This window comes from Scleropages formosus, chromosome 12 (genome assembly GCF_900964775.1).
Source record: "Scleropages formosus chromosome 12, fSclFor1.1, whole genome shotgun sequence".
In the NCBI taxonomy this organism is placed as follows: Eukaryota; Metazoa; Chordata; class Actinopteri; order Osteoglossiformes; family Osteoglossidae; genus Scleropages; species Scleropages formosus.
In genome coordinates this window covers 14,631,134-14,771,722 of record NC_041817.1, presented here as the reverse complement: position 1 = coordinate 14,771,722, position 140,589 = coordinate 14,631,134, and the positions used below count along the sequence as shown (strand labels likewise).

The following is a 140,589-nucleotide window of genomic DNA, read 5'->3' as shown; positions in this document are numbered from 1 at the left end:
CTATAAAGCTTTCAATATTATTAAAGCTACTCAGAAAACCCACATATATCAAGACATCAAGAACTAATATGAGTGGCTGGAACATCAGTGTTTACAGAGACAGACAGACACATTTTGGAAAGCAAGCCCATTTGCACAATTCCTTATAGCAATGGCATTTTTTGTCAGTTGTAAAGTATTAAAGCCTTCTAACCATGTTTAAAAACTTTATAAGGACTAATGAAACTCAAAAAGTTAATTCTCAAAAGTTCACACACACACACCTACACACACTCCCTGCAATCAACTTCTCACATCCACACTCTCACACACATTTGTAAACACAGCAATGAATTCAAATTAAAACCACTTGTCTGTTAGACCTCTGATATAAACAGTGTGACTGGCCAGCAAGACAGACCTTAGATAAAATAATCACCAATACCCTACAAAAAGATAAGCAAATAAAACCTTATTCTAGTAGGGAATATTAAACTCATTAGTAAGGTAATGCAGTTAAATGCAAGTATCACATTTTTGGTTAGAACTGTCAAATTTGTCAGAAAAGAAGAAAGATGTTTTAACGAATAACTTAGGGAACGTGAGAAAATCATTGTCATTTCCCCGAATTTGTGCCAGGACTGCACAGAGTGCTGTTTTTCTAGAGTCTGTTCAGACAGTCTCAGTATGCCACGACAACAGAATACTGCTGCTGCTGTTTCTTGTGACATCAAGTGATTTGTGCATGTGGCCAATCCCCACCAGAAAATGATTAAAAATGATTAAAATGGCAAGGAAGAAATAAAAAGGAAAAAGGAAAAATTAAAAAAAAAAAAAAAAAAATCATCCTGGCACAGCATAGGAATAAAGATGTGGATAATAAAGCCATATAAAAAAATAAATTCAGTAGGATCTCTCTTTTTGGTGGCAGCAAAAATATTAAATAATGATAATAAAGGGGAGGAGGAAAGAAGATTAGAGTGAGGGGGGCATGGCCATGAGTTCACTGGGCCTTGGAGGCGGTGGTAATAGTGGTGGCCGGCGTTGTCGTCACAGTAACCCCACTGTGGTGTGCGTCACTGTGTGTGGTGGCAACCTGCAGGTTCAGCGCCCCACCACTTGTTCCCCCGGCCCCAGCTGCAGATACCAGGCTGACAGGGTTGCTGGTTAGCAGGGACAGGTTCTGGGGGTTGAGGAACAGTGGTGCTGTCACCAAGTTGGGGGTGCTGCCCGCACTAGTGTTGGCAAACAGCAGGTTTCCACTCGCGTCCAAAGAAGTAATTGGAAGAGTCCCACTGGATGCCAGAGCTGCAAGCAGAGAATTTCAGAATGAACGATCACCTTGACTGTCTAACAAGGGGGTAGCTGGTAGCGCAGTGGTTAAAGGTCCTGCCTTTGGACCCAAAGGTTGTAGGTTTGAGTCTCAACCTCCAGCTGTAGTCCCCTTGAGCAAGTTACTGGTCCTAAAATTGCTCCAGTAAAAAAGAATTAACCAAATGTACAAGTAGGTAATAATTATAAGTAGTTCAACACTAAGTTGCCTTGGAGAAAAGTGTTAGCTAAACAAAGTCATGTAAATGTAATATCTTTACAGTAAAAAAAAAAAAAAAAAAAAAAAAAAGATGCCATTTTAAGCTTTTGCAAATGGCTGATTAATCAATCTCCTTGCATTTGCAGGTATAATAAAGCACTTACATATAAGAATAATAAAGAAGGTATAATAAAGGTTAGGAATACAGACTAATTTATTGATTTGATACTGCATAAAATCTTAGGTATTGCTTTATTAAAAAACACTATTGCAACACATTTTAAACTTCTTGGTGTATTAGAACTGAAACAATTTTGAAATGCTTGAAAATGAAACCATTACTTCCACAAACTCCTTTTCACCTCAAGATTTTAACCCATTCATCCCAAAACAGGAAACATTTGTTATCCTGTTACTAATCACTGACATTCAGGAATACCACATATAAACTGTAATCATTGTGAAAGCCACTTCAATTAACAAGGTCCTAGACTTGTACTCTGAGTGCATTTTACTGACATCTACCTGTTTTTGCTAACATAAAACTGAACTGAGTCATTCTTCAAACAAAATTTTTGGAAAACCGATAAAGTGAAGAAAATGCAGTAAAAACCATAAAATATGCATATCTTTGAAAATGTATGACATTATAAAATCGAGGAATCAACGTACTGACTCCATGCCATACTGCAGCAGCTAAGGCAGCACAAGAAAAGTTTCTTTCCTCAGGCCATCTACCTCATGAACAGCTAAATTCCCCCTAGAGAATAAACCAATGCAATACACAACGATATTTATAACTATTTATCACATCATATCTCTTACTCGCACTCCCTTGCATTTGTATCTAGTGACTATTTTTGTATATTGGGTACTTAATATTTTTTATCCCTTATTCACATACTCTATCTTCTCATCTGTCTTGTCACTGTCATTCTGTCTGTGCTGTGGAAGTTCCTGTCACCAAGACAAATCCTTGTATGTGTGAACATACTTGGCAATAAAGCTCGTTCTGATTCTAATGCTCCTCAGGATTTCTAAATGGTTTTCAGAGCCTAGAAAACAATTTCCCTCTGCCTTCAACAGTTCTTAGTTGCGGGTCAAATCAAACAGAACTATGGTGACACACACACACACACACACACACACACACACACACACACACACACACACACACCGTCTGAACCGCTTGTCCCATACAGGGTCGCGGGGAGCCGGAGCCTAAGCCGGCAACACAGGGCGTAAGGCTGGAGGGGGAGGGGACACACCCAGGATGGGATGCCAGGCCATCGCAAGGCACCCCAAGTGGGACTTGAACCCCAGACCTACCAGAGAGCAGGACCCAGGCCAACCCACTGCGCTACCGCACCCCCCCCCATGGTGATACAGTGCATTTAAATAAGTGACTAAAGACAACAGGGTACACACCTTGAATGGTGGCCAGGGTGCTGTTGCTCATGAGAGCAGGACTAAGAGCACTGCCCAGAGCTCCAGGAGCCAGACTTAGCAAGGCCCCGCTGCAGGGAGACACAGGCACATACCACAATGAGTGTTACTGTGCTTTCAAGAACATCAGCACTTCTACAAGTAATACTGCAGGAGTGCAGATTAACACCCGGTCCTGCAGACTTACCCAGGTGCAAACTGCGATGAAGCCATAAGCCCAGGGCTGAGCCCAGCCGCGGCAGCCATGGCTGCCAGGCTGGCACTGGTAGGGAGCTGAGCAGCACTCTGCAGGGCAGCTGAGAGGCCCGACGCTGTCACCATCACCTGTCCCGCACCCATTGAGGAGGCCAAGGAAGAAGGCGCCTGTGTCACCACAGCTGACTCCTGGGTCCCACTTGCCTCACTTCCCGTAGTCGGAGGTGCTGTTGGGGAAGGGCTCAGGGAAGGGGAGGTCACTGCAGAAGTCACCATGGGAGCCGTAGAAATGACAGACGCTGTGTTTGTGGTTGCTGCACCAATGGTTGTGCCTGGAACGAACATTTACATTGAGAATCCCAGCTTGGTGAGAGAAGCACACCTGTACGTTCCAAAACTGTTTTTTTTTTTTTTTTGCAGGAACACCAAGGTAAAGACTTCAGAGGAAATGACCAGCAGTAGCATTGGGGTGTTCTTTCTCAACGGTGCTACAACAATCAGGGATGTAGGGAAGATACACAAATAGAAGCACACATACCTGTGAAACCAAGACTGGTGACAGCCGTGCTGGTGAGAGGCAGAACTGGGTTTACAGTCAATGTGGTTGGTGTGTTACTGGTGACAAGGCTGGCTGTGCTGGGCACCTGTGGTGAGGCAGAGTAAGCAGCGAAAAATGTGAAATGGACAATGAGAAAACAAAGGACAGGGGCAGGTACTCCAAATGTCAAATACTACTTGATACAGGCCAAGGTTATTTTGAGCTTTAAATCTGTTACCCTACAGCAGTTCAAAATTTTATATCTAGAGAAGCAACAACAGTTGCACATAACTAATACGTAAATTTGTAGTTTATAAATTCTGCAAGTAGTCAACCATCAGGATAATTATACACAAAGGCACAGAGACTGCCATGAAACAAAAATGCTGGTTATATGAATACAGCAACCACGGAATTTGACTTCCCCATCAATTCCTATTCTAGTGTTCAGCTGGGGAGCTTGCAGAACTTTTGAAGCACTCACTTTAACAATTCAGTGAAACATGCATGCTTTAAGTCATCAGTGCTCTATGGTGTGGTTGGCATCTGCATTAATGGGTGTGAAAGGACTGTTTTCATGAGCATGAGCTAGCCATACTGAACACACCAAGTTAAAACTTTGCAGTATTGCTGACTTCAGAATCTACTAGTGTGGATAATTTTTGGAATTTGTAAAACATACAAGAGGATACCAGACTAGAGGAAAATGGTACAAATAAAATGAAATTTTACAGAAATACTGCAGTTTTCTGGCTTATGAGGATTTTAATTTAACTTAAATTGCCATGTGAAATTTTTACATGTCAGAAATTATTTAGGATTAGTTTATGCCTATAAACCTGTGGTCCTAGAGATGCCGTTTTATGACCCTTAGCAGAAACCAGTGCAAAAAATGTTTCAATAGTAGTACACTGAATGGCTTAAAAGTTGTATGAGGAAACAGAACATGTGCCACAAACAGGCTGAGATCAGACTGGTTTGACAGAGGTGTGTTGTACTGCAAGAAATATGTACCATAGGGGCAGGTGGGGAGAAGATTGCTTTGATGGGGGTGCTGCTTGCACTGCCACTGCTAGGGGGATTGATCCTCTTCTCTTTTTGCCGACGGTTGCAGAACCACACACGAATCACTTCTTTCTCCATGTTCAGCTGGTCAGCAATCATGGTGATCTCCTCGGAGGTAGGTTTTTGGTTCTGCTTGAGAAGGGTAAAGAGACCACAGGTTCCCTTTCACTATGGTGTGTAGGGTCACATTGTTGAACTCAAAAGAATAGCTTCCTGAAGACCATATTATTGATAGGGTTATTCTTAGTATTAATTTGTTATTCTCAGTATTAATTTGTTATTCTCAGTGAATAACCCTTAGTATACATTCGCATTATTCTATTACTAATTTGCTTGAGATACACTATTAATTCAGAACTAGGCATTACACATTTCTCATGGTTATTATCCCTTTAAGTGACTGGCTTATCTATATTTCTCAAAGGCACAAAATTAGAAACAGTCACTGCAGTCACCAACATTCCAAACAGTTTTCCACTTTTACTGTCACTCGGGTGTCTCTGATGTGAAATATCACTCACCTCGAGAAAGCTCTTTTCTAAGGCCACTCTAATGTTGGTCTCGATGCTGGTCCTCTTCTTGCGGCGGCGGTTCAGGCCCTCTATACCCATGCCAGGTGAGCCAAGGGCACTGGGGCTGGACAAGGCCTGGTCCGAAGTCAGGTTCTCTGCACACACAGTGGGCGATCAAAGAAAGGGAGAAAGGTAAAAACCTGAGAATACAAGGGCCTGTTCCAACCTCAGATCATGGACGACAGTTCCACCTGCAATATTTACACATTATCTCTAAGCCACTTTGTCAATGATAAGCGACAGCTGTAAAAGAAGCAGTGGTCCCCAGTGTAGGAAGAAGAAGATACAAAATATTTTTTCCTCAAGAATAGCCTAACTGGGAACGAAGATGAACAATCCTGTAGTTTTACATTTGAAGGCAGTTTCAGATAAATACAGATGACTTTGTAATTGTAAAACTGCACATAACTTTGTGTTTCTTCAAACTGAACTAAAATTAGGAAGAGACTTTGACCCAAATATGGAAAGATGTGGCTTTTGTGCCTTTAACATGTGAAAAGAGGAGCACACTAAGGAGGGACAAACCTGCATCATTAAGCCACTTCTCCAACAGTGGTTTCAGCTTGCACATGTTTTTAAAGCTTAGGTTCAAGGCTTCAAAGCGAGAGATGGTGGTTTGGCTGAAATCATTTCCATACAGTTTGCCCATGGCAAGGCCTACATCGCCCTGGGAGACACAGGGAGGAATGGCATTAAAGGAGAAAATGAAGTTAACACTTCTGTAGTTTTTTAGCTAATCTAACAGATTTAAGGCCAGTTACCTACTTTTCAAAATCATATAGGATCAATAACTTTTGCTTTCTTTCAAAGCCTTTGAATTTAACACAGAGAATGTGCCTAGTTTTGCAACCTACAGTGACAAAAATAAAGTGCCCTAAATGTTTGCCAAGTAAATGAAAAAATGTATTGCCTTATCATACAACAAATGCCAGAAATCATATAGCCAACAACTGTACTGGCACAGGAAGGCGGCAGGGCTGCAGCCTGTTCCGTGAAACTAGTAGCTAACACCATATTCTGTGTTGATACAAGTGCACAGATAAATTTAAACTATGCATTCCATGTTCCCGCATCTTGTTAAGTGTCCTGTTTAATTCTGTACCATTGCCTATTAAGAGGCGTGTGGTAACATTATATGCCGCATTATTTAAAGTACTTTAAAAACAAATTTGATGTTATTTTGATACTTTTACTTCAATATCAATACATTGGATTAAATGCTTTACACTGAAAGACATTTCCATTCTTGGATGACAGCTGAAAATACCTGCACATATTTGAGGAGCAAAGTTTCTCACAAATAGTTAGCATGGAGATTCAGAGGACTCTGGCTCAAAGGATCCAACTATTATTCTGCACAAATAATAAAACTGCTGAAACAACTGACATAGGCCCATTTAAATTTAAAAACAAGGTCATGCATAACAGGTTAGTGTTGTGGCAAACCAGTTAACTGCTGACATCCCTACTTCCTTCTGAAGGAGTATACACTTGTCCAGTAGAAAACAACACTACAGCTCTCTCCAACCTGAGTGAAGCCCAGTTTGATTCTCCTCTGCTTGAATGTCTTGGCAAACTGCTCGAGTTCCTCCAAGTCACTCGGCTCCTCCAGACTGGGCGTGTCCATTCGCTTTGGTGTCGTCTGGCTGTGTGGCTGAATGGGTGTTGCTGCTATCGTACGCGTTGGTGTTGCTGGCTGAAATGTAACACAAAAACAGCAGCCGGAAGGTTATATCAATTTATTTGATGTTCAGTATCTATAAAAGAGTATGAGCAAAAAAAGTTTTTAAAGGGGAAACTGCTTTAATCAAAACCTCTCAGCAAATACATCTGAATTTTTACCCAGATGCATTACTGAATGTTAGTTTTCTAATACAGTGCAAAGATGTGGGAAATTGGATTTTAACACAAGAATCTACTACGATTCACAAATAAACCTATACCAGATGTAAAAAGTACTGACAAACCACAACATTACCAGATAAAAATTAATTCTAAAGAAATGCCATGTGTCTTACAACATGATGTTCAGGCAGGATATGAAGGTATTGTGAGATTTGCCATGTCTGACCTGTGTAGTGAGGGTGATGCTTGGCTGAGTCTGCAGGAGGTTTGCTTGGCTTTGAGGTAGTTGAGTTAGAAGATTCTGGGCTTGCAGGAGACCTGCACAGAGTAAAAGTTAAGTCCATTGTTTATATTGGATATACTTGCAACAGACAGTTATGCTAAACTGAACCAGTATCCAACAGAAGTCCTGCATGTACAATTATGTATACTCAATTTACCAAGGAAAACAAAAATGCAGAGTTAAGGATTGAAACATGTTCAGAAGACCACAATAAAATTTAAGTGAACCTGAAACCAGGTCCAACTGACACAATGAAACTCCAAACTGTGCCATTCCCAAAAATAAAGAACATTCTAGCTACAGTACAGCTATCAACTAGAAAAAAGTAAAACCTGAATTATAGAAAAACAGCTAAATATTTGGAAGACTGGAAACTTGAAACCAACATAGTAGCAGTACTGACAAATTTAAAAAAAGCCTTCTTGCCTTACAAAGACAGCCCATATTCTGGCAGTGATGAATTCAATGCAGATCTTGAACAAGTATACATTCTGTGACTACACCTTAGCAGCTAAAAGAGTCATAGGATATGGCTGCCTAATAATGACTGTCAATTTTATTATTGCAAGACAGCAGAGCTACAAATGTAAGAACTATTTTCCACAAAACTAAGTATTGTCTTTAAATGCTTTTCTCCATATACAAAGAAACAATTTTAACTATCACTATAATAAATTGAATATTTTCTGCCAATTTATTTGAGTGCACAGTGAGGCATAAAGGAGCTGTTGCAAAAAAAAAAAATAAAAAATAAAAAAAGTTTATGAGCAGCTATAGACGTACTCTGCTGCCCCTGTGTTGTCTGCGAGATGATGAACTGCGCCGGCTGCAGCTGCGTGGCAATAGGGTGACCTGGCTGCACCAATACAAACTGCTGAAGATTTAAGTTCTGATGCTGCAGCTGCTGGAATTGCTGCAGGTCCTCCACACCACAGGGAAGAAAGGGGAAATGCAACAATAAGGGCATTAATACAGGGTAAATGCTGGCATGCCATGTATACAGCAAGATGAACATACTACAAAATGATACATTAATGTATGCCGTAATTGAACATGTGTCAAAATACCTTCACGCTACCATAAAACTACACCAAGATGTACAGACACAGAGCAGTGAGGTTTGGGTCCTTACAGGTGTGATCTGAATGGGCTGAGAGAGGGGGATCTGTGTGATGGGTGTGGCTGCGGAGGCGGAGATTGTTGCTCCTGTGGTGGTGTTCTGCTGGTTGGCTGAGTGCTGCACAGCTGCAGCCAGGAGCTGAGCTTGGGCCTGCTGGATCAACAGCTGCTGCTGTGCAGGAGTCAGAGTCAGCTGGGGAGAGAAAATGAAACAAGTCAGAACCTAAAACACACAGAGAGACAAGGCTTTGCTTGCTATGGTACTGACCAAGACTAAGTGACTTATCTAAGTGCAAAAAGATTAGAGAACTTTAAATAAGGGTTCAGAAAAGAGCCAGATGAAGTTACAGAATAAAAAAGCAAAACGGGAAGAGGCAAGACAGTGAAACACAGAGTTCAAGTAGAGGACCCCCAACAGACTTCATAGTTCTAAAAATTTTATTAGAAAACATTGGTGGGGGAGGCTGTTAAGACAGAAAGGCAAGCAAAAATCTCCTCCCAGTGAGCCTGTCAAGCACTGCAGAGCATACAACACGCACATTACCGGGGAATGACACTTTTGATGTGGTTAAGTTAAATGGCGTGCAGTGAATGAATGAAGCTGAGAGGAGTTCAGTATGACAAGGTGCCATGGTTCCTCCTCCCTCAGCCCCCTTTATTCCTGTGTGGGTTCAGAGGGTCAGCTCTCCGCCCCCTTTTGTTCCACCTGGCTACACACCACTCCTGCTGTGCAGGCTACAAGAACAGCTGCATGGCACGCGGCTCCACTCTGCTCATTAGAGTAATGAAATCAAACGAGCATGCTGGGAGATAATTAATCTTTCTGGAAAATCACTACCAGGGAGCTCTAAAAGACACATTAGTCACTGTGGGTTCAGAAACAAAAGGAGGTTCTGAATGTGCCATGATACACACAAGTGCTCATGTTTACAACCGTTATGTCTGATAGCTGATAAAGAGAAAAAAAGAAAAAAATGCAGTACTGACTGACTGAGCAGAAAAAGAGTGAGAGCAAGATGTCACAGAAAAGCCGCATGAGGATTTTTTTGTGGTAGAGAAACGGTCATCTTCTGTTGCAGGATCATAGCAAGGGAAGCAAAAAGTGAATGAGTCTCAGGCGTATTCATTCAGCAGTTAAAAACCACTTCAAAAGGTTTAAGATCACAGGGGTAGTCAGACGCTTGACCTTACTTCTTCACTAGGAAGCAAAAAAAAAAGATCAGTTAACATACAAAGCTGTGTTAGGTAAGGCACATCATCCAGATATGACTGCACTCTATCAATTTCAAACTAGGATAAAATTAGATCTTTTTTTATATACACAAAGGTTAGTCCTTAAAGAAGAGGAGTTAACTGCAGTTAGTGTTAAAAATTTCACCACTAAGTGTTCAATTCACTTTTAAACATTAAAAAGTGTCAGCACATCTTTGATGTCATTTTTATTTCTGCCGCACAGGACGTAAGGATGTCTTTTCTTACTAGTCTTCAATATATGAAGTTTTTCCCATTAACCACACACACACACACACACACACACACACACACACAAAAAGGATAATTTAAAAGTTGCCAACCGGAATGATTGTCTTTGTGGGAATAAACCAGAGCAACACTACCATATGAAAATATAGGCAACGTGGAAATTCCACAGACTGAACTGGGATCGAATGCCTGGTCACACAGCCCAGACACTGGGAGGCACCTATACATCCAATACTGGCAATAATAGAAGCATCCAGTGTGATACCACCAAATCTGCTTTTGCCCTGAATAAACAAGAAAGAGTGGGCAAAGATGCATGTTAAGTTTTACCACGGTGTGGTGAAAAGGTGCTTTTCTACTTTTATGCATTACTGAATATATTCAAAATGACTACCATCAGACCTACATACAAGTTATAAGATAAAATGGTCCGAGTGAAAAAAATTAAGGTTATGGAACACCCAAGCCCTGTACGGAAAGGGTCATTGGACTCAACTGGTTACACCACATTTAGTAGCAGCAACTGCAACCAGACATTTCCTGCAGTTATTGATCAGTTCCTCACAGCCCTGTGGGAAAAACTCCAGCCTACTCCATGTAGAACTGCATCAACATGACATTTTGTTTCAAGCATACTCATTTCAAGTCCTGTCATAACATCACAGTGGGGTTTAAATATGGCCTTCGACTAGCCCATTAAATTACTCTAAACTTTGCATTGTATAAAAATTTAATACACTTGTTTGTGTGCATCAGATATTTAAAATGGCTTTATAAACCGTTTCACACCAACATAGATAAAAATGTGTCTGAATGTGCAGGGGAATTTTTGATTGTGGCATGAAGTACCCTCAGAACCTGTGTTGACAACTCCAATGTGATACGAGGACTTAATATTAGTCAGGATTGGCCTAAATTAGGCTGCAATGTTGAGCACTATATTCTTACAGCTGACCGTAATTATCTGAGTAACCAAATTGAGCTTCTGGGGGTGAAAAAACTTCCATGTCTGTAGATTGCAAATTTAATTATATAACACATCAAACAAATAAAAAGCACAAAAACAGTGGATTAATTTTCTCTCTCAGGCTCTCTTCTATATATGATTACAACACATGAAAAACTTGTGAAAAATATGCAAAAAAGAATCCTTTTAACTTTATGGTACACTATGACAGTACAGCAATTCCTGTACCAGTAATTTCGATAAAACAATGGTAAAGATGCTCTTTAAAAAAAAAATGTCATCTATGCTCTTAAAATGTTAGTTGAAATGGTGAAGAGAAAATTAATTTTAAAGTATAGCTGTCATTTTCTCTGTGGTAACCATAAATGTCCAAATATAGGAGGAGACTCATTTGCCATGTTGATGCTTCACTCTCTTGCTTGGTCCAGATACTCCTAAACTGTCAGCTTAGTCTTAGTAGAAATTTGGAGTAAAGGGCACAAGTGTATGGTTATATCTGAAATGAGTTTGTGTGGGTGGGGGATACAATTCTGAAAGACATGCGAGAACATACAGTAATAATGTAACTGACAGATGCTGGAATAATCACAATGACCATATGTTGATTTAAGGCACAGGCAGGGATGTGTCCACCATACAACAAAGAACGAGCAAAATGACAAAACACCACCCTCTGCCCCATCCTCTTTCCCCATCACTGCTAAAACATTTGACTGAATCATGCAACACCTGCAAAGTGGTTACCTGGTTATCTGGCCAAAGTCAGTGGTAGTTTTACCTGCTCATCATATGTCTCGACTTAATCCAGTGTGCCTCAGTCAAGCACGTGAGAATTGTTCCAGTGGTTGGGGGAATAGGAGGGGGCTGACAGTCAAAATTAATGCAATGAGAACTGCACTAGTGGCAAAGGTATCCAATACTGCAGTGAGCTCTAGGTCCTGGGACACACGTCAGCAGCATGCCACTTACTCCAGTGATCTGTCCCCCGGCCAACATCAGCTGTGTCTGGGGGAGTACCCCCTGCTGGCTGGAGGCTGGAGGGTCCCCTGTATCCCCTGACTTAGACTAGAACCAGAACACAGGGCATGGTCAGTGGCCAGGAGTTTCGGGGAATCTACTCCATTTAGTACAGGTTAAACCTTCCGGTACTTGGACAGTTCTCAAAACAGTCTATATTAAAAGATCTAACTTGACAGCTATTTTAACTCAAAAGAGATTGTGTTTTCTTGTATAGTATTTGTGTGTAATGTACAGTGAAACAAGACTGAAAATTGTAAGCAGATTCAGTACCAATCTTAAGTAAAGTTTTAGAGAACAATGACAGATCAAATTAAAAATATTAAAACTTAGACTCTAGGCTTTAATGACTTGACTGGGAAATTTAGGTTGAGTTGCAGTTCACTACCAGGGCCTAACCAATACAGTAGGGGAGGGGGGAGTCAGACAGGCTATATTTGTATGTTCCATTATTCCACAAAATAGTAATACAAAATATTTGTTAGAAATGTTCAAAGCGTACACTCACACAACAGTATTTAGACATCTTCAGTAAGGATAAATGACCATCATTCTGAGATCACAAACAAATACTGCTCTTTTAAACACTTTAAATAGATATTTTTAAAAACAAACCCGTCATTTTTAAGTCATGACACTATCAGCAGAAGTCTGGCATTCACATTTGTTTTGAATGGCCCACGTAAAACACTGGCACAATCACCTTATTCTAAAAACAATAAATCCAACATTTTCTGCAGTGGGTTCTGGGAAAGCTTTGGCTGTTGTCAGCTAAAGGATGTACATATTTTATTCCTTCCCTTCTAAAAGGAGACTTTGGAGACCAAAGGGCATAATGCAGCACCTGAGTTTTTCTCACATGTTCAGATGTGTTTCAAGCAAACAAGGATACAGCTCCTATGTGACAAACTTTGTAAATGGCCCCCTTTTCATGTCTAATGAATTAAAGAGGGAAAGAAAGTTGTACATCACTGCCTGCCAAAATCTCATTTCATTATGACTAAAAAAAACCTAAGAGCAGCCCCATTAACCTTGATGCTGCTCCATTACTGATACAGAGAAATGACCACCAAGTACAGTAGCTCAGGTTAGTGTCAACCATTGATTCAGAACAATACACTTGAAGTGCATCAATGTGAAATGTAAACGCATCAGAAGATATTTTAATTTTCAGAAGCAAAACCTTACTTGGACCTTGGCAAACAAATCTGGATTAAAAATAACCAAAGACTGACCTAGCAAAGAAGACTGATCCTACCCTCTCAAAGAAAAAATTCTAGCAAGAAACACACAGACTGTCTCAAAAATGCAACTTAATATTCAAAAATGTACAAAATGTGCAATTTTCCTATTTGAAAGAAATGCTAAAAAAAGAATTAAAAAAAAATAATGACCGTTACTCTTCTCAAAGGATCTTGCCTGGCTCTAAATTCACAATGAAGAACAAGGTATTAATACAGCCCACTGAAAGATCCTGTAGAGTCTAAAAAATTGTTAATATGGCATATGAAATGTACTTAAGCTTGCATTACTGATGTTACCATTAGCCAAATTTAAACACCCATAATTACAGTAATTCAGTTTTAGTAAGTATAACCCAAGAAAACCAGACTGAATTTCAGAATGCTACCATATTCATTACAACCATTTTACTGCCTGTCACATATGCATTAACTGCTAGTTATACATTCATGCCATATACACAAATCCACATAGTTGAATGTGTGACATTATTAGATTTGGACTAACCTTCGGGTATTCATATAAAGCATTTGATTTCAATTCATCTCCATTTAGTACTCTTTCCAGCTGCCCTATCCTGCCGAAAGCTGCCAGTGGGTGTGCTAGATATAAAGCATAAAAGGAAAGCTGAATTCTAAGTAGCTGAAATCCCCAGGTTTTTTTACAGCAATTTCACTAGTTTCAAACAGTAAAACTAAAAGCTTTAAGTCACAGCCCACAGGAATTTTGTGGAGGGGGGTATGTTAATTAAAAACTAGTTATGCAGTGAATGTAAATTCTGCATAGATTTGCATATTCGCCACCACCTGTTTCCAAGCGACTGCAGAACAACCAATTAGCATATCGTACTGATTACTCCTGCTCATCCTGGAGATAATAAGCGCCCGGCTCCAATGAAAAAAATGTGCCACTTTGCTGCCAAAATTTGGCCTGCGCCAAAGCAACAAAATGTTCACCATGGAAACACCAGTGGCTTTGCTTCTCTTGGCTGGTCACTCTTAAGGCCTTTCCACAGCTGCATTCCACAGGGCTCCCTTATTCCCCGCCCCCCATAACCCAAAAAACACAGCAAGGACAGGACATCAACCTGCAACAAGAGGGGACTGAATACAGCTGTTAAGTGCATTTTCACAAAGCACCACTGATATGCATCAAAGGCAAGACACAACATGTATATTGAAAGCCAGAACCCTATGGGCACTGTAAATGAGAAAGAGAGCGAGTGTGTGTGTGTGTGTGTACATACACACATTACCTGTTGCAACAGGGCCTGTGCTTGCGCATTGGTGATTGCACTTGTTTGCACGGTCTGCCTCTGAAAGTCCAGTCCATTTGTTTGGGCACCTGAGGAAAAAGCAGGGGAGGGGATCCACACAGTAATAAGAATAACCCTGCACCAATAAACCTTTAGTTTCACTACTATTCTGCATGCAGAGAGGGATCAATAGAGCTACAGCTGAACAGGAATCAAACTTAAATTTACCAATGGTGCTCAAATACATGCTGTATTAGAACTTTTGTGCAGAGCAGAATTCTATGACCACTAACTAAAACACAAACTGCCACAAATTCACAAAGCAGCCTAGCCATAAAACACCATTTCTAGCGCACGCTGATCTACATTTCCCTGCGTTTCATTTAATCTCTTACGGGAGTCACGAGTAAAAAATTAAGGCATGGAAGGCTCTGTGACGTACCTGCATTTCCATCCCCACTCTCCATTGTGTCTTTATTCTTCTCTGCTGAATCACTCATTCTTGATTCTTAAAAAAACAAAGAAAAAAATGACAATGACCGAAATGCTGCATACTCTTTCGTAAAATAACTAAATACCCAGGTTTTAAACCCAAAAAAAATACCATCTCAGAGATAGTTACAGCTTAATTTTAACAAGTGCCTTGAACAGCTGCAGAACACTATACAACAGCAAAATACATAGGTTATTTGAAAATGATTGGTTTTGCGAAGTTCCTAGGAGATGTAACGAAAAGACCATTTAAAAAACCTCAAATCCTAAAAAAGCCGAAGGCAAGAGTGGCAACTGAAAAACATCAAACATAGGAAACAGAAGCTTTGGGAAATAGCATGTCCCTCTATAACAGACTCATAGCATAGCAAAGCCAGAAAGAACTCTGGAGAATAAGACTGGAACCATGATATGTGATGGGTTTTAAGAACAGCTAAGATTTTGCTAATGAATGCAGGTTGTGCCCTGCAACTTAAGGAGTAGCTGTAAGCCATCATTCAGGTTCACTCACTGACAGTTTGTAATGCTTCGGGTGAGTGTGGCATATTGTGACCTGCAGCAACTACAATGGTGCTCAATGTGGGTGATTTGGGATAGTGCAGAACCTGCCCCTACAAATTAAGTTTGATATTACAGACAACCAACAACATGATATACTTCAGACTATTTTAAGTGGTGAAAGCATGTACATGCCTAAACATGCCACAGCGCACTGGCTGTTTGGGATGTAAAAATTTTCAAAATACTGTATATGCATTCTGATGAGGTGGGCTGTCACCTTTCTGGCCATACTTTGTACAGCACTCTTACAGTGGTCAGACAGGGGAAAAAAAACAGCTGCAGAAGAACATTAAATTAAAATGCATAAAAAGAAAAAGTTTCTCATGCACATTTTCAACTATCAAATCAGCGTAAAAAAATCCCTTAACAGAAAAAAATTAAAATACGCAGTTGATTTAAGCAGTATATAGCAGTAGTTCTGAAACTGATGAAGCCCCTGTGCTGACTGAGCAAAGGATTTGCATGTTGATGCATCCCAGTGAACAGGCAAGGGTCAAAAGCTTCATGGCAATGTATAAGCCATGAGAACCAACTAGAGTACTGCAAAAAAAACATGCACTACAGAAGGAGACACACCCACACTTACATATACTCAGCACATAGCCCTACCAGAACACAAACAAAGCTGACTGAAGACAAGAGCCTTGCTCACCCCCAACAGCAGTGTCACCAATCTGCAGCATGGCCTCCCAATGGCCAGCTTCAGGCTAGTCCTGCCAGACCCCCCCCGGGCAGAGCCAGGAAAACTTCCCCTCGGAGTGCACCTGACAGGGGAGCGATGTACAGCAGGAGGACGAGAAAGTGGTGGTCGGAAAAGCACGTAACACACAGAGGGAGGGATGAAGTTGTGCTTCTCTCCGTGTGCAGATTCCAGACCCACTCTCGCTGTCTTTTAGAGCACTACCTCGCACAGTAAAGCACAATCGTCACGACAACCAGAGTGTGAAAAAGTTCTTTTTTGGGGGAGGGGGAAAAAAGGGGAGAAAAAAACAGAAACAAAGATTGCAGCTGGCAGCTCCCATAATGAACCTTAATCAGTATTCAGCTGATTAAAGCCCTATGCAAATCTACCTCTCCTCGTTAGTGCAGCAAAAAGTGCTTTGAAGTCCTGTGAGCGATTCACTTCGCACAGAGCACTGAAAGCTTTCTGCATAATTTAAATCTCCTATAAATATTTATCAGACCATTAGCATATTAATTGGATAGTTTGCAGGAAAAAAAGAAGGGGGGGGGGGTCCAAAATTCCAAGCTAGCATCACAGTGACGGATGAGACGCCAGACCTAATTACCGGTGGCAATGGAGCGGTGTAATTAGAGGGACACTGTAATGAAGTTCCCTGCACGCACTGCCAACCCCATGGATGGCGATGGTGGTGAGCAGCGAAAGAAACGTCAGTGCTGGGACACATACAAATTGGAAACGGCGTCAGTCTAAACCTTCTAATCCTATTCCTCCGAAGGTGACGGATGCATGCTGCATTTTCAGCGGATACAAATCAGCTGAACAGGACTTTATAACAAAAAAAAACAAAAGTCGTAACTGGCATAAACTGTCAGAGCTGAAATATTAAAGTGTTAAATGTAAATACATCTGTTACTATTTCAGGACTGTAGTCTGCTACAGGACTATACATTACCGCTCAGGATGTTAAATCGACATTGTAGGTCACACTTTGATACTATACATTAAACATCAACACTAAAAATAGTGACAGCCAAACAATTTGTGAGTCAGTTTCTTTTAACAATGTATACATACAAAGATTGTTGGAGGCAATGCTGGCTATTCTTGCCAGTAAGCTGGAAAGGACCCAACTTTTAGCAGACTGCGTTCAACAAGCAGACATCAATTCCAGCTCAGCTCCAATCCAAATCTCAGACAAAGCTCACTTTGCTTTTCCAGGCAATGAGTAGAAAGGTTGTGGCATATGAGTATCAGGGCCACACTGCATGGCAGAGGACAGGAGCAGACCAATCAGCCACCCAGCAGGGGAAACTCACCCCATCAGACAAGGAACTCAAAGCACCCAGCTTTATAAGGAGAAAAAAAAAAAAAAACAGCACCAGCTGAGGCATTTTCTGAAAGTGTACAATTCAAACACAGCAAAGAACAAAGGCAGAGTGTGTAGCAGAGCGTGACTAAAGAAATTACATTGTAAAGGTTACAGATCCATCTCATTATTTCTGGACATATACTACGTTTGTCATTCAGCTTTTTTTTGATCCTTTGACTTGTACCCTACATGCAAACAGTACATCTGACATGGGAGCTAAACAATGCAGAGAGTAGCAACAGGGATGTCTACAGGTAGGTCATACAGTAAAGCCCACAGTTAAATTCTTATAGCACAGAAGAGGGAACCATTCATAGATGTTATGATGGAGATTATGCTTTTAGAGCTACATGTTACGTGAACACACTCTCTAAAGGACTGAGAACAAGGCCATAGTTAGGTGTTACTTCACATTTTAGCGATGCTTCAAATATTTATTGCTCTTCTGCAGAACTTTAGTTGGATGACAGAGTCAATCACATTCAAACAAGAGTGAAAAGGGAAGGTGGTGGTGGTGGCACGGTGTCTCTGATTCAAACTCTTACTGGCTGGAATGGACTCTGACCCTGGGGTGGCACTTTCCCCAGCCTGTTATCGAAGCACTGCCCCATGCTACAGATCTGAGAAAGGAGGGGGGCAGATCCAGCCTCTGTCCCATTACAGAGCTATCAGAGAGCCAGCCCAGAGGAACAGAAAGGTCACATTTGTAATGCAAAGTGACCTCTGAAGGAACACACATTACAATATGAATACAGCCGTTGCTGACAGAGGAGAGCATCTGTTGAGAAAAAAAATTGAGGTGGACAGACCAAGAGGGAGCACAGAGCAGGTAATACACACCAGCACAGCTGTACATAAGAGCTGCACCAAAATGGAACACCCCTGAAGCAAGAACCTCTGACCTCTTACTGCTCTTAATAAAACAAGAGCAAAGTAACAGTTGCATTCATCTAAAGGTAACTGATGTACTGCATTGTGCATATGATTCAGCTACCCACACCACTGGACCAATCTGTCAAATAAAGCCATTTGTCACCCCCCTCCCCAACTAACTACACCCAAAGTAGGCCCTAAAACAGAACACACAGCTTTACCCTTTTAATGTTTTGATTAGAGTACCTGCAACACTACATTTACCACTGAGCAACAAAATGACAGAAAAAATGAAAAGCAACCAGCTTGAACTCCTAAAGCAACAAACTCCAAACTGTCAGCTTCCATTATTACAGTTGCCAGGGCTACAGTTTCAGTTCTAAACACAGGAGCTTTGTAGTGAGAAAAAGATGAAAATGCATAAGACAGAAAAAAATACATTCTGGCGAGGTTCAAAAACTCAAAGAAACACTCTATAATTCATTATGCAAATGTTTTAATTAATAGAATTTTAAATTAGTGATTAATTAGGCCACCTTTATTGTAGCTCTATCTGAATAATGTAATGTTGGCAAAAGGAGCTGTTTTTTATTCTCAGCTAAGAACAGATGCTCAGAGAAATTAATCATATTCAAATACCAGAAAATGCAAATTGAAACATGCAAAATACTCTTAATACTGCATCATATATAGAAGAGAAAAAGTGTGTTGATTTCCATTCCTGTTTCTTTAGCCCTGTTTTTCATAAAGTGTTAATTAGCCTCTACAAAGACTGAAGTCGATGAATAATTAACTATATCCATGAATCAGTGGAATTCTGCTCCCTTACTCTGAGCTGGGTATGTGACCTCCGATCAAAATATGAAGGGAAAAAAGTAATACTATTTTCAAATAAAGCACTGGTCAACATCAGGTTTTACAAAACTGACTTAAGTGTGACTGAACTTTGGAATTTAATAGTAAGATTAAAAGGCACAGTCACTGCTGAAAAAGGGATAACAGTTCAGCACGTTAGTATGCATTGACATCTCTTTGAATTTCAAAATATGCAAAGGTCCCAAGACAGTGAAAAACAAACACCTGACCTATCATCAATGGATGAGGATACACAAGCAATAATCCAACAAATTATTACAAGTGGAGGATTATTTATAGTAGATTGAAAAGTACAGACAATACAGACAGACACTTAAAACATAATACCCTTAACTAAGCATTTATTACACCATATTTATAATTTCACAGTCATTTGTAATAGCATTAATTCTCAAACTCCTTTTCAGGCAAAATTATATTAAAGGAAAAATGCAAATTGTGTTGACACTGATTAGATTTGTATCTTCCACAGATGATTAACAAGATTCAGCCTCATCATCCCAGACGAAAAATCATAACCTCAACCCTCTGCCTTTCGTAAAACAGAGAGTAATCTCATATTCAGTTTAGACTACAAAATCTGCAGTTTTCTGTAATCCCCCACCCCTCATTTATGTAATTAAAATTAGTTTCAATGTAAAATATGACTTATTAGTGTTCAGTTATAACACAACTAGTAGCCATCTTTCCTGCAAAACCAGAAAATGCCATGTGATGTTATTTTAAAAAGGAAAACTATGACACCCGAGCACTGTCAACTTCTTTGTACACTGGTAGGACATATGCAGTGTTCTCCCTGCATTAACCACTTAAATTTTTTTAATACTAAAAAAATAGACTGCAGTACTCTGTACCACATATACACTAAATGCTGTATTTGATTTCTGTTAAGCAGTAACATGTACAAAGATAGTGCAGATCAATTTCTCAAGGGAAAAGGGTTTAAAAAAAACATGCACAAAACCCTCTATGGAATATGGGTAAGGTAACAGGGGAGGAATGCCTTTCAACAGCACCTTCAAAGTTGTTCTCTACAAACTGAGCAAAAAGTACAGCAAATACCATTGAGCAGCCACCACAAAAGCTATTTTTTCAATGATTGTGTACTTCTGTGTAGGATATCTTGAACCATTAACTAATATTTACTTTGACTTTACAGATGTTTCATGTGTATGAGTTCAAAAAGTACTTTCGCATTTCAGAAAACACTATAATACTGAGCAATTAAATTGTCACATTCTTTCACAGTCTCCTTTGCAAAGAATATCAATTTGGTATGTTACTGAGACCAAGTTGTGTAAACAGCACCAAACAGTTGACAGTCTAGTTTTAAGTCACACTGTCAATCAAAATTGAGAATTTCTCATGGGTCTGCAAACCTCCCATACTGTGATAATGCCTAGCCTAGTAATTTAGTGTTTTTAATGCTGATAAACTATGCAAGTTTTATTTTATACACTTTCCAGCAACTAGTAGGACAGAAAAAGGCAAAACTCTTAGTCGTTGCAAACTGCATACAAATTTGGATGAAAGAGGTCAGCCTCAATGTTGCATGGCTCATATTCATGGGCTGCTATTAACATGACTTCATCTGCTTCTCTCTAGTGTCAGCACTCATCTAAAATGGCTCTCCAAAATCACAATACACTGCCATCAATCTACCAGGTGCACTGAAGCTTTTTTTTTTTTTTTTGATGATTTTGCCAAAAAAAGGGAAATCAGAGTTGTGTCAACTATGCAAATGAGCCTCAGTCCTTAAATAGCCATTACTGTAGCAGTTTCTGCTTTTTCCACACTGACTGAGTTGCCTGGTTAAACTTAACCGTCTGTATGAACACAGATTCAACCTAGTGTCCTGAGCCCTGACATGCAACTACTGTCGCCGTCCCGAGGACACGACGTCACACGTTCCTGAGTTTGGTCACACCAAGGATAGAAGTTCTGTAGTATTTCAACTTAAGCTCATATACAATTTAGGCTTAGCGACACAACGACAGAGAACGAGAAAGATTACGATACTACACGAACTCACATACTATAGGCACGGGCCCTGCGAAACTAACTGGCAGTAGTTTTAGCGCACAAGCACTGGCTGGTACAACACTAAACACACCGGAATTCAACAACGACGTGCACCATTGTGTGTGCGACTGATTGTGCGCTCGCAGCCATTTATTTTATTACATTTATATATAATGAGAAAGTTCGTTTTAACATCAATGCCAAAAGCAAAACTACTGTGATAGCCGACCGACGCTAAAATGACAGGGAAAATCATTGTAGTCGTTTGAATACAGTACGCATAAAAAGAATTACATTCGATGCCGTGTTTCATGCACTCAGCCAGAGTAGAGTGCAGAGAGTGTCTGTTAGCTAGCCGCTTAGCAACTGCCAGCGAACGTTATTTACACACCCAATGAGAATTAGCGAGCTGCTAAACCTCTTTTGTCACACCATCAGCTCGTCTTGCTCTCATTCATTTGTAAAAGCGGTCCGCTCCTGAGAAATACAACTAATTTTTTTAGACGGATTCGTCAGTAAATGGCGCACAAAGAAAGGCGAGCCATAAATAAATACGAGCGGGGCCTAAGAGACGAGGCCCGAGGCTCCGGCGGCCAAACAGGCCTCGTTTATGGACAAAAACGGTGGAAGAGCAGGAAAATGCACGGCGGGACTCGGACAGAGACCCAACGAGCCGTACCCGAAAGACCGACATTATTAAACATGAGAGGCGGAGAAACGGTCGGCCATTTTAAATAAAAGAAACCTCCCCAAATTAGCCATTCTAATGAGACTCCACTTTTTAACATATTCAGCATCCGTAAACAAACACCACCCCATCCTCAGCGCTCACAAAAATATGGACCTAACTAAAATCAGACAACAACCCCTAAATTAATCATGAAATACTTCACACTGCAGAGCATCTAAGAGTTTGTGCCGAGCGGAGCTCCGACCGTGGGGAGGGAACACTGCTCACTCACTGCTTCCATTTTCGACTAATTGAAGACGATTTTCGTGCATCACCGGACACAAACGATTCTGAGATGAATTCAAACTAAACGAAGAGGGGCTAGATACCACTTTCTATGGTTAAAACCATGTCAAAAATGTCTTCAGTGAATGAATAAAAATTAAATCCCTTGCGTATCAAAAGTTGCTCATTTTTGTTTTATTGTACTCACCATCTGAGGAGAAAAAAGGGGGAAGGGGGGGAGAAAAAAAAAAAAAAAAAAAACTTTCGCAAGGTGCTGGGGGTGCTAATTGGTTCCGTTGTTCACTGTGCCGCGTAACGGATGATATCGGGCTACAGAAGTGCGGATTTCACACAACCACGTCGACGACGGGAAGGTCGTCTGACAACTTTTTCAGCTGAATTTCAGAGCCCCCCGGCACTGTGCTCACAAACTGAAAATTCCGCTTTTCGGGGAGACAAAGTGAACGGGCCAAATCAATGGTTAACGAGTAAAGAAGTAGTGAAGTGCCGCGCGCAACGCAAAGGTGTGCTCGAGAGTCTCGAGAAGGCGAGGCGAGGCGCGCCGCGCCGCGCTCGCGCTTTGTTCCTGTCCCCGCAATCGCGCAGAGAAGAAGGCGCCGGGACCGCGAGCGCAGCAGGTACGACTGGGCGGCGGAACGGTACAGTAACTCCACAGTACAGCAGCAGCAGGACACGCGAAACGCACATTTCCCTCGAAGGAGCTGAAAACCGCTCAAAGCAGCATGTGTTCACCCTCTCTCCATCCGAGGCAGCGATTCATGCCGCCTCGCGAACACCGATCGTGACAAATTACATAAACACAAATATCGGGTGTCCAGCGCAGGCAGGGCTGCACGCCTTCGGAAGGGGCACAAAGGATGGAGGCAAACGGCATAATGAGGGGAAAAGCCTAAGAGGGAGACTCGAGCCCGCTACTGCTGCACTGCACTGCACTGTGACTGTAGCGCTTCTTCATGTTCTTCCCCGCCGAAGAGCAGAGCAGAGGAGAGAAATATGCAGAGACTGTGCATGTCGGGAGAGGGATGAATATGCAAACGGGTGTTGAGCACCACACAGAAACAAACACAAAGCACTTCGCCTTCCTCGTCTCCACAAACTAATAATATCTTCTAGTCGCGCTTCCCACACAGCCCACCAACACACAAACGTACAGTAATATTACTAATAAAATATGCTAAATCACGGTTATTCGGTAGCTGTATGAATATGCAGCGGCCGCTGCGCCCTAATCACACAAAGAAGGGGACGCGTGTGTTTTTCCTCCAAATCCGCTATTGCGCTGCAATCCCAGTTGCCCCTCGCTGCCCCTGAATCACAGCCAGGTAGGTAGGGAGGAATAACCCGACTGCTGCACTTTACAACTAAATTACGATAAAGCGTTTAAGTTTGATTCTTCCCTCTTCCTGATGTGGGTTGAGAGAAAGAATGTTTGAATATGAATATGAATATGTAAAATGCAGTAATGATTACCTGGTCCTGGACTCTCATCTTGACTCGCTGCTCCCCCGTCCGCCATTTTGAATATTTAAACATGAATTCCCAACCCAGAGACAGAAGAACTACACACCCCGCGCCGCCTCAGCTCTCCGCATTGTGTCTGCCGCTTCCTTACTGTGTTATGCTTGCATAAACAGAGGCAGAACTGCTCTTCTGGTGCATTTGTGTGTACGTGTTAGCGACGGCGCTCTTCGTTCGACGTTAAATTAGCTATTTTTTAAAGAAATGAATTGCAGAAAAAAAAGCGGCGCTTCCCAGGACTGTCGGAAACGGATGGAGAACCGAGGAACTTCAAAACAGGAAAAAAAAAAAAAAAAAAAAGAAAGGAACAACGCAGAATTGCGGTTGTCTTTATATTTTGAGGAAATTCCAAGTGCGAGCTTTCTGAGGCTAACTACTTAGCGTGAAATTTTGTATAATTTCGTAATTTATTCTGGATTAATTAAATGTATTTAAATAATAGCAGACGTCAGATCGCACTCTTTCCGGAAGCGGTCAGCGCGTGGGGGACGCTGCGCGCGTCCACGAGTCGAACGCGAGCACGCGGTCCGTGTAATTGTATCGCATTGAAAGCACGCGAGTTACGGTTGAATGTGCTGGTGCTCATGATTTTGTGGATTTTGCTAGAATTTAATTAGACGTTTCCTGGGTACCAAAATTTGTTTCTGCATTCTTTAAAAATATATTATTAATAGAAAAATTCAGCGAAAAAGACAGGCTAAGCAAAAATAGCCGTAATCTTTTTCAACACACAGAGTCAGTCAGTGAGTGACAGCGTACATTATTATTTTATATTTATTTGTGCTTCCTTACTGGGGAATGACCTAATTTTTTTGGTCTATAGTTTAAACACCGCACATTTTGCATCATAAGGAAGCGGCTTAATAACCCCTTAAGTTACTTTTAAACACATTATATATATATATATATATATATATATATATATATCTTTTCAAGGTGTCTTCCTTTCCAATTGCTCCAGACCAGATTGTGTGTGACAAGAAGAACTTAAATTTGGATTAAATTTTAATTAGCATTTCATGCGTTGCGATAACAAATACTCCTGGTGTTATTTAATTTCTTTAGTTTATCAAGAATTAAGAGATTAATTTTGTTTATACAGTATACGTCATACACCCCCCCCCCAAAGTGAGTAGAATGGACTTAATTTGGTTTTGTTTTTTCCTGCATCCCAACATATGCATTAGATTTTTGCTAAGAATAATGTAATAATTAAATGTATACTGCTCCTTATATTGCCATGTATTGTACTTTTTTCTTCACATTCACTGTGCTTCTTCAAGGTAGCATGTTGAAAAACACTCAACACTGACAGTCTGTGTGATTTTCTTTTGATACTTTTTCTGGGTTTTCACAGTTGCAGCCTATTATAGAGCCTTAAAGTTAATTGTTACGAAAAATACTCCCTAACCCCAACCCACTTCATAAATGTAAGATGAGGTGTAGTGCTACCTGTCCGTGAGCAGAATACACGATGGAAAAGTACTTGTGCTAAATTGCTCCGGTCAGAATGCTCTTTGTTTCACGTATTTCAGTTACGATCCTAAGGTTGCAGTTGTCTTAAGTGCACAATTTGTACAAGTTCTAACTGAAACACAAGGGCTGTCAGCAAAACCCCCATACTTTGTTCACATAAGCGCAGGTGAATAGAACACATGTATTAGCTAAAGAAATAAAAACAGGGTGAGAGTATTAAGACAGAGGTGAAAGATGTGTTTATCACTTTGCTTGACAGAATTATACAAGAAATACAAGAGTAATATAAGAAGAAGTTGTAAGACTGACAGTTGACTCATGTCAAGTACTTCCCTTGAGCCTTCTTGCTTCATCATGAATACATATTTTATTTTTTTTTATCCCTTTTTGTATTCTCTGAATGTATGTAGATATGTCACTGTCAAAGCACAGCATGAGCTTGTGAATATGGAGCCAGTCCCAGAGAGTACATGTCACAAGGTGAGATACACAGTGGATGGGTGTCAGGTCACTCGCAGGAAATTCAGAGTCTTGAGTTTACCTTAAACACGTGGGCGGTGGGAGGAAACGCACAGAAAGCCACAGAGAACACTCCGAGCCACAGCCACATTGTAGCCCCAACAATTGATGTGAGGCACCGGTGCTTCCGTTGCCAAGGTGCTGGACTTCCGCTGCTTTTCCAAGTTTCCTTGTGAATACTTCCAGGTGTGATATGCTGTTTTCAGGGTCTGGTTTCTGTCATGATGTTTTGGTAGCTGATAGTTCCTATCTTCTTCTTCAGATAGACTTGTATGTGCACAAATATAGAAACTCCCTTTAGAGGACTAGTCTGCTCTGCATGAGGTCAGGAAGCCACCTGTTCCAGAACAGTGATTTGTTGAACATGTTTGAAGGTTGTCAGCACTTGCAAAATCTCTCACAGTGGCTGATGGTGGATTCAAAAGTGTGGGGTCTAACAGTCTTGGTAAGTTCTCTTCCTACAGCTGTGGGCAGCAGGTAGGACAGTGACTTGAGTTTTACTGACTTTGAGTTTTTCAAGACTTGACTTTATTATGGAACTCATTCTTGCTCCCACTTAAGACTTATTGTTGCTACACTACAGTTTACAGCCCATGTCCTGTGTATTTATTGTCCTGTGTATCTACTGTTCTGTTCTGTATGTTTATTGTCCTGCACTTGTCTCACACTGTTGTGTATTTGCACTTTATGTAGTCGTGCGTACTGTTCTGTGTTGCACCATGGTCCGTGGAGAAGCAACATCTTGTTCCACTGTATGCAAGCTATATAGAGGAATGACAATAAAAACCCACTTGACTTGACTTGAGCTGTAGCCTTGCACTCAACGGACACGAATTGAAATGCAGCTCTTCCAATAGTTAGTGTCGTTGATCAAAGTACTTAATCCAGGTTACAGCAATAAGAATTACCCAGCTGTATATAAAGCTAAATAATTATAAATAGTTCAGTATGCAAAGCTAAATGTTGAAGTTGCTTTGGTCAAAGGCATCAGCTACAGTAAGTAATGGTTAGTAATAATACTGTACATGAGGTGTGTGAATTATGCTGACTGTCAAACGCAGTGTGTGTAGGGTGTCAGTGTCATCATTTGTCTCCCAAAACCTGTTGGCGCAAAATAAATTTAAAAAACGTGTAGTTGAATGCAGTGCTGTGCAGTTAGAAGCAATTATTGGGTTACTGGAGTCGGGTTAGGTAAGAATGTTCCGACTGTGAGTAAATGTACCGCTTATGCCGGCGTATAAATCAACTCCCAAAAATTAAAGGTGTAATATAGGTTTAGGCCTATATTTGCCAGATAATTGACCCCCAAAATAATGTGCAACTTTTGACCAGTGCTGTGGAATCGGAAGCAATTACTGGTTTACTAGAGTCGGAGTAGAAGGTTTTATGTACCAAATCCACAGCCCTGGTCATTGTGTTTGTTGCTTTGTTTAATTTATAACTCCTGTGTGATACAGATTTAGCACATTAGTTTCAACACATTCATTCTGGAAAAAAACCTCGAGATGACAAGTTTATAGAACAGAAATATTTATAGTATAGCCTCCGTTCTCATATATTCAACTTTTTCTCGCAGTCAACAACATAATTTTTCAAATAATGAATAGGTTCAATATCTACCACTACTTTGTTTAGGGCAGCCGTGAGCACGTGACGCCACGTAGCGTATCAGGAGCTGTTCAGGTGAACTCGGAAAGAGTCGGCGACAGCCCGCAGTCTTCCAGTGTCTTCCTTCCACCCTGCTCCAGTCTTCAACCCCACCTAGGGATTTTCCTCAGCATTCTGGTGGAGGGAATGTGAGCAAAATCCCTGCCACCAGGAAAATGTACAGACTTTGGAGTCAGTCTGGAGACACATAGCTGTGGAGTTGAACCCGAGGTGGTTCGGCACACAAGGCGGTACACTAACTTACCACTCTGTCTGGCCAGCAGAAACATTGCCTTTGAAGTCGATGAAGTCCTCTGGTTTGACCCAGCCCAGAGATGGGATGGATGCTGAGGCAGAATAAATATGCCCATGACTTATGACTTCAATACCTCTCTTTGCCATTTTTCTTTAGATTTTTAAATTTTGTTTTTTTTTTTTTTTTTTTTATTTTTTTTACAGTATGTGTAGAAACTGAGCTGCCCATTTGAAAATAATTTTCTTGCTGTTGAACTCCTTGTGCACTTAGATAATTTTTCTAGATTACAGCAGTGTCCAGAATGCAACATGGGTATAGTGTTTTAACTTAAAAAAAAAAAAAACATATAAAGGTTTTCTGGTTACTCATTCATAAATACCCTTGATAATAGTGTTTTCAGTTTCTTGAACTTTTTTGCAGTCAGTATGCAGGATTGCTTATGTACTGGATGGCTGTGTGTGCGTGATCTAAAAGCAAGGTTTGTTTTTGAGCAAAATTAATATGATTTTGAGTCTGGTTTTGCATGAAGTCTGAGGTTTGGTGAATGCAGTGTGAGGTTTTGATTTTTTTTTTTTTTTTTTTTTTGGTGAAAATACAGTGTCATTTCAGGACTTTGTTTAAAGGGTTGTGGAAAAACTAACTGCAGGACACACCTTCCTGGCTGATCACCACTCCCTGAGATCCTGAGATGGATTTGGTGAAGGGGCATCTTCGTGTACCAGCTTTAGAAGGATGGTATTTAAGAGTAAAAAGGACAAAAAACTACGCTGTTCATTTTTTTAAAGTTATACTTTGTTGAATTGTGAGAGATCATGAGAACTTATTGTTTTAATAACCTTTGAGACTGAGTCAGAGAGAAAGAAGTTTGAACTATGCCATGTGCAGCTTGAAAAGGCATTCAGACTATTAAATTGTGAAATGGGTTCTTGCTGACAATGGTGAATTAGGCAGAGGCGCTCCAGCTCCACTGCACATTGCCGATATCCAGCAATCACTCACACGTGTGAGTTTTTAGTTTCTCCCAGTACCTGAGAAATATCTGAGTTAGATTGCTGAATATTGTCCAGATTAGATTTTTTTTCTTTGAATACAAAATATGATTTGAAAATACAATGTCTGTTCCATAAGGTATGTTCTCTCAACATGACTCCTTCAATTCAACCCCAATTTGAGTTTCTAGGAGGTAGTTAACATGTCAAGCTTTTTTTTTAAGGAAAAAAAAATTCAAACATTGTAGGATTGCTGGAGAATTAAGTAACATAGACACACACACACACTGGCTGAAACCGCTTGCCCTGATAGCATAGCTATATTGTGTTCAGTATGTTGTTTAAATCAGTTCAAAACTCAGTTAAAATTCCTTCAGTTAGTCCTGTTTCTTCCTGAAAATCAAAAACACTGTTTGGATGCACTTTGAAATTCTGTTTGAATGCGCGAATGAAAATGTGCGCATGCGATTGCTTCCTTTCCAGAGTACTTCACCTTAAGAAAATAATGCACATGACAAAAAGCATTTTAATTACAAGTGACATAAATGTGCGTTTAATAGCTTTCAGACTGAGGTTCTTAACATTTTCTAGGCCATGGACCTCTTTAAGAATCTTAACCATCCCCCAGAAACATCCAGAAATAAACTGATGAAAAAATGTGTCTGCATGCAAATCTCTCTTTCTGTTGCTATAATGCACTTTTTATATTGTTCTCTGAGAAAAGTGTCTGTTAAGTGAATAAATGTAAACATAAATATTGTGCACAGTTTATTGCACCGAAACTTGATTACCTTCACAGAGAATTATATCGCAACTATATTTTGATAATGTTCTTAACCTTTCGCTTAGTTAGCATTATTCGTGGAGCCTGGGTTAATTTTTAGTCAGTTTATTTTGCTATCTTGTGAAAAAAGGAATGAGCTCATCACATCAGATACATAGATAAACTGCTATTGTAGAGAGCAGTAGATATATAGTTAGGGTTTATGTGTAACCATTGTGCATTTTTATAAACATTACAGTAGTCCCGGCTGCACTGATGAAGAAATATAAAATCAGAGAGCTGATTGCACTCATCTGCTGCTTTTCGTAACTTGCTTTTTTATTGTGCCTAAAATATCATGCCGACACAACTAGTGAAACCTGGTAAAAGTTGTACAGTGGCTCCTTAAAGCTTGTTCATAACTCCAAAGTTATCCTTTTGCCACTTTTAATATAAGCTTAGTAATACAGACGCTTAGCAGTTTATGTGCTGTGTAGCCTCTGCAAAAACCTCAGACAGAATTACAATAAACAAACACACACACACGCACATTGCCAGAAACTGCTTGTCCGGAGCGGGGTCGTGACGATCCGGAGCCTAACCCAGCAACAAACACAGGGCGCAAGGCTAGAGGGGGAGGGGACACAACCAGGACGGGACGCCAGTCCATCACACACAAGGCACCCCAAGTGGGACTCGAACCCCAGACCCACTAGAGAGCAGGCACAGGCCAAAGCCACACCTCCCTACAATAAATATAAAACTGTAAAATGCTGAACTGTATTTTGCTTTACTGCCATCTATTGTTCTGACACATAAACAGTTGTGACTCCAACATTGACAGAAACCTTAGGAAAAAAAACATTAAGAAAATATATGTTTAAACAAATGCATCTTTAAATAAGTGTTCATACCTTTGAAAATTCCAAAGTCAGTGCTTCATACGACAATGAGCTCGTCTACCACCGAGAACCCTGATCCGGCTGGCCTTATGTTACAGCCGGCAATGTGTGAAAAAATAAGTAAATGTGACCCACAGCACGGGATGGCTTGTACTTTTCAGGGAACAGGCCAGCGTACAGGTTCTATAGACTTTACTTTCCTACAGTATCAGTGATTGTTTGAAAGTGTCACTCATTCTAGCTGCTGTACGTTTTGCCCGGTAAACATGGTCTCTTACTCTCAGGAAAAGCAGCGGAAAACTGCGTGTTCCCCGCAGTCTCCTAGAAGTGAGGGCCGCAATATGAAGAACAGGTGACGTGTAGGCCAAAAAAAATCTCAAATTTTTATTGCTTCTGCGAAAAGCTCTGCAGATTTTATTCGCCTCGCACCATACCCAAAGCGCAGTAGCTCTGGCTTCATCGTTCCACTCTCGAGGAGCAAACGTAACTGCTGAATGTATTTGTGAACATGTCATTTTAGCTACGGCTTGCCTTGTTACATTACGGTGTGATGGAGAGAGACCATGAAGACATCTAACTCATGGTGACCCAGGACAGTGTGATAACTCAACGCACGGGTGCTATTGACCCGCTTGGCGTTCATTCGGCTGTCATTTCCGTTCATTAAAAAAGTAGTGTTTTGTAGATCATTACTTACTGTCGCTTTCTTCATTCTTTTGCTCACTTTGACTTCTGTTTCTTCAGTCAAAATATTCCATCTATCAAAATATTAGAAAAATACTGAACTCATGATATTTTGGTCTGGATGTATTTCTCTGTTTTAGGTTTCAAAACATTTTTTAATATCTGAAGTAATTAAGCCAAAACTTATTCTTCCACCCAAAGAGTGAAATGAACATTTATTTCACACAAGTCTTGATTCCAAACATAACAGTATAAAAATTATTCAGAGCCCAAACATGCTAAGGTACCAAGCATCACCGGGAAAACTTTGGCCAAAACAAGGTTCCCGGGTTCTTGTATTGGTTTGTCAGCATTTTCAAAATGTTAATCCAGTTACAATTTTTGAACAGTTCACTACCAAAATATATTTGTGTTCCCGTACTTTCATATTTGTACAGTTTTTGTGTTGATGATAAAAACAGCCCAGACATCTGCAGTCCAACACTGGGATTTATTCGCTATGTGAAAAAGTGCTTCCAGCAGGTGAAGGAGCTTAACACAGAATATGTGTCAATCTTACATCACACAATACACATATACAGTAGCTTTGTTAACAACTAGCTTTACATTCACCCTTGTCTATACGAACTTCAGACTTGTAGGAGAAGCTTAGGAAAAGGAGGGAGAGAGCCCATTCTGTCCTGTAAAGACCACCTGTCTACACTTAGACTACTCCCTGTAGAGCTCTGTTTTGTGTTCATGCGGACTTGCAAACTCACTCTCTCATTAAAAGCTACATGTATGTTTTCTGTAAATTCTCTTGAGCGGGTCAGTTCGTGATGCCTCGTCTGTTTCAGACTAAAGTCCTTAGGTTGCCCTTGGTGACTGTAAAGGAGGGGTGACATTTCATGAGAACTTTACATGTAATGCACAATAACACGCAGAACGGGCTGTCTCTCTTGTACAAGTCCACAGTAGTTTGGTGCAGTGCACGTTACGATTTCGGCATGGCGAAATCGGAGTTCGGGAGTCGTACGTTTAGTCCTGAGCCAAAAAAACAAAAATGACAGCAGTCGCTGAGGGCGTCTAGAGGAGGAGGTGTCCCGCTGCAGGGCAGGGCTGTGGAATATACAGACAGGAGAAGCCAGCACAAATAAGGCACAGACAGACAGACGGACAGACAGATGGACGGACACTTCTAGGCAGCAAGACAGCATAAGGTAAAGCAGCACTGACAGCCTGTACAGACACAATAGGGGCACAGTGCAGTACTTACTGTGCGAGTGAAAAAAACACAAGACAGTGGCATCGTGTGGCTGTCTAATAGCATCCAAGCAGATGAACTTAGTATTAACATCCTCTCGCATCCTGAGCATAAGCACATGGAGCTCTTCATTCATTTAGTTTAATTCTGAAAGCATATTAAGTAATTACACACTTCATTATGTAATCTGTATGTAATCTGTAATTAGACCCTTGATTACGTTCTGTCAATGAGTTCTTTTGATTAAACAGTCATATTTTTTTCTTCAAAAAAAGTCACAGACTGTAATTAAACCCCGGAACAATGTTTCACTGGAAACAAGAGGTATTACGTATCGAGGAAGAACCCCAGACTGCAAAAAATGCTTGGAATATTAAATTTATACACTAGAGTGGCGTGTTCAGTTACATATTCTTCACTTGTCCAAAACCTCTTACATTCATACATACAAAGGCACCTATCCATCATTTAGTTATGCTACTTTGATGTAATAGAGAAAAAATAAAAAAGATCTGTGAGCATTTATTACCTTGATAAAAATATACACTGTATTTTAATATAAATACATATTTAAATGCATATTAAGCAACATTCAGAAAATGGTGCAGTACAAATGGTGGAGACTGGTGAATTGTCAAGAACAACTTGGATTTTCCTTCTTTTACATACCTATAGAGAGGGTTCTGCATGTGTATAGATATATATATATTTTTATATATATATATATATATATAGCTGACAGTGGACAGGCTAGGTACGTTTCTCACAGGTACAGCCACTGTGTCGTAGCCAGGAGATATGCTTGAAACCCTCTGGCCACAGAATTATCTGTTCCATCGCATGCATACCAAGTGGTTGATCATTTTTAAATCGTTTTATGGTTTTAAACTAAGTTCACCGCTTACAGGTCAATGACCAGACTTATCCAAAATAGAGGGTCTCTCTACCCCATATTATTGACTCACAACAGCTACGCATTCTTCTGAACGTAGGAACACTTTTGACAAGACATTTAGTCACAGGTAAGCATAGTTGAAGTGTGTTTCTTAAACAAGAAGTGTGAACTCAGAATTACGCACTGGTGATCATACTGACACGTGTCAAGCACAAGGTGACGACTATAAGAACTACACACGATTACATTTTTAAGAGCAGAGAAAGGGAATTGGAAAGTTCAACACATACTGAGAAGTACATCTCAGATTTATACAAAGTGAAATCCGTGGATGTAGAACCACTATATAAGGTTATATATGCTGCCTGATCTTTGTTCCACTTGACATATAGCCTGGTTGCATACTCTCAGTAGTAGCTCCCATTGTTGGAACTGGATTTCCTCATTAATATAATGTCAGACTGCTTAAAAATACCGTCTATGCTCTACTTTTTAATGTGAATATGAATTCAATCCAGCATTACCAGTCCAGTAGTTTTACAAGTCAGGTGGGATTTGTTCAGTTTGTTCTCGAAATCAGTGCTTAGCTGCTATCAGGAAACACCTGCATTTCAAGGAGTTTTATTTAACTTTATTGTACCTGCATTAAGTGACTGTCACCTGTGTGCTATCTCTCCCAATTCACTGAGCTGTGTAGAACAAGGTGTTCTACAAACATCTTTCTACTCAATCATTTAAAATGTTTTTTTTTCAAAAATATTTTTCTTTCTTTCTTTCTTTCAGGAATGGCTCATGAGGAATACAAATTGCTCTTATATAACATTTTTTAATTCTTCATTAGGATTTACGTGATACACGCCGTCCATATTTTAAATTCCAGTGAGCTGTAGAACTGAAGATAGAAGCCTATACTGAATTATAATTAAATCCTTGTCCTCTATGCAGGAGATGAATCAAAGAGTCTTTCATTTGCAGTGCTTCGAAAAGAGATTCTTGATTGTCACAGCATCAGTGTCATAGTCATTTGGCAAAAATATGGACATAGACCAGTAGGACAAAGACATCATGGGCAGTGAAGCCACTGCTGTCCCAGATCTGAGGAGATCCTACATGTGATGACTCTGCAAATAGCATCCGAAATCAGGAAACTGCGCAACGAAGTCACGTGTTATATAATGAAAATTATTTCTTTCTATTTACTGTATATAGATGTGCTTACACCTCAGTCCACTAAAACTTGTGCTACATCCTCACAGTGACAACTGACAGTTGAGGCACACAGAGTTTATCTTGGCCTGAGCACAGAAAACCACAGTGCCCAGAAATGACTAGCATGTACCCTAAATAGTGTTCTTTGAACTGGGCCACTCCCACGCATGGCTTTGAGTGAACCTGGGTATGGCCAAAGTGGGGGCATGTGATTCTCACTGGCTGGAGGCCATGCCCACACACTGCTCATTATGAAGCCTCAGATCATCCAAGGTTGCGTATGAATCAAATGCCGTCCCGACAGCAACGCTCCCAGGTCCAGCTGTCACCACATTTGCCACCGGTTCCCCCTGCCCACTTGTGCTGGTTAGCTGGATGCTTCTCTCCGTCAACCCCTTTTTGGCAGAATCAGCTGCACCCCCTATCTGGGAGTAAGGGCTTTGTTTGGAATGGTCTGGTAGGCATGGAACTAGGTGCACAGCCCCTCTGGCATTAATTCCATTCACACAGGTGTAGAAGTCTTGGTTGATTTGCTGAACAGGGGCAGGACTGAGAATCATGCTGTAGCCCAGAGCCGGAAAAGTGAGCAGTTCTGAGTGTAAGATGCTGGGGTCAGGCTGTGCCAATGTGGGCATCGCTGTTGGACTCAGAGCAGAAGAGTCTTCCTGGCCATGTGTGGATGCTTGCCAGTAAGGAGCCAAGGCCTGGCTATAGCATGTGGGCCCCACCAAGGTCTGCATAGGCTGCTGCCCCCTCGGGCAGCCAGGTCCGTTGATACTAGGTGGGGGTTCTCCTTCCATCTTCTTTGACTGGGCCATTGAATTCTCCTTAAAGGAGAGCCCTTCATCCATGCTGACCTGGAGCAAGACCTCCTCACTGTACTGCGGAGTTGTGTATCCATGGAAGGAGCTGAATAAACGGTTGATTTCCTCTACTTTTCCACTCTGAAGAGACAGGTATAAGACAAAAGCAGATGGAAGAGGCCCCAAGTAACTTATTTATGCTTTTCTTCTATAAGCGTCTAAAAACCTCCAAGTAATTGTTGTACTGAGAATAAAAACAACTAAGCTGTTATTTCACACACTTGTATAATATAAAGGTCTTTGTGTTTCACAGGGAAATTTTCTTCATTCATCGTTACAAAGGAACTCTGAACCTCTCTACAAATGTTAATGTCACGCCAATACTTAAATTATTTCGGCATCACCTAAAAATGTGTTTTGCTGAAGAAGGACAGTTATGCTTCTCTCCTACTAAATAGAGAAAGTACAGTTGTGGGAAAATTAATAAAGCTAATTTGACAAACAGCAGAATTAACAACTAGTTTTAAATGGTCTGCATTCATATGGTTTGGAAGATGAAAAGAGATTATCCAGACCTTGAGGAGTGTAGAATCAATGCCCCTGATCCGTGGCTTAGGAACAGGAGGCAGGAGCAAGGCTTTCAACCTGAAGAGATAGTGGAAGTCAAAGAGGAGCTTTAAATATAATGTCAACACAGTCCTTCTCGCTCTATTTCAGAATTCTCTACAGCATGCGCCGTGTGCATGCACAGTCTCACACACAAATGCACTCACCAAGTATTTTTCTTCTAATTAGTATGTTTTTTTTTATCCTAATTATACTTTGAAATTAAGTATGTGATTTATATTTAAATATATTTGCACTGAATAATCTACTTTTTGGAATTAATCATAAAAGACAGAAGTAGTCAACTTGATTCTTATGAAACATATGATTGTGTGGAAACTCTGCCTTTATAAATAATCAGACTGTTCCCAACAGCTGGAGGGCAGAACGACTGCAGGCCAGGAAATCCTATGGAATTTGAGAAGGCCCCGTGTCACGCCTCGTGCTGAAACACAGTGTACATTGTGTGCATGTCTTTCTGTGTATTTGTGTTGGTCTTTGTATGTACAGTCCACACATTTTACCTCTTGCTCTGTGGAATGACTCCAAAGCCAATAATGAGGAAGGTCATCATGCTAACCCCTGTCACCAGGATCACAGCCAGTGTCTTGTCTAGAACAATCGCAGAGACACAGCAGTTCAAACACTACAGTAATTGAAGACCAAAGTGCCAAAGTCCATTCCCAGTATGAAAGTCCTTAGACCATTGCTTTATTTAAAAGAAGCATTTCATATTTACTTTCTTTTCATAAGAAAAACCCTGTGTCTAGAATGTCACTGGGGGACATATCCCAGTCGATGGTTTAGCCTGTTGTCAATATCAACATTCCTTTACCATCATGTTGACTGAAAGTGAAAGGGGATACCTTATGGCTGCCTGGATGTACTTATATCTGTTGTAGAGCATGCTGAATGTGAAGGAGGTGTGCCTTTATCGTCCCAGGAGTAGAGTCAGCAGCAGGGGGATTGTAGTGGCACCTGTCTAGGTGGGTTACCGACAGCGAAAGGCACGTACCTATGCCCTGTTTGGCCGGGATGTCGACAGTCAACGGAGAGCTCCACTTGCTCCACAGTCCAGCATTGCGGGACTTGCAGCGCACCCTCACTACATAGCTCCCCACTGGAAGATCCAGTAGCTCGAGATGGGGCTCACGCAGTCCTCCCTTCACCTGCAGGTGGCAGCACAACAACACACCAGTTAAACAGATACACACCGACTGCTATGCAGGCATGTTAAACCCAAGAAAGGTTACACAGATATGCTAAACATAACGTTACCCGGGTACAATAAGTAGAACAAAAGAGACACACTAACCAGTGTTACACAGCTACAACAAACAGAACGAATACAAATACACAAAAGAGTGCCACAGAGGTGCAATTAATAGGACTAATATACACACACTAAACTCAACGTTACACATGTACAATCCACAATACAAATACAAAAGAACACATTGCACAAATAGAGCAAACAAATTACACAGCTATACAATTATACAGAGAACAAACATACATCCATGAAACAGAATGATACACAAATATAGGAAGCAAAATGTTTCACAGGTAGCCTACAGTAAATAACACCGATAGACCAATGTCATATCGATTAAGCAAACACAATGTAACAAAGGTGCACCACACTGTTAAACAAGTAGAACATTCATTCATGTAGCTGATGCTTCTCCCCAAAGCAACTTACAACATTAAGATGTTTACAATTATTTACCCATTTCTACAGCTTGGATGTTTTACTGGAGCAATTTACGGTAAGTACCTTGCTCAAGGGTGCTACAGCTGGAGGTGGGAACTGAACCCGTGGGTCCAAAGACAGCAGCTGTAACCACTACGCTACCAGCTGCCCCTTGAACAAGCAACATACGTAATTACGCAGATAAGATTTTTTTTTGGTTGAATTTTTACACTTCTTCTCACAAGCCAATTATTAAATTCTTATTCCTCCTGACTGAGTCTCCTGCTTCTTTTGACTGTACAGGTACAAACCGATAAAGCAACACTCTATTCGCCCAGTTCCACCCAAAAGTCCTATGGGGGCTGATGTGCTGCCGAGGAGGCCCACAATAGATGCACTACTACCCACGTAAGCAGATGAACTGTGAATAAGCGTGTATTGTAGATCACAGAGCCCAGAGGTGAGACGTATACAACGAAGAACTGACACAGAACCTTCCAGTTGTGGGGTTCAGACTTGCGTCTGAACTGCAGCTCATAGATAAGCGTGACCCAGCCCATCTGTACATCCACAGTCAAGGGGTACTGCCAAGACACCACGACAGTGGACCCTGACTCCTCCGAGTTGCTCATCAGCTGGTAGGTGAGGTTCAATGGTGGGTCTGTCTCCACTGTGGATAAAGAGCGTGGCCATTAGAAAGCAGAGCACATAAAATCAGATGATGGAACATGTGAAAAACTAGTTCTAAAAAGACCATTAGGGACCAAAGGAAAAAAAACAGAAATTTCCAAAAATGTAAATTTTCAAGCAAATGTTCAACAACACAAGTGTATGAGAAACCAAAAATACATGAAAAATGGAACACGCAAATGTAAGAGAAACCAAAAAACAAACAAAAGATAAGTTGCAATGAAGAATACGAAACAACCAGTATCTCATAGCAAACAAGCTTTATCCAATATCAACTTATTTTTAATAAGAGATTAATATGAGCTTCTCTTCAAAAGTATCTCCAAGATTCCTAGACCTCAAAAATACTTTCAAATGGAATCACTTTCTTCCTCATACTACTGTAACCTGTTTCTTTTGGTGTGTACTGACCATCTTGAGTCATGTTCATGATGTTCACACTAGACTGTATGAATACATTGATTTGCCCTTTGTTGATAATCGACTATAGAATATTCTTTATTATCACCTCCTAGCTTTGCTAGAAATTGTATTGCTTTTATCTGAACCTGCAGAATTCCACATTTCACAGGTCTTTTATTTTTATGGAGTGATTTGCAATCTTCCAGGACAGTGGCACAGCAGGTAATGCTGGAGCCTCATTACACCTGAGCTGCATGTTCAGACATAGGTTTAAATATGGCTCGGGGTGTGCAAAGTTTGAGCGTCCTTCGTGTGTTTGTGATCCAAAGACCTGCATGGAAAAAGACAATGGTAAACAACCCCCGTAACCTCCGTTGCCATGAAAACCACGTGAGCAGTTACTGTATGTCAAATTCAACTCAACAGCACTTTCTCTACTTTCCTAACCTACAAGATCTTCCAAAAGCCATACTCAGTTTTTTCATGCAGGGACGAAGACTTAACTGACACTGCTCTACAAATCTACAGCATTTTCAGTAAACTGATAAAATCATGCTATTTTGTGCTTTGTTGCTGTATCTAAATTGTTCTGTTGGGTTTCTTTCTGTGAACAACCTACAAAAGCTTTCATGCTTTGATTCGCTCTCAGATGCGACACGTACCGATTTCAGCTACATCCAGACAGTGCTCCTCCGATGTCTGGTTGCCACGTGCACTGATCGCTGTCACGTTCATACAGTAGACCTCCCACACCTGCGTGTGCTGGCTGTCAAAGTAGCAGCTGTTGGGCCCCCCTGTCGTATAGTCTGGACACTCCTGCTTTGACCCCTTCCTGGAGCACAGGAGAGAGAACAGAGCAGAGGGTACTCAGACACAGCTCACCAAGGAGGATACCGCTCCGAGAAAGAACACGGAGAGGATCATCTGCAAAGAGGAGTGAGAAACACGGAACAGAGGAAATAGAAGAATGTGGGGACAACTAAATGCGAGGTTGAATTCAGGACAAAGAATGATACGCAGGGGAAAGCAAGAACCTCTCAGAGCACTCAGAGGCACACAGTAAGAACAAGTCTAGCGTTGTGCCTCACGAGGTATGCAAATACATCTAGCGGAGCTCAGATCGCTGACAACCGCACAGAAACGAGAGTCGAACTAACAGTCCAAGTAAACTAGAAGCATAAGCAATTTGGAAGATTTATGTATCTAATTTCCTCCACAAGCCTCTTAAGAGCATAATCCAGCGCTGAGCTTTTCAAAAGAATGAAAAAATACTCAGGCTTGTGTTCAAAGATCCCCATACAGAGGAATACACTCACCATATTACTTCCTCTGAATAACTGGCTCAGTTTGCAGTTTAAGAATACTGACAGATACAATTAGAGTAATTTCACCTGCTCATTTTTTTTCTTTAAACCAGTTATCATTGAAGGTCAGTTAATGTATGGTTACTTTTCAGACATTACACGTCATCGTGGCTGACTAATAACACAATTTACATGATTCCGAAACACCTATAAGCCACCCTATCCTCCACCAGCCATAAGTAAATAAGCTTAGCCACAGACATGCAACAAAATATGTTTCTGTGCCTAACAGAAGATCTCTGAAAATAGATGTAATGTGTATAGTGCCTCTGTTTGATAAACAGGATCAAAAGTACATTAGCGCCAGTGTTTGCTAAATAGGAATTACAGAATGTAACCTGAAGCCACTGCATTCTCACAGGGAGCACAAGCTATCATCTCCAACTGTCAGAATGAGTCACAGATTATATACCTACAGGTTGGGCTTTTCTGACAACTCTGACTCCTGCTGTCTAAACCACAGGGTAGAAGGCCACATTTCGGTTCCAGTACAGATACACAGAACGACCCGTTCGCCTTCTTTTTCCTCTGGCTGTCTTACCCCACAGCATAGGTCAGCACATAGGTGACGTTGCCGTTGCCCAGCAAAGGGTTGTCAGGGAAACGCCACCAGCAGGTAAAAGTCTCCATGTTGGGTGAGCGGCAGTAGTGGATTTGGGGCCTGGGGGGTGGTGAAGACACATCTGTGAAAACAATCAACAAGTTACGGATTTATAGATTAGTTTATCTTGTTATCAGCCGCTTTCATCACTATTCCGACTGTAAATGAAAGGCCTATAATATGTTAACCATTGTAATAATCCCTGAGAGGTGCAAGATTGCCCATAAAACGCAGTTGCCAATTTTCACCCACTAATCCTTCCAACAATGTTTATGGACGGGGGTGGGTGGGTGGATGCTGGATTTATGGGCTCTGTAGTAATATGGCCTAATGAAGAAAATGTTGCTAATATGGCATGGTTATTTCAGTAGCTGGATTACACATTCCTTATGAGAAGCAGTCAGTTCAGCTCAGGCCTTCCATGTGACATGGAGAACAGCATCGAGCAGGCTATGGCGCGCAAGAACATTATGCAAGTCGTAGAACAAACGAACCCACTGTTGCTACACACATCAGTTTTGTAAACACATCTATTTTGTTCTTTTTTAGTTAACGGGACACCAGCAGGCTTTACATAAATTTGATCTTGAATAAGACCAAAGATTAAATCTTTCAGAACCCTCCAGGACATGACCAACTCAAATAAACCCTGGTTTTCAAACTACCATATAGTAACAACATATCTTCCCATGAAGCGAACATTGAGATGCCAATTCATAGCATTCTGTTTATATTTCTTCGATGCCAAAACTGGTGTTAGATGTTGTAAAATAAATGAAGAGGATATATAAAACAGAATATTCTTATTTCAAATAGCTGAAGACTATGGCATGCCTAGATTGTTTTCGCAATAACTTGATACATCAATGTATGAAATGGCACGCTTCTTTCACACAGTAGCCAATTGTTTGTAGTTCTGCTGAGTATATTTTGAATATTTATGACCAAAATGTGAACTGTGAAATAGAATTTTATGCTTAAATTAACTTGCTCTTTAACTATTACTATTACTTTAATATTCCGAACACTGTACTATACCATCACGCGCACAAGTGGTTACCCTGTGTAATTATGAAATGCGTACTCCTGTTAAGTGCAGCACATCATTCTCTGCAAACATTTTCAAGCAACACTATTGAACAATACAAGTTAGTAAATTTCACCAGGAGCATGCACAAAGCATACCTGCTTAAACACTCTGTAGGTCTCCCTGACACTCTTTAAGAGGTCTGTGCAATACGTAAAATGTCAAACCGGATTACAAATATCTCTGTAGAATGAAATGTACCCAACACGCTGCAAGGCCACAGTCTGGACATGAGCCATTCTAGTTCCTGCAGCTGAACACTGGGCAGATATAGCTTGAAAAACAACTGCAATGTATTCTATACTGAACTACAAACTTTTCAGTTTTACACAAATGTTTTCACTTTGCCTGTTTTACTTATTAATCATTTTGCCCTAACAAGCAGTCATTAGTTGTACCCTGGGGGGGGCCCAGTGGCGCAGCAGGCTTGGTCGGGTCCCGCCCTCTGGTGAGTCTGGGGTTCGAGTCCTGCTTGGGGTGCCTTGTGATGGACTGGCGTCTCATCCTCAGTGTGTCCCTTCCACCCCCAGCCCTGCGCCCCGTACTGCCGGGCAAGGCTCCGATTCGCTGGGACCCCATTTAGGACAAGCAGTGTGTGTGTGTGTGTGTGTGTGTGTGTGTGTGTGTAGCTGTATCAGACAGTGTGTGTGCGTAAAACTGTATCCTGTATTTGCAGTCGCTAAAATAATCACCCCTGTGGAAAGTCTCTTTTTTATTCTATTGAATGTGGAATTAAACTTGTCAGTTCTCTACAGTGAAACAGAACATGTGTACTGTAAGGCTGCAATTTTAGATTTCCTTTCTATTTTCCCTCTACAGTATGAGTTTTAGAAAACATACAATGGTGAGAATTGAAAATCTTTTTTTTCTATTTCCTGAACAATATTCCACAATCCATTACGTTGGAAAGAACATCTCAAACCGCTAAAAAGTGTACAGGAAACAGAAGTTTCCTTCTCTGGCTTTAGGGCTTTCGAGAACAGTGAGCCTTTCTTGCTGTTCGATCTTGGGGTTAAACACGTCGATTTTAGCAGCCTGGAAATGCATATGCTTCTTCTGGCTACTTGCTACAAGAGCAGTCAACAGCCCAAAATCAACGCTTCAGCACCTGGACAGCGTCTGCAGCCCTGTCTCCCGGTATGCCATGATCAACTCTAAGGACACCCAACTATAGCTCCTGCACCAGGGGATTGTGGGAAGCATTCACACAGGCGTAGCACATTAGCATTAGCTTTCCTCACTTTTCATTTCTCGTTGGCCTGAGTCAAGGACAAAGGGGAGAGCCCATTCTGCCCTGGATAACCGGCACAGACAATTACACTTGGGAGACCGAATGGCAAACAGACATGCGTGAACCTCAGTAATCTTCACTGTAAAGCGCTCAGGATGTTGCTGACAATATGAGAAGAAAAAAAAAAAATCTGATTTCTGTCCTTTGTGCTTGCTCGTGGAGTCAGTAAGAGGCATTTTTCATTTTGATCCTGAGCATTTTAGAGTGGAGATTACTTCTTTGCATGCTGTAGTGCCCTAGTGCACTGTGTGTCATGCGTGCTGGGTTGGCTCTCGTGGTTTGCCTGATGTGCTGTACGTTCACCTCTCGTACCTCTGGAAATACCCCCTGAGACACTTCCAGCTTATATCACCGCACTTGTGCTTGCTTCTGTTTCCTCTCTGCCACAAACTATATATGAAACATTTCACACAAAATATTCATGGCTGACACTATTTCAGTGGTTAGAGCAAATGATGGCTCCGTTGGTGTCTGGCAGCTATTGCCATCGACCTGATTTCACTGTCTGCTCTACGATTCTCCTCCATGGACTCTCCTGTTCATACCCATCTCCAACTCGATAGAAATGCCAATCACCCTGCCTGCTGCCAGTTTTAAATTATGTCTATAACCTGAAAATAAACTATACACACACACACACCATCTGAAGCCGCTCGTCCTCAGGGGGGTCGCGGCGAGCTGGAGCCTAACCCGGCAACACAGGGTGCAAGGCTGGAGGGGGAGGGGACACACCCCGGTCGGGACGCCAGTCCGTCACAAGGCACCCCAAGCAGGACTCGAACCCCAGACCCACCAGAGAGCAGGCCCTGGCCAAGTCTCCTGCGCCAACGCGCCCCCCGTTAAAAATACATTAACTGCTGATAATGATCTTCATTACCCTCATCTTTTCATGTGGACTTGTTCCAGCAAACGTTCCAGCAACTATGGTCCAACTCCTGCTCCATGTCTCTACTAAGGTACAGGCCATGCAGCCCTGCACAGAGCTGACTACCCAGCTTCATGTTGCTTGAACACCTGGCACCATTCAATCACAGCTAGCTTCAAATGGAGTGCACTCTGTAGCATGAAGAAACCACTGACATAGCAGCACCCTGGCTTTATTTTTCATTTTAACTTGGTATTCCTTCAAGCTCTAAGTGAAGACTTTATGTGATACAAAGTCTGTTTCCAAACTCACCTATCCCATGAACATACCTGAAGCTGTTTTTTCATCCTGGTATTTATCCATCTCCGACAACAGCGCGTGGCTGTGCAATATACAATGTACTATGTCTAATGAAAGCCAGCTTCACAAGTTTATTCTGAGAGCAACATAACCAAGACAGAATGTCACAAAAAATATGGAGTCCAGGGAAAATTGAACAGCAGCAGGAATTTGAGTAGGAACGATTTTTCACTGGGTCCTCATTGCTCCAGTAGATTACAAGGTCATACAAGATGACATGAAAAACACTATTCTGAAAGTATCTTTCTGAAACATCAGTGCAGGCATTACCATCCTTTTTTTTTTTTTTTTTTACATGGGTCAAATATGTTATTACAGATTAGGACGCAAAAAACAAGGAGCTTTTCATGGAGCAGTAAAATGGCATAAAGTCCCCTTTCGCAGAATCTGCTTTCTATGAAATCTGGGACATGTCAGTTTTGGATGGTTAGAGCTCATCCTCAGGTTTGGAGATATGCGATGAGAAGCTGGGGATTGCGCAAGTTGCTGATAACAGTACTGCTGTTCAATTTTGTTTCTTGTTGCTTTATTAAATTTCTTGTTCCTCTACAAAAAAGACTTACTGCCTAAGCATATGAAATAAAAAATGCCAGCTGAGCAGTGAAACAGTAAAAGAAACCCAACAAATCATCCTGTTAAATGTAAGTAAACATGCACTGTTACGTTAGGGACAAATGTTTGCCTGACTCTTTGACACTTGCAGTTACTCTGTTGCTATGACAGATGCAAAACATCCTTGTTTCTCCTCCGTCAAGAGTCATGAGTGTAACAAATTTGTTATATTATATTTTTTCATTATATTCATCGGAGAACATTAATTTTGCCCTTCACAGATTGTGTGGTTCCTTTCTCTGTCTTTATTACATTTCATCTTTTGAAATGTGAGTTCTAGTTTAGCCTCCAGTAAGCAGGAAAATGACTTTTCATACTCTCATTTAAAATTCTACTGTTTATAGAATACTACATGCAATTACTACAATAACTTACATGGAAAAACGTATCAGAACTGTGATCAGATTTTTCCCAAATTTTGAAAAATGCTACTGTGTGGCATCCCATCCAGGGTATATACAGCCTCACACTTCCAAGATAGCTTTCGGACCACATGACACTGTACTGAACAAGCAGTTACTTAAGATGGATGGATGACAGGATGCACGGAGAATCAATTAATGGATGGCTTGGTCCTTAAAAAGTTGGCTATTTTGTTAATAGTATTAATTTTTTTTCCGGTCTGGAAAGAGAGCAAGTAGGCAAGTATTTTATTTGCTTAAATTTATTTGTAAATACTAGTAAAAACTAGTTTATTACCTAATAAAATTTAGGGATCAGTCCATTCCTTTAATTAGATTAGACAGAATTTATATTGTAGGACCGATTTCCATACTGTAAACATCTAAGAAAACTTTTACTTCATAATCATTATCACAGCCCTATCATAACTTGCTCTAGCTTTTTTACATGTACTGCATGTGTCTCACATGCCATTTATATTGTTATGTATATCTATGTAGTACTGATATGCATTCATTTTCGACTGATGGTGGGGAGAAAAAGGCTAATGAATTGTGTCTTTTTGCCTTATTGATTCACTACAGCTATATTATCAACGTTTCCTTTAAACAAAAATGCATTTAAAACTTTAAATCAACTCAACAGTATCAACAATATAGTTTTAGAATGTTAAAAAGTACAGCATTATTTCTTGGAGTTCCTTTTCTACTGTTCTGTGTAGTACTGCACAGAGCTGTTATAGAGTGTATCAGAGAGACCTACAGAGTGTTTTCCGCCAAAGAGTTCATCTGTCACGAGCTCAGTCAGTATTGTCTGGGTAGCCAAGCGTCGTGTGTGTTATAAACAGTGCTGTGGAGTCGGAAGCAATTATTGGGTTACTGGAGTCGGAGTCGAAGGTTTTGTGTAAGAACTCCACAGCCCTGGTTATGAATGTTTTTTTTTTTCTAAACTTTTAAACATATTTTAGAAGAGGTACATAAAATTCTTTTTGTGAATGTATATTCTGATACGTATATCTGTTTTTTCCTTCTTCTTCTCTCTTTCTGCTGGCAGGAAAGTGCCCAGTCAAGTGTCACTGCAGGGTTCCACGTTGAGGTGCTGCTGATTCATGTAACACAATGAAACCATCAGTAATAAAGGACACAAAAAATAGGAAAACGGAAAAATCTGAACGGCAACCCCACATGGAAATAAGCAACAAGAAACAAGCCTCCATTTGTGAATCCCCTGTCATGGTTGGTCAACCCATCCACGCTTCATGCTCAGTGTGTTTCCCGTGTGTCTCGGCGTGTCTCGGCATATCTCACAATGCCAGGACAGCTTATGCCTCCAGCCACTTAGCACTGGTAATTCAATGACAAGCCCCATACAATCAGGCCCTTGTTTTCTGTCCCCCAGAGCCTCTAAAGATTTTATTTGAATAAGGCTAAGCATACTTTCAAGAACAGAGTGACCTAACTTTGTGAAATGCTACAAAACTAGCTTTGAGCATTGCTTTTAAGACTGGCGAGGCTATTGTGAGCTAGCATTCTCCTCACTGCAGCATATTGTCTCTCAGCGGGCTTGTAACCTCATCAATAAAATAATAGACGGAGCCCTTGAAAGTAGCCTGTTAGCTCCACAAACCCATGCTAATAAATCAAAAGAATCGAGGACAAGTCTGGCTGCACAGTGAACTTCCTTGTCCGTTCTTAAATCGCTTACAGTTTTTGTGTGAGCAATACTCTCACAGATTCCTTCACAACAATACAGTCTTAAAGAGAATTACTATCCTCGGTTTTCGCATGTCCCTCACCAGGAAACGGTCTCATCGGTGCTAACCAGCTCACCGGTGCATTCCCGTTAGATTAGTCCATTGAAAAGCAAACAAGCTTTACTTGCCGTCTTTGGCGTTCAGAGTGTGGGTGATGTCCTGGGCATTGCGGGGGAGTGCAGTGACCCCCATTCTGATCCAGGGCAGAACCAGAAGCAGGAGCTTCCACATCTTCGCCGCCCTCAGAGCCCTGCGAATGGCACAGAAACACGCCGTGAAGCAGAGTGCGTTAAGCTGCTTACATACCCGTGCTTATACCTCTTTGTTTCTCTTCAGAAAAAAGACATATAAAACGGCTGTCATAAAATACGCGCGCTTTCCGTAAATTTCCACTTCAAAAAAAAAACCCAGAGGAGGAAGACTAAAAATGGAGAAGGAGAGATTCTGGGCTCATCAGTGTCTTTTTGTGCGTCTCTATGTGTGAGGAGAGTAGCTGATAAAAAAGTGCTGCATCCATAACAGTCATGGGACAAATCACAGGACAAGCAATCCCTTCCCCAAACCTTATTAGGCTCGCCTCTCACATGGAAAAAAAAAAAAAAAACTTCTCGATGTGTAAACATGTCTCTGGGACACAGAAAAGGCACAACAAACAGTGAACCTCCATTGACAGAGTACTAGTTTCATTACCTAACTTGTGAAGGTTTCATCACTGAATGTTTTTGTTTATTTTAATACATCAGGGGTATTTGTCTCCCAACTCATTCATTACTGGGAAAACACCGTCATGAGTGAAATACATTAAAAATGAACGAAACTTCAAATGAGGCTGGACGAGAGTGTGACAACGACCCGACGAGAGAGCGGTGCTCGTCCGGCGAAACTGAACAAAGAGCCGATGAAAGCAGGACCTGAAAGCGGGAGTCAGTAATAGTCCAGATGGAATAAGTTGTAAATGAGATAACCATGTACAGCAAAACTTTAGGTATAAAATCTAAATTTCTATTGTTGTTTCTGAGCCGGAGGGGGGTGTGGTGGTGCAGTGGGTTGGACCGCAGTTCTGCTGTCCAGTGGGTCTGAGGTTCGAGTCCCGCTTGGGGTGCCTTGTGACGGACTGGCGTCCCGTCCTGGGTGTGTCCTCTCCCCCTCCGGCCTTACGCCCTGTGTTACCGGGTAGGCTCCGGTTCCCCGCGACCCCGTATGGGACAAGCGGTTCTGAAAATGTGTGTGTGTGTGTGTTTCTGAGTCTGTTTTTATATACCTCTTAATTTCTTATTTTGCTTATGCACAACAAAAAGAAAATCAGATGACGCTGAAGTGGCAGTAAATATTGGGTTAAATGACACGGTTATTGACTTGTTTACTGAAGTGAGAGTTGGAAGAGATTTGTGAAGCAAATAACTACAGTAGCGAATGGACAAGGTAAGACAGTGCAGTCAGGGCTGGGCTAACGCAAAACCTGCAACTTCAGTACAAGGAGGCCTGGGGTTATGCATTGGTGGTAATGAAAAGCAGAAGGTGATTTAACAGAGGCTGATCTATGAACTCGAGCTTGTTCTGAAAGATCTGCCATCTGTCATTGTCCTCTACACTGATCCAGTTAGTGCTGGCTTTCATCAGTTTGACCCAAGCAAGAAAAATACACACCACAGAGAACCTATACAAACTACAGTACTTTGCACTATATGTGGAGAATATGAATCAAGACAATAGAACCCCTAAATTAAGTAAATAAATGACAATTCAGCCCCTACAGTCAAATGCGCACATAGACACTACCTCCTATGTGATGAACCCTCCCCGATTTTAAATACAATCACAAAAGCACACAAATAGACACTCTGGTGTTCACCGGAATGACATGCTCAAACAGACAGAAACACGCGGCCTCAAAATCATAGTCCTTCCAGCTGGAGGTGACCACATCTCCACTGTAGGACAGGCAGTTAGACAGAGATGAGCAGGAGATACAGCAAGGGAACAAGCAGACAAACTATAGCTGTTATTACTGCCATCCAAATGCGTGGTCTGGCAGGCCTGGCCATATGGCCCAAGATTAAAGCACATATTCTTATTGATCTAGGAGTTAAACCCCAGCAGGCCCTTATCTGTGTAAGAGCAAATCCCTTTGAGAACAAGCTGCCAGGGCAATGATCTTATTAGCAGGGCGCACAAATGCACGTGTGACTGCCCTTTTGGGTAAGAATGTGAATGTGTCTGAATATTTTTGTTTTCTCAGTATGCGTGCTTAAATGAAGGAACCCTCAGCCCATACTCCAATACGTATAGCGAGTGTATCAGACCCCAGACGAAATTCCATCATTCAGAGCTTCATATATAGCCCAGCTCCTACTACAAAGGCAGTTCTGTTACAGGGCCATACACGAACGCACGTGGGACGGTAAAATCACATACTATGGATGTTAGTATACGTATAACACTGGTCACATTTACCCGCACAAAAGCGTACTCATCCATGGCATAATAGCCACATTGTCAGCACCAAGAAATATTCAATACACAGACTCGGTGTGAAAGCAGTGCAGCAGAAGTTTCGGCCAAGAATGGCAGTTGGCTATATTTAGACACAGCACATCGAAAACAAAGATATCCAAATGTCGGTTCATATCGTTTTGACCACAGGACTGACTTGTCTTGATGACGCACACCTAGAGCAAGCATGGCCCTGAAGACGAGATTTAACCGTAGGAGAAACATAACAGTATTCAGCCCACAAGTAAGGCACAAGAGGACAGGTCAGATGTAAGGTTTCATTGGTACCAAGACGCAGGCAAGGAGTGGTGGACAAATCCTCCACGATCTATTAATGCTCTAAGATGGCTATCCTGTGGTTCAGAGATTTACAACCTCTATAATTATTGAAGGTCCAAGGTCCATATCGGCCAATTCCCGACATTCGGATCCTAACATCGATGTGCTCCACATCATACGCCGCTTGTACATCAGAACTCAGGAAGCACACATTTAAGGAGAATGTACACCGAGGCAATTGGATCCAAGACCATAGAGCCCTGTCTATATCACATTCCATCACTACTCTCACTGCCCTACCTGTCCTTATCGACTCCTTATAAACTCAAGTGTATTTGAGAGCAGAGTGTTCTAAGGAGAGGATACATTTCCATGCTGCTATAACTTAAGTGCAGAGTATTTTCCCAAAGTACATTCAGACCTTGTATGTGCAAACAAGTTTCATTATAGAGGTCACCAGTCGTCAGACCCCCTATCCCCACCCCTAGCAGCACACTACCCCACCCACACACCAACTGCCACCAGTGTCTGATCCACTCAGAGGCTTCTTCACCTGCTGTCACAGTTTAAGATTAGTGAAATTTCATCTGCACCAGGTCCACTGCAAGATCCAGATTCCCACAGATGCAGTCTCAAAAGTCATGGCCCATACCATGCCTTGGGAGTAGTCACAGACCTGAGATGACTACTGACCTTCACTGCCTAACCATTTACTTCCAGGCTAGCATTGTACAACATCCTTAAAGGATAGAGTTGACTGATTCAAGATATCTTATTCATTGCAGGCTTGTGAGATGGTGGGACCTAATAAATATTTTGTATCTTATGGTTGTTGGGATGAAGAGATGATGGCATCTGAATGTGGGGCAAACATCTCACTATCAGCTGCACTTGGTACAGCAGTATAGGAAAAGGGTAGTTCAGTAAGAAAATCTCTTATGTCCTACAGAGTCCTGTAGGTTGGTGAGCTTCTGGTTTATTCTGGTGACCTTTTGGGGACCTGATCAGTATTTATAGGTGGCTTGAGGGTGGTCTGGGAAGGAGGGCTCTGTTCATTGCGCTGATACTGGTGCAAATGTGCCCTGGATTTAGGGGTAGACTCTTTACAATACACAAATCACAGGAGCAGCGCTGTCCTTTAATATCCTGATAACAGATTTCCCAGCAGGACCATTCAACAGCTGGTCTAAGATTTTCCTTATGCGAAGTATTGCGATGCACAGTGCCTGTAAAAAGCTACAGCACTGCAGGTGACAGGGCACCAAAGAAGCAAAAAGGTCCCACTAAACCTCCACCTGTTTTCTTGCTTGAGCATAAGGAGAATGTTTATTTTGGCTTGGGTACCTGCCAGCCAGGTTCCAGTGTAACACAAAGCTTCCAGCCTTCAGCTGTGATTGCAGCTATCATCCTCTGAGGAGCACCAAAACAAGGCAACACTTCCCCTGGGGTCCATGGACAGTTCTGGAATGGAGGGAATAAACTGCATAATTTCTAACCAGCCTACCATTTGTCCCTCTGGACTTATGAAGCACAAAAGCCACCAAAGTGAGACATAATCTATGCACAGTTTGAACAAACAGCCAAACAGGTGCTATCAGAAGTGCTTTGTAACACCCCTCCTCTGCTAACAACATGTGCCTGGTAACTTGGTAGTTCTGTTCTCCCTCTGATTTGCAGCAGTGACTTAAATGGACTTAAATGGCACTATAGCAGAGGTTGGTGTAGGACAAAGTAGTGTACTTCTGGCTTTGACAGTACACTTGATCCAAATAGAGCATGTTCTTGTCTGGACTGGTAGCTGAAACCTAAGCAAGACTATGGACCATAAAGTGATCCTGATTATAGCCCCAGTACCAATTAGAGCATCCAGTCTCACCTAAACAGAACTCACTCTGGATGGAAATGAGGCCTGATGTGTACAGCAGTGTAGACATTTTGGCTTTCCACCTGATAAGCACATCCAGTTGAGTGTGTGTCATGGTCCACAGGGTTCTCCTAGGCGGTGCCTCTGCTTTTGCTAGTCTGAGGACCCTGTGTCCATCCAGGCAGTGACAGGGGTTCCCTTGATGCTTCACTTGATGCTGACCATTGATGTGGTCACCTGCAGACAAAAGCTCTGACTGCTTTATCCCAGAGAGGGTACAGTGGTGCAGTGGCACAGTGGGTTGGACCTCGGTCCTGCTCTCCGGTGGGTCTGGGGTTCGAGTCCCGCTTGGGGTGCCTTGCGGCGGACTGGCGTCCCATCCTGGGTGTGTCCCCTTCCCCCTCTGGCCTTAAGCCATGTGTTACCGGGTAGGCTCCACGACCCTGTATGGGACAAGCGGTTCTGAAAATGTGTGTGTGTGCGTGTGCGTGCGCTTTATCCCAAGCAACATACAACTCAGCAATCTAGTCTTGTTGGTATCGGGAAGCAGAGTCTAATCCTGATATAGGCAGCTACAGGAAGCCAATGGGCAGAGACAAGGATGCAAGATACATGGGAATGTTTTGGCTTATCTGACTTCTTCACTTAGCCTGAGGATGTTTCCCATTGACTCAGTTTCAGCTCACTCCTGAGGTTTCTCTTTGAACTCACAACTGTAGTGACCTTTCATTCCACAGCAAGAGCAGATCACTAGACAGTGGGACGGGCTGCTTCAGACTGGCATGTCCACCTCTGCTGGTTTATCATCCTGAGCCTTGTGCACAGTTTTGACAGCCACACGACGAATGCTGCTATTAGCTCTGTCCTCCAAGACAGCCTCTAGCTCTTGCTTTCTGAATCATAGTGGGCACCAGAGAGTACAGAAACCCATCCAATGCAAGGTCATCTCATGATGATGCCACCAACTTCAGACAGATAAGTGCAGCCGCCAACTGCTGAGTGGATGAAAGTGAGGGAAATACCATTACTGTACTGTACAGCAAAAACACGGTTCAACAATAAAAACGAAGTGCTTTTTATTACCAAAGACCCAATGCACTTTTGTCTCTAACCTGAAAATGGCCACACTTCATTTCAGAGTGCACTTCCGCAGTTAACTGAGTCAGTGTGCAACACAATGTTCTAAAAGCCCTACTGGTCAAGATTACGCAAACTGCCAGCTCACCACTTGGTCCGAGGCCTCACACACGGAACAGTTCCTCTTACTGTTCAGTGTTTTTATGGTTCCTTAGTTAACTAGCTCTGCCAACCCTGCGGTAAGAAGGTAGGTTGAAAAGATCAGAGGTAGGTGCACCACAGAAAAAAATGGTGAACATTTTACTGAAGAACCTCAAAATCATGTATGACATAAAGATAAATGCAATGTAAGCTATGAAGTACTATGCCCAGAGACCAGGGATGACAGCAGTGTTTTCAGTTTCTTACAAACCAAAGCACTATAACTTCATTATTTCCTGTTTAAAACCTCACTGCTAGAGTTTCGAACGTGTGGACAGTCACTGCTAATACAGAATCTGAAAGGCACTCCGTTTTACTCTGATTTGCCTTTGCTACTAAGTTGCCTCAATCATCATCTGAGCATCAAAATTACTGCTCCGTTCTCAAGAATAGCGTAAAATATAAATAACAACAAAAATGGCATTTAAGCAATTAATCTATGCCTTTACATAGATTTTCCAAAGAGGGAAAGAAGCATCACTTTACCATGTATAAACTTAAATGAAAAATGAACAGACATATAACTTTTGAAGATAATTAAAAAACAGTCTTATAACATTCCCTGGAGAAAACAAAATTCTACAGGGGCAACCGTATGAACAGCATAGGCCACATGCAATTAAAAGTACAGCTGGCCCCTTACTTACCATGTAAATCAGGACCGAGAGTTGGTTAGTTACCAGAAAAGTTTGCGAGTCAAATGAAAGACGGACCATGGCCAGGGGCTCGCCATCAATCCTCTATGTAGCTACTGGTTTAATGTGTGCTGGCAGAAACGGTGGTACTGGACTGAGTGACTGTACGTTAAGAATCACATGCCTCCATCTGTATCTCTCTGTCTGTTGGTGAAATGTCACTTCTGAGAAAAGCGTATGCTAAAATTAATGAATGTAATGTAAATGTCAGCAACCCAAACAGGTTCATCAGATACTGAAATAGGCTTTTGGGATGGGAACAGAGGGAAACAGCTGACTATCTGTGAGCCAAGGCCACTCGTACATGCGCCTGGGTGTTTCGAGCCCGCTGGCAGGAGTTGTTTACGACACGTTTTGAATAAGAAACCACAATAAAAAACCATGTTCAAAGCCAGACCAGAGCATTTCACTGACGGCTCAAAACTGTTATCTGTAGAAGCCCTAGGATCATCTAGATGTTGCTCACCTTCCGTGTTTCTCCGCTCTTTTGAAAAACATAAGGAAGCACTTATTATTTACGGTCGCTACCGGTGTATCCGGTGAGAATTTGGTGCACAATTCAAAATGGTATGTTAGCGCTCTTCTTCTGAAGAAATAACTTTTTAATACTTCCAAAAAAAGTTTGCAAAAGTTATGCGAGGTTCATAAGTTGGGGACCTACTGTAAAAAGGGAAAGATAACTACTGTTGCGCAAATAGAAAATTCACTGCTGGTGAAGATAAGTAATGTTTAACATATAGAATGAACAGATCTGAACTCAAGATGTGTTGCTGCACAGGCAAAAAGTGGAAATGATGCTGAAGATGAAAGAATGTACGTGGATTAGTAGAACATCCTAATTAATTTTAAATATATATGTACAACTTCTTTTAATGATTAACGAATTAAGAGAGACTGTTTCTTTCGTGGGGGGAGTGGTGGTGCAGCGGGTTTGGCCGGGGTGGGTGTGGTGGGTCGGGGGTCTGAGTCCTGCTTGAGGTCCTTTGCGGTGGACTGGTGTCCTGTCCAGGGTGTGTCTCCTCCCCCTCCACCCTTGCACCCTGTGTTGCTGGGTTAGGCTCTGGTTTGCCGGGACGAGCGGTTGTAGGCATTGTGTGTGTATTTGTTTCGTGGCAAGCAAACCAGTTTTCTGGCAAAAATTAAATCAGTTTGGATAAATGCATCTCATTCATGACAAAAACTATTTTCAACACTCATTTTATAACATGGTGCTTTTAACCAAAACAATTTATCAAAATTCAAATACTTCCACTTCAAGATTCAGAAGAGTCAACTCTCCTGTCACAAGTGCAGTTCCATAAGCAGCATCCCACCACAATAACCGAGTCAGTGAGCGTGTTCACACCGCCAAATTATCCTTGACAGATTTTAATAACAGGACTGCTCAAACTGGACTGACTGTGGTGTATTCCACCAGTGGAAACAAACGATGTTAAGTTCAATACCATGCATCTGATTTTCCCCAACCAATTACGTGAAGGGCAATGAGAAAAGACAGGTCATTTTATCCGCAACGTCACAGAACCATCATGCCCTTCTTATAGAATGCTGAAGGAATATATTCATATGACTACTAGTATATGTGAACTGCAGTGAACACAACACCGTTACCATTCACAAAGGACTCTTATGGTCTCAATTATAATGAAATACAATTGGGATGCTTGCATCAAGCACCAAGACTTATATGACAAGCTACATATCATCATATTATACCATTAGGAAGTCTGATCTGTCCTCACAACATGTGACAAGCCACCTGGAACTGCAGACCTGCTTTACACCTTTCAAAAGACAGAAGCATGTACTTTCTTTTACACAAAACAATTCAAATATACTCAGAAGAAACCACCTTTTAAGTGAACTTCAGAATGAAATTCTTTAAAACTGCTGTATTTGCATGTGTTGCACTAACTCACCTTTGCATAAATGTTCAGTGTTTTTATTCACATCAGTACTTGCACATGGACAGACAGTCCTGTTTAGATTTCTCAACACACCAACATTTCTATCCCCTCATTCACTCTCACACAAGCACACATCTCCTGTAATGTTCTCTCTGAACACAAAATGGTCATGTAAATCCAATACTATAATGGATTGGTTCTGGTGTGCACTGCAAAGAGCACCACGAGGCACTTGTCTCCCGCTCGACCAATCATCAACAGTGAGGCTCTGTAATAAGATCTTTGCATATACTCAGTCTAATGAAAAAACGGTTCTTCCAGGTTTATCTTGCCACTGTAGTCACTGCAGTCATGTCTCTGCCCCAGGGTTGTTTCCAAATGTAGAGTCAGACCTGACCTGAACGTGGAATACTTTTTCTGGATAATGAGGAATGACCTCCTGAATGTCCACCATGATGTCATTCAGATGCTGAACTACAATTCTAGCATCACACGACTTGCTAGCTCGCAGAAGTCGAGTGGAAAAATCCAGAGACCTGTCAAGCTGGGAAGAGAACACGTCACAATTCTATCTGTTTCTTTAAGGAGCAACTCTTCAGTTCTAAAACAATGATACTTATTCTAATCCTACAAATCTCCACATAAGTTACATAAATGCCCATTTTAAAATGGGAGAATTTAGCTCAAGAGTTGTTGTAGAGGCTTTATGTTCATGTAGAATGTTCCTTTATCCAGCAAGCTCCACATACTCTCCAAATCTGATTTTACAACAAAGCAGTCTATACTGTAATCTGTTGTTTTTGCATCATTTCACAGTGGGCTTTTAAATATAACATTGTTAAATTCAAATCTGAGTAAGATAACCTGACAAACCCAGTGTCCTGGACAGGAAGGACAGGCACACAGGCCTTGTCTCAGTCACACCAGAAACAATAATGGACATGTGAATACGACAGTGGCCAACACACTATTGGTTGCTGATTCCATGAAACTCTAAAGTGCAGCATGGCAACAGCCCCCCAGGTAGTGTTACTGCACGGCCATGAACCCGGCACAGCAGAATGACCATAGATTCTTCATACTGCGCTCAAGCGTTGCGCATGTTGTTTTATAAAAGCTGAATTCACTGATTACTGCTATTGCTGCCTAAGCTGCTACGATCTGTTCACAACTAAATGTTTTCTTTGTTCTGATTCAGGTTTCCTTGAATGATATTTTAGATAAAGCCAGTGACTCTTGCTGGTGAGTATGTGAATTCTAATTCCATCTGGGAAGAAGTACTATGAAATGTTTTTTTTAATGACCTCAATTGTTAAAATGCAATACATAATGAAAGCTGACAGTCTCTCAGGAAATAAAAAAGAACAGGGGACAGCAAGTACAAACACACAGATGTGTACATAAGAGCAGACAACAAAAGCACTTAAAACACCAGAACTGTAAATAATAGCATATATTTAATCATCACGGACATGTAATTGTTTTATAAAATATCTCTACTTCCCCAGGGATTTTGTTGTGAAAACATATGCAACACATGCTTTCAAGGCCAATTTCATTACCAAAAATGGATATAAGAAGTAGTCTTGGCAACATTATGTGTATTTATTGGAATATGTTTAGCAGCCACTTCACTGAAAAGGTTGCAGAAATGGATAATATCTCACGAATTGTACTGAGAGAGAAGTGTGTGGCAGAGGAAATTACCAATACCCATCAGCGGGTAAAAGCATCTCTGCCTAAACTGCCAAATCAATGGTGAGCAAAACTGACTTCAGCATGTGTCAACATGAAAGACGTTGAGGGAAAAAACATTACAAGGGTCAATATCATAGATCGGTTGCTGAGCAAAATTTGCTCACTGTCTCAATCCCTGCCCATTTTGCTGTTCCAGTCTTGAAACACAAGCAATGCACTTCCAAGGGAGAATATGTTCTCATACAGTGAGACATTGTGCTGAATGTCCTTGTCAACCAGATGAGTGCACTCCTTGTAATGGTTCCAGAACAAATTCTCCTGCCACAGACTTACATCTCAACTTTGCGTTGATTTCTGCAGGCCCTGACATACAATTTCTATCCTATATTATGCTGCCTTCCTGGATAAATGTTTCACTGTGCAGGACATACCCCTCACAATAAATACATATTACGATGAAATTATAAGTTAAGTGGGGAAGAGTTATGAAAGCACAAAGTGGGAGGGTTTATCATAGCTTTTCCAGTGTGTGCAATCATCAAATGACACCAGGTATGCTTACTGGCTAGAAGTGTGCTTCTTTGACATATGGTTTGACATTTTTCATTATATTCAGTGATGGATACTGTTTGGAAGACATTAGAAGTAGGGGATAAGCATTATCATGTTTATTGTTAAATTTTTAACAGTGTGCAGTTTATGGATCTTTGTACATTACACTGTATGACAAAGTCAGCCCATAGCATAAATTGGGCTCTGTTGCTTCTAATTCTAACGGAAATACTTTTGGACAAAACCAAACTGTGTCAGTGTCTGATTTTATTCTCGTCCTTGGAGAATATTTTTCTGTGAAAACTAAGCACAGTTGAGTGTTTTGTATTTTGTATTTAGTATTTGTGATTACTTCAGTAATACAGTAGGTTTCTTGTTCATATTTAACCATTCCGGTCATCTGACTTAAATCCAATCCATGATTTTATGAGATTGTCTTAGAGAACTGCACTTTTTCATAGACAGTGAAATTCTAGACAGGGTTTACTTCTTATCTGAAAGCTCAAGTCTCACAGTGATTGCTTAAAAGCTGAAAAAAGAATCTATTGATTCTAAGTATTCATATTTATTTAATATTTGACACATGCTCAGTTCTTCAGATATAAGAAGAATCGCCACGGATTTCAACCAGGCTAGCAGCTGATAAATGAAATGCATGAAGCAAAGAGGTTTATGTTTTATCACACAAAGGCAGGATTCCTAACACTACTTGTAGATTGGGTTTTTTGGGAAAACTGCTTGCGCAGTATGTTTACACTGCTTTATATTACTTTATATTTTTTATCCTTATTCACATATTCTATCTTCTCATCTGCGTCCTGTCACTGTCATAATTCTGTCTGTGCTGTGGAAGTTTCTGTCACCAAGACAAATTCCTTGCATGTGTGAACATACTTGGCATGAATAAAGCTCGTTCTGATTCTGACTGTGATTCTCATATTTTGTATATAGGTATCTAGGTATGTATATAAGCCCAGCTGTGATATTGGCAAAATAAATACATTGTATCATGCGTACATGATTACTACACAAAATTTCCTTTACTTCACTGCTGCTTTTTTGTGCTAATTGTATTTCTTGCCCGAGGCGTGTACTGGTTAGGTGCAGGAATGGCCCACATTCCCATGTGGAGCACATGAGTGTATGAGAGCCCAGGGAGGGAGCTCCGCGCTGCGGAGCCTCCAGTCCATGGAGCGCGTGGCACTGATGCGCGAGGACAGTGAGTGTTCGGGAGCACGGCATGGAAAGGACAACTTCAGACTCTGTGTGTGCGCGTGTGCGTGTGTGTGTGTGTCTGTAGAGCTCGTGCTGTCGTCCAAACTTGTGGGGATTTCCAGGAATTTCACACATTGCTACGCCAATAACTAAGTCTAAGAGATGAAAAGAAGCACTTCACACCACGAATCTTATCTACCCAATCATTTAAAAGAAAAAGCCAAAAAAAACGGCGAAAACGAAGATCCACACGACACAGAGTCCCGTCTCACTTTAAATCGTCACACAATGAATTCGCAGAGATTAACAGTTAAATGAAATAAATACACGAATAAATAACCGACATTATTTTTTGTTTTCAGCTGGAAAACACGGAGAAATCGAGAAACTGACGGGAATAATAAGACAGGGTAATACTGTCCTTACCTCCGGAGCGCTGCGCTGGACCCGCAACCTAGTAACTAACTACTGCGTCTTTCTTTGCCGCCAAAATTCACATTCATTCAGCGATGCTCCGCCGCGCAGCGACTCATCTCAACAGCCCTTGAGTTGGACTCGTCCTCTGCTGAATGTGGCACGAACGCCGAGACCTTCCCAAAGCTGCGCTTCTTCAGTGTGGCACATGAAACTGTGCGTGTGCGTTCGCGCCGTCAGTGACTCTGTCGACGCGTTGAGCTGAGCGGCGCGCGCGCGCGCGCGCCCTCCGGACCTGCGGCTTCCCGCGCTGTGCGCTGCACGTGCCGGCCTCGCGAGCTTCTGCAGGCGACCTTCCTCCTCCACCCTACCGACCACACGTCATCGTGCTACAGTAATAATTAAAGCTCTGCTGGCTGCTGCATGGCATCATCATGCCCCCTTCCTCTTCATCCTCCTTCTCGGCCTCGTGTTCTTCTTCTTCCTTTTCACCTTTGAAGTACTTTGATCCCAATCACGATCAGTGATTTATACCACATATTAACTCAGTAGGCTATAGATTTGCTGAATGTGCGACCTGTGCCCAGATAACATATACATTATAGAGGCCAGAGCAGAGTTTTGAATTATATCTGTCATATTATGTGATCATTAAATAATTGATTTGGAGTACATCTCGATCTTACATTTATTTGCTTAGTAGATGCTTTTCTCCAAAGCAACTTCCTATGAACTCTATGTAGTGTTATGAGCCCACACACCTTATTCACCAAGGTGACTTACACTGCTAGATACACTACTTACACCAGGTCACTCATCCATAGATCAGTGGAACACACACACTCTCTCACTCTGTCACTCACACACTATGGGGGATCTGCACAGCATGTCTTTGGACTGTGGGAGGAAACTGGAGCACCCACTAGAAACACACACAGACACAGGGAGAACATGCAAACTCCAAACGGACTGAGCAGGGATCGAACCCACATCCTCTCACACCACCCAGGCGATGTGAGACAGCAGCGCAATACTTGCCGTGCCACCCTTAAAGCCAAAGCTCATTTTTCCAGTATTGGTACATTAGCCTTTCCATTTTATACCACCAATTTATTGGTTGTGCTTACATATATTGTCTTTCTACACCTTACGAAGGTAATATGTCCTGAAAAACCCCAACGTGAATTCTCATAAATCAAAGGCATAGTCACCATTAGTTTCAATGGTAAAAATTTTTGCATGTTCCCTAACCCCAAAATTGACAGCAATTTATGCTAAAATTAAAATTGTCATAATTACTTCAACGGTTAATACAGTGTGAGCCAGACTATAACAATGAAAACAGTGGTGGCAATCTGTGGTTTGGGTCGTACGGTGGTGCAGCAGGGAGCACTGGGCTGTGTGATTTCACGTGGGTTTATTCCCTTTTCAGTTTGCGTGAAGTCTGCGTGCTTTCCCCAAGTTCGTTTGGGTGTTTTCTCACAGCCCAAAGACGTGTTTCAGTTGAACTGACGACTATAAATGACCTGTAGAGGTTGTGTATTGGTGTGTGGGTTACATTGCTCTTCTTTGTGGATGTGTGAATGATTACAGGGAGTTTAGTGCCATTGTAAGTCCCCTTGGATAAAAGTATCAGTTGAATACCAGTTAATAATAATTGTACACTGCTGTGGAACGTCTGTTAAACATACATGTCTGGTTGCTCATCTGCTGTGAGGCTTGTGAAATCCAAATTTGGTCTTTTCAAATGCAAGGAAATGTCTCATAAGTTGAAGTAGGAAATTAAATGAAACTCTTTATAAAGTGAAAATCTTTCCTGCTGGCGTGTATTTTTGGGGCATGACTGTATATCCGTGTGTGTGTGTGTGTGCTGCTGCATTGTAAATGCTTTCAAATCTGTAAATCATACACGTTACCTTAATAATGTCATAAAATATTTATATTTAAACCTAGAAATATTCTAGGATCAGTAAAGCAAGGCTCGTCAAATGGTAGGCAACAAATTCTGTTTTTGATAGTTCCTCAAACTGAAAGAACATAAAAACTCTACGTAACATGTCAATGAAGCCCTGTCTTTGACCCAGTCCCAATGATACACTCATATGTAGACACACCTGAGCAAACCTCACTCATACTTCCCAGTCAGAGCACAGTAATCACATAAAGCATCCGGCTCTGTGATGCAATGGCTACCGCACCGGGCTCATAGTTCAAAAACTTAAAGAAGTAATTCAAAGGTGGTGGGTTTGAATCCCACCAGCAGGGATGTATCCAGAACTTTTTTCAGGGGTGGCCAAGTAAGACCCAGTGATTTCATTGGAGTGGCCAAAAATTAAAAAAAAATCAGAACTGACTGTGACATGCTGTACCAAAAGCAAATTCTACAGACAGAAATTCTATAAATTCTACTGAATTTATTACAAATGTACACAAGAAATTACAGTGGCAGTACTTAGAAATGTCTGTAAAAATATTATAGTTTCATTTAATACGATCCTTATTCGACATTATTTGTATATTTAGATGGTAATGATGGAAATTGATTGGGGGCGCGGGGGCGCAGTGGGTTGGACCAGGTCCTGCTCTCAGGTGGGTCTGGGGTTCGAGTCCCGCTTGGGGTGCCTTGCAGCGGATGGGCGTCCCGTCCTGGGTGTGTCCCCTCCCCTTCTGGCCTTACGCCCTGTGTTACCGGGTAGGCTCTGGTTCCCCGTGACCCCGTATGGGACAAGTGCTTCTGAAAATGTGTGTGATGGAAATTGGGTATTGGAAATTATTTTTTTATGTTTTCAGATACAACTGATGTAACCTGCATACCTGGTGGGAAACGACTGACTGCATGAGTGTTTGTTCATCTTTGATTCTGGCCTGATGTGCGTTGTGTCTGTAGAGCTTCTCCGCAAGCTTCCTCTCGGACTGTATCTCTGCGTCCTCCTCGTCTCTCTTAGCAGCACACATTTCCCCTGCTTTTTCTCTCTCCGTAGCATTAATTTCCCCTGCCTCTTTGTCATTTTCAGTTTTACTGCTACTAGTCCTCAGTTTGTAAAAAAGGAAAGTATCTTCCTACCTTCCCCTCACTGCTTTCCTTTTCATGCTCTACAGTTTAGACAAACACACCTATCAAGAAACACTTGTATGACTATTAAACTGAACAGATACTTACAAAAACAGTGACAGACTCATAATGTAAGCGTATGATGTGGTAACGTTTATGCGGTAACATTATTTTTAAAAATTAGCTAGCTAGCAGCTGCTCTAACTTCAGCTAACATTAGCTGCTAAGTTCCGCGATATGAAGCTAACATTTCACATTTGTTTCTCACGATGAAACATCGCAGTACCTCAACTTTAACCAAATGGTAGTGAAATGCAGGTGAACAACACTGATTTTACTCTCCTGATCACCGTATCTTCTTGCGCTGGACTTAGCTGGAGTAAGGCTCCCGAAATTGACTTTTCCCACTCCTACTCCTCCCTCCTACAGAGGTTTGGGCCGTGCGGGCGGTTCAGAGCTCTTCAGCCTAATAGCGCCGCACACTACGGGCGTCATACAAGTTTAAGGGGCGAAAAAATCACCTGTCAGTGTGGTCAGAGTGCTTTGCACAACGGGGGTGGCCAAGCTTCAGTCAGGGGTGGCACTGGCCAACCATGGCCACCACTTAGCTACGCCCCTGCGGCCACCAGCAACGTTAGGTTTTGCTTCACGTTGAAACAAAACAGTGATTCTGCGGTGAACTTCAGCTCCCTTTCAGAGGGGCAGCGGGTAGATAGCGGTTAGTGCTGTTCATTTCGGACCTGGAGTCTGCAGTTTGGATCGCGACTCCTGCCTGTAGTACCTTTGAGCAAAGCAATTACCTACTGCATATCAACTGGAAAACTATTATAGGAGGTTTAATGTTGTAAGCTAACATAAATGTAAACAAAATGACAGTGGTTTATTATTTTGCGGGAGAAAAAATGAAGCAATACATACTGAATCTTGCCCTGCCACTGGGACAATAGAGTCCAATATAAACCAGAGCACAGGAAGGTTTTTTTAACAGACAATAGAACAAAACTAGGCCACAACAACATGGAGACAAAATCAGTTTACCAAAAAAAACATACAAGTAATACAGCACATGTGCAAAAGGTTACGATATTCCAGGGTGGTCATGTAGGACTGACTATGTAGTTCCCAGAACTTGAGCAAATTGTATGGAATTCATTAGGATTATGATGTAAGTGAAGCACAGAGGTAAATCTGAGTCAGCACTTGAGGTAGGAGATTCTCTCGAGAACTATAACTATAAAATGCATTTCCTTGCCAGATGTGTACAAATAAGCAACTGTTCCATATCGTTCTCAAAAGCCAATTATTCATTTCTACACTTTTGCATATGTCTGGAGTTTTTTTAATAGAACACAAAGACAAAAAAAATAATAATCCCAAACTCTGCTGCTATTTTTCCCACAGTTGCAAAACACTGCTTATTGTCTTTTTAATACTTGCGCTGCACATAGTGTGTCTGGCAGGGCATAAATGGTGACTAACTGAAGAGTTTACTACTGATTAGCACAGATTTTTTAACCCCGGGGTAGAACACTGACTCATTGTGTTCATATTTGTTGTATTGTGACGTTGCAATTAACATGAGCAAACAATGAGAAACAAAACAAGAAAACGGGACAGCGTAATAATGTGCTTCTAATTGTGTCCTTTATCAACATCAAGGCAAGAATCAGACATTTTATATTTACTTAGGTATAACGAGGCTTTGTTTTATGGAGCAGTTCCGTAAGAGACTAAGGTCACATTAGATTTTTCTTCTTCCCACTTAAAATATTTGGTTTTTTTGCTTGGATGGCTTTAATATGAATTATTCAAAGCTTTGAAATTATATAAGAGCTTACATAAAATATTACATAATGCATCAAAATCAATCGAAAATTTAGATTTTTTTCCCCCTCATCTCCCAAACAGCTGTAGCATCTTTCTAGTTTTCTTATCTGAATGGAAAGACTGAGCATTAGAGGAATACATAGGGGCCACATACTCATTTTTATTTTATTTTATTTTATTTAGAAATTTCACATTTATTTTTGTGCATATTTTTGAAATAATAATCAAACACGCAGCAATTTTATTTTTGTTCTGGAAAAAAGTTTGAGACCATGAGAAGTGTGAGAGGGGAACATGTTTTCTTCTATAAAAACATATAATATCTCATTTGCAAAACATTCCACTTTTCTCTGGAGTTACTCATTTCAGATCTGCCTGCTCATGACAAGATATGCCTGTCACAACAACAATGATCAAGACAAAACTGAAAGCTGACAAAAGACGACTCTCACAATGATTAATTAAAGAACCCACAAAACACAAAAACAGTAGAGCTGTGTACCAGTAAACTCTTCTGGAATCTCTGACTGGTTAGGAGACCCAGTTCTGAAACGCAATTGACACAGACACTTTCTGGAATGCTATTTGAACTTATCTGCGTGCCGCAGACTGGATGATTTTGGGGGTTAACGGTGATGGATTTACATAATTTACCTATTAATCCCTTTTGCCTGATTATGATGTGTTTGTGCCTGCTTGTTTACACACTGAGTGCTCAAGCCCAGCTAAATCAATTCCACTGCTCTCCATAGTCAACTGGCCCAGTTGGGCTCTGTGTCACATTTCCCAGGGATGTGTTCTCTTCGCAGACAACTGCTTTTGCTAATGGAAACATCATTAGGAATAATGAATTGGACAATTGTGGTCAAGTGGTCTGCTCTGTCAATGGATGCTGCTTTTCTTTGTTTTCCTCTCCCCCCTGCCCAGAGGAGAGGCTCCTCTCATCCAGATTGAAATGGCAAAGTGAGTAAGGACTCGCAGATTAGAAACAAGGAGGAACCTAAGTAGTTACAATTAATAGAGTTGGATGTGACGTTGTAGAAAAAAATGACATATGAATGAGAAAAATGTACTATATGCACTTTCCATCTTATTTTATACACGCAATTGGCCAGTGGCTTCATTTCATATTTTGCTCGGTAAGGTTATGTGGTTTTATTAGGGCTGCTGCCCTAAATATCCAATTGCCGTTCCTAAAACCCGCTATTTGCATTATAATATGTCACTTATGGCTTAACAGAACACACTTATTGGAGTATCATGTCTCTTTTTTTCTATGAACAACAGCCCAGGAGACCACTTGGAAGATAAGCCATTACAGGAAGGTATGAGTGAAATAATAAGCAAATGTGTTGTGAACAACACACACTGTCTGAAACCACTCATCCCAAGTGGGGCCACAGCAAACTGGAGCCTAACCCAGCAACACAGGGCACAAGGCTGGAGGAGGGGACACACCCAGGACAGGACACCAGTCCATCAGAAGGCACCCCAAGCAGGACTTGAACCCCAGACCTACTGGAGAGTGGGACCCAGCCAAGCCCACAAAAGTGCTTATACCTTTTTCATTTAAATTGAAATCATTACAGTTTCAGTAAGGAATTAATATTTCTTCCTACCCAGTGTACTACTGAAGAGCATTTGCAGTGACTATTTATATTTAATCTCTACGCATCATCCGATTTAAAAAAGAATAAATTAATCCTGCAGACGATTGCTGCCTAGAATCCAGTTTATGAAATTCTTGTTTTAGATGTCTCATGATACTTCTTCATGCCTGAGGTATTGCCATCAACTATGCTATCAATGCCATCATAAATGTATTTACTGCAAATTCCAGTCATTTGAATCCATAATAATAGAGGGGTTGTGCCACACAATGAATTCGCAGAGATTAACAGTTGAATGTGCCACAAAGCAACGGAGGTTGTGTATCAACGGGGGATACAAACTTTACATTGACACACACTGTTTATCAGTGCTGCAGATTATCTCCTCTTTCAAACATTGTGTCTGACAGCAAAGTAAAATACATCTTCATTAGACAGAGACAAACTCAACCATTATTTATATTATATATTTCATATTATTTCAGATTGACTAAATTGGGTATGATTCCTCATCTGAAGACATTGCGCTGCTGGGATGCAACAAATCTGGGACCATCAGCACCAAGTGTAGAAGCCAACAGGACCCAAGATACATCACTCATGCTATTTAAAGGAAACATAATGTACTCCTTACTACCACTGTTGGACTCCTTAATAATTTCCACCTATATAAACCTATATATGGGACCATAGTGGGAAGATAAAATGGTATTAAATGTCATGTGAAAGTGAGCACGCCAATGTCTTACATACAGGCACATCTACAATTTGGGAATTATCTGCATAAATGGATCAAAATTTTTTCTGCAGTACTGCCCGTTGTTCAGTTTACTTAAGTGGCAATTATTTGTTACCTTAATTAACATTAAGATTCTCTGTTTACTGTATCAGTTGTTTATACATACAGTACATTCATTTAACATAGAAATTACTTAGGAGGCGCAAGTCAGGACCCTCAAAAGTGCATTTCTGAGTCTCTTTCTCTCTGATGAAGACACTATGGATGGACACCATCCAGCCATTGTCAACAACCACTTGTCCCAAGTGGGCTCGCGGCGAACCGGAGCCTAACCCGGCAACACAGGGCGCAAGGCCGAAGGGGGATGGGACATACTCAGGTGGGGACGCCAGTCCATCACAAGGCACCCCAAGCAGGGCTCGAACCCCAGACCCAGCACACAGCGATCACCAGCTGAACTCACCACATGCAGGCATCTTTTAAACACCAATTAACTTAGCATGTCTTTAGACTTAAGGTGCATTACCTGATACGAATGCACGGGGTCACAGTGGATCCCTGACCCTGGAGGCCTGAGGCAACAACAGTATCCACCAAGCTGCCAAACTGCCTTACCATAGTCTAATCCCTGCTCTGCTGCAAGAGAGAAAATGTGTCATCGTTTCAAAGCTAAGTCCAATAAATCAGAAGGGATTCCACAAATAGGCGATTCCGCATCATCTGAGATGAAGTTTGACAAGTTCATGCATCCGTGGGCTATGGCTCACCCTGAGATCTATGGGTGAGTCATGACGTCAGAGAGGCAGAGCAAACACAAGCCAGGCAGCAGAGGGTCTGCGGTGTCTGAGAGGTGGGGCTACATCAGAGCCGCAGTGAATGCATGTTCACGACAGTGAAGCAGATGTGCCAAGAGCTGTTGAGTCGCCTTGCTACCAGTTCATGGCCGATGTAAAACCAAATGCGTTTTTCAGACGACGGTGTCACATCAACAGTGTAACATCGTTTTGCCAACAAACTGAAACCTTTTAACATAAAACTAAAGAAGCTGCAGTAAAAAACTGAAATGGAAGAAAACAATAATACGAAATATGCACACACTGCATTAGAGATGTACATGTATAACTGGAAATCAGTCCAAGCTCTTTCGTTGGGCATGCAACACATAAAATCAGGTTGTGTTAAAAAGTGCTCCAGAGAGTTGTATTACATACCATAGTCCCTGAATTTACTGTACTTTCTGGGTCTAACTCTTTTCTCTTACCCCAAGTGCCCATTGCCTTTTCACAGTGAAATATTGAAGAGACAAAAATGCTAGATGCTAAGTGAACCCAGATTTCCCAAAGGAGGGATGAAGGAGAAAAGGGACAAGGTCTTCAAAGCCCTGTCTCCTGTGCTCCGGTTCAGTGAAACTGCTTTCATCTGTACCGTGGAACGCTCCGACTCACAGCGAATAGTGAACTTCGAACATAAACCACAAACAATCTGCGTAGCTGTGGCGTCACAAACATTACAAGAAATCCTGGAAAGAAGCAATCCGTTGTCGAGCAGCAGACTCTTCATTTTTCTTTTTCTTCTACAGCCTGTTTGTCTAAATCAAGAAGGTGGGTTTTTACTACATAGGGCATGAATACAGGGAGAGGGTGAAGTGGAAAGAGGTAAAGCATCAGAGTCAAGAATGCTTTAACTTGAATAATTAAGAATACAAAAAGTGTTTAGATTAAAATGAAAGTACTCTACATTCTGACCTCGTCCCATACAGCAAAAAAAAAAATCACTGCAACAGCTTAGAAAAAAAATGTAGCCTTTTTTCACAACAGGCTTGTTATTCAGTAAAATATGATGATGCAGCCAGTCTTATTACCAAAACCAACCTGTGGACATGACCTGATATAAGAAAATCAGTTCCTTTCACTCCTGTGTTGTTTCAGCCAGTGGGAGGTTTTTAAAAGGAACGATTCAGTCCCAGTGCAGTACAGTTGCTGCATAGCTTTCAGGTTACATTACATACTGGTTTGAAATGAGAAAAAGGGCGCATTTAAAAACCAGATAAATCATGTGCTATGCTCCACATCTGCTGCAGGAAAGCACCTTCTAGAAGCAATGTGTCTTTGATCCAAAAAAAGAGGAAAAAAAATCACCAGTGCAGCATTCCTTCAAACTGAGAACCACACAATATATTACTCAAGCTGTCCATGAATAGGTTAAAACAACACCTTCTCAGCAACACAATAATATTAGAGAATATGTCAGTGTTATTATCATTCATAAAAATAACTTCTGTTTTGGTACACTTAGGTTTAGAAGGCACATTTTCAGTCCAGAAATAGATTATTTTTCTCCATAAGCGATAATGTTAATTTGATCCCTTCACACTGGGAACTGCTCTAATAGGTTAATTAAAGAGAAAAAATTAATACCATTATATTCAAAATGGGATCATGCTGAAAAACATTTTATTTCTGCGGAATAAAAAATGCACTGTACATATTCTTGATGGTACCTTAACTTCTTTTAGAGATGAGAATATTTTTGCTGTAGCGCTAATGATAGAAAGCTAATAGAAATGAAATAAAATTCCACACTCTGATTGCTGTGTATCAGTCACCTAGTCACCATCACCAGACTAGGATTGTTTTCTGATGAAATATTATTGCTGTAGTTATGAAGATGATGTGGGAACGGTTCATGTGTTACTGGCCTAGCCTGACTTGTACAGTGTACTAGGAGGATTGTGTGAATAAATTGGTATGAAGCAGAAGATTTTGTTTCTTGGCAAGTAACAACTGTCATAAATGCATATGTAGGAATATTGATGTTTGATGCAACGATAAGGTCAGGGACAGAAGGATAAATAATTGCTGTGAACTTTACTGCAAATTACAAATTCACTATCTGCAGCCTCAAACATATCAACAGTGATCAAAGAATGCAAAAGGAATGATTGAAGTAAAATATTTTAGATAATGCAAGGGAGAGCTATTTTTATTCTTATGACATTACAGGATCTTTTTTTCCTATTTAGCCTTTGGTTCCAGTATTTGCTCCAGTTTTTTCTGCACAAATGTTTTCAAATGCTGTTTGGATCACTTACAGCACCGCTAAGAAATTTCCAGCAGCAGAATAATTTATTAGAACTCCAGAGAGCCTGAGACTAACAAATTTCTACCATGTGATCATCAGAACAAAATCAAGCAAGTAGAGACAGACATTGTGTGACCGTGTCTTACATCAGCTCCGCACACAGCTTTTGCCATCATCACTTGTACCCTCCTCATTCACATGTTGCATCTAATAAATATTTCTTTTTTCCATTCCCATCCTAGCCTGGTGACTACCGAGCAATGTTGAAGATATAGCACGAGGTCCGGCTTGGACCTCAGTCGGAGAACAGTTCAGGAAATACGACTGACATATTGAAATGCAGATATGCAGCTCTGCAGTTTCATATTCGCAAGTGCTCTCACATCCAGCGTGTCTGTTACCGGGGTGCGGACAGGAGACCGTGCACAATTAGCACCAATAAAGGTAACTTGGGCAGCGCTCTCTTGCAGTGGTGGAGGCAGCATTGGCTGTTGGTAGAGGAAGGACATTAACAAGCGGATCTGCATGCCCCGCTTCGCTCCCTTAAAAATCCACTTCATCTTTTAATGAAAACAGCTGGTTATGTGAAATAGAGTCACACTAAAAACCAATCAGGATCGATTACTGACAATCGGGAACAATTAGGAATGATGAGAATCTGTTAGGACCAGTCTTCACCGATCTGTTTGGCTCATGTAAAAACTTAAGATTTACTCATTTAAAGAATATGTTGAGGAATAAAGGAATGGAGGTCAAACATATTGCTACTCAATAATAAAGCATGAACAGAATTCTTCACTTTCTTCCCAGTACTGAGATTATGTATTTTGATCTGGGCCTACTGTTTTTCACTGACCAACTGATGAAATGGGGATTTAACCACTGCTTCTAAGCAGGGGGATGTAAGGTAATGACCTAAAAAGTAGTCCCTCGGAGGGAGGGGGCAAGGAGATCGGCAGCTCCAGCACGGAAAAGCTGCTCTTCCACGATTAAGAAAAGAGCAGTAGGTGGGCGCGGCACTCAGACATGGTATGTACATTTGTTTTTTTTACTTTTCTGGTGGTGTCTAGGGAATGTTCAGGTCCTCTAGGTACTGGAACTGTTGATGGTTTAAAGCACGAGGAAGGGATTCCATGCACTCGCACTGCTTTCAGGCTCTTGGTTCAAGAGCACAGAGTGGCAGTGTAATAGCAGGGTATGGACAAGAAACACAGTACATGTATACATGTCCATTTCTCAAAGAATTCAAGGCATGCTACTTGTGACAGTACATTTTTTACATTTACATTCATTCAATTAGCTGACAACTTTCCTCCAAAGCAACTTACAAAGTTAAGATACTTCCAGTTATTTACTCATCTATGCAGCAAAGCATTTTTTCTTACTTTTACTTTTTCAAATAATATTCATGCGAACAGTTCAGACAAAGATCATCGCTGGCACATCAGTTTTATTAAGAAAAGGCAAGCTCTGCATGAAAATTGTTTGCTTAAAACTGACTTTTAACTACTAATACATTTTGATGAAAAAATAGGGAGATTTACGGCACTAGAATTTCAGTAATTCACACTAAATCAACTAAAGACGAAAAATGGCCTTTCGTAGAAACTGAAATTGTTCCTAGTAAGCCAGTTAACAACCTAACTACTGAATTGGGCTGCCTTCCACTGACAGGTAAATAAATGCATAGTGTTTGAGTGACAGAGGGAATGTGTTCCACTGATGTATGGATGAGTGACCCATTGTAAGTAGCGTATCTAGCAGTGTAAGTCACTGCGGTGAATAAGGTATGGGCTGGTAACACTACATAGAGTTCGTTGGAAGTCTCTTTGGAGAAAAGTGTCTGCTAAATAAATAAATGTAATGTAAATGTATTTAACTATGTCACACTAGTACTAGCTTACATGCGAATATTAGCTAGAGACGTAAAACAACTGGTGTAATAATCCTGGAAATGTCATTAAAAGGACTAGAAAAAAAAGCATCGCTGCCCTGCAAGAATCTGCCTTTGAAGACAAATATGTGATTTTTTTTCTTTTTTCCCATCAGACATTCTTCTATGAATCTAAGCACAGCGGCCTCAAGTGGCGACCACAGACTGAGACGTGTGCTCAACTCACGGTCGTATTTCATTGTGTCACCGATCCAGCGCACAGACATCCCATCAGTGGAGGGGCATCTTATTGTTCATTTTGTAATTGAGAAGAAGTTCATCAGCTGCTGCTTTGGCTGCAACCATGCAAGCCATTGCTTTGCTGAGGGCATCAGCTAATGCCGCGAAGAGTCTTCTCGCTAAGTGCACGTCTGAGTGCCGTCCTTCAGTTTCACATAGCACCCGAAATACAACACTTAAAAGTGTGAAATGTGTCTCCAGTGTTTACGCCGGCTTCCGGATCGATCATTCTGACATGACATGTCTGATGTACCTCAGGGTGTGAATAGCCGTAGTTTCCTGTTTTACAGTAGTGGAGAAATGGTTCCTGCCTTTCCATTTAACGTGGTATGTGCTGAATGACGTACAGGGGCATTGTCTACCTACATGACCACTGCCTTATCGAGAACACTCTAATTGTATCGTGTGGACAGGCTCCGAGTGCCGTCCTGTGTCTCTTTAGCTATTAATATCCACATAAGCACTGTCAAGCTCCGCTGTAACATCCGGACATTCATCGGACCTTTTTGTCGCCGCACAGAAGATATTTCTCAGAAGATATTTTTCTTGTAGGATCCAAGGTAATTCACCACGTGTTGGTAACATTTTCTCCAGTATTCCAAAGGCAACATTTTAAGGATGCTACCAAATACATTACTTTGCTTCTGCATAAGATACTGTGCATCTATCTATCTATATGGATTCTGCATGTATAAATAATACCGATGCTATTTAAAATCCACGAAACCAAACATTTAAGAAATGCACTGAAAATGAAACGAAATTGTTCAAGCTGACGACATAGATGGTATTTGTGTGGCATGTATCCAGTGTTCTGGTTTCACCCCACAATCCAGAACTATGTATTTGAAGTTAATTGCTGACCCTACAATTGTCCAAAATGTGTGAATGTGTGGCCACCTTGCAATGGACTAGTGTCCCATCCAGGGTAAACCCTGTCTGGTCTAGCGTCCTTTCCTTCCAGAATAGGCTCCTGACCACAGCAACCCTGCCTTTGGACAAGTGGTTATCAACAGTGAGTGAGAGCGTGAGAAATCTGTTACGGTACTAAGCTTAATACAAAATAAGTCTATCTAGATGGAGCAGAAGTTAAATATTTGGCAATGACAATATAATACACAATTTCACCATATAATCTTTGCAGCAAGTTTTGTAATAAATTGGAGCAGAATCTTCTAAGATGAATCATTGGGACCAAATTCTCAGTAGCGCATCTTTTCAAGAGCATATCATATTAAAATAACTGAGCGAGAGAGAAGTTCAACACCTTGCCTTCTCTTTATTTGTGTTTTACAAAGCTGAAAAAAATGTATTTCTCCTGAAGATTATATTTCCACTTGTTGCCATGATGAAAATCTCAGAATGAAGGCTATTGCAAACACTTTTCTTCAGAAAGTCACAAACACAGGGTGGGTGTTTGTGCATATGTTTTGTAAACCTGAAAACCTGTGTTTTGATGTAATTTCCTTTTTTAGCACTGACGCAAACCCTCAAGATTTACTATAAAGATGCAATGGGCCTTTAGTGCCTATCATCAGACGATGGGGGTGGGGTGGGATACTTTTTGTGCATTTGCCTTATTGCATGTGCATCTATAGGCGTTCCTATTTTAGCTGAAAATATTGAGAGGAGACTACCCCGATATAGCAACGCTGGTGTTTGTTCAGTCACTGGTGATTTAATAGCTGCAGAAAGCAGGTCGTGAAAAGATTTGCCGTTCGCATGGTTCCGATCCTTGCTGCTTAGAGGAGGCACAGACTGTGACAGAGTCGGTGTCTTAGAAAGGAAAGGGATTTTTCAGCACACGTTTATTACAATGTCGCATTATACTTGATTTTCTGGGTGGATTCAAAGATGACGTGGAAGCGCAAACCGGAAGAAGTCATGCAATCTGCAGCAACACCAAGACTGACAAAGCTTCTAGCCACCCTTCACTTCTTGACCTCCAGTCCTTTTCGGCGCACAGCGGCTTCTGCAGCTGGAATGTCGGCATGATCACCTGTACGGGTTCTAGTCCTCAGGTCACTTATGCAAACAGTATGGAATCGCATATGTTTCCCCAATAACCAGAAGTGTTTGATGGAGATCAAACAGGGATTTTGTGATATAGTGGAGCTCCCAAGGGAAGTAAGTGCAACTGACACGACGCACATTCAGCTCACCCTCCCATATGAAACTGGGAAAGTGTTCTGGAGGAGAACACACACTCTGTTAACATACACACAGTGTGTGACTCCAGAACCAACATCACAAATGTTGTTGCAAAATATCCAGGAGCTGTTGACAATGTTTCCATTTCCAGGAACAGCATTTATTTTATTTCAGAAGATGAAGGATGGTGAGTACAGTGATTGCTGGTCAATGGATAAATGCTTCTTTTTCAATTCATGAATTACTGGATGTTTTCTGCTTGCCAAACAAATATTAACATGAAAGATGATTGAGATTTTGAGGTGAGGGATACAAACAAAAATACAGAAGTGTATTATTTCTTATTAATTATGGTATTTTGTTATTTGGTCACTTTGTTACAACACGTACAGATGTTTCATCCTTAAATCGACTTCAATCTCTGCATTTTAAGGACAACGAAGACTCAGTAAAATACAGAAAATGTACTCAGTGAAAATATGTATTGATTGCAGGCATTTATAGCATGCAGAGTGACCCTCCGCAATTTGAATATCATTAAATCACAGCTGTACAGTCTGTTAATGGCACTCCCTCGGCAGGATCCCTGCCTATACACAGATGCAGGGCCAGCGTGAGCAATTGCAGGGCCCAATTCAGACCATTTTGGTGGGGCCACCTACATACATCATTCTTTCAAATTAGATATCAGGAATGTATCCTGTTAGGTTGTATTAAAACTAAACAATATATTTGAATAAAGACGCTAAAATGATATTTACAAAGACATCTTTCTTGCTTTCTGTTCTGTAAAGTCAGAATTTTGCTAAAGTTTTTTCCTTCAACACATTGTATGGATAATGTACACACACACACACACACATTTTCAGAACCGCTTGTCCCATACGGGGTCACAGGGAACCGGAGCCTACCCGGCAACACAGGGCGTAAGGCCGGAGGGGGAGGAGACACACCCAGGACGGGACGCCAGTCCGTCGCAAGGCACCCCAAGCGGGACTCGAACCCCAGACCCACCGAAGAGCAGGACTGTGGTCCAACCCACTGCGCCACCGCATCCCCCCCTCTCTCCTGGATAATGTACAATATACAGTATTTATACATCACACACACATCTTTCGAACCGCACATCCCATGCGAGGTCACAGGGAACGGGAGCCTAACCCGGTAACACAGGGCGTAAGGCCGGAGGGGGAGGGGACACACCCAGGACGGGACGCCAGTCCGTCGCAAGGCACCCCAACCGGGACTCAAACCCCAGACCCACCGGAGAGCAGGACCTGGTCCAACCCACTGCACCACCGCGCCACCCACAGGATTTACATTTACATTTATTAATTTAGCTGATGCTTTTCTCCAAAGCGGCTTACAGTGTTAAGATCACAATTATTACAAGCTTACAGTTATTTACCCCTGTATACAGCAGGGTAATTTTACTGTAGCAATTTAGGGTAAGTACCTTGCTCAAGGGTACTACAGCTGGGGTGGGGATCAAACCTGCAACCTTCAGATCCAGTATATTGTACTTTATACAATGATGTAATGTATAATGTACATATCTTGAAGAGTGTTTGACCTTAGATAAGCTCCTTTGCCCTGACACCACTATGACTGGTATTGTCCAAATCATAGGCGGAGCAATAAAAGAATCTGGAAGTCCTCTAGCTCTCTCTTTCAAAGCAAGGAATTCCATAATTTTAAAGATTTTGTTTTGAATCAGGAAGAACTGGCTTCAGTGCTTCCATTTTTTTCTGCCAGCTCTGTATGGGGCTCCAGTGATCTACACAGGTTCAACTGGCCTGAGACCGAACCTGAAAAGCATGCCATTAAAAGCAGGTTTTTCCTTTGTGCAACTTTTTATATCATTCCACCTTTCTTTATATTAAAGATATAACATGTCATTCCTTCCACTGCATTTACCCTCGCCAAAATGGTATTTCATGCAGCATTTTTCCGGGCAGGCACCACATTGTGACAATTTCACTGTGTTTGTTTCTTGGACTAAAGCCTCCAATCCTGTTTCTTCAATAAATTTGACTTTCCTTTTTCTTTCCATTGATTGTGTCACCATGCTTGTTTGTGAAAGCAAAGGATGCACGAAACAAGGTTTTATACTGTATGAGTCATATTCATAACAAGCAACTGGCTTGTGTTAATTTGCACCCGTTCTCTCTAGATAACCTGCAAAACTGGCCACCCCCTTAGAACTAAAAGTCTGCACATTTACATTTAGCTGACGCTTTTCTCCAAAGCAACTTACAATTATTTACCCATTTATACAGCTGGGTAATTTTTTGCTGGAGCAATTTAGGGTAAGTACCTTGCTCAAGGGTACTACAGCCAGTGGGGAGGCTCAAACCTGCAACCTTTGGGTCCAAACTCACACCAGTCTCCTCTTGTCATAGTCAATCTGGGCTGCAGTACTCAAGGCCAGTATTCACATATTCGAAACATCACGGGTATGTTTCAGTTACAAATTTGTACTGTATACAACAATCATTGTGTCTTTTGCATAAAATATAACCTCATTCATTCATTCATTCATTCATTCATTCATTCCTTTCAAGGCACATGGAAATACACAAGCAGACTTGTACCCTGTAAAATAATGAAGGTCAACATGCATTCCCCTATGAAAGTGCTCTAATTAGAAGACTGCACTTCCAGTGGCTATTTAAATTAATTGATCATTTTGTTCACAGTAATTAAAACTGGCCATAGACTATAAGGGTTGTGACCTTGTGCACAATGGAGTGCAAGTTAACGTTGCCAAAACCAACCACACTGTTTAATCAAAGCTGTGTTTGTGTTCCACACAGTGGAAGAATTGATTTCTGCATTTGTTTCATTGTAATTAAACAGCTATGTAATCCATGGAAACAGGGGTGAAGAGGTCATAGGAGCAGTATAATTGTCCCAGATTATATCTTGTATGACAAACACCCAGGTTCTTAGTGCAGGCTCATCTAGTCACTGATTTACCTCACTCTCCTCCACACTTCCATTTATTCCACTAACTCAGTCACTTCTGGGTAAAAGCTGCCAAAGCCCTTTTCATGCTCTTGTAGTGCCCTCTTTGTTTATTGCAGATAATTTGTGACTTTTGTGCAGCTAAAGGGTTCACATTTGTAACTGAAGACAGGACAAAGATGGAGGCAGCCTCTAGTGTACTGGTTAGAGCTGATATCTTCATGTTATAAAGGTGCTGGTTCAAATCCCCCTGCCTTTGAGTGAAGTACCTACCCAAAATGGCTTGGTGTGGGGACAGCAGACAGATGCAAAGGTTGTAGGTTTGTGTTGTACCCTGGAGCAAGATACTTACCCTTCATTGCTCCAGTAAAAAATAACCCAGCTGTATAAATGGTTTTGGAGAAAAGCTTCACCTAAGAAAAGTACAAATGTAAGCGTTAATGGCACTTTCCTGTTTATAGCGCCGCGATGGGCCATTAGGGGGTGCTGAAGGGCAATACTTAACCTGGCTTTATTTGCTCGTTCAGCCAAAGCGCCTTACTGCGGACGGCACGGGCTGTGGCCACTGACAGACACAGCACTGCCACTGGGTCACTGCGGTCTGGAGTCCATCCTGGAAACACTGGACACAAGACCAAGCTGGATACACCGGGGAGGGGATGCCAGTCCATCACAGGGCAGCCACACATACTATGGGCTATTTAAAGTCAGCAATTCCCTTCGTCATGCCTCTTTGGAGGGGGGGCAGAAACAAGAGCAAACATAAGGAAAGCACACAGGCTGTCCGAAACTGCTTGTCCCAAGTGGGGTTGTGGTGAACCGGGTCATAACCCGGCAACACAGGACATAAGGCTGAAGGGAGAGGGGACTCACCCAGGACGGGGCGCCAGTCCATCACAGGACACCCCAAGCAAGACTCGAACTCCAGGCCCGCCAAATTCGCTGTGTCACTGCACCCCCGTGGGGAGAACACATTTACATTTATTTATTTAGCAGAAGTTTTTTGGAGAGAAGTGCAAATAACATAAAGACACAGACTCAGCCAGGTTATTGTTATTGTCCTATATTTAGCCAATGCTTTTTTGCTCAAGGCACCTTTCAATACAGGGAGGTGTGGTGGTGTGGCCGGTTCAGCCGGTACCTGCTGTGTGGTGGGTCTGGGGTTTGAGCCCTGTTGGGGTGCCCCGTGATGGACTTGGGTCCCGTCCTGGGTGTGTCCCCTCCCCCTTTGGCCCCGTGCCCTGTGCTGCCGGGTTAGACTTCAGGTTGCCGCAACCCCATTTGGGACAAGAGGTTGTTGACAATGGATGGAACTTTCAATACAAAATCTCCAAATTATTTATTCATTCATAGACCTCATTTTCAGTTCAAGGTAAGAACCTTGTCAAGGGCAACAGGAGTACTTGCAAGGTGACAGTCAGAACCAGAATCCATGCAATACTGCCATGAACCACCCATGACACCACAACCCGAGAGTGAACCGCACTGTTTACCAACCATGATTAAACAATCCAAGCATAGTATGTGAATACCAAAACAATAATCACCCCAAGACTCGCATAAAAAGCGCAAAAATCCCCCGCCAAAAAAAAAAAACAAAAATAGTACTAACTGAAAAAGTCACAGGGCCTACCGAAATATTCTGTTTAATATCACACACAACCCCGCTTACGTACGTGAAATTTCAACCCATAATTCTGCATGGAGACAAAAGTTGTGGAATAGTGTGTCCCGAAACGTCCCTGCCTGACCTTGTGTGACCCCACCTTTCACTGCCTGCTCCTGTTTGACAAACGTTTTCAGCACAAGGCCAGTATAGTGCTCCATGTTTTGGCCCCTGGGACCAAAACTCAAACACATATATCACCCAGACAATGAAACATTCTTCTACATTTGCCTTTACTTGTATTTTAAAAAGTCTTTATAACAGACTAACCACCTTAGTCTCTTTATATGCAGCTAGTGACTTGTTTCTATTTTGGAAGTAATAAAGACAAAAAGAAAGCTGATACTGGAAATACTTTGTAATTAAGTTATTTGTGATTGTTCATGAGGCAGTAAAGTATTGTAAAATTGTTCAGAAAGTTCACAAAGTTACAGCAGTTGCCCGTGACGGACTTACTCCTGGTACGTGCCACATTTTTTTGCAATGCACCACCAAAAAACATTGTTCAACACTTCTCACACATTTCTCAGAAATATTTGAACATATGCAGCTTTATATCTCTTATTTCTGAGCAGCACTTCCTTTAAAATGCACAAGTTTATTACAGTTCGTTTCCCTACACAACATGTTGGATTCCCAAAACATCTCGGTGCGTCTTTTACCTTTTTATTTGCCAGGGTTTACAATGACATGATTTTAAATAAACGATACAGTTGGAAGAGCTCAATGTCAGCAGGTGTTTGTGAACACACACTCCTCTCATAACAGCCCAAATGTGTCATACATAAGGCACTCAGTGTGGTACAGTTACTGTGGTACACTACATTACTCAACGTGGTACAGTACTCAGCGTGGTATAGTCAGTGTGGTACAGTGCGGTACAGTACCGTGTGACGTCTTCATGATTGTCGCACGCACACGTTTTATTAGGTGCCGGCCCTCACCGTAGTTTCTTTTTTTTAAGAAATATTAAGCACTTGTTCTTGGGATACTCTACATGTGCACCTAGAGTGGGGAAAACAGCGAGAGTACAGTACAGTAGAGTACAGTAGAGTAAAGCAGTAACGTTTGCTCGTGTAAACAAGAGCAGAGCAAATGAAACGGGCTTCACAACCGGTGTCTTTGCTACTTGTCTGAAAATACAAAGCCAGGTATTAAGAAGATCGGTTAATTCCACATAATTCTGTGTATTTGTCACACAGATTTGACGTATTCCTAAATAGGTCTAATTTTAAATTAAAACACTGCTCAACAAATTATTTAAAAATACCGCAACTTTAAAGTACAGTTTTATTCTAGGTCTTCGTCACACCTGTAACCGCACAGGAAGACTTGTAAGATTATGGACGGCGAAAGTCGGTGTGTGATAAACATTTCTAGTTTCAAGTAGGGAGCAGTACTGTGTAAGTAACTTGTATCATGAAATTCTTTCTATTTTAGTGCTTTGTAGTGGGTTTTAATTTAAAGAACTGTGCTCAATTTACATGGGTGAGGGAGTCGGGAGCCGGAGCCGGAGCCAGGGCTCCTTCCTCGCGCCATATCGAGCGATCTCTTCGCGCTTCGACATGTACCTGCAGGAATGTGAGCCGGGACGGGCTACAGGTACAGACTTGACAAAATGTCGGACAGCGGCGAGGGCGGATCCGTAGACGCTGATTGGCCACATCAGCTGTCAATCACCCCGTCTTCTTTGAAACCAAGTAAGGAACAGGTGTCTTCCTTCATCTGTGGGAACTTTCTTCGATCGGAAAAGCACCTCGTTACGGGTAGTTGTAGTGTTTGTTTCCACTGGAGGATTTGGAGAAGCGATGGGGATGATCGCAGTGTTCATCATTGCAGCAGGTACATGATCATTGTTACTTTGCTCTTTACACTCAGTTAAGAATGGAACAGTAAGGCCATGATTCGGCCACACCCTGCTCCTGAGATCGCCGATCGACACTTGGCAAGTGTTTAGCCTGACTCGAGGAGCAAAAAGCATTTATTTACGAATTTAGATTATATAGTGAGCTCGTATCTGATAAATGTAACTTAGATGATGGTGTATAGAGTTCACTACTACCACCAAGTCTGGGTGTGGCTCCTTACGTGAGCAACTAAAAAAAAAAGGAAATCATTCATTACATTTTCGGATACGTCACACTAGCTAGAAAAACTCAGGAATATTTAAAATTCTGCTTAAAATGACATTCCCTGTTTACTTGTTTTGCGGCCAGCAGTAAATGTGTGGATTTGGAGTAACTTGATTGAACAACATGTGTGACACGGAAGGAACAACTTCTCTCTATTGTAGCAAGTTTTAGATTAAAAGGGAAAAAAAAAAAAAAAAACTCAAATGTTGGAGAAAAATATGAGATTATTTTTGTTGAAGACATAGTCACCTTTGATCTGTGAATGAAACTGATACCAACCATGTATGTTGTCCTCTTTCCTGGTGCTGGTACATCCTGTGAGTGCAGATGGAAAACACAGTTTAGTGTTCTACGTTGATCCCTCATTTTGCTGCCGTGAATGTCGCTGTTTTTATCATCCGCAGCAATGAGTACTGTGCTTTACTCTGCGTCGGATGAAAAATACCACGACGGTGCCCGCATTCATTTGCCTCAGAGAACGTGCAGTTACGAAATATTGCAACTTCTACCTGCATAATGTCAAATACTGTCATAATAACGTGAAATCAATTTTTTGAGTTCGGATTTTGTGTGTGTGTGTGTGTGTTACTGTTTTGGATGCACAACCCTGTCTGTCTTCTCCATTTACCGTAGTGCTGTCTGCTTCAATGGGAATGCAAGTGACCGTTCAAGAGCACAGTTATGAGGTCGTACGGGGTGGCAATATCACTCTAGGATGTAAGTTCGTACCCGCTGTCCAAATAACTGCCAGTACCCTTGTTGTTATCACCTGGAGTATTCTGCCAGACAACCCTGAGCTGGATACGGTGAGACATCCTTCCTTGTTCGTAACCATTACGTATAACTTCCAGTTGAACACAATGTTTGAGTTTTGTAATGGTGTGACTAATTGAAACTGTGGGTGGTTATACCTCCTTCATGGGTTACATGGTGGCTTTTAGACTGCAGTACACACCACTATGCTGCCTTTTCAACAAGTGAAAAATGAAATGATGGGCTTCGTTTCACTTCAGTCAACTCGGCAGTGATGCCTTCCCAACATGGGCTGACCACCTTTTTTTAGTCACTTTTATTGATTTACTCCTTTCTTTGCCTCTCACTCATCTGAATCAGCTTTTAAGTCTGAAGATAACCTTAACTTGGTCTTTTTTTATTTTAAATAAAGTCTTTGGTAGCCACTTACTACTCCAACAATGACCAGCTGGATGTGCTGCCTGACTACGAGGGTAGAATCTCAATGAAACCTGACATCAACACTGGGCAAGCGAACCTCATCCTCTCAGGAGTCACAATGCAAGAAAACCATATGTTTGAGTGCAGTGTTCAGATACCAAAAGATACCAAGGGACAGCTTTCTGACAAGACCCGTTTGATCGTATTGGGTGAGAGCATCTGCACCGCACTGGTAGTATTATTCGTACAAATAGCAGTTGACAATCACTTAGTATGCATTTCATCTACATTAGAAATGTTCAGATATGATTAAAACATGTAAAGTTAGCTTGCTTGGATGTCATCATTGTGAAAACCCCTAGTCTTCTTCCTTTTGGGGCCAAAAAGTTCCTCCTTCGAAGCCTGTTTGTAAGATCCAGGGAACTCCAGAGTACTTCCAGAACATCAGCCTGACCTGTATGTCTGAGGAAGGCTCTCCTGTTCCCACATATGCCTGGAAAAGTTATGACGTGAAGAATAGCGAGAGGAACCTCCCTGCAAAGTCTACTGACAGTACGTGTCTGTGTGAATAAATCTTTCTTTACTGATGCAACGTGTAACATTTTGCAGTGTGTAATATGACATATCTTACATTTTTGCAGTTAAAGGTGTGTTGTCCCTCTTCAATATCTCTTTGGACACCTCTGGATATTACATTTGCAATTCAGTTAATAAGAAAGGCTCTGCATCCTGCAACGTCACTCTGACCGTTATGCCTCGTGAGTACATGTGGAGTTGACATGTTATTTGTCTAATTCCTTGAGGTTCAGTCTCACTTCTGTGCCTTTTCTTCTGTTTCAATTTATTTCTCTGCAACACTCTTGTGGTCTTCCAGCCTCCATGAACATTGGCTCAACAGCAATCGTAATTGGAGCCTGTGCAGCTGGGCTCCTGGTGCTTGTGGGCATAATCTGCTGCTGCTGCCGCCACAGAAGGAAGAAGAATAAATATGATAAAGGGTATGCTTCTCTATGCACTGGATACACATTCCCATACAAGTAAAGTGCAACTATTCAGGCTTAACTTTTTTTCTGTTTGTGATCCAGGGATCCAAATGACATGGAGTTTCATGACAGAGATGATGATGATGATGATGATAACAAGGAGGAATATAGGGATGACAAAGAAAAGTATGGTGAGCAATTGGAGAAGAAAATTGATGGAGTGGGGGTACATGAAGAGCATGGTGAGAAGACTAGGGAGCGCAGAGATGACAATGATGATCAGCGAGATGATTATAGTAACCGCCGTGATAAGTATGATGACTCCAGAGACCGGTACAATGACCGCAGAGAGAACTATGATCATCGAGATAAATATGATGAAAGGAGTGACAGGTATAATGACCGGCGAGATGACTACGATCGCCGTGATAGGTACGATGACCGCCGAGATGACTACGATCGCCGTGACAGGTACGATGACCGCCGAGACAATTATGACCGCCGTGACAGGTACGATGACCGCCGAGACAACTATGACCGCCGTGACAGGTACGATGACCGCCGAGACGACTATGACCGCCGTGACAGGTACGATGACAGGAGTGACAGACAGTATGGTCGGCATGACCAGTATGACGAGGTCTATGATGACAGACATGATCGGGATGACGACCATAAAAGACCACCAATGCTGCCTCCCAGTAAGCCTAGGAAAACGGATGACCAGTAAGGCACAACAATCTGTGCTGCAGTCCTCCTCCTTGGGATGGGATGGGATGGAATGAGGTACAAGCACCCTGAGGATGTTTCACTTGTGTCCGTGAGGTCATAAATCCAACTCTGTGGCCACTGAGCTCACACTGTCTTTGTTGTGATCATTTTTATATGTTTGGTTCCTAAATCATATAGTGAATTTTTTTTGTTGTTGTGATCATGGAGAAGTACAGTGCTGTACATATTTGGGTATTCTCAGGGTTTTTGTGTACAGTATAATGTGTGCACTGTATTTTTAGCATGACTATTTTTTGTTGAATAAAATGGGGTAATTGAACATATTCATTGATTGTTACAGCTTTTATCAAGTAGTCACACTTTTGCCAGTGTTTTGAACATTTTTAATACAATTGTTCATGCTTCTCATTAAAAACATCTATTTTAGTGGAAAAAAATTAAGCATTTCTCTGTATTGCATTTGTTGATTTGTAAATCAAATGTCCTTTTAATGTTTTTGATGCATGGTATTAAAAGATGATAAACAATTAAATGTATAGATTGCAGTTCAGGTAATCAGAATTGTTCTCTTCTGCCAGAAGCTCTGTTATTTGCACTGGTCTGTGGAGATTAGGAACAAATAGTACAATAAAGCAAGCTTGCAGCAGAATTAGTGAAATGATCCTCAGAGAAAATGTTTCTTGTGGCTGTTGTCATTCACTTTTTGTCCTGCTCCAGATGGGGAATGTTTCTGTGGGCAGTTCCTGGTTTTGAACACTAATCATGGTTATTTACTGAATAATATTTAGTAATTTTAACATTATACATTTTGTCACATAGTTGATTTTGTGAAGTGACTGCATTTTTATGCATTTATATATAGCTGGGTTTTTTTTCTGGAACAATTAGGATCAAGCATTGTGCTCAATGATGGTACTCCAATGGAGCATGGGGGCCTGGCATGAAAAACTTCTAAAATGTTATGCTAACAATTTTAGTAGCATGCAGTAGTATATTGAACAAGTAAGATGTACTGTGTTTAATATTTAAGAAACATGGCTTGGTTTTTGTACCTAGCAACAATTTTACAGTGTAACTTTCCTTGTAATTTAGATGCGAATGCTGATAACCCATACCTGCTGTTTCTATTGAAAGTAATGGAGGCTGGTTTGCTGGATTCCGATGAAGCACTAATCTCAGCCTCGATTCTACTGATTGTGAGAGTGCTGTGCAACTGTTCTGACTTGCAGCACTGTGTAGATACCCTGGAAATAATGTACTGAGTAGCCTTTTCATGTCACTGCAAAACGTTACATTTTAGACTTAAAAACACTACATGAAATGATTCTTCAGTCTATTGTGTGCTAAGGATATGTTAGATCATCTATGGTTTTGCTTCCCACAGCATTCCAAAACCCTCTTACATTCTAAGGTAGTTGTCTGGCTTCCGTGGAAATCTGAGTCATCAATGGCTAAGTGTTAGCATGCAAAAATGTCAATCAGTGATTATTAATAGCCAACAGTTACATCTAAGCATAATTAAATGCCAATACTGTTTCAACCGCTCTTGAGACAGCACTGAAGTGTAGTGGTTTGAGCTATTGCCTCACCCCTGAAAGATCTGGGTTTGAATCCTTGCTATTGCTCTTGTACCTGTGAGTAAGGTAGTTATTCAGAAATTGTTCTAGTATAACAACCCCCAGCTGGGTAAATAATTGTAAATTATTGTATATTTAATGGATATGTGATAAGTGAAATGATCATGTTGAATCAACACTGAACAACGGAGGCACAGCAAGAAGCACTGCTGTCTCTCAGCGCCGGGGTGGTGCGACAGAACGTGGGTTCGATTCCCTGCTCAGTCTGTGTGGAGTTTTGCATGTTCTCCCCGTATCTGTGTGGGTTTCCTTCGGGTGCTCTGGTTTTCTCCCACAGTCCAAAGACATGTTATTCAGGTTCCCCCATAGTATGTGACAGAGAGTGTGTTCCACTGATGTATAGATGAGACTAGTAAGTAGTGCATCTAGCAGTGAGACCAGAATATTGCCAATTCCTAATAACCTTTCTCATAGGGTTTGTTTTTTAAAAAAAAAAAAAAGATACATATCATTTACAACACGCTGCAGGAGTGGGTCTGTAAAGGACTGATCGGAGCACAGTAGGAACAGATACCTTACGGGCACGGACATTTATACCTTACGTGATCTTGAGAGCTCATGGGTGAAGTGAGTTTGGAAGAGATGAGCTTTAAGACCCTTTTTAAACGTGAACAAAGGTTCAGCAGTACTGAGTGAGAGGGGGAGGTTGTTCCACCACAACGGAAACAGAACCGAGAACCTCCATGCCTTTCCTTTTGTGTGTGGGACCCCCAAGCGGGCAGATGTGGAAGAACGTAGCAGTCTGGCTGGCATGTAGCGAATGATCAAGTCCTGTAGATAACTGGGAGCTGTTCCATCGATCCATTTGAAGGCCATAACCAGGGTGTTAAATTTGATCCGGGCAGCTATAGGAAGCCACTGCAGAGAAACGAGTAGAGGAGATACATGAGAACGCTTTGGTAAGTCAAGCACAAGCAGCAGCGTTCTGTATCAGCTGCAGAAGTTTGATGGCAGTAGCAGGAAGGCCACACAAGATAGAGTTGCCGTAGTCCAGACGGGATGTCACCGTGGCTTGGACTAGTAGTTGGGCAAAGTGTGTTGTGAGGTAAGGGCGGATTCTGCGGATGTTATGCAGGATGTATCTGCAGGTCCAGGTTGTGGCTTTGATGTGCTGAGAGAAAGATTGACTCAAGTCTATCATCACTTCTAAACTCTTAGCTGAGAAGGTAGGCAAAATGAGTGAGCTGTCCAGTTTGATTGAGAGATCATGAGAGGCCAGCTGGGAACCTGAGATCTAAATCTAAAATATGTTTATTTAGCAGGTGCTTTTGTAAAGAAATACGAGTGATTACAGTATTATATTTAGCTGAAACCTATTTGCAAGGAAATTTAACAGATTAGATTACACTGTTGAATAATTAACCCATCTATTCACCAGAGCAACACTGTACAGTAGTCACACACTGTTTTATAGGCACGAATTCACCAGAAGCATGTCTTTGGACCGTCGGCGGAAACCAGAGCACCCGGAAGAAGCAGGCCACGCAAGCCTGGATCAAACCTACGTCCAGCCGCGCTGTGAGGCACAACTGCTGACCTGCATACTCTATGGATTCTATTGACTTCTCTAATTCAGTCTGTTATACTGAAGAACCCCACTCGAACCCGAACTCCTCCTGCATCTCCCACTGGACATATTGCTGTTCTCGCAGGTTCACCTCCTCCAATGGCCACCATCGTTACCCAGCGTTCCTCTCTGAGGGATATTAGTTCGCACCCCTATCTCAGCATTGTTTACTCACAGATGAACGCAGTATGTAGAAAAACAACGAAAGATGTTCTTTGGAGCACTTCTAGACTTTTTTTTTTTTTTTTTTTTTTTTTTTTTAACACGAGAGGTCAGAGGTGCCGCAGGGAACACAACAAAGTCCCTCATTTGGACGCAAAGGGGCGACACACGCGGCGCAACAGCCGCGTTCTGGGAACGTGTGGAAAAAAACGTTCCAAAATTTCACACGCATATACGTCATGCGCTCAGACTCTTTTTAAATAAAGTCCAGATCATTCAATCCTAAGTTATCGTCTCTCTCGTCAACGATGCGGACGCGATGAGTACATGTTCATCATCCCAGCAGCAGACAGTCTTGACTTGAGTCTCGTCTCTGTTCGACGGAATTTTTAACTGAATTTTGCTTAATCTGCTGTTTTTCAACTGTACCGGAGCTCGTCGTATCGGTGAATAGTTTCAGTCCAGAAATTTTATTTCCCTATTAGTTATAGTACCACACCCAATTACTGTATTTTTGTAGCAGCAAAATTAACTTTTCACATCCCTAAAATTACTGGTCACGTGCAGTGTGTGTGTGTAACGGTACGCTTTTTCACAGCTGAGATAAGTGTATTAGGTTATCGGTCCTGTGTGAGTTTATGCTGTGTGCGTCCGTTGTGCCGTCCCGAGGGATCATAATCGTTCGTACGTTATTTATCAGTTGTGAACTTTTAACGTTTCTCAGCTGCCCGTGTGTGTTGTATCCAGGCGCGCGCACACACACGCGCAGAGACACGCTCGCTGCCCGATAGACATTATTATCGTTGCGGAGGGCGCGCCGCGGGCTCTTTGTCAACAGAGGGCCGTTGTGCGCTTCGCGGAGCGCTGCAGAGCCGCGGAGAGCCTCGGAGAACCGCCCTCGGGCTGGTACAGCCCCGCTGCCCCTCCGTCCCGCACAGTGACTGAGGCTCGCCGCCGGGGCGAGCGCGCGCGGGACAGGAGGAGGCAGCATGACATGAGCGCGGCTCCTTCGTGACGTGAACGCGCGCGGTTCCTCGTCTAGAAGATGGTCCCGCCGCCGAGTTGGTTGTGGGTTGCGCTCCTCTGCTGGGCAGGTAAGGCTCGGATAAACACTTAACTCCGTTCTGTCCCCTGCGAGGCTGTGTGTGTACGGTGTGTGTGTGTGTGTGTGTGTGTGTGTGTGTGTGTGTGTCCGGCTTTTATTCATGGGACTAACGGTCGCGTAACAGGTTCGCGCGGCGCTGAACAATCATGCTGCGCAAGTTGTCAGTCAGGTATTTCCTCAGAGGCGATTTTCACGCCAGTTCTTTCACAGAAAAAGGAAACTTTTTTGCGCTCAGTCTCACACTTCTTGATACGGGATTTTTTTTCCCTCTTCGGGGTTAATAAATAAAATAAATTCGGATATTTTTCCAATACTAGCGCATATTATTTATCTTTAACGTACAGGACCGAGCAGCTTCCTCCACTTCAGCGTCACCGTTACTCTCAAATTGTGATTTATTCACTCTGCTGGAACTTTTCTTGAAAGCGAATCGGCGCAGTTGTGTAACTAAGCTACTCGGAGTAAACCGTGTAGCGAGTGAGGGTTTAAGTACTTAACTGTTGGAGCCCAGCAGCTCCATTCATTTGATTTGTACTCACTACTCACCCGCTGCCCTCCAGTGCGCTATAGACCATTTCTATTACCGGAATACTTAATAATATAGAAATGATCGAGGGCACGTGAGGCTTTTTCGAACATTTCTGGGGACTCCTCTCCTCCCCATGACACCCAGGTTACTCTGAATTTATTATCCTCGTTTCCCTTTGCTGTGTTTGTGTGCCTTCAGTCTGTGGTGTCCAGGTGGGATCCAGTCAGTGCCGGTCAGTGTGGGACACCTTTGAAAAGCAGGAGCATGTTTGGCAGGGGGTGCGGTGGCGCAGTGGGTTGCACCGCAGTCCTGCTCTTCGGTGGGTCTGGGGTTCAAGTCCCGCTTGGGGTGCCTTGCGGCGGACTGGCGTCCCGTCCTGGGTGTGTCCCCTTCCCCCTCCGGCCTTGCGCCCTGTGTTGCCGGGTAGGCTCCGGTTCCCCGTGACCCCGTAAGGGACAAGCGGTTCTGAAAATGTGTGTGTGTGTGTGTGTGTTTGGTCTTAGCAGAAGGATTTTCATGTCTTAAGCCCTTTCATCTGTGGATCTGAGAGAAAACTGAAGGCTGTAGGGGTGTAATGAAACATGTTGAAAGGAGAGTAACATTTACTCATTTTAAATGTGAGCTATGGAAGTGTAACAGAATGATGTGTGTTTATTGTAGTAAGACAGTTCTGCAAAAGCGTAACGATCTAAGTCCTGTAGATACTGTAACCAAACCTATATCATTTATGTTATGCCCTTCACTTCTTTGATTGAGCTATGATGTCAGATGACCACAAGTCCATGTAACTGCTAGGCTGTGCATACTTTCAGTAAAGCCTCTGTGAGAGAAACTCCAGAAATTCCAGAGCAAAGGTTGTGTTTTCCTCCACATGCCTCTCTGGAGAGCAGCTCTTTTACATCCTCTGTAGTTGTGGCTTATGGAAGACTGGCACCTTCCTGATGACATTCATCAGTGTCAATACTGCATCACAGGGAATGACTAACCAACCAACATCTACAACCACTTGTCCCAAGCAGTCGCGGTGAACCGGAGCCTAACCCGGCAACACAGGGTTCAAGGCTGAAGGGGGAGGGGACACACCCAGGATGGGATGGCAGTCCTCCACAAGGCACTGCAAGCAGGGCTTGAACCCCAGACCCACCGGAGAGCAGGCCCTGGCCACACCCACTGCACCCCAGAGGAATGACTAGTTATGGCCAAATGTATCCACCCTCTCCTTTTCCTTCCCATTACAGTTGTTCTTTATTTATTTTCTTGACTTCAAACTGTTGAGTACATGGTGGTCATGCTTGGTTGAGTCCCAGAACTCAAATTGCCTCCTCCACAGGATCCTGAAGTGGAGGATGGGGTGTGGATTTAGAGCCCCTGATTGAGCCTGCAATGATATGAAACAATGCAGAATCAAATGAGCAAAAGGGGCAGGACTGGTCCATAAGAGGAATGCAGGAGTGCGGTTCTCCGGTGTCTGCTGGATCCCCGGCCGGCCGCTCAACTCCGTGATGTTTCTGAGCCCCCTTCAAGGCTCTTCCTTAAAACCCAATAAAGCAAGAGCCTCGCACAGCTGCAGCTCTAATGTGAAGGAGGGTGCGGCCTTTCCTGTTGTTGTCTGCACACACTGGGAAATGTTTGGAGAAATTTCCTGAGTCCCAGCAAGAGTGGAACGGTTTCCTGAGCTCATCCAGAGCTGGGGAGGGTAACAACATTCAGAAAATAGGACTGACCAACCCAGTTGGGTCCCTCAGCTCACACTGATGAATGAGGGTTCCCCAGTCCCTCTATCTTGAGGTCTGATAAATGTGCAGGCTTAATTAAACCAATTATTTCTGAATCTAACCTGTATAAAATAAACTTTTTGAATGGGAGGTGGAATGCTGACATGCCTAGATTCTCATTACTCCACCCTACAGCTGAGCTGTTCACTTGTAGTGTTCTAAGTAGACAAGTATAGATTTGGGTGAGTAATGTTAAGTGTTTAAGAGGGAAACCATGTGTTGAAGAGAGAAGTCATTTGAGTCAAATGCAGTCATGCTGTGGCATCAGCTGTGTTAGAAATGGCAGTGAAGTCCAGTGATGCAATGTGTATAATTGCAGTTATGGAGATGACAAGTTAAATGTGTCAAGCTGGACTGTAATTGTAAGGTCGTGGGTCTTTCAGGGTGTGTCCTGTGGCTCTGTATTTATAGTGTCTTTCAGGTATGATGGTGTCTCAGACATTACTCAGCTGTTGCACCGATCATTATTCCAATTACAGTGTGTCCTTGTTATAAGGAGTTTCAGAAAAATAATTTGTATTCCAGAGTTTGGTATTGGATACATCAGCAAACCAACACAGTGTTCATGGTGATTGTCTTTAAAATGCAACTGTTCTTTACCAGGTCAGTAGGATTTCAGCTTTCAGTAAAGATGCACAGGTCACACAATTGAAAAGACAATTTTCTACAGTAATATTCCAGTATTCCTGTAAGAAACATACATTTTGAATGCAGAATATTTAAGTAAACAAGAAACCTAAGCATTTCCTTTCTGTGTCCTGCCCACCAACAATGACTCTTTCTCTCTCTCCTTCCCTTTCTAGGTCTTTTCATGCAGAGGTGTGGGGGGGTGAGCGTGAATGTGCGTGACAAGAGGAAGTATGCCATGCTCTTCCAGTCAGTGGTCCTGCCCTGCCAGTATTCAAGCTCTTCCATTCAGACCCCGGTGGTCCAATGGTGGTACAAGTCCTACTGCCGGGACCGCACTCACGATGCCTTCAGCTTCACAGAGAACGTGAAGCTCCATGCCTCAGGGCTGGGCTCCTACTCCAACCTGGACTGCTCAGACAGCAGCCGTACTGTTCGCATCGTGGCCTCTGGACAGGGTTCCTCCATGACGCTGGCAGAGTACTATAAAGGCCGGGACATCGCCATCATCAACAGTACTGACCTGTTATTACTTGTACTATTAGAAGTAGTAGGAGTAGATTAAGTATCAATAGTATTGTCTTGATTTTCATATGCAGCATTATTACCATCTAGAAGTACTATTGCTGTGTAATTGTCAGTAGTATTTTAGCATTAGTAGTAATTGTTCCCTGCTCTGCATGTCATGTATCCATAGTGTAATTATGGAACTCCATGAAGAGCTCAGTGTTCCCAGTAAGTGAACAAAATCTCCTTATAAACATGAATTAATCCTGCTACCCAGGTGGGGGCTAGGCTGCTCAGAGGAATTTTCCAATTCATATGTTTATAAGTGGCTCATGTGTGATGCCTTGTACTGTAAGTGTTGCCCTACAGTAATGCCCGAGTTTTCTCAGGCATTTGAGAACATCTGACAGCAACACTTCTGGCCTCAAAGAATGTGTGAAAGGAGAAATGCAAGGGGAAAAAACATTGTGTGTACATGTGTGCCAATTTTGTCTGAACTACGGTGCCCAGGAACATACTTTCTGAATATGGGGACTGTTCCTTTTCATGGTTTTTTTGGCCAAATGGGTAGCTGGAGCTGAGAACTGGGTTAGAGGCCTTGGCGATGGGGGCCCAGGGCTCCTTGTACTTCTGGAAAGAGAGGAGATGAATGCTCTGTAGACGTGTTGTGGATTTATTGAGTCTCGGTACCTGACAGATTCATTGCTGTAGTATTGTGCCGCCCTGAAAGAGGTTTTGTTCCACAAGCAGTATTTAAAAAAAATGTTTTGCTGTAGAGGAGAGCATCGTGTTAAATGGGTGTAGTCAACGGATCCTCCAATTCCTCTGAACCTTCAGAGCGCTTGGCTTTTCAGTGTGTTTTTGTAGGTATCCTGGGTGAATCCTATTTAGTCATTTGAATGCTTTACTGTGAACTATCAAGTGTGTAATTGAATGTGTACATTTGGTACAAGCTTTGTGTGAGCTGCTTAGCTTAGCCGGTCAGTGGTTTGTTGATGCTGAAGTTGGAAAATGCTGTTTGACGCTTTTGGCAAAATTGAACTTGTCACACAACGGGCCACATCACAGCTAAAAAATGCCTTCCTCACACTCCCCTGTAAAATTACTCCCCTTATCAGCCTTATTCAAATAAAATAATCTATTTCATAGTACAATATTTAAATAAAGTAAGCTATTAAACTGATCTATTGTACTTTAATTGTAATAATTGAAATGTGTAGTGGCATTTTGTGATGTGCAAAATACACTGTAGTATTAGCTATTTCTCTGAAGTTTTTTTTTTCTTTTTTTCACTTCTAACGAATATGTACACGACACAAGATGGGTCTATTTGCTTATTCACTCAGATGCTTAGACGTAATATCCGGTCCTTGTATTAAATACGATAAACGAGAAATGAGAAGGGCTTTGTAGAGTAAGCCAAGGAAATTTTCAAAGACATTGAGGGAACTCTGAAAAGTAAACAGTAAAGTTGAAAAGCTGTATATGAACAATGTATTGAATGTGTATTAATAGCCTGCATTGTTTTGTAAGTCAAGGGCGATTATATTATTTAGATATATTGATTATATATTTTTTAAATTGTTCTTCTCTTAAAGGAAAACTTTGTCTGAGAAACTACAAAGAACCCAAGCTGTTCTGACTGCTATTTATATTTATCCATAGCTCTAAAAAGTAGCTCTCAGCAAATGCAGCTGTATCAGCTGTATGTGAGAGTGCTCGGCATGGACTGGCAGTCTGTTGAGAGTGCCCACAACCTTTGACAGGAGGACAGGGATAATCATTTAGTGCACACCTTTTTCAGAGTCAATCGTATTTAACTTGTATTTAGCTGACCCGTTGTCCACAGTGACTTCACTGAATGGTGTACTGAGCTCCCTACAATCATTCACCTATTTATACAACTCAACGGCAACACATACACAGTGAGGATCATTTTTAGTTGCCATCTAACCTGAAACACGTTTTTTTGTGCTGTGGGAGGAAACCAGAGCACTGAAAGGACACTCGTGCCAGCACAGAGAGAACATTCTGCACAGACTGAGCCGCCACATTTCACATTCAGATGGCTGTTTTAAGTCATGACCTCAGACTTCCATCTTCAAGCTTCTGTTCATATAAATTACATGTTTTATGTTTTCCCAGGTTTATTTGCCTTACGTTATTTACGACGCATGGCTTAGCAAAATGTCCTGTGTTCATTCCTGCCCTGCTGTGTGCTCCTCTGACTCATACTCTTATCAGCCAAGGGCTGGTTTTCACGCTGTGAGTCATGTAGTGCCGAAAAACTATTTAGATTAAGGAGCAGTACGTCTGCCAGGGGGCAGCACAGGGGTACAGTGGGTATTGCTGGTTCTTCACTGCACCTGGGCTGTTTGTGTCTGGCTCTCTTTGTAAAGTGGATATGTTCTCCCCATTTCTGCATGGGCTTCTTCTCGTGCTCCAAAAACATGTTTCAGATAAACTTGGGGACTTTAAATTGTGTGCTTATGTACGATGGGCAAGTTACCCATCATCTGTGTAGCCAGTGGTTTCAGAACAGGTTCCAGACTACCTCAGCCCTCCACTGGGATGTATGGTTAAAGATAATTGCTTGTTGGTTGATTGAACAATGCACCTGTATTAAGCAACCTTCCAGGTACTTGACAGTCAACTAGGAGGTACTCTTGCTGAAGGTAGTCAGGATTTTATGGAAGATTTAGAGGCCAAGCTAAGCAGTTTGGGAGCCCCTGCTATCTGACTTTAGATACTGTGTATTGTGCAGAACAACCTTAAGATGAGCTTTGGTGTCTGTCTTGCACCATCCAGAAGCTGACCTCCGCATTGGCGAGCTACAGTGGGGTGACAGCGGAGTGTACTTCTGCAAGGTGGTCATCCCAGATGACCTCGAGGGCAAGAATGAGGACCAGGTGGAACTGCTGGTGCTGGGTAAGTCAGCATGTGACCGTTGAAACAAGGAATTTTAGAAGCCACTTGGATGAGTGGTGAAACGTCTTCAAGAAAACTCATGCAAGTCCAGTTACCTTTGTTTTAGCTTTGTTTTTTAGATAACCATGACCTGGATTATTGAGAATCTTCACAGACAAGGAATTTAAGACAGAATTTAAACTGCTTTACATTCGGTTCTGCCAGCTAGTTGGTTAAAGACTGGAACATTGTTTCGCAAAGGCAAATAATGTTAAAAGTAACCCCTTTTCTTTGATGATATAAGTACGTGTGTGTGGCTTTGTCCTGTACTGTTTGTTGCAAGCTACTTGGGTTGCAACTATTTCCATAGTGTACCTACACGCGTTGCCGCGGCAACGGCGGATCGGCGCCCATGTTGCGAGGCAGGCCTTTGATCCGCAGTGAGTGGGCTCTTTGTTTGCTCGCTGTCCTTCATACGGTTGCTGGCTCGCTGAACCACAAACTGAATTCTCGGGGCCTGCCCTATGACCCAAATCGTGTGTAGACCATTCTCCGCAGGCAGTCTTTAAATCCTGTCCTAAATGCTGGGGTCAATATTTGGTCTTCGTTTTTTTTATTGTGAAACTTGTACATATAATGTGTGTGATTTCACAAAGGATTTCCATTCACGACTTACAAAACCTTATTAAAGATGTTCCCATGGTAACAGCCAGAGTCCGAGCTTGAAAGAGGACAAAAGGGACTCCGGTGCTGACAGGGACCAAAGGAGCTTTAAAGTGGCAGCGAGTAAAGCTTTCACATTAAACATTAAGCTGTGTGTCACTCAGCCTCACATTATGGTATGAGCCTGAAGTTCACATAGTTTTGTAACCAGCGTTTCTCATCAGAGTAATGAGATCTACACTAAAGCAATGTATGAGCAGACAGATATGTACAGTAAGACCTTCGGACACCACAGCAATGACTAGGAAGCATTTGTTTCATATCCTGGAGCACTGATGTAGACACACACTTGCCCTCATACAATCTTGGATGTAAGCGTGTAAATACAGACTGGTTAACCTTCTCCAGTATGTAGGCTTTGCTGTCTGGGACGGTGTGGTTACTCCTCAGCAGGTATGTGCACCGTCAGCAGTCAGGATATTTCTCCTCCCCCCAGGGCTCTAACACGTGACCAAGATTAAACAAGCAGCCAAGGGAGAACATTAGACTCCCCAGCCCCAGTCTGCTTTCACCTCTAGGTTTTCGGCTTTCTGTGTTTTCCAGGATATTTCTAGAAAATGCCATTTTATCATTTGCTGGAAATATTGTTAGATCCTGCCCTCCGGTGAACAGTAAGCATTCCTGCACTTGAGACAATCTAAGACTGGAAGGTTTATCTCAGGAGGGGTGGGAAGGAGGAATGCTGCTTCACGTAGATGACCTCTTGCCGACTCTGTTGTGACCACTCAAGTGAAGCTCATGAATCCATTTACCCGTGTAGAAACGCTTGATAATACAGATGATTGACGAAATGGTCAGTAGGTTATCTGTGTAAAAATTCTAGACTGCACTGGACTGAAGTGAGTACATGGGTTTCACAGTGAAGGGAGGTAAAGGCTGGATGCCTGACAGACTAATGTGTACCTAGAAGCTGTAGGGTAGTGGGTGAGAGGCCCCAAATAGACCTGCAGTGATCTCTCTTCGGCAGGCCTCCCTTTAAGGCTCTAAGAAGTGCAAGCCTGTGACATCCTCATCCTTCTTGCATGAGTCAAGTAGTCCTTAAGAAGACATTGGTGTGGGATGAGTAATTGTATACAACGGCCCCTCTATCTGTGCTACTGTGGTCAGGCATGTTGGGTATTTTCCACAGGTGTTTCAATTATAGACAATTTTATCAAAAAAGTAACTTGCATCAGTGCGACTTATCTGTGAGAGAATTTGGCCAGAATGTGGATCAGTTCTTAGAAAATGTTATTTTTGGGGCAATAAGCATGTCTCGTGAGATAGCCACAGTTATCCCTCGGCTACGGTTGGGCGAATGAGTCCCCCCTGAGCCATTCATTCCTGTCAGGCTCCCACAACCCACCACCTCTCAGTTGCTCTCCAGTCAGAATAACAGATCTCTTATTAAGTGAACAACGCTGTAAATGGATTAATTGAATACCAAACTTCTTTATATTAAATACTTTAAGGAATTATTTGCATTATAAAAAACAAAAAGCTTATTGCTGGATTTGTTTCTTGCTTCTAAAATTAACTTATGATGCCTGTTTTGTGGTCAGGAGTAAATTCCAGTGAAGAATATGGAAACGGCGTTGACAGGTCAGACCATAGCAGTAGGTCAGGTTTTCGAAAATGTTACAGACGGGTACACTGTGAAGCATGAGGTGCTGTTTCAGTTCGTACATTTGGCTCTTTTATTCTGTTTCATGGAGATTGTGAGGTACACTTAAAACGTATTTTCAGTGACAGTGGTTAAACGGTAATTTTGGCCTTTAACTGAGCTTGTGTTCCAGAAAGGCATGGTTGAAGTGTGAATGGGTTGAGCAACACGATAGACTTCTCGGCGCAGCCCAGGTGCGGCAGTTTCATCGTGGCTTCCAGCACACATCACATCATGTGAGTCATGTTTGCAGGAGATACAGATCCTCACTTCAGCTAAAATTATTCTTGGCCCTCTGACTCCCAGTGCCATGGAAGAAAAGAATATTTACATATTGAAATAGCTGACTAATACCATCGGATGGAATGAAGATGAATCCTAAAGAAAGTCGTGTCAAGTTAACAAGTGTTACAGCAGGAGGCTCTACCCTGTGGAATGAGCCATAGAACATGTGGGGATGACTGGGACGAAAGCACAATACAGATCATATGGAGATGAGCAGTTCATACATCTGGGGGTAGGATTCCTGTGTGTTGAGGTAGCCTTGAAATATTTTTGTAAAGGATTCATTTTCTTTGAAGAATGTTGAGATTCATAATAATCTTTTTCGGCCACACACTGACAATATTCCCCTTGAAGAATGTCATTTTGCAAGGAAAATACACCTCACACAGTGTGCCACGGCTACCCTGGGGGAAAAGGCATTCCAGTAGATCTTCAGTGTTACAGATGAAGGAGGGAAAGTGCTGTCTTAGATACTAGGTGTCACAACTGCCTTTTAAAATGTATTTAGGATGGATATTTTGAAGCTGTTTATTCCTAGGAAACTAGACAGGAAAACATTGCTAACATTGTTTGCCAAGGTTCTGTATGTCTTCTGTACTTCCATTTGCCCAGCCATCCTGTACGCAGCTCAACTTGCTCTACCTGCTTGTTTCCTTATTCCATTGACCACCGGCACTGATCTCTGACCTTTCGCCTTGCTGCCTCTTTGCCTGTTCTGTCCTTTACCTCTCCTCTCATTTTCTTTCCAGGTAAGATAAGTGAGATGGATGGTCTCCTGCCTGGGTTTGATGTGGATTTTATGCCAGGTATGGGTGTGTCTTAGCCTGCCTCAACTGTCCCAATGCTTGCTTTACTCACCCCCCCACTCTGCCCACTCCTCTACATGTTGTTAGAAATTAGATTACTTTATAGACTTCTTTAAATATCTGTGCAGAGGTCTGTGTCATCTCCGGTGAGATGAAGGGAAACAAACTAGCCCACGTAAATCATTATGCAGCTACACGTTGTTAGTTGCTTTCTTCTCCTCATCAGATGAAGGATGTGCCTCTGTTCAGCCTCCATAATTATTGTGAGGTTGGGGGCTTCCAGTTCTTTTCCAATTGAAAAAAATACACACACACACACACACTTTCAGAACCGCTTGTCCCATACGGGGTCACAGGGAACCGGAGCCTACCCGGCAACACAGGGCGTAAGGCCAGAGGGGGAGGGGACACACCCAGGACAGAACACCAGTCCGTCACAAAGGCACCCCAAGCGGGACTCGAACCCCAGACCCATCGGAGAGCAGGACCCGGTCCAACCCACTGTGCCACCGCACCCCCCACTTGAAAAGAATAGAAAGGCAAAATGGAAAAAATCTGAAATATCCAGCACCTTTTCTTCTTATAGGTTGCATAACATCACATAAGTGCTGAAAATTGGAATGTGGGGGAGAGCACCGTCATGTCATCTTTATGCAGTGCAGTGTGTGAAATGGTGTTGCAACAAATGGGAAGGTCACTTTTAAATCTTTCACTAGACACAACACTGCATATTGTATCAGTTTCATGAAAGGAGTGTGCTGTGCAGCTTATAGCAAGGGAATTCATGGAATTTTATCTTCTGTGCATTTGTCAAGAACAGATAGCAACCAAAAGAGATCCAGTTGTTTTCGAATATGCGGTCTTTATTTCATGAGAGAGCAATTTGTGTTGTGTGGCTTATGTATTTCAAGAAAATTGAAACTGATAGTAGTGTAAGTGGGTAGCAGGATAGTGATCTTCAAGGAACTGTGGTTATGGGTAATACAGCAGTTAGAAACACGTGTCAGGTGTGTGTAAAGTTCAGAGTCACTGTTGGAATTCTATTTTCTTGGTCAGGTATAATGATTTTGTGTCCCCAGTGTGTGTCAGAGTAGGTGGCTCTGAGCTCATAAATCACGTTGGTGCTCATCTATTCCGAGAAAATGGCAGCAATGAATATTTTGAAAAATGTTCCATTCATGAAAGTTGTGAATTTATGAAAGGTTAATCATACACACTCACACATTGCCTGAAACCGCTCATCCCGAGTGGGGTCGTGGCAAGCCGGAGCCTAACCCGGCAACACAGGATGCAGGGCTGGAGGGGGAGGGACACACCCAGGACGGGACGCCAGTCTGTCGCAAGGCACCCTAAGCAGGACTCGAACCCCAGACCCACCAGAGAGCGGGACCCGGCTGTGTGCGTATACATATGTATGAGGCCAGTCAAAAGTGTTGAATACATTGGTTGGAATCCAGAGGTTTCCTCCCCAAGGCATTCATGTAACAACTTTGACCAGGAAATGAGGCAACATGTCTTCCCAGCTCTTTGCAGCAGTTCCTAGAGATGCAGGACAAGTTGTGTTTTCCTTGACTTTCATTCATTCGTTCGTTCATTCATCTTTTATCCAGTTAATCTCATACACTAATTGTTCAGGCTGTCCAGGAGTACTGAAACTTTTGACACATGCACATTTTGCACATTTATGTATTTCTGTACGTGACTGTTCTCAGATACATTTAACTCTGCGCAAGGCATATTTGTATGTCTGTGTGAGTGTAACGTCTGAGTGTGTTTTTGCGTGTGTGATGTAAGTGAATTGGATATGGTTTCTTGGCACTGTGTCAGAGTTACAGGGATCACTTGGCACTGTTTGTGGGCACAGAGGTTGCTTACAGTAGCGTAGCCCTGTGACCTCATGTGGAGACCCCCGCGGTCACGTGGCATTATGTGTAGAACACCCATTGTCTCTTCACTTTCCCAGTGCTGGGAGCTCACACTTGTCTTTATTCTGAATGTTATGGAACCTTTCTGTTTTTACTTTCCTTGTTCCTCTGTCTTGTGTGTCTTATTTGCACTGCAGTTGTGTTTGGGCTCCTGCTTATGTATGAAACTACTGTATTAGTATTTTATTGATGGCGACTGCTGTGAGGAGACTGTCAGTGTGACAGTGGTTTCTAGTGGTTAATAAATGGGCCTGAAAAGAGTCCATATCATAAATTCAGCGTCAAAAGAGTCCATATCGAAAGTGCCATGAACTGATAATTAGTACACAATGAGTGCAAACAGTAGACTAGTTAACCTGCAAGAGTGTACAAGCATATCTAAGTAAAATAGAGATTGCTCTATTTTAGGTGCTGACACTATCTTGAACAACTTTTCATATGGATATTATGTGCAGATTGCAGGTTGACAAAGAACACAGTGGGGGTGGGGACTGTTTTCCCCAAAAATTTCCTTTGATCTATGCAGGCAACAGTACAGCTCTGGACCTCTCCCTGCTCTTGACTGCGATGTCACACAAACTTGACCAATCCTGTATTAGCATGAATAAATGTGCCCCTGTGTTCTGAACACAGTGCAGGTGCAGCCTCAATATGTCCTATACAGAGCAGTGTGAGACAATGCTGCTGTTATCTCATGTGCTCCAGAGTGGGTTTTTGTGGGTCTGGTGGTCCTGGGCAGCATAGCCTTCATTCTGCTGGTGGGGATCTGCTGGTGCCAGTGCTGCCCCCATTCCTGCTGCTGCTACGTACGCTGCCCCTGCTGCCCTGACACCTGCTGCTGCCCCCGGCACCGTGAGTAACGCCCGCCGAGCATACACGAGTACACGCAACACAGAGACAGGTCATTTGCGTTCATGTAGATGTACGCAGGCAGATACTGACACACATGAATGTTTCCAAGGCTCAGCTAAGTGTGGTGTTGTCCCGTCTTCGGTGTTGTCCCGTCTTCAGTGTATGTAGCTAAGAAGTGTAAATGCTTTCTGAATGAGTGCACCTGTACCTCTTTTTACCTGCAGTCTACGAGGCAGGGAAGATGGCAAAGAGCATGAGCATGTCACCAACCCCCTTGGCCATGCATCCTGCTTACTACATTCCCAGTGTTCCTACGATGGTCTCTGTGGCACCCCCCTCCCTTGTCGACCCTAAAATGGCCTCCACGCCCTCAGTGGAAAACAACATGACCGGTGGTGAGCTATTAAGTCTAACATACTCTTACATACCATACCCTGCCATTCATTTTTTTTGTCCACCATCGAGGACTTGGATTTACATTTACATTTTATTAATTTAGCACACGCTTTTCTCCAAAGCGACGTACATCTCAGCAAAAATACAATTTGTGCATTACATTAAGAGAAAGCGACACAGCTGCAGTCATGTGATTCTTAAGTAAACCTAGTTTGTTACCTTCCACTTGATGCACCGATGTTCATCGCTGGAGTAGGTGCATAAAACGCAGGATAGATGAATCCTGATAACATCCTACCAATTTTTTTTTTATACAAATAATAAGACATTTATATAACATTTTTAAGTACATCCCCAAAACTGTACATGCTACCGTGCTCAATCCTAATGAAACTTTGAATGATGTTTAAATTATTTAGATGACATTACATATTTCGGGATGGGGCTAGGACGATTTTGTGTAGAAAGCCTAAGATACCAAGAAACTTTCTGATAAGTCTCAGGAGAATGTACTCCTTCACTGCCTAGCACCTACACATAAAACACGCTCTTAGAAATCTGTATCTCCTTCACATGTAGATTGAAACACGGAAACACTGAAAGAGACACAAAAAACCCATAGCTTAAATACACTACATAGTGTATGGTCATGCTCTGTGTGTGTTGTCTAACAACTTGTCTGGAATATATCAAGAACATTGTGCTGTGTGAACTAACAGTAACCAATGCCACTGTTGAAAGAACACCAGCAGTGCTCACTGCAACATGTTCTGCTGCCGTTAATCATCAGTGGGAATGTTCTGAGGACCAGCCAGGCCTCTTCTGTGCATCTGCTTTAAGTGCCCACTGGTGTACTGCACTAGACTGTGGGCTTTACTCTAAATATGGAGATATCACTTTACCGTCTGAGACCAGTGTCATTTCCAGAATGGATACAGCCTTAGGGGTCAGATACGTCCCAGACAGAATCTACAGAGACAGACCCACCCTCCAGTAATGAGAGGCATGCCCGATCCCTATCTCGAGAACAAGTCAGTTTAATTATGTTTGTGAATGTGTGTTGTACAGTGAAATGTGTGTATGGTGTGTGTATAGTGTAATGTTTGTATGACTGTGTGTATGAGAGAGAGAGGCAGAACACTGAGTGCTGTCTGTTCCAACAGTCTGCAGTGGGTACCGAATCCAGGCCAGTAAGGATCAGGACCCTACGAAGGTTCTGTACTACATAGAGAAGGAGCTTGCGCAGTTTGACCCTGCCAAGAGGGCCTGCCACCAATGTAAGCCCCACAGACTGCCCGCTGTAGGAATGGCCTTATTCACACAGGGCCTAAGTGTGTGTTTGAAGTGGATACAAGTTTTTGACTTTGTGTTGTATGTCATTGGAAACATGGGCGATCAGCGTTGTGTTGTGAAAGCCAATCCCAAAATTTTTGAGTCTGTATAAACAACTACATGAGAGCCAAATATGAATCCTCACTGGGGGTTGCTGTCTAAGAAGAGCTCGCGTGATACAAGGGGAGGAAGTTGCGGATCCCACCTATGAACAGAAGGTTTTGTCTTTTACAAATGGACCTAAAGGAGCAGCTCAGTGTTATCGTCACCAGACAATACCATCAGTGATACTCTATTCTAATGGGATTTGTCATGTACAAAAACTATTTGTTGGATGAACTATCAAGAATAGCATTTTGTAGGTCGTATGGTGTGTATTCCATATGCTTGTGGCAATAAGTAATAACAGTACTTTAAATCATTTTGAGAGAAAGCATCTGCTATGTAATCTATCCCATCAACCCGTGAGCAATAACTGCTTGTCTAATGCAGGGTGATTGTGGCCCTATCCTGGAAACATTGAGCGTGAGGCAGGTTATACCCTGGATAGGACACCAGTCATTTACAGGGAGGCAAATAATATTAATGCCACATGTAACACTTGTGCCAGGAAAGAGCTGTGCAGTGTCATGCTTTATGGTAGGATGGCAGCAGAGGTGGTCTCCATGACAGGGTCCTGTCTCAGCAGCTTGCAGCGTGTCAGAGCTCAGCTCTCTACATGACGGAGAGCCACCTTTCCGACAGACCTACCGCCAGGTCCAGAAAGCGGCTCTGCCCCCCATCGCTGACAACCTTGATGAACCCAACCACCGGGCAACCTTGTCCTCTCAGGCTCATAAATCCGATCACCACTATTACTACAGTAACCACCGTGAGGAGCAGCACCAGAGCAGGTACAAACTGAAATGAGAATGATGTGTGTGTTTCGCTTTCTTTTTATATAGCGAGTTGAACTGAGTCAGTTCTAAATTTGCATTTTTACAACAAGCTGAAACACTTCAGCTTCTCCGAAAGGCATTTTGTGTCAATACTATGTCAGTATGTACACAGCCTTAGCAAATAGTGTGTATAGTGTGTACATGTGTCAGCTGGTATGAATACATTGCATATGAGACCTTTATGGTTTGTGCCTATAGCATTATGTATGTACCAGTGCTCAGATTTTAAAATTTAACTTGTGTAAATAACTAATTAAAATTACTGCTAGTATCGTGAGTAATGAATGTTTGTTCCGACCCTGTGCTGTAGTACCCTTGATTAGGGTATATTTATGCTTTATGCGTGCGATTGTCAAAGTGATCGTCCTAGTGGACTGTCTACACTGTAACTAAGAGACTGATTTGATCCTCATTGAAAGTCTGGGGTTGCATAGAGTGTTTCAGTTTGTGTTGAGAACGTGTCTCGGTCTGCACGGAGCTGTGTGTGTGGTGTACTGAGAGTGCCCCTGGCCTCGTACAGGTGGAACCCGCGCTCAGAGCATCTGCAGAGGAAGGCATTTGGTATGCGGAGCCGGACTGGCTCCCTGGATGAGTTGGAAGAGTTTGCCCTGTCCTATAGCCAGCGTGGTCGACGAGGAGAGTTTAGAGAACAGGAGCGACACTATGGGACGGAGCTGCAGGGCCGAAAACCATACCCTCCTTTTCGGGACGAACCACACCATTATCGCGAGGAGGAACATAGAGATGACTGGCTGGACAGACATCAGTATCAGCTGTACAGGAAGACTGTGGAGCGTGACCGAGAGCACAGGAGGAACCACCACAGCCCGCCGCCGCCCTCGCCCAGGAAGAGGCAGGACACCAGTGACAGTGAGCTCCAATGTTCCCGGCACCTACCTGGAGGGCAGGACTATGACGAAGCCTACCTGACCAGCCTACTGGAGCGCAAAGCCCGGGCGCGAGGCACACGGGCCGAGGAGGACAGCTTCCACAGCGACACACCCTCTAAAGGCAGCTCCAAGAAAAGCAGCGAGTGTTACAACAGCAGGTCGCCTAGCAATCGGCCCGAGGAGGACGACTCCCTTCCCCCATATTCAGAGAGGAGCACTGAGCCATCTGCGCGGCCCTTCCCGCACAGCCGCCCCACGCAGGGCCTGTCACGTTCGGCACAGGAACGCAGGGAGGAGCGGGAGAAGGCCCGCAAAGTGGTGAGTTATCTTTAGAAGAGTTGTGCAAGTGAAACGTCCCCAGCGGAGATCATGTGTTTGATGACACAATGTATGGGGTGCTGTAAGAGCTTGTGCGAGAGCTATCTGTACGTACAGGAATGCTGCATAAACCCAAAGAGGAAGTTTTCAGTTGCAGAACACAATTAAAATTGTCTTAATAGTTTTTTCCTTTATTAAAGTAAAAATGTGCCAAAAATCTATTACTTTTGTTGTAAATTTCAGCACAAAACCTTTGAACTAATTTTGAGCCAATCATTCTAAAAAGTGCACTATGAGCAGGCTGTATACAATCTGTATATAAAATATTTAATACTGTAAAACACTGTAAAATGTTTTAGCAAAGTATTACTTACAAGAAAACAAGTCTCATGAAGGTATACTGTATTTACATTTATGTTCACATTTGCTTTGCACACTGTTTCTCCCAAAGCAATGTTGGCGATCAGCACAATTTCTGTTATTTTAATCTTTTAGTCACAATAACCAGTCCTTGTCCTGGTGACTTGATTATATTAGTTTCTTAGATATTAATTGCCCTTTTCACTGCATACTTTTATTACCGTGAAGATCACCAGTGCACCTTTCACATCAGGTCAGAAGTGCTTGCAGTCTGAATTTTCACATTTAACCATTCAAACAATAATGTGCTTCATTTCATGAGATTCCTTGATAGGAGGTCTGAACCAAAATTCCTGAATCACCTTGACAAGGTTTGGCAAATTCTGCTTTACAGAAAAGAAGACCAGATTAAGATCTAACCTCTTTCCAATAACTCACAATATAGCAGCATTGTTTCTTCTCATTTCTTTGTGAAGCTTCAACTAACAGAATATTATGTAGAAAAATGCATGGTTGCTGTGCAGCAGCACTAATGTATGGCTTCTGGTGTTTTTTAACAGAGCACTCTCCTTAGCAGAGACTCTCTAATAGTGTGAAGGCCTGGCATGCTGGGGATGAGCAGAGCACTTGCAGCACGCAGTGCCAGTGGGACGGGCAGCATGCCTCAATCAAGAAACACACTTGTGCATGGATTCTTGAGCATGGAGACAATGGACCAAAAGCTTTGAGAACTGCCGGCTTTCAGAAGCATTTCTGGGGGTCCTGGTCCATGGTCTGTGGCCAACCATGGCTAGGAGAAGCAAGGAGTTGAAAATACTTTGGTTGCAGTGTTCAGCATTTTGTGTGTGTGTCTCTGTGTGTGTATGAGACAGAACTGTATCAGAGTAAATATTTTTTGTATTTTTGTTACTTCAGATACTTTTTCAAAGTGTTGTTTTTACCATTGTTAGTTTTATCCTGTTTGATAATTCCTAATTACTAGTTGTAGAGATTTTTTTTTTTAATTTACATGTCTTTACAAAGCCACGTATTAGCAAATAAAAAAGGATGGACTGTTAGTCCTGTTATATATGTAGTCCAATAAGTGAAGTATAACACATACCATGAAATTACCAGTGAAGCCTAAACTCAAATGATAGACCATCTCTTACCTGGATCCTATTTGTGTTTCAAAGTAACAGCCTTCAGTAGAAGCATTGGTTATTTCAAGAAGAGACATTACTTAGGAAATATGAAAAATGGGTCAACAAATTGATTTTTGCACAGAAAAAGTTTACATTTTTTGTATTTGTCAAGTCTTCTCTTGAGTGGTTTATAAATGGTAGGATAGGTGAGGCCTTGGAGTGGCCTTGGAATTGAAGTACAAATACCTGAAAGTGTTTTTCAGGTACTACAGAAATACCTATTTAAGTTAGAATTTTGAGTACATTCATGGCAATTGTCAAACAGGACACAAGATTTGTAACCTTTGCAATACTTGTGTGGAGCAAGCGAGTGAAATAATGAAAATTACAGTATTACAAATGTATATTCTTACTTGAACCAAGGCTGGCGTGTGTGTGTGTGTGTGTGTGTGTGTGTGTGTGTGTGTGTGTGTGTGTGTGTGTGTGTGTGTGTGTGTGTATTTCTGGGTAAATGTTGGCCATCTTACTCTAATTTTCCTGGCCTTGCAACATTCTCTTTATCTGCCACTGCACACACAGTAACTTTTCAACACTAACTAACCACATGAGAATGAACAATACAGGAACTCTGAATACCTCCCACAATGCAGCTGTGTGGCCGGCTTCCATATAAGCTCTCACAGTTGCACAGACCATCTGAGGTCATTACGAAACCAACAGGTACCCGGCTATTCCTCAGATGCCACCAGAGATGCCAGCTGCATGGTGCTTGGCACGGATTCCTTTACCAAGTGGAGTGGAATGATGGGAATTGGACACTGCGATGACACTGTCACTGAAAACACATGGGCTTGTAAGGATGACACTATGGCTCAAACATGCATGGATTTACTGCTTGATTGCTGTCTTGTTCTTTATTTTTTTATAATGCCTATATCCTTGAAGCACAGAAAAAGAAGAAATGATTTTTCAACACAGTTTTGTTTCAACACTACCAGTTAGTGATGTGAAGATGTTTGTATTGTGCTTGCTTGACATTGTTATGCAGAATTTTTCATGTTCCTGCTGCCTGTCAGTGAAGAGTACTGATGTTTTGGGTCATTGTAAAATGACCATGTGTGTACCTTTGATAAGAAACATGCAGTGTAAACCTTTGCTTCTAATCGCTCCATATCAGTCTAAACCACATGACACATGTCCTGTGTGTACACACGCTCATATAAATAAACAGTGCACAAGTGCCATCCAGGGTCAGCGTGTGTTAACACACATCCAGTGTATATATAAATCCAAGTACCTGAAATTTTGTGGCTAACTGCTTAAGGTGCAGCAGTCAGATAACTAGTTACAGAACGGGACTTCTTACCAAAAGTTTCAGTATGCCAGGAGCAAAACCGATATTGTGCCTTTCAGTAAAGGTACTTGGAGTATTTTTTAGTAAATATGAAGCAATGGGAAATGTTCAAGGTGTATTTTTTTAATTGCTTTTGATAAAATTGAATAAATAATGCTATGTGTTTGGGACTGTTGTGAATTGCGCTTGATCACTTTTACGTCAATGCAGAAAGACTTCACGGGGCCTTGATTGTGCTGTCGATGGTTGTCCCGCAGTTCTACACTATCTGTACGTTTGTATTACGCCACCTCAGCTTTCTCAGTTATCTCCCTGAGACAGGGTTTCATTTACCAAGAATCCTGAGCAGTAGCTGTATTGTCCATTGTATTCAAACGAACTGTGTGGTTCTCTCTGACGTGTGCCGTGAAGCTCACACAATGGGGCTCGTACATGGGCGCGCGCACACAAACGGAAATGCGAAGACGTAGTCATGCATCTGGTTCTAAAGTAGCACAACAGCACAAACAGAAATCCTTGCATCAGCAAAGATGAATAAATGCATATTGCAAAGGTCCATAGTAAAACAAACTATTTCTAAGGGTCTTCATAACACAATCTCTCTCACTGCACCTATTGAACAGATAATAATTAACTCCATTAATTGTCCCCGGGACAAATACATTTCTATTGCTACATAATTTACTCGGGTAAGGTGTTAGATTACTAATATAAGCATTTCAGTGCTTCTCATTGATCAGTTCCATTGCGCCCTTGTTTCTGTACCCTCTGTGGTGTTAACGTCAGAAAAGGTCCTTGAAACAATAACTATGACACCAGTAATATCTGATACCGATGCTGTTGAAATATTTATGTCACAGTTCAAGATAAGTTTGTACTCTGAAAAATGGTCTGAAGGTCTGGCTTCAAAAACATTTAGTCACTCTTACTAGTCTTCACCTTGTTGGTAGCTGGGAATTTATTGGAGTTTCCCATGCACAGCTGTGTTGTCTTACTCTAGCAGCTCAGGGTAAGCACCTAGATCAAGGGTAATGCATCAGAAATGGGATTTGAACCTGGGACCTTGGCTGAGAAGATGAGAACTGCTGCTAACCACCATGCCCCCTACTACTGAGCTATGTGACCTGCATCTGATTTGCACGGTATTTAAGTATGAAAAAAAATCACAGCCCCTATAAGCACTTTAAGGCATTTGTGTATCGCCTCCATCTTTAGCGCTGCTAAAGAATATAAAAATGGAACCCTTGTATCGCAAAAATATGCCGTTTAATAGAATGCCCTGGTGCAGGGACCGGAAACAACTTGAGTTCCTTTCCTGGCGTCAGTCCCAGGACTGAGCCACAATACCAGGAAAGTGTCAGAGGGACGAACGTATGTGCCTGGAACCCTGTGAGTGCAGAGATGGCCGAACATATTCTCTGGAAGTATGTTGAACGGGGGGACACGGGGGCGCAGTGGGTTGGACCGGGTCCTCCTTTCTGGTGGGTCTGGGGTTCAAGTCCCCCTTGGGGTGCCTTGTGACGGACTGGCGTCCCGTCCCGGGTGTGTCCCCTCCCTCTCCGGCCTTACGCCCTGAGTTGCCGGGTTAGGCTCCGGTTTCCCGTGACCCCGTATGGGACAAGTGGTTCAGAAAGTGTATGTTGAACAAGGAACATGTTTTATTGGGAATATGAATTCCCTCACAACACATTAACAAGTGATGGAGGCCTGACTGAGGTAAACTGAAGGTCTTCCGCCTATTTGCACATGACAAGAAAGTTGGACATGGGGGCCCTCTGCCAGCAGGGTATGTTACCATATTTATTCAGGGTAAGTGCTATGACAAAGGGAAAAACAACCAGAGTGGGATTCAGACCAACAACCTTTTAGACTGCAAGAGAAAGAGGCCCCAGCAGGACGCCGCCTGTCGCCCTTATCGCGAAGTGTGCAAACGGGACTGCTGAAACGGACAAACAGAAGAAGGTAATTGTTAAGATTGAGGTGTTTAAGGCCTGACAACTTCCATTATGAAAAATAGTTTAAAGGGCAACAAAATTCACAGCGCAAACTGGATAAACCTTTAAGCAGCTACTCGTGCGATAAACATTGGTTCATACGGTGGAAAATAACAAACTACCTGTACATTAGAATCATGTGTCTGCATGTAAATGTCTTTCTCCTAATGGAGTCGCTCACTCGTACTTTATGTGAGATGTGTGTCGCTTCGGAGAAAAGCGTCTGCTAAACGAATACATGTAAATGTAAATTATTTAAACGTCATGTCTGAGTTGCACCCGGCCAAGCAACGATTTCTTACAACTACAAAGCAGCTGTGACGTTGTTGCCTGCGTGTCTGAAGCTGCATTTTATCAAATTGCATCCAAAAAGCTGTGCAGTTCCACAAAATGGTTGTAGCAGCACAGGACCCCTGTGACTCCCGCTGGAGGCCGGCAGTGGTAGCTGTGACATTGCGCCCCCTAGTGGACGGCGCCATTAACACAGACACCATTACTGTCAGTCAGGTGCTACTATGTGTAAGTATTGCACTCATACAGTAAATACTCATTTAGCTGATGCTTTTCTCCAAGCAACTTGCAATGTTAAGCTACTTATTGGTATTTACCCATTTTTACATCTGGGTAACTTTACTTTAGCTGTTTAGGGTAAATACCTTCCTCAAGGGTACTACAGATGGGGGTGGGATTTGAACCTGCAACCTTGGGGCCAAAGGCAGCAACTCCAAACACTATTCTACCAGCTGCCATTGTCATGTTATGGATTTTACCAATAAAAAAATGACATGTCACTTTTTATATGGCAGTATTTTTACCCCTCAAGCAGTGGGGGTGTCCTCTGAGCTCTGGAGGCTTGTCATTAGAAGACAAAAGGTGGTAGAATGCAGTGTACAGCAGTGCGGTACATTTTATTATTAATATTATTATAGCGTCAGTACAGTCCACAGCCTACCGACACAAAGTTCTCCACTAGTGAACTTCACACATAAAAAGTATTTCAATTTAATTAACATTATGACATCACCATTCAGAGATACAAAAGCAAATTTCGCGAGGACCAAAAAACGTAACAATAGCACTCGGCGGAGTTATACACAAATTCCGGGCAAAGCACATATTGGACCTGAACGTTCATTCCTGCGCCACGTCTCCGCGGAAGAATAATTGAACCATTACGGATCACGGCGCGCTGGAGAAAGGCCAGCTGTGTCACGTGGTGCACCTGTTTCGCTGCGGGGGAGGGACTCCCGCGCGCTCGCGGCGGGGGAGAGCGACCTCGCGCGCACCTGTTACACACGGAAAGGCTCCTGTAAGGCAAGAACGTGCGACTTTCGGGAGCGCTGCGGAAATATATATTCAATATGACCTTCCGAGCTTCTTCCTCCTCTCCTCTTCGTCCTCCTTTTTCGTCTTTGTAGAGTCTCCTGCCCAAGTTTCGCCGGGTTGTTCGGTAACGCACGAGAGAGACGATGGCCAGAGCGACGCTGCTGGTTCTCCTTCTACTCGTGTCCTGGCCGGCAGGTAAGTAAGCGGTGGCGCTCGTTTCTCCATTGAGTCAGTTGATGATAGAGACGCAGAACACATGATTGGGAAACACGACTCCGCCGCGTGGAAACATTTTTGGCGGTTGTGCTCTTTGAAAATGAGACGAAAAGCACCGAAACCGAACAAGTAGTTAATGATCGACAGGTGAAACTGACCTGCGGGGAAGAGTTGCGGTCACGTGACATCGGTGTGTTTATGACACACACACACACCCACACACACCCCTATTTGTCCATTTTCTCCAAAGCAATTTACAGTTATTACCCATTAAATATTAATATGCAGCTGGGTAATTTTGTACTGAAGTGGGTAAGTACCTTGCTCAAGGGTCCTACAGCTGGAGGTGGGATTCAAACCTGTGACCTTTTGGGTCCAAAGGCGGCAGCACCACTACACTACCGCATTAACTTTGATGCGCCTTACTGGTGTCTTTAAAGGCGGAGTCATCGCACCGGGGCATCATGGGCGTCTCCCGGCACCGGGAGTCGAGAGCTGCACGCGCAGCGGGGCTCGACGCTGTCGGCAGGGTCAGCCCTTCTCTAGGGCAAGGGGTATCGTGTCACAGAATGATGGCAAAATTACGAATCCTCATCTTGGGAAGCGGGTTTATCGGCACTTCCTGCTTGCTTTTCCCTTGCAGGGCTCAGAGTTCAAACCCAGGGGAGGGTGTTTCACTTTTCAGGTAGTGCTGCTCCCAGTGATGTGCCCTAAGAGAGCTGTGCGTGTGGCTTTTAACATTTGGTCAGGGACACACGCTGCCTAGGTAACCAGTATTGTGTGCTCGTCAGGTTGTGTGTGTGTGTAGTGTAGTGTAGCGTAGCCTGCTGAACCAGTCTGCTCTGACTAGTCACTAACTGTAAAACTGCTCCATTCAAATGAGCCATCCCTCAGCCTGTGATCTCTGGAGAGGCCTACGCGTATGAAGGCTTGTTTACCAGGTTTCAGTGTCTGGAGCCAGACAGCTGGTAAAGGCTTCCTCTTTCATCTTCTCTCTCTCTCTCTCTCTCTCTCTCTCTCTCTCCCTCACACAAACACGCTATAGGATGCTTGGTTGCTGAAGTCATTGTGTGAAGGCTGGGTGACCAACAGCTTCTAACAGAATGCTTATCATTGTTGTTTATTCTCGAACCGGTTCTTCAGGTTCGCATCCCTTTGCGGAAGTAGGAGTGTGCGATACTCGTTCTACTGAAAGTGGATTTTTCGTTGTTACTGCTAAATATACACTTTTAATTTCCTGAATGTGACATTTTTAAATTAATATACAGTATCAGTGAAAAGTATGAGTACAGCAGCGTAACCTTGGTAACACTTCTATGGTACAGACTGGATAGAAGAATGAAAGCAAATCCAACCCATGTGTCCAGAAATAGTTTCCAGCAAGTGCAATCACACTTTTACCTGGTACTGTAAACTGATTTTTGCCAATTTCAGAGACCTTAGTGAAGCTTGATTAGGACCTTACAATCCCTTTCAGTCAAAGGAATAGATTTTTTTAAATTGTCTTTTAAGGCCAAGTTGTTTTCTTTTGTAAAAGTACAATGGGCACATGAAGGTCTTGTTATAATGACATGTACAGTATCTGAATGCAAGGGTCAGATCTTCGTCCTATTTCCCATGGTCTGGTGGTCCATTTTTAGACTTATGATTCATGAATCAGTCTCTTGGATACTGGATATCTCTCTAAATGGAGAAGTTGTCGGCTGTGTTATTATCTGAGAGCAACATCTGTTTCAGGAGATACTCATTGAAAAATGCTGAAGGGTTTCTGGGTGCGGCTGATGGTTCCTTCCTTGTGTATAACTTGACTGTTAACTGCATTTTCAAAACAATTTATTGATAATACTGCACCAGGTCACAGCAACATAAACTGAAACGACATACTGAAATTACAATACATACATGATGCAAGGGCAGGAGATACAATATTTCGAGAGTGTGATTATGTAGCACTATCTAAGAAGAATCAAAAAGCTGTCCAGACATCTCAAAATTTGACTGGGTCATTAAACAGGTTGTATTTTAACTGTTCTAATAGTGGAAAAATTTAACCCTTTTGTCATCCGCATGCTGTCTGTATAGCAAGAACATCAGGAATAGAGATTTCAGGGTAAAATGCACTTGCTGGCACTGTATGTATGTATTTGGAGTAACCAGCCTATGTTCTAAAAAAAAATTGGATTATGGTTTGGAAACTTAAAATTTTCATTATAGTGGAACACATTTATTAAGAATAACTGATGTGGACTAAGAAGGACAAATGGAGCTTTATATTGAAGGGCTTTTGAGTAATTACATGACTGTCATGCCAATGAACTTGAACTTGTCACATTTCAAGAATAAGTGTATCAAACCACAGCTAAGATATTCCTGTAAATATTGTAAAGATATACTGGAGTTAAGTAGACTACAAATGGAATACAAAGTAGAATACAATGGATTTTCTAGTTAGAGGCTCGATACGCTGACAGCAACAATGGGGACAACACTGGAAAAGCTTATCAAACTAGCACAAAACTTTTTTTTTTTTTTTTTTTAAGATCTTTAATTCAAGTCACCATGACTCAAACCTGAATTGATGGCACTTAATTTTTTTTAATTATTATAGAGTTGTACTATAACTTTAAATGAGGTTGTTAACCATTTTTAACTATCTAAGCAGGTTTGTGGATAGACATGGATGTTCGGGGCCATCAGTGTCCTTTGGCTGAGGTGTATGGTGTCTCCTGCAGCATCGGAGACCAGTCCTCCAAAACCTGTCTTGTCTCACTTATGAAATAACTTAGTGTTAAGGGTTAGCGTTTCACTTAGTCACCACTTCTTTTTTTTTGGCCATAAGAGTGTTATAAGCTTCACAAAAACTGTTTAATTTCTTTAAAATTTGCTCACTTATGGACAAGAGTGAATTCACATAACTTTGTGTCATGGTTTTCTTAGAGGCGCAGGGGGGGCGTGGTGGCACAGTGGGATTGGCTGGAGCCTGCTCTGTGGTGGGTCTGGGGTTCGAGTCCTGCTTGGGGTGCCTTGTGGCAGACTGGCACCCCATCTGGGGTGTATCCGCTCCCCCTCTAGCCTTGAGCCCTGTGTTGCTGGGTTAGGCTCTGGTCTGCCATAACCCCGCTCGGGACAAGTGGTTGTAGACGTGTGTGTGTGTGTGTTTTCTTTTTTCTTCCCCATTAGAGGCAGAACTCAACTAATTTCAAAGGCTGGCTTGGATCATTTCTTTGAACATACTGGGGGGAACAAGATTTGAAGAAAGTCAGCATTCTTTATTTTAGTTGTTCTCTATGTTAAAGTTGTTAAATTAGATATTTCACAATTTATTTGTACTTAAAGTTTTGTGGTGTGCATCTTCTCGAATGATCCCCTTGTGAGAAAAAGGTGTTTGTTTACTGTAAAGAGATTCACATTCAAAGAATTTCAAGTTTGGTGCAGAAACCTGTTTGGGCTTTTCAGTTAGAAAAACACCACCATCTACTGGAAAAGTCTTCTAGGGTACAGTCATGGCCCTGAGATACACACGTTTGAGTTACAGGAATTCAGTTTCAGCAGTTGTTTCATTCGGTTCCCCTGCACCGCCTTATGAAGAATTTCTTCCACTGGTAGATATTTACATGTATTTATTTAGCAGATGCTTTTCTCTGGAGTACGATATGCAATTTTAATTCCCCAGTTCACCTCAAGCGCATGCCTTTGGACTGCAGGGGAAATTGGGGCATTCAGAGGATGCCCACATTGTCAGTGTTCCTGTACGTAATAGTTATGACAGCTGTATGCTGTTATAGAGTGATTGATGGAAGGGATGACTATTTTGTAATGTTGTGGTGATTAGTGAAATCTCTCACCGTTGATTACCGTGAGTACCGCACTAACATTTTTTTTTTTTTTCCTTCTTTCTTCTCTCTCTCTCGTGATGACTAATGAACTCAGTATCCCTGTTGATGGGGTTTAGTAATTTAGCATAAAGGGGTGTCAGTTTTTTAACCATAGAAACTACTGGTGATTGTCTTGGAGAATGTTCCTGAAAAATTCAATCTACCTTAGTAAGGTGGGGGGAAGACTTCAAACCTATGCTGACTTTTTTGTTTAACAGATAGCCTTCAAACACCACCTTTAACATCACTGTATGTTACTGTCACCATTGATCTGGTGGTGTCTGAACCCCAGTTCTTTGGCTGATTTGACATGAAATGACTCAGTTATCACTCAGTGTTTCAAATAACTGACTGGTCTGAAGTGAAAGATGAGCTTGACTGTTCAAACTACTGCAAAAGTCATCGCGAGCTTTAAAATGTTTTCTGAAAGGTACTGTGTATATAATGAGGAAAATGAATTTTGTACATTCTAAGATGGTGTCCTGAGCAAAGATATGTTGTATTAAGAATGTCTGTGGACTAATGGCGTGAAATTGCGGGTACAGCGGGTTGATTGTACTATGTTTAAACTGTGAAAAATTAACAACTTTAAAAACTTAAATGTTCATCTCTGCCACAGAACTGCTGTCTATCCAAGTGATCGTCCCGCAGACGGAGTACCGCAGAACCATGTTTTCATCGGTCACTCTACGCTGTGATTACTCCACATCCGTGTCCCCACAGAATGTTCTGCTCACCTGGCAGTACAAGTCTTTCTGCAAGGACCCTGTGTTGGACTACTACTCTGCAGGTGAGCGGCTGGTTTCCCAGTTGATCTGTGGTCAGTGTGGACAGGGGTTCTTAACAAGAATAATCTTTGAAGCTACTTTTTTGTGGGGTAGCAGAGTATTGTGAGTGTGTTTTTACTGATACTTATTGTTAGGAAAAGTCTTCCCCCGCCACACACACACACATTTGTATTGGATGACTTCCATGTACTTACATTATTCCTCACGTTTTGTACATATTTCTTAGACGCTTCCATAGGGTAACCAAAAGCTTTAAGTCCAAGACAACTCGTTTTACTGGTACATTTTTTGTAGTGGTGTAGTTGGTATGGGATATGTGAGCCTGGGCATTAAACTATTGCTGTTCCTGGGAGATGAATCTTGCCCATCTATTAGTGTTAGTGAACTGCACCTCCTCTTTTTCCAGCATACCAGGCAGAGCTGGCTCTCGGTCAGGACCCAACCAATGACTGCTCAAACAGCCAGCGCACAATCCGCGTCGTAGCCCAAAAGTCCGGCACCGGTGAAACCATACTCGGATCAGAATACCAGACACGAAGAATAACTATCCAGAACAGTGAGTGTCATGCAGCGTGGCGTGTCTCCAGCAGTGGCAGTTACCATATGTTCACATTTGGCCACATTGTGTTCACATGTCCGTATATGTTTCTGCAGAGGCGGATTTGGTCATTTCTGAGTTGATGTGGTGGGATAATGGCGTGTACTTCTGCACCATCAACGCTCCGGGTGACACTATTGGGAACTCTGAAGGAGTGATTCAGCTCATTGTGTACAGTAAGAAACCGTGTAAACCCAGGTGTTAGAGCAGTATGTCTAGTAGCTTCAGTGTCCTTCATAAGATGTATTATTGCAAGTCAAACTGATATTAAATGTAAATACATTGCAGATGAAAATTTGTTTTCAAACAAATCCAAAAATTGCTTACAAAAGATCAGGTTTTCTACAGCTTTTAATCAATTATACATCTATCTGTGCAACTTGGTCTCCTCACTATAAAGATGACCAGCTTTCACTAGGATTTGTGGTTGATGAGAATATTTCTTCCCACAGATTGGTTGGTGGTGCTGTTCATCATCCTAGGAGGGGTGCTTCTGATCATCCTCTTGGGCATTTGCTGTTGCCAGTGCTGTCCTCAGTGTTGCTGCTGCTATGTGCGCTGCCCCTGCTGTCCGCAGTCCTGTTGCTGCCCAGAGAAATGTACTAACCCATAGTTTATCCAGTCATTAACTCATGGCATGCTACTGTGATCATACACATGTATGTTGTCCCATCTTTCTGAAAAATATGCTGCAGGCACACACTTATTCATGCTTTCTCTTTCTGTGCTCATCTAGTGGTGATGCAGCACAGAATGATAAAGGATGCCCAGAAGGCGATGGCTCCATGGCTACATGGCCAGCCTGTCTATGCTCCCATGTCCAATGTTTCTTCGCAGATGAATCCGCTCCTGTACTCTGGTGGGTCTTTCTCATCTCCATTTTTTGGAATGTTAGAAGTTCAAAATATTGATTATGAGAAGATAAATTCTTACAATAGATCCAACAACTAGGGAAACAAGTAGTACAACAGTTAAACATCTGGAACTTTGACCAAAAGAATTGCATTTAATATGTGCATTGCAGCAAGAAAATGTGAATACAAAATCCAGAATGTGTACTAAAATACATAATGATGAAATCTTCTGGTCCTGTTGTACTATAGTTATACTTCTTGTGTCAAAATGCTTTTCAAGATAACTTGTTTGTTTACATGGAAAAGAATGGGGTCAGCCTTGCTTCATGATAACTGATGATCCTCCTGATCTATTCCAGATCCCTCAAAACAAGGAATTCCCATGACCCCCCTGCCTCTTCCCCCACCTCAGTCTGTACATCCTGGTATGGCCCACAGCTTCCGACAGGGTAGCATGCAAGGCACTAACATGGCACTGGACTACCTTGAGAGTCAGGTACGGAACATAGACGTGAACACCCCCGTTTTGCACCAACCAATTTTGCCCCAGCCAGTACCTTTACAGAGCATGACTCTGCAGCAAGTGCCACCGCCACCCCAGCACATGCCTCAGGGTGTGCCATTCTCAGCAGGCCCCCCTAGTATGCTATCCTCGCTGAATGAGATGGGGGTGGACCGACGGGTCATTCAGCTACCACCCATTGTAGAACGTCCCCCAAGCTCATACCGCCGAACCTCGTCTGGCCCTCAAAACCGTCCCCCTTCTGGCCACTCTAGCAGAGCTTCCAGCCGCAGCGGACGTCACCATGGCACCCTACCCCCCAGACTTCAGGATCCCTCCGCACCACGCCGGGGTATTCTGCGTAGCTACAGTGATGAGTCAGATTTGGAGGAGCGGAACAGGGGTGGTAGATATGGCCAGCAGTATCGGTCTCGCAGCAGAGACGACTTGTTTGAGGAGGCTCGGCGAACCCCTGCACGGCAGAACCAGGGTTACTCTCCCCCTCGGCGCCGAGGGTCCTGGAGCTCTGAAGACGAAGGATACAGCAGGAATGGGGGAGCACGTAGTCGCGGTGCGCCCTGGCCTGAAAAGCCACCTAGTTATACTTCCATAGCATCAAAGCTGGAGAAACCAGGGAACAAAGACCGCTTCTCTGTAAGTAGTTTTTTTTTTTTTTTTTAATTTTTTTAAATGTACAACTTAGACTCCAATACTATGCTATAGTACAAAGTAATACGTTTACTAATTTTACTCCTCTGTACAGCAGTCTGATGTGATTCTCTTTTTTTATTTCAGGAAAAGAGTTCACGCAGCGGCACAAGTGTGGTGATATAAAACAGGTTATCACTTTTTTTTTTTTCCTTTTTTTTTATATTGGCATGATTGTTCCTAGTACAGTTATGGTAGTTATCAGTGGTACTTGTGTAGACTTGGGTTGAAATTTTTAATATTTTATTAAGTTTTTCAAGAAGGATTTTAGAAGGACTTCAAAACTTATTTTTGTACTTCTGAAGAATGAGACTAGTAAAAGCTTATGAATTTGAAAACATGCTCCCTACAAGGGGGTGCTTCTTAAGCAGGTTATGTCTTTTATCAGTTGGCAGGTCAGGTATTTAATCTGGAAAACAGGACTTAAACTATGAAGATGGACAATGGCCTGAAGTATATTTGTTCCTGAAATCTTAAAAGCCTGAGTATTGAAAGCATCTTCCTTTTAGTTTGAATACTCTTGCTTGGCTTGTTCCTTTACTCTCTGGATGTTTGGAGATTCTCCCCCACTCCTTTTCAACAAGTCTATAAGAATATGTTGTGAGGTGGGGGGGTGATGGATGAGAGACAAAGGGAAGCCTTCATGAAGAAGTTGTAAGGAAGAGGACAAAGCACTAAGAACAGTGGAACAAGAGACTGGAGGAGCTTGGATGTATATGACAGGTCTAAAACAGTGAATTTAGCAAATCCAATGTTTTTCTAATGTATAATAAGCACAAAACTGTAGATATGAGGATGCAAATTTTAATTGGTTATGTTTGCTTTTTTACATTTGCATTATGTATGGAAAAGTCACATGAAAACATGAAGGTTAAATGCACATAATATGAAGTGCCTTCAGTAAAGGTCTGTTTCCTATAATCAGATTGAATATGTAGATTAGTCAGACTTGGTTGGTTGCTACAGAGTTGTTTTTTAAATGCATTCTTTATTCCTGCAATTCTCTCTGAACAGAGACATTTTTGACAAATGTAAAATTATTTTTGACAAATTTAAATTGTGTTCATGTCATTAACAAGTTTATGTGAAAAGTACAGTACTAAACATACATGTTGCAGTCATTTCAAAGTGTTATAGTAATTTGTGCATGCTAACATTGCCCATGATGAAACCCTAGTACCTACCTAAAATGTGCAAGAAAAAAAATGTTTTCAGACTGAGGACAAACGCCAAGTGTCCAGAAGTAGTTTCTGGTAACACTAGTCATTGTCAGTTCAAGATTCAGGCTTCAATTTTATACTGTCTTGAAGAGCCTTCAACTGTAGAATGGCCTGTTTCATGAAGGCAAGAAGATGAATAGTAAAGTAGCCAATAAAAAGATGGTTGAATTCTTGGTGTGTTGACTTAGCTTTAAAAATGATTTGACTCTAGGATTTTCCTACTTTGATTTTATTCTGTTTATATCAATTCATACATGGATGTGTTTGTAGTAACCAGTTACTTGCACAGTACAGGCTGTTAAGTTACCAATCCACCTGACACGCATGCCTTTGGACTGTGGGAGGAAACCAATGTGTAAACAAACTGCAAGCTGCATACAGACTGAGCTAGGATAGAATCAATCTTCAATTGTACAGCCCAGTTTAATCCTGGCACCTGCTTTTCTTCAACAATTTAAGATTTTTAAAAGTGTGCTCCCTATTGAAATTGCAATTAGTAGGCAAGCATTGTAGATATAGAATCACCCGTTTGCCTTAATTGAAAGCTCAGATAATGCCCAGCCTACCTCCAATATACTACCTGGATTTCAGGTATCAAGGAGATACCTAAGCGTTTATCAGTTTGAACACTGTGGTGGGATTAAGAAAGCCAGGTTTAATATTTGTGTTCCTGAAACATTATTCCATCCCAGCCCACAAGAAGAAGTGGAATTTTTTCGTGTGTGTGTGTGTGTATATTTTTTTTTTTAACTGAAAAACACAGTTTAGGGTTATGTATTCATGGGGTTATCTCTCATTGGGTCTGGTAACCCTGAAATAAGAGACATGACACTAAATCTGCGGCAATTCACCTTTTTCAGAACATACACACGTTCTCTCTCTACCCTCGCACCTGGCCGGTTCACTGACTCCTTCCGCTTTCCTCCGCAAATCCCTCCCGACTTCCGGTACCCGCGATGAGCCACCAGGCTTTGACTGCGGCTGCGCAGTCAGTCGCAGTGCGTGACGCGCCCGAAGAGGGAGGCGTGAGGCTGCCACGTCTGATGCGACGAGCGAGCCTCTCTCTGCAAACCGGGAGTACTTATTTGTGTGAGCTAGAGCGGTTATGCGGTGTCCGCGCCGCTAGCTTTCCAACACGGGTTCTATTGTGGACTTTAACGTTCCAGAGGAAGAAGTTTTACAGGAGAGCGAGATGTTCTACGAGGGCGGCGCAGTGGCTGCACGGCCGTGGTGTGGGAGCCCGTAGCGTAGAGCAGCTCTCTCTGCGGCAGCAGCCACTGAGTGTGTGTCTGTGTGAGTAGTTCCTCTCCACTTCTGCACTGAAACCAACACGATGCATCATCACAGCACACACACAGGTGACAGGGCAAACGCACGTAACGGGGTTACATTGTACTTAATATGACACCGGCTGCAGCTCTCATGATGCACGAACTTATATATATATATATATATATATGAGGGTTGAGGAAACTGGAAAGTGACAGGTAAGCGACGTATTTCCGCCTCAGTCAGTGGAGGACGGTTTTTCTTTTTTGGATAAAGTGTGTACATCACCATCATATTTTTATTATTGTGCTATTAGCGTTTCTTTAGCGAACGCCTGCAGGTGAAGGTCACTTACATCAACATGATAATGATGATTTACCCCTTAGCCTAGGTGTGTACAGAAGTACATTTTCACTTATTAATCTGCAGCTGGATATTGTTATGAACAGTGCAGGCTCGTCGTGTACTCATTTAGGGATATGGTGGCATTGGTTACGTGATGCATAATTTCTCTTCCTGGGATTTGAACCTGCTGCAGCCCGTCGGTTGCTTGAAAAGCAGTTCCATGCTGTCACTGCCTCCTTTAGTTACACACTGTCTGAACCACTTGTCCCATACGGGGTCGCGGGGAACCGGAGCCTAGCCCGGCAACTCGGGGCGTAAGGCCGGAGGGAGAGGAGACGCACCCAGGACGGGACGCCAGTCCATCGCAAGGCACCCCAAGCGGGACTCGAACCCCAGACCCACTGGAGAGCAGGACCCGGTCCAACCCACTGCACCACTGCGCCACCGTGCCCCCCCATACTGACATTTAAGTGAAATATTATTATTTAACTTTATGAAATTTCTTACATTTCCAAAGCTGTTATTAATGTTCGTGCTGAAGTCTGCACTTGGATGCATATTTACTTTTTTGCACTTACATTTATTTATTTAGCAGATGTTTTTCTCCAAAGCGACTGGACCAGTGAACACTGTGTAGTGTTAACAGCCTCATTAATTCTCACATGATGACAGAATGACACAGAACTTATGGCTTTATTATAGTTTTCATTGAATAACTGTTAAGGCTATCTCTCTAAATAGTTATTTTACAGAAAAAAAAAAAGATATTTGCAGTTTTTTTTTTTTTTTAAATGCACGTAATTTCCCATGTGTATAATGAATTTGAAGTTCTCGTTTTTCCTCTTTGCACAATGTAGCTTCTCATTGGGATGGTGAATTTCAAACTTATTGTACCCTTTATATCTAAATAATTTGATTAGTCTTTTGTTTTTTGGAATCATTATTATACTAGTATTTATGTAATGTTCTTGCATCCTTGTTCTTTGCAGCAGTTGTTGCACAAATATAAATTTGAGTATTTTAACAGTAGCTCCTTGTTGCCTGATCTGAATTCATATCCCCAGACATCCATGTCACATAGCTTTGTATATAAGAACAAAAAGGTTTGAACTCACATTTTTGGTATGTTATGCATTGCTGTTTGTCTCTCTTTGATCCATAAGTTGATGTGATATACTTTTAGGCCATTATTTTTGAAGGGGGGGGGGCTCTTTTTTAAAAAAAAACATTTTAACAATTTTATTAATTTTTCTGCAGTCAGTAGATGTTTTTCAACAGCAAATCTGTGTTTATGTAGAGAAATCAATCCTTGGCTTGTTGTGAATGACAGCCACCAAACACTCCAGTTTCCACTAACTTTTGTCCTGATTTGATATGCGCACGTTTCTTATAATCCTGTATTGTGCCAGCGGTACATTAGTGTGTGAAAAGAGACATGGAATCAACAAGCTTAAAAAGTGTGTTTAGTTGTTAGTTGAAACCTCAGCTTGTTTGTGTGTAATTATGAATTTTCTGGTTGGCTATAAATGAATAATTTGTTAAATTTTAAGTGTTTTTGTGATTTTGCTTAACCAGGGTATAAATCGACCTCTGGTATTACAGTATAATTACGAACGGAAGTAAACGGTGAGTATGAAATATGATTCTATGCCTTCCATTGTATAGAGCAGGAAGGTTGTTATTTGTTATAAGAAATGAACCAAACCTGGAAATAAGTATGTGGTAACAGGGATGGCTTTGCAAAAAAATTTTTGTTCCACACTGAACGCTAGTGGCGTTTGTTGTCCCACAATAACTATAATCCTGAAAATCAATGGGTATGGAGGCCTTCATTGTAGTCATTATAAGGGCATCACAGAGACACAATGAATTTGGTCGTAATGTAAAATGAGCAAGTTTTTTTTCCAGATCCCATGTAAAAAAACAACGGTGGAGTCTTCATTTTCATATAAGTAACTCGATCTCACCAAAAAATAGTGGTGAAAATATATCATGGAAGAAGCAGTCGGACTGCAAGCTGCATATGCTGTTGATCTTCAGGACAAGGGCTGGAGACCGCTGCTGTGCAAAGATGAATAACTTTGTCTGAAGCTTTTTTTGATATGCATGTAAATATATGCCTGTAAACATGTATACGTGACTGGTCATGTACTAATGTGGTTTTTTTTTTTTTTCCTCTTTCCCCTTCTTTCTGTCAATCTTGTGCTGTACTGTGCTGTCACTGCAGGTGAGCAGATCTCTGCTTGGGTTTGAAGCTGGTGTGAGGAGAAACTGGACTAGGTGGTATTGCGGGTCATGCCGGGGGGTCGGAGGGGACCGACTAGACAGCAGCTGAGCCGCTCCGGTTTGCCGACGTTACAGACATTGGTCGGGAGCAGCTGTAGCAACGGCATGGGGGTCCGTGCCAGGTGAGCACTTCTCCTGACAGTCCTGACTGTGCATCAGAATCTCTTTGTAAGCTATACAGTCCATTGCCATTACCTTACCTGTTATGTCGCATGGTAATAATCAGCTGTGTTGCCTGGTGTCTGCTGGTAAGACCTCACTTGTGTTGTTTACTGCTTACACTGAAGCAGAAGTGCTGTCCACAGGAAGCCATGTGGCAGGTAGGCTGTGTGCACCTGAATGTGGGCTATTAATGACAGTAAATTTGGCTTTCTCACAGTACCAAAGCCCTGTTGTCCTTCACGTAATGTATTTAATGTAATTTATTGGCTTTTTATGGTACTTAGAAACTCAATGGAGGTCTAAATTGTCCGGTTTTGTGTTAAGTGCTGCACATGTGCAGCGTCACACTGAATGTCATTGCCATTTCACAGAGCCAAAAGGGATGTAAGCACAGTCTTGCTAACTGGGAGTGGCTACAAAACATTTCTCCTTGTACTACTTTCATCATCATTACTGCAAAGCAACACAGAGCTGCTTCCTAGTGCCAAGTTAAAGAGCTACCTGATTGCTCGATCGATGTTCTGCCTCAGCATATGACATTTAATGTGCACAACCAATGCACAGAAAAACGTCTGTATTTTAATTTGAAGAAGACGTAAACATGTTGGAAAGGGCAATCATACACTCGTTCACTTGCCTTCGTAGCGTAGTGAGTTATGCTGGTGCTACATAACGCCTGGGCTCATGATTTGGACATGGATTCAATTACAGCTCAGTCTGTGTGGAGTTTGTTGTTTTACGGGTTTCTTCAAGGTGCTCCTGTTTCCTCCCACAGTCCTAAGATGTCTTTTGGCTGAATTGGTAATTCTAAATTGCATGTGATTGTGAGTGAATGAGTGTCTCTGATTGGCCTGAGATGGACTGGCATTCCATCGAGGATGTACACTGTATAGCCTTCAGACCATCACAGTCCAGTACTGGACTAGACTGCAAATGGATTTTGATAATGGATCAAAAATGGCAATAGAAAAGTCTTTCTGGTAAATGAATTAATGCACATACAAACACTTCTCCCTGACTCTTTCACTCTCTGCAGGGGCAGTAATACTGTGGGTCTGTCTCCAGTCCCCCTCACAAACCTCGTTACCCCGGAGCCTGTCCGCCATTCACGCATCCCCAGCATCCCTCTGGAGAACACTGTCGTCTTTGAGTTCCTACTCTTCCTCTACCTGCTGGTGGCGCTATTTGTGCAGTACCTCAACATTTATAGGACTGTCTGGTGGTATCCCTACAGCAACCCTACTGCCTCCACCTCGTTGGTATATTGTAAAGTCCATAAATATTCTCACCTGTGATAGATATGCATTTTCCTCAGTGTTTTCAGCTGATTATTCTTAGGCAGTGTTTAACAGGTGATTGTCAGCATTTTAACTTGATTTCTGTTGGTCTTTTTTGTTGTTGCTCACAGAATTTTGATCTAATGGACCATGACTTGGCCATCTTCATCACCGTCATGCTGGCAAGGAGACTAGTGTGGACAATTGTTTCTAAGGTACCTCTAAGATCAGTGTGGTAGTGTCTGCACTCTGCTTTTTTTTTAGAGCGGTCAGTAAGTTCTGAGACTTGTCTCCCAAGACAGGTGCTATGGTAGCAAATTGCTGGTGCATGCGACACTTGAAAGTCGCATTCGTGCCAGTTTTGGAACTTATATTAAAACAGCTTATACATTTTTGGAATATTTTATTAACATTTGCCTGCTGTCATCATAGAAGTTTTTTCATTGGAGTGTTTCGCTGCAGAGATGAGCAAAAATTTTTCAGAACACGTGTGTGTTTTTGATGTGACGAGAAAAGGTGCTTAAAGTCCCTGTGAACTGCATCTTCGCCACATGTGGAGGTTACTGTGTGGTGGCTGAGAATATAACTGCAGTGCTGTTTCCAGCAGACCTCCCAGGTGAGTGTCACCTCCCTGCTCCAGTACATGATCCTGATGTCCTCCCAGCTGGTCCTGCTCATGTTGTGCGGGTGGGTTCTGTGCTGGACGCTGATCAGGCTCTTCAGGAACCACTCGGTGCTCAGCTTGCTCTTCTTGGGTTACCCGTGAGTCTCTCGTGTTGTACACACACACACCTCATCTTAACCTTGTATGCATAAGTGAAGAACTGTGAATATTTGCAGGAACCACTTTCACAGACCACCGCACTCACAGTAACATGTAAAAGAGCCGCCTTTGGTTTTGCTGCATAATTAGGTCTTCATGTGGTGACTTTGAAAGCTGAAAATACCTTTTGTTGCCCTCATTCTTCACATATGGCTATGTAGTGCAAGTTTTGTTTAAACTAAGCTGTTATAATGAAATTAATACCTCATTTGCACTTGAAACATGAGGTGAGGTGACTTGGTATCCAGTATTCTACGAAAAGAAATGTTTAGAAGTGGTTTTGAATAGAAAGAAGCATGTTCTGCAGCACTTGATGACACTGGTTTAGTCCTCAGCTGTAGAATCATCACTTTGCTTTAGCCTTAATAGACATTGGCTTAAAAGGTCATCATTAGGTAGATAAAGAGACGACAAAGATAAATACATTAGTGATCCCAGAGGAAGTTGCACAAAGCTACAATAGTGACAAAGGATATGAATAACTGTAAATAAATATCAGCTTTGACCTCTGAAGTATAAAAGAGTGCAAAGAGAAAGTGTGTAAATAATGAAGAAAAGTAGTGCAGACAGCTCAACACCACTAGGACTGTAAGAGGTCAGTGCCACCCCGACAGTGACAGGCTCTATAACGATTCCTAACGGCCATTGGAATGTATGACCTCAGGTGTCACTCCTTGGACCAGCACAAGTGGACCAGTCTGGTGCTGTATGTGCTCCTCTATATAACCAGGTTTTCATGCAGGCTGAAGGAGCAATTGTTCGTGATGGCTAGGAGTTTGTTGAGAGCTCTTCTTTCTGTTGCCTCCTCCAGAAAGTCCAGCCTAACTCCCAGGACTGAGCCAGCTTTCTTGATCAGTTTATTCAGTCGACTGGCATTACCTCTATCAATAACACTGGCTCCCAGGATACAACTGCATAGGAGTGACACGTGTGCTTTGTACCCATATGTTTTAGTAAAGGGGTAAACAATGATACATTCTGCTGTAAGGAAAATGCATGATGCATAAGACCATTTTGCTTTTTCTTTTTATTCCCATCTTCAATTTGAGAACAAGGTCTAGAAAAGTTTTAGTTCAATTACAGTTATTTTATGTTCTTCCTTTCCAGACATGACAATCACTTAGAAGGCTTTAGGATCTTTAATGAAAATGCAGAGCTAAGAAAGAAATGTAAAATTGACTCGTCCGAGTTCAAGTTCCTGCACCAGGCACAAACGGTGCTGTGGACTACTGCTTACTTGTACCGCCTCTCTGTCTACAGGTTTGGGGTGTATTTTCCACTTTGCTGTTTCCACAATGACAGTCGCTCGCAGACCATCCCTGCCGACTGCACCTGCCTCGATCAGGAGACAGATGGGCCACCAGGTCGACCCAGGGACCTTCTGACACTGCTGCGGGAGAACCTGCGTGAACATTTCACCAGCCACACCTCCTTGCCAGCCCACACCTGCCCTATCTCGCCCGAGCACATTCGCAGTGAAGTGGAGGGGCTCAAGATGGATTTTAACCGGCGCATTAAGGAAGTGCTCTTCAACTCACTCTTCAGTGCTTACTACGTAGCCTTCCTGCCCCTCTGCTTTGTTAAAGTGAGTCCCATGTCTTAGTTTGTCCTTCAATCATTGCATTGACATACTTTCTTTAGTTCCTCTCCTTATGACCGCTCTATCCTGGTATACTTTTTTTTTCTCCATCTGTTGCTTTCTTCAGCTGAAGAGTGCCATCAGCTGCTTCTTGTGGTGCTCCCTAAAGACATACAGGAATATATAATAGTTATGAATAAATGTGGATGCTGTGATGATTTGTGTCTGTAAAGTAATGATGAAGGGTACATGATGAGTATATACTCTGCTGTTTTAAGCAGTTTACCTGTGAGTCAGTAGAGTTCAAAGAAGAACTGACAATCACAGCCCCCAGGCCAAGACACAAGACTATAGACACAGCGAGACCAAGTTCAAACCAAAATTATGAAATATTTTCCCAGCCAATTCACAGACGTGATATTTTGACCCAATCAATTTAATATCCAGCTCTTATTTACTGTGTGTAAAGCTGAGCCAGTATTCTTTGTCAGTAAAAATGGGGACATTTATGTGCGGTTCACAAAGTACTATAGTTTTATTCACCTACTACATGAAATAAAACAAAAAATAGCTTGTGTTTTCACACTGAAATTTGGAGCAAAATAAAGCCTTGCTCATTTTACACATTTCAAACTCCATGAAGACCGTTGCCTTAGCTTTACAAGAACCTGCATCAACCACTTTGTTTTCATTCTTAATGCATCCATTAGGTGACTGTGGCGTGCCAATGGACCCTTACAATAGTCTCATGTCTTTTATAGCCATATTCAAGTCACAGTTCTGCAAAAAATAGATTTTCCCCCCCCCAGATAACCCAGTCAAGACAATAGCTGTTTGAATTCCACCTGCTGAATACCATCTGAGGAACTACGGTTCCAATATCCAGCCTTGAACAGTGGTCATTCCCATATTAATTTATAATTATTTTGAGATTAGTTTTTCTTTCTGTAGTAGTGCCATGTTTTTTTGTTGTATCTGTGTGTGAGAGAGCGTATGTATAGATGACAGTTGGAGCCATTCAGTCAATTTTATAATTCTATACTGATGAATCTTCAATAAGTCAGAAGCTAGACAGCTGCCCAGGATGACAATTTAAACTGTTGATAGCTTATTTTCCTTGATGAAAGCCAGTAATGCTTTAACACAGGCAGTACTGAAAGCAGATTAAGTGCTGACTTGGATACTGGCCTGCAGAAAAGTATATCATCAATGAACTCAGTACAGCAGGGCAGCTGTTTAGCATTGAACTGCTTATTAATAAGAACATTATGCCATAGTTTCTTGTAGTAATTGTAGCCAATGAGTTGCTGATTATTGTTTTTAAATTTATTTCCAGTATTCACTTTTGATGACTTCATTTCTAGGTTTTGTGAAGTTTTGTTAAAATACCTTGAGATTGTCTTGGATAAAGTATTTACACTTTTAGATCTGGGGCAGAATGCACCCAGTACACTGGTACCTCATGTACATGCATACATTTCCCAGTTTATTGCTTCAGGTTCAGCTGATTTACTTAGTGAGGTAAAACATGTATGTTTGGGATGAAGTTGCATATAAACCAAATCGAGTTTTGAGTTATACTGATATCGTTCCCCTTTTTACCAATCACATATGAGCCAATTTACATTATGAAAACTCATGTAGTTGCAGAAGTTACTGTACTTTCAATGTCTTGCTGCATAATCTCTTAATGTAATGCATAAATTGTACTTTTGCTGAGATGTACGTCGCTTTGGACAAAAGCGTCTGCCAAATGAATAAATGTAAATAATGGCTATATCCAAGTTATTAACAGGAACCACCTAGAGAAAATATAGCATATACATAAGAATGCAACCTGACAATACCTAGATGTTGACAAATGTTGCAGATGCCTTTGATAAATCAGTCCAATCTTTTCCACCAGTTTTGTTATTTCCTGAGTCACAAATAAGACATGTAGTGGGTGTTTAAGATCAAACACTTTTTAGTAAGTTTCCCTAATGATAACTCCATTACACTCCAACTTACTCTCCATTCTCTATTCCTCCTATGCTACCTGATGCACATTGAATAGGTTGAGGATATGACCTATTTTTTTAATGTTCAGTTATTTTAAAGTAGCCTTTAATGTTAAAGTAAAAGTACCTCAGTGCAGTAGCTTTCTGTTCATGGCGTATCCTGCCATTCACCCTGTGTTTCTAGGATACAAGACTAGATCTCCAGAACACTGAGATCCTGAATTGTATAAGGGGTTGACAAAAGCAGTGTAAAGTCTCTCAGCAATTTTTTAAAAAATTTTTATTCATTATAGCTTTATGTAATGTATATTTACAAGACTTTAAAAGACCTATGAATAAATCAAGGGATTAAGCTGTATTATTAAACTTTGATTGTGATTAGATTTACGAACAATTTGATTTCCAGTCCCATTTGTTTTTTTTTGTTTTTTTTTAAGTTAAAGATATAGTGTAATGTGTAGCTCAGTAGCTTCCGTAAAATACGTAACGATCACGAGAGCCATAATTGATATGGTAAACATTTTCGTGACACTCAGTCAGTAACACTGTACAATAATGGAGAGAACTTTTTTCAGTTTTCTGACTTGTGTTGTCAAATAATCATGGTGACACTTTCTTTCAGACGACACAGTACTACGACATGCGCTGGTCATGCGAGCACCTCATTGTGGTGTGGATCAATGCCTTTGTGATGTTGATGACCCAACTTTTACCCCCAAATTACTGTGACCAGCTGCACCGCTCTGCTGCCCACTTGGGCAGATGGCAAAGGCTGGAACATGGATCATACAGCAATGCCCCACAGCACCTGTGAGTGTCTATGCATGGAGGGAGTGGACTGGGGTCAGACCCCTTCTCACTGCACTTGTTAAACTGTTTTGATAGTCTAGCTAGCAACTGGTTTTGCACATGATTTGATATGTACTGTTGATGATATCATTGAAATCTTTCAGTTTATTAAATGAGTTAAACCAGAGGCAGCACAGTAGCACAGAAAGTAGCACTGGTCCCTCACACCTACTGGGCTGCGAGTTTGAATCCAACCAAGTCTGTCTGAAGTTTAAATATGCTCCCCGTGTTTGCATTGCTTTCCTTTGAGTGTTCCAGTTTCATATGTGAGGGTATTAACGTGTATGAGACTGCCCTGCAGTTGACTGGTGTCCCATTCAGGGTGTACCTTGGCTCACCCCTATGCTTCTGAGATGGGCTTCACCGTGACCCTGCACAGGACAAGCGGTGATTGATGGATAATTTTAATATAGGCACACTGCTGTAAAACACCCTTAGTAAAGTGGAATATGTACAGTTTTCCTTCTCGCATCCATGGTAACTTCCTTATTGTATAAGCACAGCTAGCAAGTTCTACTAAAGGTCACAGGTAAATTAAAGAATTATGGTATAAAAATACATTGAATTGAATATGACTGAACTGCAGTAAACTTTGGCTGAACAGTGTAACACCAAGGAAAGTGAGTGTTGTAACTTGGAAATGTTCATGGTGTGTATGTTTTGTGTTTCCAGCTGGTCAGAAAGCACCATCTGGCCCCAGGGGGTGCTGGTGCGGCACAGCCGCAGCCTCTACAAGGCAGTGGGGCCTTACAATGTGGCGCTGCCTTCGGACGTCTCGCACGCCAGATTTTATGTGAGTTGCTTATTATACGTCCAGCCACAAAACCGTCCTAAATACCTCCCTTATGTTTTCAAAGCTGTCCTTCTGATGTCCTCCTTGATGCCGGCTTTGTAGAGTTGTAGTTCTTTCATGCCCTCCATCACTTCCTAAATAAAGTACAATACGTATATGGAATGAGCTAGACCTGCACTTTAGCTTTACCAGCTTCAAAAAAGCTGCATTTTTTTTTTCTTTTTTCAAGGTCTTGTGATTTTTTTTTTAAAAACTTATTTTTCAAAGGTATATTTTACGTACTGTGTTTACAGTTCTCTCTTGCTGTCTTTCTCGCAGTTGTTGTTCCACAAGCCATTGCGGATCCTGAACCTGTTGATTGGGATCGAGTCCAGTGTGGTCCTGTACCAGTTGTACTCGCTGCTGCGCTCAGAGCGCTGGAACCACACACTGTCACTTGGCCTCCTCCTCTTCTGCAACTACTATGTGGTGTTCAGACTGCTACGGGATCGCATTGTGCTGGGCAAGGCCTACTCTGTGTCCCTGAGCAACGGCAACCTGGGCCTCAAGTCCCAGTAGTTGCTGGGCAAGGGGCACTTGGGCAAAGCCTGCTTCTCCCACTGGCTTTTTCAAAAAAAAAAAAAAAAACTGTGAAGGGAGTTAGCAGTGAATTCAGAGATATTTTCATAGTTTTATTTTTCATGCAGTCTTTATTCTTTATATCTATTTAAGAAAAAAAAAAGTATATTTTGTATGCTGTTCCAGAGTGCCTGTACTTTTTGCACATAGCACAGTGCTGTGCAAATGAGTCATTCCATAATGGTACCTGTCTTGGAATGTCAATGCATTATTGTCTCAAAAAGCTGGTAGTAAAATGACAAGTTGTGCAAGTTGCTTTTTCTGTTTATGAAGGTGATCAGTGAAAGGAGAAATGGTGGCACTGAGGAGGCCAGTCACAGAAAAGATCGCAGTCGAAAGCCAACTGGGTCACTTGCCGGTTCAGTGGATGCTGAATTACACCTGTGTTCTTCGTGTTCATCAGGTTCTCAGGGTTTCGAAAACTGGACCATAGAACTTGGTCCCACAGATAATTCAAAATACCTGTATTCTTTGCTGAACAGAAATGCTGGGCATTCTTTTTATTTCCTCAGTGCCAAATACCAACACAGAGCCAGTCCTTCTGGGTGATTAGTGTCTGTGCTTTCCTCAGGTGTAGTTAGGTGGCCAGAGCCCAGGGTCATCAGTCAGGACCTTGTTTTCCAGTCTTGTTCCTCACCTGTTCCTATGCCTGTGTGTTCAAACTGAGCTCATAAATACTTAAGTCTCACTCAGCTGTTCATTTGAAGTAATGCAAGATTTGAATCCCTTTAGATGAGGATTTTTTTCAGTAGTGCTGAATGTTATTTTGCAGGTGATATTATGAAACCATTACTGGCACATTAGTGTGCTAGCAGCCTGTATACGTTCCCTGTATTTAGTCAGCTTTGTGACAGAACACGTTAAATAACGGAGCCACATACAAGTAAGTCTCCCATACTAATAATTGTAAGTTTTCTGTTTAATATGATTTGGACAGTATTCATTCGGTGAACTGGTCAATTGATTAACTGACATGACCTTCAGTTGAACAAAAAAGAGAGGAAAGTGAGGACCATTACTGGAAAACTGAATCATTTCACTGACTGCAAGTTCATCATGTCATTGACTTACAAACTTATGAAATAAAAAAGTAATATCACTGTGTCTTAGTGGTATGTGTACACATCTCTGTGAAATGTCTGCAGGCCAGAAAAAGTACTGATAGCAGGAAAATTTTCCGTGTAAGAAATTGTTTCCATGCATTAAATATTTGTTTTGAAGTAAACTAGGTGTTGTGACCAAAATTTATTGCCGCATTAGGTTTCTCAGTTTAAAAGCCTACAGTCGATTACATTGCACAGTAATTTTTAAGAACGTGGCTACAAAGTTGTTTTTTACAAGGAGTGTTATCGGTTAGGTTGTATGCATCGGTTTCCCTTTTTAGTGCTGAGCGAGTCAACAGGGGGAGCCATTTATTAGCCTGTGGTACAAAGTCTTTACAAAGTGCTTCGTTATGATGTTGGAGGAAGGAGAACCCATTAGAAACCATTCCGTAGCGAATGGCCACATGCTGTAGAAAAGATAACGCGGTACGCAGTATTAAGGTTAAAGTTAAGGCTGGAACCTTCGGTGAAGCCTGTGATGCATCATATATTTGATATAGTTGAGGGAGGGCATGAAAATCTGATTAGGATCAGACTGCTATACCCGAGAGTCCGCTACCTACACCCCCAGTGTTCTTCTAGAAAATCTGCTACTCATTTGGCAGAGGAAGCAAAAAAGACTAAAGCACATGAATACTTCTCCAGTGTATAACATATATGTAACATTCTCCAAGTTAAACAGAGCATTGCCTGTGTGTTGTGTTGAAAGTTTTTCTATGTAAGGCATTTAAGTTTGTGTGTGTGTGTATGGAATAACCTTTGCCTGTTAGCCCTGCCTGCAGTCCACATAGTTCCCCTTGATCCAGTAGCAGATCTGGGCATACTTCAGTGGTGTGACCCGCACCGCTACGTTGTACTCCTGCGGAGCACCGCTGCGGTCAACCCACTGGTGGCCGGAGAAAACGCCAATGATCTTGCGCTCCCAGCTTCGGCGCAGGCGGTTCCACATGCGGACGTAGATTCCGGACCCGCTGGCACCGGGCTGGGCATCGCAGTGCTGGTACAAGAGGTCGTAAGTTTCTTCGGTGGCATCGCAGAATCTGTACACCAGTTGACCTGGCCGATCATTGTCAAACCCTGAGAACTGGACTCTTCGCCCAGGCAGCTGGCGGGCAGGGGGGCTGACACCCAGCTTCATGTAGCGCCGGTTGTGTGCTTTCTTGAGCTCCAGCAACGCATAGTCGTAGTCCATGCCGATGTCATTACCGTTGCCCTTGATCCACCCTTTGGGAACGTGGGTGCGCTTCGCTCGGATCCACTGGAATTTCATCTTGTCGGGTAGAGTCGGCCCACTGCTGCTGTTGGATGGGGCAGGGCTGCGTTGCTGAGGTTTCAAGAAGCCCACCCTCAGCTTCTGCGCTCCCTTCACATAGGTCTTCCCATCATGCACACAGTGTGCAGCTGTCAGGACGTGCCGTTCTCCAACTAGGATCCCCGAACAGCCTGTGGACGTTTTCACGGCTGTGGAGAATGGATAGTTGATCAGGAAGTCGCGGCCCACAATGCTGAAGCGACTATCGTGGCCGTAAACCTGCCGCTTTGCCCGGGTTCGACCAGAAGGCCCGCGCAGGTCGCCTAAGTTGAATCCATATATTCCAACCTTGGTCTCCATAAGGCTGCCATTAGAGTGCAGCGTTTCGTAAGACAGAAAGTCCCGTAAGTCCCAGTAAGTGGGGGTTGGGGCTTGCTTGTGGCATTCCGGGCTGCATGGGGACGTCACCTCCAGGTGAACTTGTGACAGGAACTGTGGGGCAGGCCTCTCCTCTGTCTGCTGGGGCAGGACCACTGGTATGCGCTCTAGGGGCCACTGTGGGATCCAGGGGCTTCTCTGAAGGCAGATGCCCAGGTCAGAACACAGCAGCAAGAATAGTGGTGCCAAGATGGAGGGCTGCATGGTCACAAGGAAGCACCTGGATTAAAGCAGGAGCAAGAAGGAGGATGAGTCAGGGGAAAGAGGAAAAGCTTGTGTGAGGGATGTGCATCCTCTGACGGCAGCATTTTTCCCCATGCCTATCTGTTTACCTCCCTTCTATGGAGGATGTGAAGGTCCACAGTAACCCATTCCCAAGGCAGACCTTTCACCCCCATATATTATTTTCTCTCTAGACAGGAGGAACACATATTCCTCTGCCGTGGCTTGGAGAATTTACTTCAGTTCCATTGCTGATGTTTACCGTATGAACATGGGAGGTAACACAAAATTACAGCATAGTAGTGAGGATCTAAGATTGAGCTCTAGAGGGGATGTTAACAATGACACTCTGTTGCAACACTGCCCCTGACCTAATCTGGTGGAACACAAAAGGGAATATTTCTTTCAACAGGTTCAAATGATACAAGGATTGTTCCTCTTGACCTGGTACGTTCACTAGCAGCTGGACAAAACGATCTGAGGACGAACCCCTGCAGCGGTGTCTCGTGGCTGGCACCGAGAAGGATTTTAGTACGAGACTGGCTAAATCGGCTAAAGTACGCAATGGAAAACTTCTCTGGAGGATGGTGTCTTCCAAACAGGCCAATAAATCTTCTATCCATTTTCCTTACACGCTCATCCAAGTAGGTTCACAGCGACCTGGAGCCAATGCCAAGAAGAGCAAAGCATAAGACGTGCTGCACTCGAGCGCGTGCCCGTCACTTTGTTAGCCTAAGGCCTTGTACGCAACCCCACTCGAGGTCAGTTTTAAATTTTTACCTTCTTCCAGGGACAGCTCCGAGGTGAGAAATCTCCAGCAAGGTATTTATAATAAAGCGGAGCCAACAATTTTGTGGTTATGCAAACAGTCCTTGACCAAGCCTCAAGGTCAACGGCTCAAGTGTCACATAGCAAACACCTGGTTAAAAAAGAAAAAAAAAAATAGCCCCTCCCAGTCGTCTATCCTTTCCGAAGGCTCGTACGTGTATTCCAGCATTTTCTGCATGCCTTTGACAACCTACACGTTCTCAGTCGGTTGAACTGCTGAAGAATGATGACTTATTGGACACAATGCGATAGGCTTGAATCAAGTCTGGACATCCAGCGGGTATTTCAACAAGGAGGACACTGTTTCGTCAGTAACAATATACCGATAAAAATAATCCTTTCAAAACTCAGGGTTATTCATATAAGTGTAAGATGGTCTTTTTTGGTAGTCAGATGAACTAGCTATCTTGTTTCGTGAAACACCCGCCTGGTGTTCGTGCAGAAAGAAAAGTCCCATGTGTGGAAAGAATAGTCCCACCCCAGGTCTCTGCAGGAACGCCACCCTAGCTTGGGGAGCGGGGGGGGGAATTCATTACATCTGCTCTGTAGCTCTTTGTTCACCCCAGCAAACTATCACACACCTGAAAATGACACTTGTGCTTCTGCTGCAGGACTTACTCCGCTGCTGGGATTTTGCTGTGGCTGAGAGCGAGGGCCGCCGTACTGCGCGCGGTTAACGCATTCCTGCGTGCCTGCGCTCAAGTGTGCGTAGCTTGGGTGAATCTAGAACATCGCTCTCCACAGCAGCATTGCGGGGAAGGGACAAATGGGTTGGATGAACCTCTGGTCACTTTTGGAAGCTTTCCTGATAAGACAAAAATACAACCGTGCGCTGCCTCTCCTATCTAGCACGCTCCAATTGTGCGCAGCACATTGAGTGGTTGGGGGGAAAAAGGGTCTTTGGCAAACCCTGCTGCATAGCGTACATTCTGTAAATACACAGTTGTCTAAATGAGCGCAAAATTGCTGGGGGACAGTAAAAAATAATGGGACGTTTAGAAGGGCTTCCGAAGAAGCTGCGCGGTTCGGGATAACCGCGAGGGCGCAGCCCGACGGATTCCAGCCCGCTTGAGAATGAGAGCATTGAGACAGGCAGCGCAGGGACAATGAGGATACAAAGGAATACGAGGGTGTCGTCGGCCCACGGGCCCGGGACCGGGTGGGGAGGCTCGCACCGGATCGGCGACTTGATGAGGAATTTTAGCAGTTTTGTTTTCTCCGCGGGGTGCAGTGGCGTGCTGGGTTTGGCTGGGTCCTGCTCTCCGGTGGGTCTGGGGTTCGAGTCCCCCTTGGGGTGCCTTGCAATGGACTGGCGTCCTGTCCTGGGTGTGTCCCCTCCGGCCTTACGGCCTGAGTTGCTGGGTTAGGCTCCGGCTCACCCTGACCCCACTTGGGACAAGCAGTTTCAGAAAGTGTGTGTGTTTCCTCTGTTTTAAGAAGGCAGAGATTTTATAAGTCCACAGAAGACCACATATGGGGGGGTCTGAGGTCAACTATTTCATCCGGTGGCTTATGAGCAGTCCCGAGCTCACAGGCCCCGGCCAACTATTCCTCCTTTAATTGGACTTTTCCCCTCCTACGAACTATGACCACGGTTCCATGTTACTGCTTTAATTATTGTGTCTGTTCCGTGAGCCGGAAAACTCCTGGTTTCTAAACAATTAGAGGGGAAAAAAACCCAATTTAGTTCGTCAAATGAAAAGCATTAGCTGGTGTGAGCAGAGTCTGTGGCAGAATGAGCGAAACGTCTCTCTTCCAGCTATTTTAGTCACGTTGGATTTTTCCCCCCCTTATGGTCATTCTAAACTATTTATCCCGACAAGCTCTGTGAAGTGGTTAATATTCCCACACTTGTATCTAACGAAAGATTTGAATGCACACAACTGTATCGGTTAATTTTCAATAGCGGGGGACGAGGAGCAGCGGTCAGTAAAATGTGACGTCACACTGGCTGGACGGACTCGGTCTTATTTTTTTTTGAGTGAATATTAAAGATCGTCAGTGTGAGAGGGGAAAGAAACCCTGATTCACGAAAAGCTCTCTGTTTCGGATTTATTTTTGCAGGAACAAAGCGGTTTTGTATTAAGAGAACAAGAACAGCCGAGTTCAGCTCATGCCCAGCGCCCCGGCTTGTCACCCTGGAGACCTCTGCAGATCTATTATATTATATTATATTATATTATATTATATATAAAGCTCATCATAATAAGTGCACACAGCCGAACGCGTCGATTCGAGCACGAAAAAGACCACATGCACATATGATATTAAGACCGTTTGATACAGTTTTACAGTTCGAAGTTCGAGTCCCCGCCGCGCCGGCAGATCGAGATCCCGCATCCATCGAGTCCGGCGACGTCGTCTGTTCGCTGTCCGAGTGTTACTTACTGTACTGACGAGGCTCAGCCGGAGAACTGACCTACACTTATACTTACAATGTTCAAATGTGTCCGCAGTGAGTGAGTGCGCCGCAAAGCCGTGATTAAAAGCAGGTCCCCGTGCGATTTTGAAGTTATGAGCCGCGCGAGCAGAGAGCCGCGTAACGACACACACAGCTTTTGCAGTCATGATGATGATCCACTTACCATAAACTTGTCGTCCAGTTAGACGAGCGAAGGGGAGTAAAAAATGATTCTCTCGCGCCTTTCTCTGTTCTCGCCGATGTTTTCTCACCGTGAACTACGACAACAAACTGTGGTGGGGGAAACCGTTTAAAAAAAAAAAACACAAAGGATGACGTCTCACCGGTGCGGACGTGCGTGCGGAGGACCGGCTGCCAGGTGAAGGGCTGGAGCTCCTGCAGATGCACGGGTGGGTGGCGGCTGACAGATGACGGGTGACTGATGGGTGGCAGGATGGAGCGAGCAGCCCACTTTATGTTGATGATGATGATGATGGTGCTCCGAAGCAGGAGGAAGCCACAGCTGAAGCACCACGAGGCAGCGTATCTGAAAGGCCGGTTCTTGCGAGTGTGTGTTGCTCTCCCCCACTCTGGTGCATGTCTCCGTTAGCGCGGGCCACTTCGCTGTGACGCGGACACACACGATGTGAAGCGCGCGCTCGGAGACCCCCGGTCCACCCTCCCCGGCCCAGGTCCCCACACCCACCGGGCTCCGCCACGTGACCGCGCTAACACTCCGAGTGAGGGGGACAATTATGATGTGGTTAACGGTTATTTCTCCAGGCAAACTTAAGGTTTCTGCTGATACATGGAGTTCTCTGGATTTTTTGTAACTGTTTATGTGATGTTCACATACCCCATAGCCGGCTGTTAAACTGAGTACCATGGCTCTGCCTCGCTAACTTTTTTAATATTAAGAGGAATTTTAGAAACGCATGAAGACATAACCTGTTTGAATTCGGATTCCTAAAAAACAGGGTTATGTGACACCCATAAAATCTGTGTATTTACAATTCTGCTGAAGTCGGATGTAATGTGAGAGTGTATAACCCACAGACAAAACTAAGGTGTTATACTGATCAATAAAATGTCATGAAGTGTACATCTGAGCTCACGTTTACCCAACCCTGCTAGAACATTGCATGGTGGACAGACAAAAGGTGGTAAGGAGGGACCTGAAATAAGTATGTCTGACTGAAAGATGAAAGGAGGATGTCTGACTTTGAATGGTCCTGCATTGTGAATACAATGAGTCATCCTCAGATATTTCAGGAGCAACATCTGAGCTATATGAAGGAAAAGAGAATGTCTGGGTGGTGTCTGAATGGAGGTGTTAGGAGAAACAGAGAGAGGACATCATAGGGTCCAGGAATTTTCTAGTGTGAAGATAAGAGGTCCGAATACTGATCCTTGAGGGACACCTGTGGGAAAGGAAAGGTAGAAAAGAAGAGAAAATGCCCTGCTGAAAAACCTGAGAAGAGGTGAACATGTATGAGGTAAACCAGTACTTTGTATGAGATCTCAGGCCATGAGAGGTTAATTACTTCAAAGGCAGCAGAGGTTTCAAGGACTGACGAAACAAGTAGCGCGTTAAGTATGCGGTGAATTAACAACAGATAAGCGTGAAGTTTCTATGGAATGATAAAAATGAAACTCAGATTAGTGAGAATCCTTGCCATTATTTAAAAGAAAAGAAAACAGCTGAAAGTGAACAACATTTTTACGGTCGGAGACAGGGCTACTCATCTCATGAGAAGCCAAAGGCTGTTGCTGCCGAAAGGGATGTATAGTCTACTCTACTCAGCCTGTTGCCACCATGAACCTCACTAGTATCAGCAATTTTGAAATTTGATAGATTGATGGCTGATGGTTGTGTTACTACCACTAATTTTATAGAGTCCTTAAATTTCAAGACAGAGTTCAACCTGAGTTCAAGTCAAGTCACCGGCCAGGTCATTTCCCAAGCATGAGCCACTCAGGTTCTCCTTATAATAATAATTTATATATGTCATCTTAAGTTATTTGTCAGTTGAATATATGAAAAAGTTCACAATTAAACAGGGTAGTTAAGGAAGGGTAAGGACTGTTGAGTCAGCTTCGATTTACTGTGCCCATTTCCAAGCTTGTTTCCATGGAGAGGAAAGTAAGAAAGTGTTTTGCTGTTACCTTCTTCCAGGTGTCTTGCATTGCATTGATTGCAGACACAGGGACAATATGCAAAATCCACACACATTGTGAAACACCAGAATCATCCACTGTTCCACTGTGCCATCTGATGAGTTAAGTGCTTGTGGCATTCTTTAAAAAAAAAAAAACTATTGGGAGTTTCAATAAATAAACCATTTTAGCACTTCTTCTATTTTTGATAAGAGTGACTACTGACTCTTGGCCTGAGTCACACTGCTTAAACATACAAGCCCAAGCTTGAGTTCATTACTTTTAAAATCTCGTCTTAACCGTGCCTTGAAGTACAAGTAAGAGCCCCAAGAAATAATGACTGAAGATGAGTCAGAAACCTAAACTTCTGAAGTTCAAGTACTGCATTTCTAACAGAGGTTTTATTTTGCAAGATAGACAGATAGATGGCTGACTGCTACACTGACTCTGTAAAATTCCACTTTCTTTGTCTGAAGAAATTTAACACCATATCGAACTTATGCTGAGCAATGTAAGCCCTTATTTCCTCACCTGCAGAGCTATGTGAACTAATGTAAATTGTTCAAGGTGAGCATTAGTTTAGTTTGTGCTATCCGTGACCGCCAAAGACACAAACGGCAAACGTGAAGCCAAAAGCGCATCTT

General features: G+C 42.4%; 7 protein-coding genes across 22 annotated transcripts; 4 read left to right on the top strand and 3 right to left on the bottom strand.

Moving 5' to 3' along the window:
- Positions 1-487: 487 nt before the first annotated feature.
- pou2f1b (POU class 2 homeobox 1b) lies at positions 488-24,279 on the bottom strand. Of its 6 annotated transcripts, none has more exons than XM_018759094.2 (14): positions 23,861-24,279; positions 14,979-15,044; positions 14,537-14,625; positions 8,587-8,766; positions 8,238-8,367; positions 7,398-7,489; positions 6,855-7,022; positions 5,852-5,993; positions 5,276-5,430; positions 4,704-4,886; positions 3,690-3,795; positions 3,144-3,483; positions 2,939-3,027; positions 488-1,287 (listed from the first exon to the last, which is right to left on the bottom strand). In XM_018759094.2, exons 1-14 carry the CDS (start codon positions 23,904-23,906, stop codon positions 983-985), a joined length of 2,091 nt encoding a protein of 696 aa, XP_018614610.1. In that variant the 5' UTR covers positions 23,907-24,279; the 3' UTR covers positions 488-982. The 6 variants fall into 6 exon arrangements, with proteins under 6 accessions (XP_018614610.1, XP_018614585.1, XP_018614593.1 ...); XM_018759069.2 differs by having other exon boundaries at positions 489-1,287; positions 8,238-8,376; XM_018759077.2 differs by having other exon boundaries at positions 489-1,287; positions 4,704-4,883; positions 8,238-8,376.
- A 7,342-nt stretch (positions 24,280-31,621) lies between these two features.
- On the bottom strand, positions 31,622-59,666 carry LOC108937710 (prolactin receptor-like). Of its 3 annotated transcripts, none has more exons than XM_018757803.2 (9): positions 59,428-59,666; positions 47,149-47,270; positions 40,591-40,732; positions 39,348-39,517; positions 38,088-38,263; positions 36,916-37,069; positions 36,425-36,512; positions 35,870-35,939; positions 31,622-35,435 (listed from the first exon to the last, which is right to left on the bottom strand). In XM_018757803.2, exons 2-9 carry the CDS (start codon positions 47,249-47,251, stop codon positions 34,707-34,709), a joined length of 1,632 nt encoding a protein of 543 aa, XP_018613319.1. In that variant the 5' UTR covers positions 47,252-47,270; positions 59,428-59,666; the 3' UTR covers positions 31,622-34,706. The 3 variants fall into 3 exon arrangements, with proteins under 3 accessions (XP_018613319.1, XP_018613338.1, XP_018613328.1); XM_018757822.2 differs by lacking the exon at positions 59,428-59,666 and adding an exon at positions 53,582-53,621; XM_018757812.2 differs by lacking the exon at positions 59,428-59,666 and having other exon boundaries at positions 47,149-47,526.
- A 20,690-nt stretch (positions 59,667-80,356) lies between these two features.
- gpa33a (glycoprotein A33 (transmembrane), paralog a) lies at positions 80,357-84,086 on the top strand. The gene is made up of 7 exons (XM_029256649.1): positions 80,357-80,523; positions 81,447-81,619; positions 81,979-82,195; positions 82,374-82,538; positions 82,628-82,744; positions 82,861-82,984; positions 83,072-84,086. Exons 1-7 carry the CDS (start codon positions 80,490-80,492, stop codon positions 83,697-83,699), a joined length of 1,458 nt encoding a protein of 485 aa, XP_029112482.1. The 5' UTR covers positions 80,357-80,489; the 3' UTR covers positions 83,700-84,086.
- A 3,258-nt stretch (positions 84,087-87,344) lies between these two features.
- Positions 87,345-105,884, top strand: LOC108938150 (immunoglobulin-like domain-containing receptor 2). Of its 5 annotated transcripts, none has more exons than XM_018758515.2 (9): positions 87,345-88,161; positions 91,280-91,618; positions 94,419-94,538; positions 100,604-100,750; positions 100,975-101,145; positions 102,310-102,423; positions 103,167-103,371; positions 103,937-104,624; positions 105,545-105,884. In XM_018758515.2, the coding sequence occupies exons 1-9, from the start codon at positions 88,113-88,115 to the stop codon at positions 105,578-105,580; spliced, it is 1,869 nt and encodes a 622-aa protein (XP_018614031.2). In that variant the 5' UTR covers positions 87,345-88,112; the 3' UTR covers positions 105,581-105,884. The 5 variants fall into 5 exon arrangements, with proteins under 5 accessions (XP_018614031.2, XP_018614029.2, XP_018614048.2 ...); XM_018758513.2 differs by having other exon boundaries at positions 103,164-103,371; XM_018758532.2 differs by lacking the exon at positions 102,310-102,423.
- A 5,041-nt stretch (positions 105,885-110,925) lies between these two features.
- ildr1a (immunoglobulin-like domain containing receptor 1a) lies at positions 110,926-119,444 on the top strand. Of its 2 annotated transcripts, none has more exons than XM_018757476.2 (8): positions 110,926-110,977; positions 115,493-115,663; positions 116,068-116,217; positions 116,316-116,435; positions 116,712-116,858; positions 116,996-117,118; positions 117,473-118,269; positions 118,411-119,444. In XM_018757476.2, the coding sequence occupies exons 1-8, from the start codon at positions 110,926-110,928 to the stop codon at positions 118,447-118,449; spliced, it is 1,599 nt and encodes a 532-aa protein (XP_018612992.2). In that variant the 3' UTR covers positions 118,450-119,444. The 2 variants fall into 2 exon arrangements, with proteins under 2 accessions (XP_018612992.2, XP_029112934.1); XM_029257101.1 differs by lacking the exon at positions 110,926-110,977 and adding an exon at positions 111,815-111,966.
- Positions 119,445-120,573: 1,129 nt separating this feature from the next.
- On the top strand, positions 120,574-131,691 carry LOC108938222 (transmembrane protein 39A-like). 2 transcript variants are annotated; one of them, XM_018758610.2, is made up of 9 exons: positions 120,574-120,836; positions 123,385-123,565; positions 124,642-124,864; positions 125,014-125,097; positions 125,490-125,644; positions 126,966-127,290; positions 129,907-130,094; positions 130,806-130,926; positions 131,245-131,691. In XM_018758610.2, exons 2-9 carry the CDS (start codon positions 123,453-123,455, stop codon positions 131,482-131,484), a joined length of 1,449 nt encoding a protein of 482 aa, XP_018614126.2. In that variant the 5' UTR covers positions 120,574-120,836; positions 123,385-123,452; the 3' UTR covers positions 131,485-131,691. The 2 variants fall into 2 exon arrangements, with proteins under 2 accessions (XP_018614126.2, XP_018614116.2); XM_018758600.2 differs by having other exon boundaries at positions 125,487-125,644.
- Positions 131,692-133,235: 1,544 nt separating this feature from the next.
- LOC108938225 (serine protease 23-like) lies at positions 133,236-138,472 on the bottom strand. 3 transcript variants are annotated; one of them, XM_018758625.2, is made up of 2 exons: positions 137,973-138,472; positions 133,236-134,557 (listed from the first exon to the last, which is right to left on the bottom strand). In XM_018758625.2, exon 2 carries the CDS (start codon positions 134,539-134,541, stop codon positions 133,414-133,416), a length of 1,128 nt encoding a protein of 375 aa, XP_018614141.1. In that variant the 5' UTR covers positions 134,542-134,557; positions 137,973-138,472; the 3' UTR covers positions 133,236-133,413. The 3 variants fall into 3 exon arrangements, with proteins under 3 accessions (XP_018614141.1, XP_018614151.1, XP_018614160.1); XM_018758635.2 differs by having other exon boundaries at positions 138,133-138,472; XM_018758644.2 differs by lacking the exon at positions 137,973-138,472 and adding an exon at positions 135,340-135,606.
- Positions 138,473-140,589: the final 2,117 nt, after the last annotated feature.

Coding starts and splice junctions, on each gene's coding strand:
- LOC108937710 (XM_018757803.2), bottom strand. CDS start 47,251: ATGTGGAAGCTCCTGCTTCTGGTTCTGCCCTGGATCAGAATGGGGGTC. Junction 37,070..38,087: donor CTGAACCCCACAACTGGAAG/GTTCTGTGTCAG, acceptor TGCCACCTGCAG/GTGAAGGGAGGACTGCGTGA. Junction 35,940..36,424: donor GTCATTCCACAGAGCAAGAG/GTAAAATGTGTG, acceptor CTATCTCTTCAG/GTTGAAAGCCTTGCTCCTGC.
- LOC108938222 (XM_018758600.2), top strand. CDS start 123,453: ATGCCGGGGGGTCGGAGGGGACCGACTAGACAGCAGCTGAGCCGCTCC. Junction 123,566..124,641: donor GGCATGGGGGTCCGTGCCAG/GTGAGCACTTCT, acceptor CACTCTCTGCAG/GGGCAGTAATACTGTGGGTC. Junction 130,095..130,805: donor AGCAATGCCCCACAGCACCT/GTGAGTGTCTAT, acceptor TTGTGTTTCCAG/CTGGTCAGAAAGCACCATCT.
- LOC108938150 (XM_018758513.2), top strand. CDS start 88,113: ATGGTCCCGCCGCCGAGTTGGTTGTGGGTTGCGCTCCTCTGCTGGGCA. Junction 88,162..91,279: donor TGCGCTCCTCTGCTGGGCAG/GTAAGGCTCGGA, acceptor TTCCCTTTCTAG/GTCTTTTCATGCAGAGGTGT. Junction 100,751..100,974: donor CTGCTGCTGCCCCCGGCACC/GTGAGTAACGCC, acceptor TTTTACCTGCAG/TCTACGAGGCAGGGAAGATG.
- ildr1a (XM_018757476.2), top strand. CDS start 110,926: ATGGCCAGAGCGACGCTGCTGGTTCTCCTTCTACTCGTGTCCTGGCCG. Junction 110,978..115,492: donor ACTCGTGTCCTGGCCGGCAG/GTAAGTAAGCGG, acceptor TCTCTGCCACAG/AACTGCTGTCTATCCAAGTG. Junction 118,270..118,410: donor GGAACAAAGACCGCTTCTCT/GTAAGTAGTTTT, acceptor TTTTTATTTCAG/GAAAAGAGTTCACGCAGCGG.
- pou2f1b (XM_018759069.2), bottom strand. CDS start 23,906: ATGGCGGACGGGGGAGCAGCGAGTCAAGATGAGAGTCCAGGACCAG. Junction 15,045..23,860: donor AGATGAGAGTCCAGGACCAG/GTAATCATTACT, acceptor TGTTTTTTTAAG/AATCAAGAATGAGTGATTCA. Junction 5,994..6,854: donor TCAAACTGGGCTTCACTCAG/GTTGGAGAGAGC, acceptor TGTGTCTCCCAG/GGCGATGTAGGCCTTGCCAT.
- gpa33a (XM_029256649.1), top strand. CDS start 80,490: ATGGGGATGATCGCAGTGTTCATCATTGCAGCAG. Junction 82,196..82,373: donor GACCCGTTTGATCGTATTGG/GTGAGAGCATCT, acceptor GGGGCCAAAAAG/TTCCTCCTTCGAAGCCTGTT. Junction 82,985..83,071: donor AAGAATAAATATGATAAAGG/GTATGCTTCTCT, acceptor TTTGTGATCCAG/GGATCCAAATGACATGGAGT.
- LOC108938225 (XM_018758625.2), bottom strand. CDS start 134,541: ATGCAGCCCTCCATCTTGGCACCACTATTCTTGCTGCTGTGTTCTGAC.